Genomic DNA, 144,179 nt, shown 5'->3' with positions numbered 1-144,179 from the left:
CTCGCAGAAATTTGCAGAGTCTCAAACAGCCTTTGGTTCGAGCAGCGCCGTCAATATCCATGGAAACTGTGCGTGCTGCAATAGCTGTAAGGTCTAATCGTTTGAAGACTTTACACAAGCAAATGGTGACCATTTCCAATGAAAGTTTCCATTTTTGTTTTTTAATGTTTAGATGATTAAATAGAGCTATCTTCATTAAAAAATGTATATTATGTATTATAATTTCATATCTATAACTGAGTTAACTTGTAACAGAACTTATGGCAAGACTAAGGAGATACTACAAAAAAGTCTTTACTGAATTTTCGTGTAAAAAAATTTATTTGTGAACCGCGTGTGTCGTATAAAAAAGAGTTCGCTATACTCATAGTACTAAGGCCGATATCCTTTGCTGCTGGTTGTAATTATATTAGAAAAGGAATATGAAGAAAATATGATGATAACAGATTTGCTGCTTGAAATGACTTCGAAATTTTCTCTAAAAACATGCGCTGGGTATATAAAATTTGGCGCCGGCTGATTTTATGCATTCCCCTTTTGACTTCACCGCAACTGACCGGGCATGTCTGGATAAAATTTCCATGCTTTTAAGTGAATTGATGTTACTTGCTAAATTTATGTGCACATATTTGTCATTACACACAAGCGAACTCTAATAAACTAAAGTGCAATAATTAAGGTCTGCCTATAAACAACTTTCGCGTTCGCTTTGCATTGTTGCAGTGCGAGAAACGGGAGTGCATGCCATAAGGGGGCAACGCTAGCGAGCTGAACACATTTTATGTTGGATAGATAATATAAATTAAATTTAGTGAACGTAAAATTTAATTGAAATAATTTAAAAACTAACTGTATTTATTAAGTTTCATAAAAACTCTGCTTATTTACATCTGTTAATCAGCAACGCAGGCGAAAAGTTGACAGTTGTCGAACCTTAGTTGTATTGGCTATGCGAATGCTTTCATGTAAATCTACTTACGCATTCATAGTTATGTGTCGAAGCAATGCTATAACGGCCTTTAGCTTACATAGAAAATCTGAAAGCCGATAAAATTTCTGATTTTCGCGATTGCATTCCACCTCGTGATGCATATCGCGAATAGCTGGGTCGAGGCAAACTGGTAGTGTATGTGTTTTCTTTGTTTGATTTTTTTTTTGAGTTCAATAAACTATCACTCATGACTTACAATGAGATCTGATTGATCAAACTTATTGTAATTGTACAGCAACCATTTAAGAAAAAAAAAATGCCGTTCCAATAATGAAACTTTTGATCTTTTTAATTGCACGCCAATTCCCTATCCAGTCGACTACTGCGAAAGCAGCGGCAGTGTGATTTTATAGGCCCGTCACAATAGATCCGTTGCGCACGTTGTGGCAACGAGTTCGACTGATAGCTAATAGATTATGTGTCTTTGAGTCGAAGGTGCCGGGTAAGTGCCGTGAGCCATGCCGGAATGCAGAAAAATTCGTCAACGTTTACTTTTGCCGTCCGGCAAGTCCAGCGCAAATGACAACGATTTAATGTAGAACAATTTTGTAACGCTGAACTTTTTATCAGTGGTGTTTTTTATTAAATCAAGTTAAATGCAGAAAGTAAATGGAATTAAGAATTAACCCTCCGTTGGGCACACATGTCTGGCCAGACCTTTTTCGACTTTGGACGTGAATTTAAGTTAACAACTTCCCGGTAGCTTCCTAAATTTACTTTTCTATCGATTTATGAAAGTAACATTTTAAAAAGGATGCTCGATTAGGACGAAAAAAGGATATAAAAAGTTATAGCTTCGGTTGGGCATACGGATCTGGCCAAATTTGATGTAGATGGGATATCTTTTTATCTTCTTAAAAACTGCTCTGCAATCGCCAATCCACTTTTATTTGTGTTTAACAAATCCCTTAAACAAGGAGAATTCATAGATGCCTAGAAAGTAACAACCATTAATCCAGTATTCAAAAGTGGAAATAAAAACAATATTGCCAAATTATTCGCGGTTTCAAAATTATTTGAATTAATAGAGAAAGAAAAACTTTATTTTGCAGTTAGTCGTTATATTTCAGCAGACCAACACGGCTTCATGGAAGGTAGATCTACTGTTTCAAATCTTGCAGTGTTCTCTGAATATTGTAATATATATCATCTTAACAAAAAGAAAAAAATACCAGTCTAACGGTTAGACGCGATAGAAGTGAAACCTTCCGTAAAACAAACTGAGAGAGAATGAGATCAAAAACAACAATTGACACGGTATTTCAAAGATATGTTGACAACATCGAAACCAAAGCATTTGTATCATATTTTAGCTATCATAAGCCACTCGTATCATTTGTTGAAATTGAAAACATTGAGGATGAATAATAATAAAATGAAGAAAATAAAATATGAACTTTATAGCAATATTATAATGAACCTATAATTATCCCGCTCCTAATGCTGCTTTCGTCTAACCGTTAGACTGGTATTTTTTTTTCTGTCGAAATTCACGACACTTTTCTGCATTATTTTTCGGCATAATTGCGGTAAATATTTAAAAATGAAAATATTTACGAATATAAAAATACGGACGCAATACAGCACACGCGGTTGCTATTATGAGCGTCGTAACGCGTATAATACACAGACGTACTAACATACTCGCAAACATTCGTAGGACGCTTGGTTTGAATTTTTTATACATATGTATGTATGCTATACTATGGCCTAGCGTATGTACGTACATACATATTTGTGTTCTGAACTTCCAACAAAACAATGCTTAATAATATACACATATGCATCTACATACAACCGCACACACAGGCCACTCACTTTATTCCTGTAAATGCGTATGTCGTCCAAAGCTAAAATTCTATGCCTAGCGACTACAAGAACAAAATGCATTAATAGGCGCAGGCCTAGCGGCCATCATCCTAGTTGCCATAGCGCTGAACAGTCGCGGCGGCGCCGAACAGTTTCAACTATTGTACTGTGCAACAAAAACTCATCATCAAAAAATTGATTTATAAATTCGAGCTCATAGTTCTAAGAGCAAGTACTTTCATTCATAAAACGAGCCGCCCATATGCTAATTTTCTCGACAATTCGAAAATAGTCAATATTGGAATATTTCGCGTAGAATTATTTGCCAATATTCAATTTTTGTCAAGTCGAGTGCCCGCGGCTCCGTAAATATGTTTGCACCCATATATGTATGTAAATATATGTTTATAAATGCTCGACAACCGCAGCTGCCTGTTCAAGGTTACTGTACATTAGGTCGGGTCGATTTGTGGGAAGGCAAAAAAATCGCCCATTGCTCTGTGAAAATCATATTCTAGGGATCAGAATAAGAAATTTTGCCGAAGGAACCATACCCCAATTTCAAAATATCACCATTTTTGGCCTTTACATGAAAAAATCAGCTAAATGGCTATGTTTTTTCTTTATTTTTATTTATTTATAATATTACCTATTTTTTCTCTTAAGAAATTTATTTAGTCAGAACATATGTAAATGAATGAATGTGAGTTATAGAAAAGAAACTAAAAAGTTCGACCCATATTGGGGGACATCAGAAATCGTTTTAGAGGTATGGTTCCTTCGGCAAAGTTTCTTATTTTGATCCCTAGAATATGATTTTCACAGAGCAATGGGCGATTTTTAAATCGACCCGCCCTACTGTACATGCAATGCTGTGCCTATGAATGTGCGCTGTGCCTATGAATGCGCGCTGGATTTCTTGAGAAATTTTACCGTATGTTTTGCTGTGGCGAGGCACATATGTACATACACACAACATATATACATATATCCGCATATATACATACATATATAAATTCACAAATTTAAATTTGCTTATGCCATCCTTCTGTGTGCCTGGTAATGAAGCATTTTCTATACATACATATATATACGTATATCTTTTTTCTTCTTCTTTTTGGTGTCGCTTTTTCGTTTCATCGAGTCTCAAATCACTCCCAACGATTCTAAAGAAGTTTTCACTTCAAAACTTAAGTTGACACTGTTTATACAGAATTTTCAAGGGAATTTGATAAGGTTAATCAGAGGGGTTTAATTTCGAAAGTGAGGGCTATAGGATGCCAGTCAACTTTTTAAAATGGATCAAATCCTCTCAGAAATGTGGCGTTAATGTTTATGGGGCCTCATTTATTTCTTCTAGTGCGTCCTCTGGTGTACCCAAGGGAAGTATACTGAGTCCCCTACTTTTTATAAGTTTTGTTAATGACATTTCTAGTTGTTTTAATAACATGCATTCGAAGTTGGAATACGCCGTTCTCATTTGGATACCATATTATGCTTGTCAAATTAGTAGGCTTGGACGTGTCCAGAAAGTGTTTGTGCATTATGCTTTGCGTTCTTTAAATTTCACTGATCCAACTCCATCCTATAAAAGTCGATGTTTGCTCACTAATCTAAAACCACTAGATATTAGAAGGACTATTCTCTCCATTATTTTCCTTTCTGATTTGATAAATGGGCTCATTGATTCTGCATTGCTGTTCGAGAAAACGAATTTCAATATTTCTCAGTGAAGTCATCAGCGGAATTATGATTTTTTCTGGTTAGGGATGGAAAGAACTAATTGTGCTTCTAATGCTCCGATTTGTAGAACTTTGGGCGACTTTAATTCGCTTTCAAATCATACTCGCTTAGATTTCTCTTTAAAAGAAAAACCACTTCAAATTGGTACTAAAGGAATTGCTGAACTAAATTCTTAGTATTAGTATATAATATTTCTGTGCAAGTTTTAAGAAATGTTATATTTTCCTTTCACTTGTTACAATTGAATCTAGTTGATTATAAGTTTAATTTTACTTTGATTAAATTATTTAGCATTGATCTGTTTAGCATAGTCTGTTGGATATACTGTATTTTATAGACTATTAATTGAATAAAAAAATAAATAAATAAATACTGCTCATTTTACTCGTTACGTCAGTCAAATACGTTGCCGCAACGTATGTAACGGACCCATTGTGGCAGGCCTGTAAGTTGCAATAGAGTTTTATACACACATGCATATGCACATATATGTATAATATAGAGGGTCCTGTGGAATAAGGTCACAACTCAAATAATAACAACTTTCAGTAGAGCCAATTAAAGTTGGCGCGCCTTTTAATTTAGCAATAAAATTTCATGGAAAAATTGCGCCGTCAATATGTCAATATATAATATAAATTGTATGTCGATGAAGCAAAGAAAATCTGAATTCTATATTGGTTCGCGACTATGGAAAAAGGGACAAAGATCATAGGCATTTAAACTATTTGAGGCCTTTCAAAAGTGACGAAGAAGGATGTCAGTAGTGAAAAATATATTTTTATAATAAATAAATATGTAAAATAATTTTTAAAATTATTGAAACTTATTATAAAAATGGTGTTTAAGAACAACGTATCGCAAAAAAATTTCAAGAAACTGGTTCTGTCGAAGACGGAAAAAAGACTGGCAGACCAAGAACCGGATGTTCTGTTGTGAATATTGCTGTTGTAGCGCAAAGTGTTACTGAACAACCCTCAACATCGATATCTCGACGTTCTGGACGTTCATGAAGCATTCATGAATCCATTGTTTTGCGGGTTTTAACTGCAGACGTGCTCGTGATGGGCATTTAAAGTATGTACTTTTTCACTACTGATTGTTTAATAAACAAGAAAAATACAATTTTATGCTTTGAAATACACTTTATTATTCAGTATAGTCTCCGTGAATATCAATACACTTGGCCCAACGAGATTCCAATTTATGAACTCCATTTCTGTGGTGAGAGTCTGGAAGAGCTGCAAAATACGCTTCCACAGCTGTTATGACCTCATCATTTGATGAAAAACGCTTGCGATGAATGCATTTTTTTACTCGTTATGGACTAAATCTAGTCACCGGATTGGTGGGTGGTCCAACAATTCGAACTTTAATTTGTGGATTTTAGCTGGAACAATTTTTTGCTTTTGCAAACTGGGTATTTTTTCATGAATTTCTTTCTTCAGCTGTTACAAAAGCTTACAATAATTTTCAGAATTTATTGTTTTACCAGCGTGCAAGCAATTTACAAACAAAATTGCTTTCGCATCCCAAAAAAACTGATGCTAACACCTTCTAGGCCGATTTCTGCAAACGAACTCGTTTCGGAGCCGAAGAATCAGGTTCACACTTGTCTTTAGCCTCTTGTTCTGCATAAGGATCATGGTGATAGACCCAAGTCTCATTCAAAATCCACTTTATCCTTTCGAAAACGCTCTGGCTGAGAAAGTCGCATCCGAATATGTTTCTGTTCCATTGTTAGCGAATGCGGTACCCATTGCGCACACAGCTTTCTGAAATCCAATACTTCAGTCAAAATACTGCTTACACTGCCCAATCAGATGCCTAGAGCTTCTTCTCTTTCAGTTTCTCTCAACGATTTTCCAATAAGATATCCCGTATTTTTTTCTACGATTTCTGGTGTTGTTGCTGTTTTTAGACCTCCTGAACGTGGATCGTCTTCGAGGCTTTTTGTTGTTGAAGTGGTTGGGTTTTTCTACTGAAATAATCTTAACTAGCGACTAGCACAATTTACTACCACTGTTGCTGTGTGATGTCTTCTTTGTTTTTGTTTGAGTTCGATCCATTTTGTGAGATCCAGATATAACAGTAAATTTCGTATCTCTATGTCTGATATTTAATTAATTTGGTGAAGGAAAGGTTTATCGAAAGAGCGAAGTCTTGTTATGGCTAAGCCTGGACATTCCCATAAATACCTAGTTGAAAATACTTTCTTTCCTTCTCCTCCGACTGATAGATTCTGCAGATGGGATTGAAAGGAAGGTTCAGCCAGGCTGCATGATATGTAAGGGTTGCAGTGACCTGTAGGGGTAATTTGGCCTCAGGATGTTGTACGACGCCAATGTTTTTCTTGTTGAAGTGCATGTAGTTAATTGCGTTCACCTTCTTTCGGCTAAAGCATAGTAGTGTAATGAATGAAAAGCAACTGATTGCTAATAGTTCTGCCTGCAACACGCTGGCGTAATCACGAAGTCGAATAGATTTGTATAAGTTGAGCGGTTCCGAATAGAGGCCAGCTCCCACACTACAGTTCATCTTTGAACTGTCAGTGTAGATTTCGACATCAAATCTACCAATCACTTTTCCTTTCCTCCATTCGGCTCTCGGTGCTAAACGTACCGTAAAGTCTTTCTTAAAATGAGGTCGGAAATTCTGAAGTTTTTGAGCAGATCCTCTCTGTAGGAGGATCTCGCTCTGACCGTACAATCTTGTTGTCCAGCACCCTACCCTATGACCAAAAACTACCGGGAAGGTGATGTTGACTGTTTTCTTCAATCGGACCAGACAGTCAGTAAAGAATATTATTTATCCGTTTTGAAGCGTTTGAGAGATGCTGTACGTCGCAAGCGGACGGAAATGTGGACAAAAAATTCTTGGATTTTGCATGATGATAACGCGCCATCGCACAGAGCCCAAATTGTGGTGGATTATATGACCAAACACCAAGTAAATACCATCGTGAAAGCACCGTATTCACCTGATATGGCCTCGTGCGACTTCTTTTTTATAACCCAAGTTGAAGTTATCACTTCGTGGAAGGAGATTTCAGTGGATAGAGGAGATCAAAGAGAATGCGACGAAGAAACTGAAGGCCATCCCTTTGTCGACCTACCCGGGGTGCATGGAGGACTGGGTAAAACTTTGGCACATGTGTGTTGCTTCAGACGGGCCATATTTTGAAGGGGATAAAATAAATTTGTCTGAAATTTAACTTTGTTTTGTTTTATTTAAACATTCTCGGTACTTTCTGATCATAGGGTATGTATAGACCTGTATGTGTGTTCGTGCACTCATGACAGTGGGTGACGTTTCATGGAGGTCAGCGAGAGTAGTTAGTTACCTGAGTGAGGGGAATATGTTAATATATGTTAATTCCGGTGTATGGTTGTGAGCTCATTGACTGCTAGCATAAAATATTTGTGAACCATTAAACTAATAGTTAAATATATTAGATATTCGTATTTGTGTGGTTCGTTATTGTGTACGTATAATATAACAGGTGAGTTATTACAGGGTATATCTAACTTCTCATATTAAGGCTTCTATATTATGTCCACGTTTAAGTTTAGCAACCCATATTTCTGCTGTACTAATTGATGGCGAAAAGTCCTGATACATTTTCAACATTCCTTTATAAATTTCCTTTGCTTTTAAGCTGTCCAAAAATAAAAATTCAATCACTGATCGCTGATTGATATATTCCATATGTGATTTTTTCAATACTGTGACACGAATAAATTCACAGATGGAAATGAAACTTCACATATGTTTATATGAAGAGCGTACGAACATAATAAACAATTTAACAAATTTAGGTTAGTGGGAACAGCCTATCGTATTGAACCGCAAACTTATTGAACAACCTACAGGGTAGGCCATTTAAAGCGGGCCCATCTGGCAACCCTATAACTTTTGACAGGAACGTCAGATCGACTAATGACATAGCGCGTTGGAAGCGTCAGTCCAAGACAATTTTTACCATGGAGCAGTACACTCCAAAAGAACGCGCTGAAATAATTCAGCTTTACATCCAAAATAACTTCTCAATTGTGAAAACTCAACGTGCGTTTAAAAAAAAAAATAAAGTTAAAAGTACGCTGCCGAAAATCCTCAATTAGTTGAAGAACAGCCTCTCTTCGATCAAAAAGTGACTGTGTGGTGCGGTGTTTGTGCGGGAATGGTCATCGGACCGTTCTTTTTCGAAAATGAAAATGGAGCCTCTGTCACCATCAATGGAGAGCGTTATCGTGCCATGATACGCGATTTTGTTATGCCAATCATCGAAGAAAATGACATGGAAGGCTACTGGTTCCAACAGGACGGGGCTACATGCCACACTTCACGCGCTACAATCGATTTTTTGAAGCCATTGTTCCCTGGAAGGTTGATTTCGAAAAATGGTGATTTTCCGTGGCCACCGAGATCACCAGATTTGACGCCACCGGACTTTTATTTGTGGGGTTATCTGAAATCCAAGGTATACATCAACAAGCCAAGGACTCTAACTCAACTTAAAAACAATATCCGACGCGAAATCGCCGCCATACCGGCCGAAATATTGGCCAAAACGATGGAAAACGCCGAAGAAAGGACACATTTGGCCATCAAGGCCAGAGGCAAACATTTGAAGGATATCATTTTCAAAAACTAGCTGGAACAAATCTCCTTGAATCAAAATAAATGATTTTTCATATCAACACAAAAAAAAATGTTTTTTTCAATGTTTTTTTTCAGAAACAAATGGGCCCGCTTTAAATGGCCTACCCTGTATTATAATTGTTAAGAGCCGTATTTTCAACACTAATAGTGAAACCTAAAAGAATCTAAATTTTTACGTTTTTTATTTGAAAAAAAAAAAAAACATCTAGGCGCGTGTTTTGAAATACTCCTTATTTCCAAGCTATCGGAAAAGGGCACCGCAGACACTTCGTAGGATTTCGTCATTCAAAATTTAGAAGAAAATTTAGTTTGCTGCCAGCGAATTTTCCTGCAAGGCACATACAGCCTTGTATGTAAGTATGTATGTATGTATGCATGTATGTATGTCTGGAACATGTTTGCTTTTGCTACTTCATTGCTGTCGTGTGTGTCTCGATTCGTCACATTAAACGCCAGGTCAGTATTTCATGGCTATTTTAGTCACAGAGCAAAGCATAAAAAACAAACAAACAAACAAACAAAAAATAATATACAAAAAAAATATATACAAGAACGAAAAAAATCAAAAAAATGTTATACACTTTTAGCATCGTCGGAATGATGTAACAGTAGCAAGAACAATGTGCAAACTACACATCAGTTAAATGGTCGGCTGAAAAAGCAACAGGTGCATTCCAATTGTTTAGTGACAATGGATTCATTGGTTTTAAGTAAATATAATTTGCAATTTCATTGAACCTGTTGGCGGCAATTGTCGATTGCACTACTTATTTACAAAATCACGTGATTTTGATAAAGTCGGCTATCTACCATTCGTATTAAATTCAAACGCAATCATACTCGTATACATAAGTGCGTGTGTGTGTTTAATCATAGTTTAATACTTATTGCTATGCTGCTGGTGGGGCATGTCATTACTCGAATTCCTGATTTTGAGTAGTGGTGATAAGCCATAATTTATCGTGCTTCGCTAAATGAGAGTTATCGGCAAAATATTATCTTATTCTCACTATGATAACACATCGCAGATATATTATGCGAAAATATAATAAATAGCATGTTCACACCAACGTTGTGGAATGCGAAATGCCTATTTTCAATGAAACTGCAGATATTTTTTGTAGAAAGTCAGAAATGTGGAGAGTTTCGTAATCTGGCCGAAACTTTAAGCCCGCATCCCGTAGGCGAATGGGTACGTGGTCGTGACTACCATTCGGAAAACGCAGGTTCGAATCTCTGTGAAACACCAAAATGAAGAAAAATGTTTTTTCTAATAGCGGTCGCCCCTCGGTAGGCAATGGCAAACCGTCAAGTGCAATTCTGCCATGAAAAAGCTTTTTATAAATAAAATATTTGCTGTTCAGTGTCGACCTTAAACCCTCCATTTGTGGAACATCATCAAGACGCCCACCACAAATAAGATGATGTGCTCTGCCAAACACCTTACAGAACTGTGCGCGCCAATTATTTATTTATCAATTTATTAATTAAAACTATAAATAAGATACAGTGGCTCAATAAAGAAGTCGGGCATACATAGCTTTCAGCGTCAAATTCATTTTCTAAAAAATGCAAGTTAAATATTTTTATTTTTATATTTTTCTATTGGGTATTCACATAGGATTCTAAAAATTGTAATAACAATTTAATTCCCATTCTCAAAATTGGTGTCAAAAAGAACGTCGAATGCTTTGTTAAGTTTATGTTAGATTTAAATAAACAATAAATTTGTCTATTTTTCTTAGAATAACATTTTTAATTACATTATATTTTTCTCAAGGTACAGCTTATCGAATAAAAAATTAGTGTTTGTGTGAATACTTTGGTCCGTGTGTGTATGTATGCATTTATATTCATATATCCTTTTTGTTTAAAAATGATTTGTAGCTCGCAGCAGATTTTCAATGATTTCACCCGCATTCGAGCGGCGTTCGAAATATTCTTTCGAGTCATTGCACAGGTTTGCATGCATTTACCAATACTTACACAACATTGTACGTGTGTGCCGTTACGGCCTATAAAAAGGGGTTTTAATACAGATATATGTATGAGCCGACATACATATCCTGCAGGGAAAAATACTATGTGTGTACTAGAAAAATACCAGCTCATTTTTCAGCTTAACCAGTTCGTGTTCTATATTTTTCAACATGGCGATGACCTACGAAACATTAATTGTCCGCCCATGCATCAGCAAAATACCAGTTCATACTAGCCAAAAAAACAATTTAGCTTAATATGTTTTCAAAGTAACCAGTTCTGGACTAGTTTAAGTATAAAATAACACCCATTTCAATCCCATTCTAAGCTTTCAAAATATTCTATTTCGTATCAAAAGTCTATATAGAATTGGTTTTTCTTAAAATTAAATGAAATTCCATGCAGGTACTGTAATTGGTTAAAAATGCAAAAATTGGTTCAAACTTACACTATGACAAAATCCTAAAAAATATGTGCCAATTACCGCGGGGTTATCTTCTAAATATCGCCTATAAGGCTCTAGCGAGCGTCGAAATTTAGAGAACTTTTATCAGCCCTTTTTATCTTTCATGAACAAGTTACCATGTGTTCACACGTACCAAAGAAAAACAAAGCCGCGATCCTTCTTAGTACGATGCATTGCGATGCATTTACAACAAAACCAAAGCCGGCGTTGATACTATGGACCAAATGTGCATGAGGTACTCTACGCAACGGCGAACTTGCAGATGGCCCCTAGCTTTCTTCTACAATATGTTGGATATTGCTTGTATTGCTGCTTACGTCATTTATTATGAAAATAATACTCGTAATAGGCTTTCCAATAAAAGCAATCGACGCAGAATCTTTTTGCGCCAGATTTCGGAAGAGTTAGCTATGCCGGTGATTCAAGAGCGAGCTTCCAACCAGCAGGTTATGCGAAACCACGCAACGAGGCTTGCAATAGAAAGTTACTTCGAAAAATCAGTAGCGGTGGTAGCAGCTGCTGACAACTAACGTCGAGACGTCACTGGCAGAAAAGTTCTAGTTGGGTCATGCTAAATTTGCAACGAGCAGCCTATTCGTAAGCGAAGAAAGACAAGGAAGTGTTGTGCCGCGTGCGAGGAGCCCGTTTGTGATGAACACTCAGTAAAGATCAATAAATGTTTACATTGCGATCAGTAATTTTAAATTACGCTTAAAATTAATCATTAAGATTTAATTATTTATATGTATTTCTCTATATGTTACTTTTATTCTTTACTTTTATTAATTTTTCACGTATTACTGACTGTTCAAATAGTGCAATGTCGATGTTTGTTTTTTTCGTAACAATCACATTGCAAAATTGTTATGGTATACAGTATATTTATTCAATAAACAATTTAAAAAGAATGTAATTAATAATTAATTGATAATAATTATTGTATTATATTTACTTTTTATTTGTATAAATAAAGATATTTTCATAATACATGAATCTCGTGTTTTCTGTATAGGGGTACCCGGGTTTTTCAAATTCAAACATTTTTAAGTCACAAAATTTTTCAAAATATTTTTAATGTATATTTCGATACAAAATAAGTCAAATCATGGGGATCCATGAGGAGGCTGGCCTATCTCTCATAGGAAAAAAGCTATTCAACAAAATGTACGCCGATGGGCACCCGGGTGGCAACATAAGGGTTAAATCGCATTTTCTACGACGTTGAGGCAAATTTTAAACACAAGATATTACGTGTCAATAATCTTTCTAATACGAGTAGATATACCATAATCTACTTTTGCTTAATCCTCTAATCGTCGCAATGCATTGGTGTGTCTATAGATGAGTCGACTAAACTTTCTTACAAAAAAATCAACTTGTAAGCAAATAAATTCATCATTTTACTACTGGTATCATTTTGGTCCATGAAGAACTAGTGTGATTTTTTCTATTAAATACCAGTATCTGAAAGTTTACATACTAGTATGGCTTTTTCCTGTAGGGTATACATGTATGTATGTACCTATAGGCATACAAATACGCAGTTGATTTCGATGGTAGAATTTATCCTTGTGGCAGCCGCGTTGATTTCATAATTTCCATGGTGTTAACCGCGAATTTAAGTGCAGTCATCGATAATTATTGCTTTATTAAGTGAGAAATAAATAATTTGTGTCATGATTGAATGTACTGGTAACATGCCTTTTAAAAACGAGTCCTTTTTAAATATTTCATTATTTAAATTATTTATTACTTTAACGCGTATGCCACTTTTCATTCATATTAAATAATTTTAGCTTCAAAGTTACATGGTTTGTTAAATGTACTGAGCGGTTTAAATACAATTAATTTCTTGCCTGGCTAAGCAAATAACATAAGTTAAGTTTGCTCTAGAAATGGTATTTAGTATAATATAAAAAGGGTGATCGATTCATAAACATTGCCACGCCAAAGCACACTCGACTCTAACGGCTGTGAATATTAAGTAATTGAATCGCCGAGTTTGGAAATCGTAAATGTTTAAAATCAGCATTCCGAGCAAATAAATTACTTTCTCTAGTGTTCGTCGGGGTAATGTCTTGGAACCTTTGTTCATTTTGATTTTTATTAATGATGTTTCCTCTTGTTTCTCTATTTGCGCTTTCCTCCTGTTTGCGGATGACCTGAAGATTTATCATGAAATTAAATGCCCGGAAGATACATTTACTCTCCAGGGTGAGCGTGACAACTTATAGAGTTGGTGTATACGTTTTCGTCTATTTATGGACATTGGTAATACTCACTATATGGTAAGCTGTCCTCCCTTTTCAAACCCTCTGACTGTTTCCTCTTCTTCTGTATTAAGACAGCTTCTAGGCAGTGCGGGAGTCCTAACCTTCTAGCGTGGCTGCCTATTAAACAATGACCAGTTAATACCCCTATCATTTTTCTTATAGCTTCTCTCTTAAATCTTAACAAATTTCTATCGACCTCTGTTTCAATTCGGCCATGTCTGTCTGCTTAGTTCGTATGTTGTGAGGTTTTGCCAGCTATGTACCTTTTTGATGGTTTCCCTGTCTATAAGTAATTTACAAGTGGCTATAGGGATGGGTATCAGCGTCTTATCCGGTTGGAGTTTATCCGCCTTGCAGTCCCCTGCTATATTACTGTGGCCTGGCACCCAAATAAGGTGCACTTTGTAGCGGTTAGATACGTCATTTAGAAATTTTAAACATTCTAAGACTGTTTTTGATGAGTGTGTTTTAGATTCAAGCGCTTTTATTACCGCTTGACTGTCCGAGTATATGAAGACTTCATTTGTGGTTAATACTCTCATTTTTATTACCGTAAGTCCCTCTTTTATGACAGTGATTTCCACCTAAAATACACACGTCAATGATCAGGTAGGCGAAATGATTGGCTAACTCCAATTTTATCGGAGTAAACCCCTCCACCTACTTTGTTGTCTAGTTTTGAGCCATCTGTATAGATGTTTATATCATTTTTCTTAAAAATAAACCCATTATCCAATTCCTCTTTGGAAAGAAATACTGTGACGAAGGACTTATTTGAGTTGATACCCTTGGTCTTACAGAAATCCGTTGCGCCAGGAATGCAGGGGAGTTTTTCTAAAATTGAAGAGTGTCCTCTCTGGTTCGTTCTGAGTAGGCCGATTTCTCTTAGTCTGAGAGCTGCTTTGGCAGCTGTTTGCTTGCCGAAATGCTCTATTGGTAAAAGGTTAAGCATAATATTTTGTGCCTCTGTGGGTGTAGTCTTAAGGGCCCCGTAAATGCAAAGACTGGCCATTCTTTGTACATGTATCATGGTGTTTTTAATATATAACTTATCTAAAGGCGGCCACCATACTAGTATACCGTATGTTAAGATTGGTCTGACAATTGCTGTGTAAAGACAATATACGATAGATAGGGAAAGACCCCAACTTAGTCCTATCAGCTGTTTACAAGAGTAGAGTGCTATTGTCGCTCTTTTTACTCTATCTTCGACATTTGCCTTCCAACTTAGTTTTCTTTCTAGTACTAAACCTAAGTAGCGGGTCTCATCACTGAATGATATTGCTGTTCCACCTAGAGTTGAGTTTTACTATTCACATCAATTTTATTATCTCTAAATCGTTCGCGATTAGCCCGATAAGGGATCGCCTATATGCCACAATGTCTGAGTTCGTATTCAACCAAAACTGATACGACTTGGGGGAATGACGTTGCGCAACACGTCCAGCTCTGCTAGGGTGCGAAAATACCTCTCTGAACCGTTCAATACCTTTCAGTCTACGCGATCCATTATCGTGCGACCTCTTCAACTTCGTTATGGAAGGGGTACTGCGGAGAGCCGGTGTTTATCGGAATGACCTTAACTTTACCAAATGTGTCCAACTCCTTGCATATTCTGATGACATTGACACCATAGGGAACTGCAAGCTAGATGTTTCCGTAGCATTTTCCGCTATCGAAAGAACGTCAACTAGAGTGGATCTGGCGGTTAACGAGGGCAAGACGAAATGTATGCTGTCCACTAGAAAAGATACACGGCGTTTTGGATCCAGCATTTTAGCGGACAACTTTACCTTTTGAAATTGTCAAGGAATTTATATATCTTGGCACCGTCGTCACAACCACGCTTGCTTGTATGTGTTACTCAGTAAGCAAATGTGTAGCAGAGGCCTCTCACGCCCGACAAAACTAACACTCTACAAGACGCTCAGCTGGCCCGTTACTCTATGGCGCTGAAGAATGGGTTGTGTCGCAGACTGATGCAGCAGCTCTTGGATGAGAAAGATGCTTCGTAAAATGTTCGATCCTCTTCGAGTCGCCGATAACTACTGCCGCCGAATGAACCTCGAGCTGTATGAGCTCTACGACGATGTGTACATAGTAAAGCGCATCAATATTCAGTCAGAAGGTCCAGCAAAGAAGGTGTACGGATGGCAAGTTAGATAACAGTAACGTAGGAGAAGATCATGCCTCCGATGGAAGGACCAAATCGAGGGAACTCTCTTATTGCTTGATATAACAAATTGGAGAAGGCGCGCGTAAAGCAGATATGCCTGGCGAGACTTGTTATAGTCGGCCTTAATCCGGTAAAGGGTTGTGATTCTTGATCAGGCCATACAAGCAAGTAAGTAAGTTAATCGTTCGTGATATTGGCATTTATTCGTCATTCCTGATCCCTACACTTTCAATCTTTTGTAGTCGTCTCTTGGTGTACTTGCAAATTTATCACCCAAAATCATCAAAGAATAAATATATTTATTTAAGAGATTTTTGTAGATATAAACCTTTTGACATTAGACATTATCAGCAGGGATCGACCTTGTCTGACCGTGGTTTGGTGTTTCGTGTTACCACATTTTGTTTAGTGTTTCAAATCTAATTTCTAAACTCTTCTTTCAGAATATGCTCTCTAATGCCAATAAGGTAGCAGATCCTTTGGTGTTAGTGCCGCAACCTCTTTTCGCTCTACTATTTTTCCTAGTTCTGTAAATGCACTTGATTATGCGCTACTAGGGAATTTTACTTCTCTCTGTACTCTAATTATTTGGTCTCAAATGATAACAACTTATAAATATTTAATACATTTCATCTTCATCAACTTTTGGCACTACAGCTCTTTGTGAGCTTTGGTCTGCTGCAGGTCCCGTACATCTCGATCGCTTGCAACTTTTTTTCCAATTCTTCATCCCAAGTTTATTGCTGTCCTCCGCTAGTTCGTCGGGCCTTCTTGTTCTCGGTCTTCCTCGTGCTCTAGTGTTGAACGTTTTGGCTTCTACAATTTTCTTCTTCACCCTCGTACCGTCCATCTTGCTATATGATCCAGCTATTTTAAACGGTGTGCCATTTACAAGTTGGTCTAGCTCGTAGTTCCACCTTATATGCAACTCTGAGCATTTTTCGCTCGAAGGCTTGCAGTTTTGCGTTATCTGTCTCAATTAGCGTCCGCGATTCAGCTCCATAGGTTCAGCTCCATAAGATGGGTCTAATGAGGGTTTTGTACAGAGCAAATTTGTATTGTCTGTTTAGTAGTCTCGATTAGAAGAGTTTCGTTAGTGACGCTTACGATCTGTTAGCTGCTTAATTTCTCTCATCGATGGTGAGACTTGCTGCATTATCTGTTCTCAGTTTGCAGCCTTAGTAGGATTCCACGATTTCAAAAGAGAAATCGCCAATTTTCAGTTTGGCTGAAGTTTGCTTATTTTGTGTTGGACGTCATCATATATTTTGTCTTATCTTCGTCGATTTTAAGGCCAATTCGATCAGCTGCAATTTCAACATGCGCGAAGGTTTTTGATAGGGCGTGAATCTTTTTACTGAATTGCTAGGTCATCCACGTGTGCGGATGGCTCAGCATAGCATAAGAATGCAATACATTTATTATAAATAGTGTTTTCTCCGTACGTTCAACTCTGTTTTCATACTGATAGAAATGTATATAGGTAAGTTTATGTGAAAAGTGCATACCACAAAATATTACATAGAAAGCATCACCTCGATTGCAGCGGTCGTTAGCGGTTGGTGTGCATCCGCATACCTGCGACTAAATTTCTTTGTTTATTTTCCTGCTTCCCCAATTTTACTGTACGTGCCGTATGCCCAGCGGCCCGGGCAATAATCACAAATCATAACTCCGCTACAATCAACAATAACAAAGCAGAAAAAACGACAGCTTGCACTTATCGAGCAGCCATTGTTGACTCCCGCTGACGCGTTCTGTAATGTTGCATGCTCTCCAGCAGCTTCCTTCCGTCTAACGCCACAGTTATCTCCATCAGCGGTGTGCGCATTCATTCATACACACACCCCTCTCCTAAAAATGAAAACACGCCCCAAACAAAAAAAAGTGTACGAAGAGTAAATAAATCCATTACGTGATGTTTCCTGTTTCCCGTTTGACCGTTGTTGTTATCATCAGCGCTGCTACTGCTGCTGCTGTTGTTGTCGCTCCCACAATGCTGCTGGCAATTTTATTTCGTTATGTATTGCGATAGCTGTTTTTATTGTTATTGCTGCGCAATGATATTTCGTATTATGGTTATTGGGCCAGTCTCATCTGCCCCCGCTTGCTGTGCAAATTTCTTGCTCAATTTGCTATCTCAATTGTTTGTACTTGTATACATACATACATACATATATACCCAGTAGGTGTGTGCGTGGCATTCTTACTAAATATTTTTTGCATAGTAAGGCCAATTTGAGGATACTACTCCAAACCGCAAATATCCTTTGAAGAAAGTGTGTGTTCGATTATGGGGCTTGTTGTTGGTTGTTTGCATCAATCAGCAGCAGATACTCTGATGGCCACGTAATTCGTATGCAGAAATTGACACTGAATCCAAAACAAATAAATATACAGACAACAATATGCACAAAATGGAAAACAAATACATACATGCAATGTTTGTTTGTATATGCAGCTGTGTTCGAAATTCTTGCGATGCGAAGGCGGAAATTGTGGGACGTTCGTATTTGATTGACTTTGCAAATTGCATCCTAATAACATACGCACACACACACATTAGCAAATAAGTAATTACAAATTCTTGTAGGGTGCATTCTGCGTTCTCAATCGAATCTGTAAAATTTCTAAGTGTGCACTGCCTTATAAAATCCCCCGCAAACTGCTCATACCACTTGAACACCACGCACTTCATATCTACATTTTGTATTTATAGTATTCATTTTTATACCCTCGATTATTGCCGATTCATCAATTTTGATCTATTCTTTTTGTAAGACAAATAGGAATAAGTGGCCGTTTTGTTACTTTACAATAAGTAGAGGATTCCCTAAGAGGGGCAGGTCGTTGCTGACAGGCTTTGGCGGTGAAGTTTATTTCTAGTCAGTGTAGTCCAGCCGGTGCAGATGCAATGAAAATCGGTCATCTCGGAACCGGGTTACAACGAATATTAAAATTATGTCGGTGGTCAAACGCAATGGCCTTGTAAATAAAAGTGCAGTTCCTTAACCCTTCAACTGTTTAATTGTGTTTCGAAAAACTTTACGGACTGCTTAATTACAATATTTTCCAGCGAAGACGAGTATGCTCGACATTAGCAGGGTAAGGGATAAAAATCGATTTTTTTTTTGCATGTTATTGTAGTAAAACATTTCAAAAATACCGTGTTAAAATTTTAAGTCAATCCGAGCAAAACTTTTTAAGTTATAGAGCATAAAGCCGAGCCGCAGCAGTTGCGCGCGTAGTCCGTTACAAACTTTAAACGCGGTTTTCTCGAACCTTTTTTTTAAAGTGCGTAGTCATTGGCATTTGAAAACTACTCAACCGATCCTTTTGAAATTTTGCACACATATTTTACATATAAAAACCTCCCCCCAACGTTTTTTTTTCGCCATTTTTTTTTTTATATTAAGGGGGTTTTACACCTACAAAATGGCGGCATTTTTTCGTCAAAAATCACTTTTTACTTCAAACGACTACCAAATGGCTGAAAATGAAAATAAATCGTCAAAATAAACGTTGGGGGGAAGTTTAACTCATACTTTAACTAAATTATTCGATTTTTTTGATTTCAGATGATTCTACGCTGAGATATGCTGACTACTGCAAAATGTATTTTTGAAAAGACGTCTACGTAAATGTGCTCTCATTCGCTCATTTTGCAATATTTTTACATGAAAATTTTATCAAATATTTTTGAAATGTTACTTTATATATTAATATGCAACAACTTTTAATAAACTGACTTGAACCGTTTCGCTACAATAAATTCATGAAAAAAGTGTTTTTTTTAGCGTTTATCCCTTACCCCCCCCTTAAATTTTAATTCTTACATTTATTTTACGTAGTTCATTCTCTTACAAAAACCACATGAATTCAATTTCCGAACTTTGTTACTATTAATTTAACAAATTTTCATCAAAATTTCATACTTTTTAATTAAAACTTTTAGAAAAATTTTGGGTGGACAGTTCGAGTATGTAAAATGAGCTTTATTTAAATAAATGTTTTATTAAAAAAATATTTTAAATTTTTTATCGAACAAAAAATTGTGGAGTATTTTATTGAAATTTTTTTTTCCATTTTTCGAAATTTTTTCAATTCATTTTTAAATAAAAAAAGAATTAATTAAGTTTTAAAATTTTGAAAAAAACCCACATTAAAAATAATTTTTTATTGAAAAAATATTTTGAACTTTTTATTAAAAGAAAATTTTAGCTTTTTATGAAAAAAATTATTCGAATTTCTTATTAAAAATTCTTTTTTGAATTTTTCAAAATTGAATTGAATTTTAAAATTTGAAAAATAAAAAATTAAAAAAAATGTATATAAAATAGAAAAATAATAAATAAAATAAAAAAAAATCAGAATTGATAATTTCAATAAATTTTTATTAAAAAAATATGAATTTTTTATTAAAAAAAACTTTTTGAATTTTTTATAAAATTTTGAATTTTTTACAAGTATTTTTGTTTGTTTAATTTTCCGATTTTTTTCCGGTTCAATTTTTAAATTAAAAAAATTCACAAAATTTTAAAATTGAAAATTTGGAAATTTCAAAAATAAAGGAATAAAAAATTTTAATACATTCTTCTGAAGTTTTTATTAAAATTATTTTTGAGCTTTTTATAGAAAACATTTAAAATTTGGAAATTTCAAAAATAAAAAAAAATGTGGAATAAATTTTTTTGAGCTTTTTATAAAAAAAATTTTGAGGTTTTTAAAGAAAACTTTGTTTAAACTTTTTAGTAAATTTTTTTTTTCAGTTGAGTTTTTAATTTTCCGAAATTTTTTCAGTTCAATTTTAAAATAAAAAAAAAAGTTTGATAAAATTGAAAATTTGGAAATTTCAAAAAAGAAAAAAAAATTGAATACATTTTTTGAACCTTTTATAAAAAAGTTTTTTGAGCTTTTTAAAATATTGTTCGATTTTTTTAATAAAATTTGTTTTTTGAATGTTTCAAATATTTTCAATTCAGTTTTTAATTTTTTTTTAATTTTCCGAAATTTTTTCAATTTTAAAATTAAAGAAAAACAACTTCATAAAATTAAGAATTTGGGCATTCCAAACACAAAAAAAAATTTCTAATAAATTTGTTTTGAACTTTTTATTAAAATTTTTTTGAACTTTTTATAGAAACCATTGTTTGAATTCTTTAGTAAAATTAATTTTTTTAATGTTTTGAAATTTTTCAATTAAATTTTTAACTTTGAAGAAAAAAATGTTTAATAAGGTTCTAAGATTGAGAATGTGGTAGTTTCAAAAATCCAAAAAAAAAATTGTAAATTGTTTATAAAAAAATTGTGAACTTTAAAAAAAAAAATGTGGAGCTTTTTGTCAAAAATTTTTTTTGTTGAATTTGTCGAAATTTTTTCAGTTAAATTTGAAAGAGTTTTTAAATATTTTATTACTTTCTTTTTCGATTTTTTTTCAATTCAATTTTTAAGAGGAAACACTACTGTTATTTTCCAAAAAAATCGATTTTTTTTCCATTTTCTAAATTGTAAGTTTATTTTTTTTTTTTAAATTCGGATTTTTTTAACCAAAAACACGGCGCAAAAATGCTATAGAAAACATTTATTTCGTTTCCTCCTAGGCCGTCAATTCTTTTACAATTCGAAGAAAACAGACCTGCACTAAAAAACTAAATTTCTACTAGTGTAGAGTAGTAGATAATCTTCACCAAATCTCATCACAATCGAAGCGCTCAAGTCTGTAGGCGTGTACATTTGATGTGCTTTGCCCCAGATGCCATTTTCTACTCCAAAGTGTACGTAGGTCTTGGATATGCATTATATAAAAAAAATTTAAATAAAGTTAGGAAACTTTCAGCTTCTTCTTCTTAATTTGCAATTCGTTACCGATCGTAAGCGCATAAAATAAAATGCAAAAATCCAACACATAGAAATAAAATATACTGGTATAAAATAAAATGGTTAAAAAGGAATGAAAATACATTTTTTTACAATATTTGAAGAAGTACCACTGTTTCTGGCTATCTCAACGTTGCCCAGTTTCGAATATAAAAAATCATTAAAATGCGTAATTAAGGAATAGAAAATACAATTTTTTTTTAAATTACTTAAAGAACTTTGCGCGTGTGACAAATTGTCTTTACTAAGTGCGTTTTTTAAATAAATGGGTTGAGAATGTGGTAGTTTCAAAAATCCAAAAAAAAAATTGTAAATTGTTTATAAAAAAATTGTGAACTTTAAAAAAAAAAATGTGGAGCTTTTTGTCAAAAATTTTTTTTGTTGAATTTGTCGAAATTTTTTCAGTTAAATTTGAAAGAGTTTTTAAATATTTTATTACTTTCTTTTTCGATTTTTTTTCAATTCAATTTTTAAGAGGAAACACTACTGTTATTTTCCAAAAAAATCGATTTTTTTTCCATTTTCTAAATTGTAAGTTTATTTTTTTTTTTTAAATTCGGATTTTTTTAACCAAAAATACGGCGCAAAAATGCTATAGAAAACATTTATTTCGTTTCCTCCTAGGCCGTCAATTCTTTTACAATTCGAAGAAAACAGACCTGCACTAAAAAACTAAATTTCTACTAGTGTAGAGTAGTAGATAATCTTCACCAAATCTCATCACAATCGAAGCGCTCAAGTCTGTAGGCGTGTACATTTGATGTGCTTTGCCCCAGATGCCATTTTCTACTCCAAAGTGTACGTAGGTCTTGGATATGCATTATATAAAAAAAATTTAAATAAAGTTAGGAAACTTTCAGCTTCTTCTTCTTAATTTGCAATTCGTTACCGATCGTAAGCGCATAAAATAAAATGCAAAAATCCAACACATAGAAATAAAATATACTGGTATAAAATAAAATGGTTAAAAAGGAATGAAAATACATTTTTTTACAATATTTGAAGAAGTACCACTGTTTCTGGCTATCTCAACGTTGCCCAGTTTCGAATATAAAAAATCATTAAAATGCGTAATTAAGGAATAGAAAATACAATTTTTTTTTAAATTACTTAAAGAACTTTGCGCGTGTGACAAATTGTCTTTACTAAGTGCGTTTTTTAAATAAATGGGTTATGGTCATGCTTAATGGACTGTATTGAAAAAACAAAGATTTAAAATCCATCCTTCCACCTAAAACCAATAGTAAGAGACAACTAGACTATTGTGACGTCACACACTCTCTGATGGACACAACCTTGTTTCTATTATTCTTGGCTACGAACAACATATGGATATTGCTCAATGTAGGTATTCTTTGTGAAAATGAAGCTACATTCCAGACTTTACGCTTTTACTCTTAATTTAGACTTAAATTTTTTACTCATTTCAAACTGCACGTCGTTAAATCTGCGCTGGTCGGTAATGCCATTGAAAATTCATAAGAGTGAAACAAATAAATTGAAACGTAAAACTTAAATTGCTTTATTTTTCATATACAACGTCTCCTACGCAACGAAATTGTGTTTAGAAGAATGTAATATATTTTTTCTCCTTGAAATATCTACATACGCACGCTCATATATTTATACGTTTAGCGTAAATATTCTCCCCCATGAACCACAGTTATGCGTGTGAAGCTGAAATATGCTTTTCAACATGAGCCAGCCTTACCATGTGGGCGTGTACGTGTGTCGCCGTGACCTCCTCGTCTATGCTTGCATGTATGCAGAACAAGCATTTCTGCATAAATGTCAAGTTAGATGACTTATGCGGTTTCCCAATATGACTTACTGTTGTTGTCATAGATTTTTGTTTCGTACTTGTTTTGCTTATTGTTTGCTGTTTTGCTATTATTTTTATACCCGCGTACTTGGGTAGTAAAGGGTGTTGCAATTCTGTTCAAATAATGGGTAAAAAGGAATTGGATTGATCTGGACAACGTTTATTTTCAACAAGACGGCACTACGTGCCACACAAGCTACGAATCCATTGATATTTTACGGGAAAAGTTTCCGGACCGTCTTATCTTTCTAAGAGGTGATCACAATTGGCCACCGAGATCTTGTGATTTGGGGCAACGTGAAAGAGAACGTCTACGCCAACAGTCCAGGGTCGGTTCAAGACCTCAAAAATGGAATTCGTGAAGTTATCGGGGACATAGGGCAGCCACTTTGCAATTCGGCTATGGAAAATTTTATGGAAAGGATATTGTTCTGTAAGCGTGGTCGTGGTGGTCATTTGCCTGATGTTATTTTCCACTATTAACGGCATACCTTCCTCTTTATAATGAAATAAACATCCGATCATTTATATTAAAAAATAGCATTTTTCTTTGAACATCAGAATAACACTTCTTATTAGATAACCCTATATGTACCAAAATGCTCAGAGTGATTGAAGCAGTTGATTTAGCCATTCTTCCGTTCGTACGCACTATAACTCGAGCAAGAAACAATACACCACCTTGATCAAAAAGTTTTCGGAACAACCGCCAGGTGACGGTCTAAGTCAATTAATTTCAGCTCTGTTTTTTTGGTAGTTTGCCACATCTAACATTCCTACCAAAATTGTTTAAATGGTTTGACATTTGTAAAAGCTACACCGTCTTGAGTAAATCTGCTTCTACCTCTGCCACGTTTTCGACTTTTAACAGTTTTAAAAATGTATTTGAACTTGTAACAACGAGTTTATATTAAATTTTGCGTTCAAAATGGATTCAATGTTGCGAAAGTTTAGAAATGTTGGGAAACTGTTTCGGTATGAAACTCTAAAGAAAACACCCGTTTACATGTAGCATGAACGCTTCAGAAAAGTTCCTGAGTCCATCGAAGATGATTAATGTAGTGGCTGGCCATCGACATCGAAAACTGATAAAGTCATCAATAAAGAGAAAGAAAACTTGATCAATTACCGCAAATCAGAGACCTGGCCGAGGACTTAAACATTGCTTATGGATCCGTTTAGAACTTTGCAGTTAATGATTTTCGTATGCGCCATGCTGCTGCAAAGTTGGTCCCAAAATACCTGAATTTCATGCGAAAAAGGCAACGCGTAGATATCACCAAAGAGTTGATTTCCAAGGCTGAGTCCAGTTCAACATTCATCAAACTCATCATTACTGGTGGCGAGGCGTGGATTTACGAGTATGACACGCAGCCCAGACATCAGACGAGTGAGTAGAGAGCTTCGAATGAACCAAAAAAAATCAAGTCGTTTTCAGTAAAAAAAACAAAAGCGATGCTCACGGTTTTTATGGATTACAGCTTTATGGCACATCACGAATTTTTGGCGGAAGGTCAGATAGTTAATAAAAGCAATTATTTGAGCGTTATGAGTCGTTTGCGTGAACCAATCCGCCAAAAAAACCAAAAAGCAATGGTGACCAACAACTCATGGATTTTGCACCATGAGTACGCTCCTTTGCACAGTGCCATCCTTATTTGTGAATTTTTGAACAAGAACGAAACGAATACCAATAACAACTGTTGAATTGATCTGTTATGGATCGCTGCGTTTTTGTTCTGTTTGAACGAGTCTAAAAACCCACTACGCGGAACGCTTTTCAACACTTAAAAGGAAGTAATGGAAAAATCGAAGTCGGCTCTGATTATTGAGTTCTACTTATGCACTCCATCCCTAATAGATTGATTTTGAAAATAGATAGTGCCACGCCTACTTTTGGGTAACTACGCCCAAAACTTGGTACGTGTATTTACGCATTCATTTAGATTTGTCACAAATATTCTTGAGATTTGGTAAAACTACGCCCACTTCTTTGTTAAGACAAAGTTCGGTCGGTGAATTTCGGTGTAAAGTTCGGTCAATCAGTTTGATGCTGGAAGCTATAACTTGAAAAAAGTTGAAATATTTTTACGAAACTCGGCAAGGACACTTTCCTTAAAGCAAGGCACTTAACCAGTTAATTGTGTCGCTTCATTTACAATGTGGCCACAAATTTGTGTCGCGAAAAAGCAACGATGACGGGTATGACCGTCAAGCGCATAATAAGGGTCGCTGTTGAAAGAATTGCATGAAACAGGTTTATTTTATAAAACTGGTTATTTTCGAAGTGGAGAAATGAGCACAACAATAAAATTGATCGCATGGTGTCACTTTAGGATAAAAGGCGTATTAGTGCATTCCCCTTCCTGGAAAGTACATTTGTAATGTTGCCTTCTTTACGACGCCCTGCAATATCAATTCGTTGTTATTCGTTGGATACTATTAGACTAAGAGCTGGCGGCCGCGGAGGTACTACGATAACACCTCCGGCTAGAATTTTGAGAAGTGGTTGGGAGAACCATGAAACAGTGCCATTTGCAAGGATTTTGCTCAAAACCCTTGCAAAAAAGCCGTCAGACGACTTAAAGTTGCAAAAAAAAGTTGCTAAAAAAATTTTCGTACCTCCGGCTGAAAATTTGTAGGCTTACTGTTTGAAGGTCACAAATGCTGTATATAAATCGTCAGACGAGCATGCGCAAATGTGGCTTAGGGCCTATCGCAGAGGTATTTTGCAACGGTATTTTCGTCTGACAATTTAAATGTGTACTTGAAATGCTTTTTGCAATAGTATGTAAAAATGTCAGACGGAGGTAACAAAAATAAATTCCGAAAAAAAAAAAAAATTCAGGCAGACCGGAACTTCACGGATATTGTAGGATGACTTAGCAGCGGTATTTCCGTCTGACGATTTAAATATACACTTAAAATAGTGCCTACTATAATATGTGAGAACGTCAGACGGAGGTAAAAAAAAAATTTTCGAAAAAAATTTACAAATTTGGGGTCGTCTGACACTACTTTTGCAGCGATCTAGACGTCTGACGATTTATATACAGCATTTGTGACCTTCAAACAGTAAGCCTACAAATTTTTAGCCGGAGGTACGAACATTTTTTTAGCAACTTTTTTTTGCAACTTTAAGTCATCTGACGTCTTTTTTGCAGGGGTTTTGAGCAAAATCCTTGCAAATGGCACTGTTTCATGGTTCTCCCAACCACTTCTCAAAATTCTAGCCGGAGGTGTTATCGTAGTACCTCCGCGGCCGCCAGCTCTCCGTCTATATTTATTCAACCCTCAGCGCGGTTTTAGATTCGGATGGCTTTGTAAAAATTAATTAGTATATAAATTCGTTTGCTCTATAATAATACTAATGAGCTCATCATGGAAATATTATTCAATAAAAAACTTGCCTTTATTTATGAAAACTCCTTGCTACGATTTGTTGCACAACCAGGCTTCGCAGAAAATTTAAACGGCTCTCTATTTTCTCCTCTGATATTCCACAGAGCATTTGTCCCGAGAGCTTCCATCTCACTATCGTTGTTGTTCCAGAGTCAGTTATACTGGAATCTGTTAGAATTTCAGGAACGCTCTATTCATCAGTAATGTTTTCAGAGGTCGTTGATGTGCTTGCTTTGAGGAAAAAAATAAAAAATAAAACCAAAATAGAAATAGTCTTATAATTTACAAATAGTTTCTGGAAAACTTTATAATATTTACGTACTAGAAATTCTAACGTTGCACTGCACTCACTTGATAAGAACCACTGACACGTGAGATGCCCACTGATATACACTTTTTTCGTACTCTTTACACACTTAATAATAACTGGTTACTGATTAACAATAAATCGCTTATTCGGTATGCGAACTAATACACTGTTTCTGTCGCTGTATGCGGGGACGCATGTGTTTTTAACAAACTTTTAATATTTTTATCTTTTTTATGTTTCATTTTTACAACAATTACAATTTTAGAGGGTTTTCTGATCTAGCAATTTGAAATAATCGATTTTTTTTTTGCATATTTTCAAAGTTTAGATCTTTAAATATATGCTCTTTAACGGACTTTTCAACATTCGAATTATTTTAGGAGATACAGAGGATTTTGTGACGTGGTGGATGGAGCGAATCGCACAATGAACAGCAGATGTTACCGGACGACTTGAGGACTCGTTCTTTCCAGAATTTGCTTTGTATCCCACACAACCTTTATTTATTCTATACATATATAGATATATACTTCTATAATATATACCTGGAAATATATCACCGATTAATCCAGAGTGAGTAATAAATATTATGATCTAAGTTCTTCTATTGGAATTGTTGCTCAAACTTCAAACGCGATTTTCTCAAAACTACTTTTTTTGAGATGGTTGTAATGATATCTCAAGTTCTACTTGACCGATCGCTTTGAAATTTGATAAGAATTTTTTATTATACATCTTTTGAAAAATTTTAGTTTGAAGTATTTTTAAAAATTTGAAAGAGGAAAAAGAAATTTTTTTTCAAGTTGACGCCATTTTGGGAATTTTTTTTCATTGAAAACCATAAAAGAAATTTGATAGTAAAAGTGTTTTTTATTTTTTTTTATTTTAGTTTTAAAAATACCTAAAATGCCCCCTTAAATACCTACTTTTGTCATGACAAGTACCTATATTCGTCATGACAAAAAATTTTGCCATCTTTCCATGATGAGTATACTCGTCAAACACAGTTAACTGGTTAAGGGGTCCGAAAAAACGATGATTTTTAATTTTTTTTTGCTAGTCAGTTGCTTTATTTTACAAAAATAAAAATATAGCATTAATACATCATCTTTCGACTTGACCTTAGCAAAATTAAAAAAAAAAAATTTATAATTCTAAAAGTTATTACTGTTTGGTCGGAACCCGTTTCTCCAGAAGCCCCTTGCGGTGATCCTCACAAGTCCTTGGATATTCATTTAAAATCAATCGGACAAGAGAAATTAGTTTTTTTTTTTAATAGATAATCTTGTTCCTAATCAAAGCTTTCTGTTTTTCAAAATTAACAATATGGCGGCCTCAGGAAATAGATTTTCCAGATTTTCGACAAAAAAACCGATAATTAATTGTTTGAAAAAAAAACATTCTTTAATTAGGCACGAGTTTTTTATGTTTTTCAAAAGCAGTATAAAATTTATTGAAAAATACCAAGCGGTTTTTAAGATGCAGTGATCACCAGTTCAAAAAACATAGTTTTGAGAAAAACGCATTTCAAGTTTTGCTATCGATTTATGTAGAGTTATACGAATTATTCAATTACTTACACTGTGTCATTTATTCCTGGGCCATATAATAGTTCTTCAACCGTCATATCAGCTTCTATAAATATCAATTTTCTGTTGCCTACGTAGCATTCTACCTTCTCGAGTGTTATCGTTAGCGCGCTTATTTTACACTTTTATACGTCGGTTGCTTGCAGCTGCTGCTAGCTGCTTGGTCTCGATTGTTCCGGAGAGTCCGAGCGCCGTTTTTTAATTGTTGAATAACTCGAAAAGTGTTTGTCGGATTCACTTCAAATTTTCAGAAAGTATTTTTAAGATACTATACTTTAAGAAAATGCAAAAAAAAACAATTTTTTGAAAATTCTGAATACTCCTAACACCTTAAAGTAAGTTTATGGTAAAAATTGTCGGAATCGCTGAAAAACTACGTTCACCTCCCATATAACGTATATTTCAAAGAAAAAAAATTGAGTTTCTGTTATAAAGAAGCAAAATTACTACTAAAGGGTAATTTTCTAAGAGCTATATGAAAGTTTTTCAAAAAAACACATGTAAAATTCAGAAAAATGCATGAAATTTTTATTTAAATCGATAGTACAGCCCATATAATTTAATGTTTGAAGATTATTTCGCGCAAATGTTGACCGCGATTGCGCTTCAAATGGTCCATCCGCTTAGCGTAATTTTGGCAAACTCTTTCCAATGTTTCGGTCAGGCTTGTCTGAATAGACATGAGCTTTAACATAGCCCCACAAAAATAATCTAAGGGCGTTATATCGCACGATCTGGGTGGCCAATTCACTGGTCGCTAGCGTGAAATAAAATGTTCACCGAACTCGCCTCTCAACAAGTCCATTGTTACGCGTGCTGTGTGGCATGTGGCACCGTCTTGCTGAAACCACATGTCATGCAAGTCAAGCTCTTATATTTTGGGCAAAAAAAGGTTGGATATCATTTCACGGTAGCGCTCACCATTCACAGTTACGTTACGATTCGCAGCATCTTTGAAGAAGTACGGTCCAATGATACCTCCAACCCATTAACTGCACGAAACTGTGACCTTTTCTAGATACATTGGTAGATCTTGCAATTCCGCTTATTTACGTACCCATTGATCCAAAAATGAGCATTCACCAAAAATTCTGCTTTGCGGCAGGTCGTTCGGCTTCATTTCTTGCACCAGCTGTATTTTGAAAGGCTTCGCACCTAAATCCTTTCGCAAAATTTTCCACGTTGTTGAGTAACAGAGGCCCAATTGCTGCGAACGGCGACGAATCGATAGTTGGTGGTCATCTTTAACACTGGCCGATACAGCTGCCATATTTTCTTCAGTTCGCACTCTACGTAAGCATGTTGGTGGTTTGATGTCCAATAATGTAAATTTGGTTCTAAATTTAATCACAATAGCTCGAATAGTCGCTTCAGTGGGTCGATTAAACTGACCATAAAATGGAAGAAGCGCGCGATAAACTTTCTTAACAGAACACGCATTTTTATAATGAAATTCAATGATTTGTAAGCGTTGTTCGTTTGTAAGACGATTCATGGTTAAATTATAGATCAAACTGTGGATGTTTGACAGTGAAACAAAACACGAAACGTTCGTCAGCTGTTTAAACCAACTGTTTAAAAAGATAATAGCTAAAAAATCACCCGTTATTTGGTATAATAAATACTATTTGTTCTATTTATTAATGATGTAGGTAGGTGTTTTCTTAGATGATGATTTAAACATTTTTTCTGTAGTATTAAGAACCACCTTACTTGGAATATTAAGTGCTTCAAAATGCCTATTGTAAAAATTCATAATATTTTGTTGATTCGTTGCAGTCTATCTAAAACTTTATTAGAAGCTGTTGATGAAAGCTAAAATCGAATTTCACATTCAATAGTAATATTGACGATATCGTTAGGAAATCTTATTGATCATTAGGCTATGTCATTCACAATGGACCCATTTTGCGGTCTAAGTGGTACCGCTGTTCCTCCCTGTGTGATGCGGCTGCCAAACCTAGGCTTTGTTAGGCGGAACTGTGCACAGATCTCTGATCCATATACACTTAAACAGCTTTACACGCCTTTCGTACGTTCCAATTTGGAAAATGTTCCTTTGGAGGCCATATCACAGTAATCTGTTAATCGCATCGAGCGTTTTCAGAAGAAATTTCTTAAATTTGCTTTGCGATCTTTGAATTTCTCTGAACCTAAGCCCACTTATAGCTCTCACCGGCTTCTAAAAAAACTGCACCCTCACTGTCCTTTATGTTTAATATTGTTAGTGGCTCTTTAGATTGTTCTTCTTATTTATTTGATCGTATCAATTTAAATATTTTCCAAAAAATCTACTTGCATTACTCCCTTTTTATGTGGAAAGCTGAGTATGCACGTAATGCCCTAATTTCGCGTGCACTTCGTGAATTAAATTAGATCCCGAGTTCTATACCAATTGATTTTTCTTTAGAAGGAATATGAATTTGCTAACACTTTAAACTCTTATTTTTCCTCTTACTTTCCCCTAAGATTTTGTAATTACAAGTTTTGTTGAATTTTATGATAATAAATAATATGAAGTGTATTTTTGCGTGCACTTACAACCCTAGCAATAGGAATGAACTCTCTGTGATATTTGATAAATTAGCGGAATTCAACATCTTCTATGAACAAATAATTGTATGTGGTGATTTAAATGTAGACCTTTTGTGTCATGATTTTTCTTTCAGGAAGTTGATAGCTAGTTTTCAATCATTAGGAATTTCAGTAATCAATGCTACACGCTTTGCACCCCACTGCAAACCAAGTCTTTTGGATGTATTTTGCGTCAGTGACAGAGAATACGTCAGTCATATTGATCAGCTTCCTATGGCTGAAGCTTCTGACCACGAGTTGATATTCTTATCCTAAAACATCCAGTTCAACAGACAAATTCAAGTAAAAGAGTTATTTTTTGGGGATTTTAAGCTTATTCAACATGATCTCTTAAATAAGGAAGCTGCTGAGCTTAATTGGAATATGTGTTGGTTAGGCACAACAGTGGATGAAAAACTGCAACATTTCAATGCTTTAGTCAGTCACCTATTTGATAGGTTTGTTCTGTTGCGTAAAGTTAAAGTGTATGGAAACAGGAAACCCGGGTTTACATGTGAGGTATTGTCTTTCATTAGAGAGTAGAGCATATAAGAACTGGAAAGATGATAGAAATACTCACTCGTGGCAAAAATATCGTGTTGCAAGAAATAAAGTAACCACAGGCACCAGAGAGGCTACAATGGAAACTCAATGATAGTTTACCTTCGAAAGTCCTGTGGAAAAACCTTAAAACCTTAGGTGTCTCAGTATAGGATATACCCGTGTGCAGTTTGGATCCAGAAATTTTAAATACCCACTTTCTAGCATCTAAACGGGCTCCACTCAACATACCTATAAAAGTTCCTCTACGAGAGCATGCTGATGACGGTTAGTTTGAATTTTTGTCTGCAACAGAGACGGATTTGATACAGTGTGTACATGCTATCAAATCTAATGCATAGGTACCGACGCCATTTGTCTTAAATTTCTTAAAATTATTCTACCATTTATAACACCATCACTTACACATATAATTAACTTTTCACTCACCTCATCTACATTTCCATATCTCTGGAAGATAGCAAATGTTATACCTGTGCCAAAAATAAAATGCCCTACCGCTCCTCAGCACTTCAGACTAATAAGCATTTTACCTGCCCTATCGAAAGTATTTCAAAAATTTTTGGCGCTACAAATTACCTGCTACTTGGACAAGAATAATCTGCTGAGTAACTTCCAGTCGAGTTTCAGAAGTCTGCATAGTTGCTCCACAACTATGCTTAAAGCATTTTTGAAGATGTTCGCCCTGTTTATGATAAAAACTATCTAACAGTGCTAGTATTACTCGATTTTTCAAAGGCTTTTGATACTATTGATTACAACATTTTGCTGAAAAAATTGTGTTATCACTATATGTTTGGAGCATTTTCTCTGCCACTAACAAAAAGTTACCTTTCGAATCGGCTACAACAAGTTAAGTGTGGTGATAGCTACTCAAGCCTAAAGCCAATTACATCAGGTGTGCCGCAGGGCTCTATTTTAGGTCCAATTTTATTTTGCATTTTTATTAATGATATTGTGGAGTGTTGCCGAAATTCGTCGATTCATCTCTGTGCTGATAACACTCAGATCTACCTGTCAAGGCCAATAGGTCTAATTGAAGATTTAATAGCAAGGCTTAATGAAGACCTTACTCGCATTTCTAACTGGTCCAAATCCAACGACTTGAAATTAAATGAGTCAAAGACGAAGGCGATTGCTATTTCGCATTCAAAATATGACCTTAGCTCTTTGTCGCCAATATTGATCAATGAAGTAAATATTAACTTTAATGACATAGTAAATAACCTGGGTTTCAGAATAAATTCAAGATTATCATGCATTGAAAATGTAAATTTTGTTGTAAACAAGATATATAATATTCTTAGAAGGCTATATTGTACTGCCTACTTACTGCCATGGCAAACTAAATTAAAAATTGTAAAGTCACTCATTGTTCCGCATGTATCAAACGCTGAATTAGTATTTTGCAGGCTTGACAATAATTCGAAACATAAATTGCGAACTTATTATACTAAGTGAGAAAAAGAAAAAGATGGTGGAAATAGTTTTAAATTTTAAGTAGCTTTTTTATGTATACCATCCTCGTGTTCTAGAATCATAAGAAGATGTATGATACTACGACAAGACCTTGTCTTACTATGTACAAAACAAAACAAATAAATTCAATTGAATAAATAGAATAAGCTTTAGTACGTCTAGTAATTTCTTTTTTTCCTATAGTGCGCAGAAATTTGTATTTTCATAGACTAAATTTATATGCATAAACAAATAGGAATAGACAAATAATTCAATATAAAGTTATTCATTAATTAACCTACACAAAACAAAAAAGCCAAAAAAAAGAAGAAAATACGACGTCAAATTGTTGAATGTTGAACACAAGAAAAGAACTGCGACGCTAAAAATAGACATCGAAAAAAACCACTCCCGTTTTTTATTTGTTAAGCTGAAATTTCACTCTTATGTTATGATCTGAAACTCTCATTGTGTGACTTCAACAGCTAGTTTAAATTAAATTTTAGTAAAATCTGCGCTGGTATATAAAGCTCCGTTCAGACCGAACCGAATTTAGCCTTCCTTACTTGTTTCTGATATTTCATTCTGCGTATATTGCACGCGTCACTTATACGCCGTGTTGGTTCTGGGTTATAGATACTAGCAAAATATTTGGTGTCAGTACAGGTGCGTTATTGGCCGTTGTTCGAGTTCAATATGTTATGTTTTATGTTATTTGCTATGCCAGAATATTAAGTGACGTATGTTGAGATTGTGAGGAAAACGAATATAATTATCTGATATTAGCAAGGTAACTATCGTAGTTTATAGCGGCAGGCTAATCACCTACCCTGTCAGAAATTAAGTAGGTTAACAAAACCAACGCAAGACAAGTCTTGTCGAAGCCTTATGCTCCCGAGAGGAGTGAACAGGAAAAAAAAACTATCGTAGTAGAGCATACGTGTGCTTAGTCCGTCTACTTGGGTGTGCAACTAAGTTTTAAAGGTTTTTTTTCGATTTCAAAAATTTATTGTTAAAAATTGGTACAACATATTTTATCCAAAATACTGTCCATCACTAGCTATAATTTTTTCCCACTTCTCTGGTAATGCATGAATTTCGTCCCAATAAAACTGCTCGCTTTTGGAGGCAAAGAACTCATCAAGCCAATTTTGGATACCTTCAACCGAAGTGAAACGCACTCCCGTAAGGGCATTCTGCATCGACCGGAACAAATGGTAATCTGATGGTGCAAGATCTGGGCTATAAGGCGGGTGGGGTAGAACTTCCCATCCGCTACCATCAAGATAGGTTTTGACCACTTGTGTGACATGCGGCCGAGCATTGTCATGATGAAAGATCAATGTCTCATGTCTGGCCACCACTTTTGAATCATCGGAACCAGTACTCGCAGCTTGAAATTGATGGAGCATTCTCACCGTAAGCCTCACACAGCATCCGATAACTTTCCGCTGCACTTTTCTTCAGATGGAAGCAAAATAGCAATGCTTCCCGCGAATGAAGTTTTGTAGGCACAAAGGCTGACATAGTCTTTGCATAAAAAAATTTTTTGTTTACACTTCGACGAAATGACACAAACTAAGAAACGACACTTAATGATGACGCTTTCACATGAAACTCGTTACACAAATACTCAGTACAATTTGACACTAGTATTACTATATGTTTTAAATCCTTTAAAACTTAGTTGCACACCTATTATATATATATATTTGGCGCGTACACCCTTTTTGGGTGTTTGGCCGAGCTCCTCCTCCTATTTGTGTTGTGCGTCTTGATGTTGTTCCACAAATGGAGGAGCCTACAGTTTCAAGCCGACTCCGAACGGCAGATATTTTTATGAGGAGCTTTTCCATGGCAGAAATACGCTCGGAGGTTTGCCATTGCCTGCCGAGGGGCGACCGCTATTAGAAAAATGTTTTTCTTAATTTTGGTATTTCACCGAGATTCGAACCAACGTTCTCTCTGTGAATTCTGAATGGTAGTCACGCACCAACCCAAAAATTATCAATAACATTTGTACCGAGGTTTGAGAGTGAAAAATGGCTGCTTGGTAAATGGTGAATGCTAAAAAATACCAACATTTTCGGTAAAAGTATCGAACTACAGCTCATCGCGCGTAGTGTTGCAAAGTCGGTCCTGTTTAAGGACGACCTTCGTATAAATATCTCGAAATTAGCGCCTCACAAAAATTTCGTCACAATTGAATGAACTGTTTGGGTGTGTAGTCGCATGAAATATAGTATAAATTTTCATATCTGAACAACGAACCTATTTATTTGTTTATTTTCTTATCGTACGCGCCGAATTTGCGTGCATATGTACGTGTGCGCTTAGTTAAATTTGCTAAATTTGGCAATAAAGACCTCGATGATATGTAAATGCGAAGTTTGCATTTTTCCACTTCAAAAGATATCTCATCTACATAGAAAATTTTATAACATTACAACAACAACACTTGTTGCGTGACATTTCCTATTTTATATGGTGTAATAAAAATTACTTTACGTAGTGGCCTCATTTTTCGACTTTTCTCCCTACAACAGAGTTGTTTTCTGCGTTCGGCTGTCTGCGCTGTGTCACGCAAAATTAACGCTTCGGCTGTGAATCCTCGCTGACAGAAAGAAAATTTATTTAAAAAAACACAAGATTTTACAAAGTTTGCATGTAGCCGAGCAGCTGGGCTTACATCGAGTATCTCTGACTATTTCACTGTGTATTTTGGGTGTCTCATTCATTGGGCTTGTGACGTACCCGTCTGTGTATGTATGTATATGTGCAAGTATTTTACCCGAAATGCGTTCTTGCGGTAATCGAAAAATGTGACAATTCGAATTCCCCCTTGACACCAATAAAGCTAAAAACGCATTTCCTTTTGAATTGAAATTGGAGAGTAACATCGGTTGGGATATCGAGGCAAACAAGTAATGTCAGCAAGTCATTCAAATGAAAATTTCATTTTTTCGACCTTAATTTTATATGTTAACTGTTGGGGTTGCCGCAATCAACTCAAAGGGGGAATGAATTCTACGGCAAATAAACCGAAAAAGGGTACCTTTGTGCTTATCGACGTGTGCCATTTTACACATAGACGCATTTATTGGCAAAACAAAAATTATATTATCTATGCGGGTGTATTTTGGGTAATCCTCTGAAGGCAGTACTGGGATTTGCTACTTAACTCCATTTTCTCATCATTCTTGCGTTTATTAAGTGAAACAAATGTTTCCAATATTTACATACATACATAACTAATGTGCCTGTGTGAGATAGCCAAACCCTGACGTGAAGTTCCTTAACACATTAAGTGTCAAACGAGTATTAGTAAAGCGAGCATCTTTAAAGGAGTTTCCCCTCAATAGTCCTACGGGTCGTATACGTGACTATATGCAATGATGGTGAAGCAAGAACTTAGCAACTGTTATTGTAAAAACTTTGGTTCCTCATGATTGAATTTGTTCAGTAGTTGAATATTAAATTGATTGAACACAAACTGTATAAGACTTAGTATACAGGATTCGTTTGGATTGGGGTATCTTGATTGGCAGTCTCAAACGGCGCTGCTAAATTAGGTTAAACGATTGCCTAATTACTTTTAGTCAATCTAAGGATTAAGGAATGACTTCACCGCACAATTCGTTATGCTAGGGCGTAGTCAGTGCCACCGAGGGCGGCGCCAAACTTAGACCAATAGGTTAAAATCATTGTTATTAGAGGATTAGGGCCTCAAATAACAGATGCCACTGGTGCATATTTGCAGGGCTTTAACATTAATGTTCGTCCCCCTCATTAATAGTATCTAAGACACGTATCAAACAGTTCTGAACAATAATAGGGGAACAAGAGAAATCATTTCTTCGCCTTTTTCGTTCTAACAGTTCATCCAACTACAGCATGAACGACAGCATGAACAACAGCGCGAACGTGGATCGGAAACAAGGCCATTCAAAAGATATCTCAGCGCGAACGTGGTTCGTAAACAAGGCCCTTTCGATCACGTTCACAAACACGTTGGTCCGTCGTAACAAGCAAGCATACAACAACCAACTGGCGATTAGGCCTCGCCAGCTACCACGGCCGCTCGCTTTCCAAGCTTTCATGCCCCTGGTATGATGTCTCTTTGTAAGTGATGAGGGTCTATGGTTAATAAGAAAACTTAAATACAAAGTTCGGATTCGTCGAACCATTGATGCTTCCTTATTTGCTTAAATTCGATTTTTTCAAAGCTCAGTGCCAACACTCACCATTCTTTTGCCGATAATCATTTTTTATCCGTTAAACGAATCGCTCTCACGTCAATAAGAATCATCATTGTGTATAAATATTTTATTAGATTCTAACTGAGATTCCTGCTTGTAATAATGCCAGTGTCAGATATTTTTATGTATGGATTAGTGTGTTAGTTTATTGATGCCACTGTACGTGCAGAATATGCATATCCTTGGGTGTTGAACACTAATTTCAGTAAGTTGATTGCTTTTTTATGTTTATGGTGTTATTTTTCGTTAGCTGCTGTGCTCGTTGCAAGCAATTTTATTGTCGTATCTTAATAAAATCATGCTTGTAGGCTTGCTTTTCCTTGAATGATATTTTGTGCTATGAGTGTTAGTGTTATTGTTAAATTCTGTCCACTACTTCTTTCCCGTACTCGCTGAGTGCCATTGTCTATCCAGCGAGGCAAATTGGGTAATGAGCAACACCCCCCCACAGGGCTATCACTTGCCGCTTACCATCATTTGACACTTTCCTTTTCTCAATGCCCTAGCTTTGTTTAGCTCTGCGCATCAGTCAGTTAGCCAAGCAAAAAAATATAAATTACTTTACTGTTAACGCAAAATCTTTTAAGAATACAAAGAGAAAAAATTCACTGATGCGCGCATTGTACAGACGCAAGCCACACCCACACAGCCAAGACAGAGTTGGCTATACTAAAGATTTTCACACCCTCAAATCTCAAGCATTCAAGAGTTCATTGAATCGATTTATACTCATCAACAAAATATTTAAAATGAAAACAAAAAAAAAAAACAACAACAGAAAAAAAGAGAAATGTAGCTCGAAATTACTCATTATTTGCCATTCCTCTTTGAACTTGAAATGAGTTCGGCTAGTTGATGAAAATTATAAAACAAGAACTACAACAAAAGGAAATAATCGTACATTAAGCATAAAAACATTCAAACCGTTAATGTGTGCAGCCATGAGTTTGTAGATGTATGCATTTTTCAGACGTGATGCAATATGAAGCGCGTTCTCCCGAAAGTATGCTTCTTTTTCACATTTTTCATTGTGTACCACTCACTCTTGTGACATCAAAGTTCATTTAAATGCAAATGTGGATTTCGAACTAAAAATCCATTCATAAACGACGGAACTAACCAAAGTTCGGCAAGTCGATGGTATTTTTTATTTTTTATTTTAAAATGCCATGAGCTTTTTTATAGTCTTACGATGTTTCATTTAACATTAAAAAAAAACTGTTTGCATAGAGCCGAGAAAATGTAAAATGAGTGATGCAATGGCAGTAAAATCCCGCCACCAACGCAGCAGGGAATTCGTTGCTCAATACTTTACGGCTTTTGACGTCAACTTAATGTGGAAGTTTTCAATGCGTTTCAAACTGTATATAAAACGGACACTTTATCTCTTAGGACTATTTGTAAGTGGTATCAAAGATTCCACACTGATAATTTTACGAGCCTCGAGAAGCGAAAAATTAGTAAAAGCCCACGAATGACACAGGAAATTATATATAATTGGACTTGAATACTATTGCAGTATTGCGAATATTGCATAATGATTTGCAATACACAGAGAAATCTGCTCGATGGATTACGAATTTTGAATCGGAGCCAAAAGCAAGCTAAAGTAAATTTGGCTCAATATTTTTTAAGAAAATTCGAAAACATGGCCACTTTAGGTTCGAATCTCGTCGAAAGACCAAAATGAAGAAAAAGTTTTTTCTAATAGCGGTCGCCCCTCGGCGGGCTATGGCAAACCTCCGAGTGTATTTCTGCCATGAAAAAGTTCGTCATTAAAAAAAATATCAGCAGCTCGGAGTCGGCTTGAAACTGTATGTCGCTCCATTTGTGGAACAACATTAAGACGCACGACACAAGTGCGACCAAAACAAAGGGTGTACGCGCCAATTATATATATTATATATATTAGGGCGGGTCGATTTAAAAATCGTCATTGCTCTGTGAAAATCGTATTCTAAAGATCAAAATAAGAAACTTTGCCGAAGGAACCATACCTCTAAAACGAATTCTGATGTCCCTCAATTAAAAAAATATCACCATTTTTGGCCTTTACATGAAAAAATCAGCTTAATGGCTATGTTTTTTCTTTATTTTTATTTATTTATAATAATATTTATTATTTATTTATAACAATATCTATTTTTTCTCTTAAGAAATTTATTTAGTCAGAAGATATGTAAATGAAAAAATTAATTTAAGTGAGTTATAGAAAAGAAACTAAAAAGTTCGACCCAAATTGGGGGACATCATAATTCGTTTTAGAGGTATGGTTCCTTCGGCAAAGTTTCTTATTTTGATCCCTAGAATATGATTTTCACAGAGCAATGGGCGATTTTTTTGCCTCCCCACAAATCGACCCGGCCTAATATATATATATATAGCCACTTTAATATGATTGAAATAGGGGCTAAAACTTTGATTTTTTTAAGTATGACCCGGGGTATATCACTGTATAACACCTCAGTGTCTATTCATCAATGAAATCATTTAGACGCGCTTATGAAGCGTAGAATAGGTTTTATCCCAACACCGGATAGTTCCGTAAGAGAGTAAATCGAATATTTTCCTAAAAACCTTGCTAAGGCTGGAAGAGGAAGTGTTCTATTGCGTCTTCCTCTTCCTCATCTTTACAACTTCTACATTATTGATGCGAAAATACTCCTAGCCCAGAAGAGTGCCTACCTAACAGCCAATGACTAGTGACACAAGCCACGACCTTCGTGATGTTCTCTCTTGAGAGACTGAGAAATTCTCCTGATGTTGTTGTTGTTGTTGTTGTAGCAGTAACTTTGCCCGGTCAGTGTAGTGTAAATCACCGGTCGCTCTTCGTTTGCAATGGGCATTCTGGCTAGCTCATCGGCATTGGAATTTCCTCAATATCTCTAAGTCCCGAAACCCATATGCCAGGCCTTTGGTAGTAATGGAGAGATAATAAATGCGGTTAATGCTGAAATTTATTGGAATTATTAGTTTTTATGTAAATAGCATTAAAAATTGTGAATATTATACAAGGTTGTCAAAAAAGTCTTGCGGTATTTTTATTGAATTTTCAATTGTTCATAAAATTGGTTATAATAATGCGATTTAAGTAAGTCAAATATGCGCCGTTTTGTTTGATGACGAGTTCCCAACGAGATACCAACTTCATAATGCCCCTCTTATAGAAGCTCGTTTCCCTATTGTCTAAAAACTCGGAGAGCCAATTTTCACAGGACTCTCTTGAGGACAACTTCCGACTCCCAAGCTCGTTCGCCATGGACAGAAATAGGTGGTAATCACTTGGTGCGAGATCCGGACTATACGGTGAATGCAAAAGAACCTCCCATCCGAGCTTCCGGAGCTTCTGGCGCGTCACCAAAGATGTGTGTGGCCTGGCGTTGTCCTGATGGAAGACAATTCGGCCTCTGTTGAGCAAAGATGGCCTCTTCTGCATGAGTGCTGCATTCAAGCGGTCCAGTTGTTGGCAGTACAGGTCCGAATTGAGCGTTTGGTCATAGGGGAGCAGCTCATAGTGGATGATTCCCTGCCAATCCCACCAAACACACAGAAGAACCTTCCTGACCGTCAATCCAGGCTTGGTCACCGTCTGGGCAGCTTCACCGCTTTTCGACCACGACCGTTTGCGCTTCACGTTGTCGTAAGTGACCCACTTTTCATGGCTAGTCACCATCCGCTTCAAAAACGGGTCGATTTTGTTGCGATTCAGAAGCGATTCGCATGCATCCGAGTTCCGAGTTCCGGGTAAAAATGTTTTTTTGCGTCAAGTCGTGTGGCACCCATACATCGAGCTTCTTTTTGAATCCAAGCTCCTTCAAATGGTGTATAACGGTTTGATGACTCATGCCCAGCTCTTGGCCGATGCTACGGCTGCTACTATGCCGGTCTCTTTCGATCAATTCAGCGATTTTATCGCAATTTTCGACGACAGGCCTTCCGGACCTTGGCGCATCTTCGATCACCTCTGCACCAGAACGAAAACGTTGAAACCATCGTTGTGCGGTGGAAATGGAAACTGTATCGGGTCCATAAACTGCACAAATTTTATTGGCAGCATGAGATGCATTTTTGCCTTTATCGTAGTAGTACTGTAAAATATGCCGTATTTTCTCTTTATTTTGCTCCATGTTTGCGACGCTATAACTCACGAACGACTAAAAGCAAACAACAATTAATCAAACACGTGTTAGCACGCGAAAAGAGCTTTCTAAAAAGCTCTAGCGTGAACCGATGCGACGAATGCAACTAGAACTACGCGCTTGCAAAGACAAGCTTGCGGAAATACCGCAAGACTTTTTTGACAACCTTATATATAAAAAATGAATTTATCCTTTTATTTCAATTAAATTTAGCGAACTTTTGTTAGTCTCCTCGTACTTACACGCACAAATTTACATGTTGGTTTTGCACAGTGGGAACTTTTGAGTAGGAATAGGAGAGTCTCATACTCGTATACTTAGCGTGCAGATAATGATAATGGTAATTAGTTATTATTTTTCTTGATGGAAATATACTCGTACAAGGTGGTTTGCTATCAGTAAAAATAGGCATTCTGCGCACTAAGCTCAGTAACCGCATTATCAAACTTTTTCATTATGTTAAATATCCTCTGTTGAGCAATGACTGGTGTTGTTGGCTGGCGTACGCAGTAGCGTATCCACAAGACAACCACAAATAAACCTATATTTCACATTAAATTAATTCTCTTCGATAAGTTCATGACTCATGCAAACTTATAACTAAAATATTTTAAAAATATATCAAATCTCATTTGCATACAAGTATTGATATGACTGTAGCTTCTATTTATTTATATCCTTGACTGCTCAAATAGCAGGCTAAGTAGAATAATCATCCGCTGGAAAATCTATTATCATAAACAGCATTTGTAATCAATTATTCGATGCAAACACCTAATCTACCCTTATGGAAAGCACAAAAAACGCATTAAATTTTAATGAAAATAAATCGAAAAAGTTAATTAACTACAATTTTTTTTTCAAATTAAATGGCATGATAATCATTTTCAACTTTTGTCGAACCAATTTTGTTATGTAGGGTCTCGCGAAACAAATCTTTTTCGCTGCTTAATGATTAATCGATATTTTGTGTACGAAAGGAGCTCCAATGAAGTAGGACGAATGAAGAGAAGAAAGGAGCACGAATGAAGAGAAAGTGAAATATGAAATTAGTGTGCTCTTTCGAAGTATTTTCCCTTAAGACCAAAGCACTGCTTTCATAAAGTTTATTTATGAAATTAAAAGAAAAAAAATGTATATCTTCGACTACAGCTTGCGAGCTTCCCTCCGACCAATGGATAACCTAGTTTAAATTGGGAACAGGTTACTCAAGATGATTCGGGAAGGAACTCCAGAAATACTGACTTACTTGGATTAGGTAGTCTGCAGTCATGAATCAGTTAACACAGGTCACCATTCAAGAACTCCTGACTATTTGAAAAAGAAATTTGAAAAGGTCGAGTCAAGGAGCACTAGGAGATTTGGTGGCTCCTAAAACCCTCAGGCTAAAAAGCTCATTGTATTTAGAGCTCTGGAAAAGGAGTCAAGGAGGAAAGGAGAAAATTATCAGAGAAAGAGATAGGATAGAATAGAGACAAAGATAAAGATAGTTAGTCCTGTGAGAATTTTCCAGATTCTTTGGCAACTCTGTAAATATCCTCCAGTTTTAGAGAACGAATATTACTCATTCTCACGACATCGGAACCCAAAACCCCGTAGCCGTGCTCTAGCAAAAGCAGGACACTCCCAGAGAAAGTGCTCAGTGCTATCCGTTTCCTCCAAGCACGACAGGCACATTGGGTACCCAATGATTCCAATGGTGGTCATATGCTGACCCCATGGGTTGTGTCCTGTAATAATACTGACCGTCAACCGAACGTCTTTTCTTGCAAGTTTTAGTAGAAAGTTTGTTAGTTTTCTGTTCGGACTTGTCACAAAACACTTTGCAGTTCTGCAGCGTCCTAGACCGAACCATCAATCTTTATGTAGGAAATCACATAACCGCTGATTCAATTCATGATTCCTGCGGAACTGATTCCAATTATTGGCTCGGGCCCTTGTGAGGGAACCGGTGATCCACGGTTTGCCAATTTATCGGCAATTTCGTTTCCGTGACACCGGAGTGTCGTCAAACCCATATAGGTACAAGCTTGTTTTGTCTTGCGACAGAATAAAGCTTCTTCTTGAACACTCTTTAAGGTTTGCTTTACGTTCCCCAGGGCCTTCAGTGCAGCCTGACTGCCACTGAAAGCACTAATCTGTTTTCCGCTCCATCTCTTCTCGATTATTCATTCGGCTACTTTCAGGATGGCAAAAATTTCCATTTGGAAAACAGTTGCCATTTCCCCCATAGGATATATATATACACCCTTTTTTTGGGTGTTTGGCCGAGCTCCTTCTCCTATTTGTGGTGTGCGTCTCTTTCGGAAAGTGCGCCTCACTTCCCCTTCCAACTCCCACTGTGTCCGCTCTACCCCGTTTCGAAAATATGGTCCTGTAGATGACATTTTTTCTTTCCGTCTCTGTGCTGGGTCCGGGTATTGCTTATCAAAATTAATCTGGTGTCCTAATTTGTCACACTTCATCAGAAAACGTGCTGGGTATTTAAAGTTTTGCTCGCCGAACCCCCTAATTGTGTGCCTTACACACGATCACATTTTTCTTGTTTTTTGTTCGGGCAACCAAACTAAGTGCGTTCGCTCACTTTCAATAAAACTTGTTGAAGATAACGTCAGCAGCGAAGTACTACCACAGAGTTGTATATTTTATCAGCAGCAAAAAGAACACTAACGGTATGTAGCATGCAAACAACAAAGTACAACATGCAACATGCCACAAGTTCTTTGAAATGCAATGAACAAAGTGCTAGCGATGTGTGCACTTGTACATGCAAGTAAGTTAATATATATGGATGTGTGTACGTATGTGCATATGTATGAGTGCTTAGTAGTAAGCACCAAGTGGCAAGCAGTAAAGTAGCAAATGTGCGAGAATGTAACAAAATACGAAAAGTAAGTAAAACGCCAACTGCCAAACGAATCAGAAATTCAACCGAGAACTTTGGTGCTGGCGTTACGTGCCCGTTGCAGAAAATACGAAAAACATGTTAGGAAAAATAAAGTGAGTAGTAAATATGTAGGTAATCGCAGAGAGAGAGTATGGCATGCCAAACGGGAGTTTTTGCGAATTTATATGTTTATTCAGCTGGTACAACTAGAGAAAATGCTCGGACAACTTCAAACTTGGTCGTTCATCTTTGGCGAAGAAGTGAATCCATTGTTGGAGTATTTTTCCAAGTGCACCAATATATGCATACATACATACATACGCATGTAAGGGGTGATGAAAAATTTGCGAAAACAGTTACTTAAAGACACTGAAAGTTGATAGAGGAAAGTAGCATATTTTACTGTTTACGCAATGATTTGATACTTTTATTGCTGATTCTCTATTAAACCGAACGCTTTGAGGAAATTGATTCTAGCACATTGAGAAATATGTACATATGTATGTGTGTGTGTGTATACATAAAATTGCGTATATCGTTCTGGATTCTAAAATTTTATTCAATTCCGATTCAGTTGAAGAATGTTTGCAGCACACTGGATCTTCTGACAACCGGGGTACAGAAGTGCTGCTGGGCATGCCGTTGCACCATTTGAGCTGCCGCATTTAACTCGAGCTATTTAACCGATATGCGTCTACACTCAGCAAAGCGTGTGCAATACGCATCAAAAAGGAGTTTGTTTTTGTTAGGTTGCCGCAGCTGTGATCACTTTTCCCACCAAAATTTGATCGCCATTGCTTGACATTTGTAAAAGGTATGCCGCCTTGAGCAAATCTACTGCACGTATTTTCGATTTCTTACAAACTCAAAAATCAACTTCAATTTGCAACAACGATTTGTATTAAATTGTGTGTTCAAAATGGGTTCAATGGTGGAAAAACCTTATGAATGTTAGAAAACTGTTTCAGCAATGACACTCTAAAGAAAACAGCCGTTTATCCGTGGCATGAACGCTGCAGAAGAGATCGTGAGCCCATCGACGATGACGAACAAAGTGGCAGGCCGTCGACATCGAAAACTCCTGAAATCATCAGTAAAGAGAAAGAAAAGTGGATCAATAGTCGCAAAATAACCTTCAGAGAGCTGGCAGAGGACTTAAGCATTGCTTTAGGATCCATTCAGGATATTGTAGTTAATGACCTGAATTTCATGCAAAAACGGGATGACGTTGACACCGCCAAAGACGTGGTTTCCAAGGCGGAATTCGACTTAACATTCTTCAAACGCATCATCACTGATGTCGAGACGTGGATTTTGAGTATGACACGCAATCCAGACATCAGATGAATGAGTGGGGAGATACAAATGAACCATCTGTTTCAATCAAACAAGGACTATTATTTGGATGCTATAGAACGTTTACGTGAAGCAGCACGCCAAAAAAAGAAAGGATTTATGGGAAAACAACTCGTGGATTCTGCACCTTGATAACGCACCGTCGCACAGTGCCATCATTATCCGTGAATTTTTTACCAAGAACGAAACGAATCCCTATGATTTTTTTCTGTTTGATCGAGTAAAAGATCCACTAAAGGGGAATGCGTTTTAACACCCGCCGAAGGGAAGTAATGAACAAACTGAAGACGGCTCTGATGGCTATACCGAAAATAGAGTTCCAGATGTGTTTGGGGAGCTCGATCAAAAGCTAGCCTAAGTGCGTTGTAGTTGATGGGGAGTAAGGCGATACAATCACTTTTGAGAAATAAATTTGTATTTTAAATTTTTTGAATGCACTCCGGGAACTTTTTGATCAAGATGGTATGTATGCAAATATATCTATATGCAGGATGCTATAATCGCTTTAAATGGATATATATAATATACATGTATTGGTATGTAAGAGGCTTTGGTCGAGCTCCTTTTAATATTTATGGTGTGCGTCTCGCTGTTGTTCCATAAAGAGAAGGACCGCCTTCGAATGGCAGATGTTTTATAGAAGAATCCTTTTCGTGGTAAAAGTACACTCACATATTTGCAATTGTCTTCTGAGCGGTGACGGCTAGTAGAACGAACTTTTTATATCATTTAGTATTTTATGCCTGGGGTTTCAAATCTGGATACTATCGAATGGTAGTCACGCACCAACTCTTTCGGCTACGGCGACCGAATTTCAAAGAGACAGAGAAACTTTAAATCCTCTAAATCAGGAAAAACGGATGCCCATACGTGGTATCCCTTGGGCAAATAATCAAATTCGTCCATTGCAATGCCATACACGGCAAAACAGAAGGATGATATCCAAACATTGGTTAATTTCATTTGCGCTAACCACTTCAAGCTGCTGATAAAACTCACCAGGTGTCTGATATTTAAATCTGCTTTATCCACAGGTGTATAAAAAAATGAGAACCGAGATGACTGAATCGGGTTAAGATGAGAGATGAGAGAAGGGCAGCTGGGGAGAAGGTTTTAAGATGATTCCCCCTAGTTCTCCAGGCAACTTCTTCAGAAAACCTTGAAGCGATCTCAAGTCTTCACGCAGGGATACCTAACGGGTATTGCCCGGCAAGGACACCCACCAAATTCCAGAGCTGCGGCCTTAGAAGTTTGTTTATTAGCCTGGAATATTTATCTTCTTTTGTGCTTCTCACCCGAGCTAAGTTTTTCATATCAGAAGGTCCAACCTGGCATATAAAAAGAAAACATATAGTCTTGGCAGTTACGTGGAGCATAGATATATTCAATCTTTTATGAACTATCTTCGAAAATCTTCCAATTTGTCAAAACTGTGGTGTCATTGGCTGCCTAGATAGTGTGATTTTATTGCTTTGGTAGGGCACCACTAGGGGCAATTGTTACGTCACCCTTCTAGAAACGAGCCGATAGTTGAAGCATAAAATGGAAGGTTGCCAGTGGTGACAAAAATGCCGAGACGCTCGAAAATGTACTGCAGAATACAGATATAATTGGCGCTTACATCTTTTGTTGAGTGTTTGGTCGAGCTGCTTCTTCAATTTATGGTCCGCGCCTTGATGTTGTTCCACAAATGGTTTACACTTGTATGTCGCCTCCCAACTGTAGATGACTATTTTTTATGAGATGCTTTTTAATGGCAGATATACCATCGGCAAAATACCTTTTGTTCCATTTGGGGCTTTTTGCTTACAGTTGGTTACGCACAAAATCGTGCGGCTATGATATAATAAAAAAAATGCAATTCTCTCTCAAAATAATTTACGACCCTTTTCAGAAAAACAAAAAAAAAAAAAAAAAATAGAATAATCTCTAGGACTTATGAACCACATTTGTCGAAAAATTCTTATTATGCGGTGGACGCCGGGTTGACAAAATTGGTCACTGTGAAGTTAGCTATGCAAGTTACAATAGTTAAATGGAACTACTTATCATATCTAATGCTCTTTTCAACCCGAATAAATTCCAAATTCGAGATGGATCAGCTTATAGGAGTTGGGAGTTATAGGGCGGTGCTGTTAAGGAAACTACAATACATCTTTTTCGGAGAATTGAGAAACAGGATATCAGTAAGTTTAACGGTTTCATTGTTTGGCTGTAATATGATTATGTTCACGTAACGGTAACAAAATTGTGAAGGGAGTCGGTTTAGCCATCTCAATCCGACCGTCCGTATGCACGGTAACCCGAGTGAAAATTAATGCATTTCAGTGAAACTTGGTGCACATATTAGTTTTTGGGCAGTGTACAGGTAGGTAGATAGCTGAAATGGTTGAAGTCTGGCACTTCCCAAGTAGCACTAAAAGAGACCTCCAACAGGCAGATATCTACAACCAGCCAGAGCTGCTAATGTAAAGAGGGAAAATTGATGGGATTTAGCATGTAGCACCGCCCCAAAGTGTTGAAGAAAGGAGCATCCAGTGAACTTAATCGTATAACTTCCAAAGCTAGACATTTGTAAAGCTTCTGCAATGGGGATTAAATAGAAAACCTCAACTTTCTGCATGTATGTCGTTCGTCCAATGATGGTAAATACAGCTACGATTTTGAAATTGAATGGCGTGGAGTCCCCAGAACTCTCTGCGTCCTGCGACTATTGTACTGTGGCCAAAGGGCTTTCGAAGTAGCAGAAGAAGGAATGAAGCTCCAGCTGTTCTGCGATTTCCTGAGAAATAAATTGTGCAATTTCTCTTTAACAACAGTTAGGGAGATGCTGATTACCGGGTGGGAGACCTCTGAGGTCAATCCAGTCCACCCCCGTTCCCGGCAAAGCTTATCAGCCATTTTATTTCCCTCTATGTTCCTTTGACCTGGAACCCAGATCAGAGAAATGTTACCTGCATACTCAAGAGATTTGATCTCCTCCTTACTGGAGTTGCCTAGTTCGAATCTGCATCATGGCGTCGTCAAAGTCTTGGTCGCGCCTTGACTATCGAAAAAATGATAATATCTCTCTCGCTTCTACGTTCCCTAAGCATTTTGCACACCTACAAATATAGGGTTTTTCAGTAAGAGCGCTTTAATTTTTCAGCTTTTTTGAATAAAACCCAAACGGTTTGACTTTTTTAACTAATTTTTTTTTTATTATCGAGTTTGAACATATACATTTAAGTATGAAATTCGATTTCTTTTGCATGACCACCGCGTGCACGTTTTACGAAGTCCAATTGTTGAACCCAATTTTCGACCACTCTTTTGCATAAATCGGCCGAAATTCCAGCAATTTCGCGTTTAATATTGGCTCTGAGCTCACAAATCGTCGCCGGCTTGTTACTGTAGACCAATGACTTCTCATAACCCCAAAACGGGATGGCTTGTTAAATGGACCGTAAAATGGCCGTAATGCTCTTAAAGTAGCAGCAACAGAACGATTATTTTCATAAAAAATTTGCACTATTTGCAATCGTTGCTCAAGTGTGTAGCGTTCCATGATGAAATGTATACTAATGAAGTTTACAAATGGCAAGCGAAAAATAAAAAATATTGCGTCGTTCGCCCTCCCTATCGGAAAAAAGTTGAAGCGTATCTATTGAATAACCCTATACTTCTGCCTGAAAACTGCTAGTGTCGAAAACTGCTAGTGTTTTCCAGACAGAAGTTCTTGCGATCCTGTAGGTATTCACTAGCAATATTCGGTAGTTTTCTAGAAATATATAAATAGGTAGATTTAGAGAGAACGCACTGTATGCTGGTATAGACAATTTTAATAATTTGATAAATTTTAATAATTTTCAATACTTAAACCCATCTGACTAAAAACGGCAATTTTCATCTATGTTACATTACAAATTATGAAAAATTACTAAAATTTGGTAAATGGGATAAATTCGAATTTAGTTAATTAGATGTGATGCTCATCTACAGACGAAAATGATGAATAACACTGAGAAATACTTGTATTTATAGATCGAGAACTCTATTAAGTTTGCTTACAGATCAGTTCAGATAATGCAAAGATTAATGAGGTATACTTCAACAAGGTCAATTAAAAATTGAGCTATTGAAAACTTACGGCATCGGTCTATAACCAAACCCTTAACAAAAATTGTTTAAATTTTCTTTGCCTACAAATTTGTTTGATTCCAAAAATTAACAGCCAGAACCAAATTGAATTTTACTCCAATGTACGTGGGTATATGAATCTAGTAAGATCCAAACCGTATATTCTAGCGAGATTGATTAGTAGCGAAGCGGAGACGATCGTGAAGTAAGGAGAGCTCAAGGCGAAAATACTTAATTATCAACTAAATAATACGCAAGTTTGGAAGAGAAAGTTTTTTCTCCGAGTGTATTTCTACCATGAAAAAAGTTCCTCGTTTGGAGTCGGCTTAAAACTGTAGGTCCATCCATTTGTGGAACAACATCAAGACGCCCACAAATACGAAAAGGAACTCGGCCAAACACCTAACAGATATTATTTATTTATTTATTTTTAAATTATTTAGGAAGAGAAGACTGTACTTAGAACTTCCTTCCTTGTTTTACCTCGGAATTTTCACGAATGTTATACCACTCGACCATTACAATTTTATAGGATTTCACCGAGCACACAGAAATTGTTGGCATATGCGACCTTGATTTTTTGTTCATTTTTGTTCAATTGAAAGTGAGAATCGCTAAAAATTAATTGAATACTTTTCCGCTTAGTTAAAATGCAATAACTGCATAAAACAAACGGAAATGCATTAACACACATTTCAGTTTAAGTGATGACTTTCTGCAAAATGAATTTCGTTTTAGTGAGAGCCCATTTTAGTGCTAAACCTTGAGTGTTATTGCAATAACTTTAGAGCTGACGAAAAAAAAAAAAACAAAAATCAGCAGAAGCGATGCCATTGTGCTTATTGATTTCCATGTCAATGGCTCAGAGGAAAAATTGAGGCACTTCAAGGTGCTTCAAGCAAGAAATAATAAATGCTTTTTAATTTGTGTATTGGCGTGATGCCAAAGCAAAATTTGTTATACGTTTGCGTGTGTAATACCTATTTACGTGCTATATATATCTAAATATACACATATTTATGTATGTATGTGTGTATGTACACTTACTTGCACATGCCGACGAAAATGGTTGGAGAAATCATATGCCAATTGCTGGGGCTTGCCGCACGCATTAACGCAACAATAAAAGAAAAGTTTTGTTACATATTATATTTTGCGAGTAATGCGTGCAGGTAGTATCCGTGACCTTGGGGCAAGGCGGCAGTGCACAGTGCAAGGTTGGCAGAAGCAATGAAAAGCAACATTTTGGCAAACTGTTAAGTAATGTTGAATGCTTTTAGCTATAAATTATAGAAAATCAGGGATATTGAAAGTAAATAACTCATAAGCTATGTGCTTTTGCAGCAAATAAAGAGTGGTTTTGTTTTTGTTTTTGCTTATCTGAAGGCAGTTTCAATTATGTCAAAATTTATGCGCCAGCAAAGCTAAAAGATCGTTGTCCTATTTTTGGACCATTTGTACATAGTTTAGTCCCTGAACATTTGAATTTTCACGCACCTGCAAACTCAGAATCAGTTGATGCGGAATTTATAAAATATGTTAATAATTATTCTTTACAAATTATTCTTTTTTGGAAATTGAAATTATATTATCTCTTTCTCTATACATTTATATCCTCTTATAAAGTGTCGCCTATTCATCGATGGTTTATTTTTAAACATATTTTTGCTTTGGTAGGAATTATTAGGAATTAGGAATAAATATTTCAATGTAGCTAAACCTAATTCTCCGTTTACACGAATTTGATTTATCACGAGTTAAAAAGAAGAAAAAAAATATCCTTTTACGCGAATTGTTTTGTTTTAACATGATTTTGTATTTTTTCTTGAATCTCATAGAGCAAATAATGTGACATTTTTCGACGTATGTACGAAGCGTTTAAATTAGTCCCAGGAAAAGTCGATTTTGCTTTCGTCGTTAAGAATTTATTTCTTAAAATATATTTAATGACATTAATTTGTAAGCACGAAATAAATTCCTTAGTGAATTCTAAAAAGATTTTTTTAAAAAACGACGAAGGCAGTTTATTTCCTGTTAGGGACTGCGGCCTGTCGGTGAATCCTCTTAAGACGCTGCTCGTCCCATTTACGAGGAAATATAAACTACCCAGACCTCAACTTTCCTCACTAGGGGGCGCTCCTCCGATGCTTTCTGACAAGGTGAGGTACCTAGATATTATCCTTGACAGCAAGCTTACATGGAAGCCCAATATTGAGGAAAGTGTGAGAAAGGCAACAATCGCCCTGTATGGGTGCAAGGGCGCAATTGGCAAAAGATGAGGCCTTTCACCTAGTGTGGTTTTTTTGGCCATATAATACTATTGTGAGGCCTATCTTTTTATATGGAGTCATAGTCTGATGGAACTCACTAGAGAGGACGACATTGATAAAGAAGCTGAAGAGAGTTCAGAGGTCGGCACTCATGAGAATCAGTGGGGTGCTTCGAACGACTCCTACTGTGGCACTCAACGCAATGTTAAATATGGTACCCGTAGACATCGCAGACATCACTTATGGGCACTCAAGGATCCTTAGAAACTTCGAGTTCATCCTCCTGTCAACGGATCAATGTATACAATCGCTTAGTCCAACCGAAACCTTCTCCACTCATATCCCATTAAGGGAAAAGTGGACGGGGGCTACATTTGGGGACAACGCCTGGTGAACTTGTGCACGGATGGATCGAAGTTGGAAGGAAAAGTTGGCGGAGGAGTTTTTTGCGAGGAGCTCCCCATCTAACTCAAATTCAGTTTATCGGACAACTACAGTGTGTTCCAGGCAGAGGTAGCCGAAGTCAAGGAGGCAGTTGACTACCTGCTCATATGCGTACTAACAGTCAAGAAAGTAAAAATTTACTCCGACAGCCAAGCGGGAATAAGGGCTCCCGGGTCAGTGACGGTGCATTCGAAACTAGTCATTTGGATTCCTGGTCACAGCGACATTGCGGGAAACTCTGAGGCGGCTCAGCTGGACAGACAAGGGACATATGAGATGATTTTCCCGCGAAGGGAGAGAATCGGGATCCCCCTTACTACCTGCGGTCTACTACTGGAAAGTTGGGCTTCGCGCCAGCTCAGCGAGCGTTGGGCAAGTACACAAAATTTTAAGGTCGCGAAATCCTTCTGGCCATTTGTGGACCGGGGGCGCTCGGGCGAGCTTTTGAGATTTACAAAATATTAGCTCTTGAATCCCGTGGCTTTTCTCACAGAACACTATGCGCAAGGAATGCATACTGTAAGACTTGGTCTTCGAGTCGTTTTTGCGCTGGATGTATGGAGGATGAGATGGAATCATCTCAGCACCTGTTTTATAAAGATGGTTCCAAGCTAGACGATAAAGTTGGCTCTGGAGTATTTTCGAAGAATTAGGACTGGAAATATCTTTTCGACTACCAAACTCCTGCAGTGTATATCAGGCAGAGGTTCCAGCTATAAAAGAAGTGGCTACATATTTCTCGGATAGCCAGGCGGCCATTAAACCAATGAATGCGGCTATACTAAGATCGAAGGTTACACAGGAATGCCGGGCAGCCCTAAATGATATTAGCATCGTATTCAAGTTCAGCCTTATTTGGGCTCCGGCGCACAGGGGAAACTGTAAAGCCGATCAGCTAGCTAGGAACGGTACTGCTCTCCAACTGCTCAGTGACAAAAGTATCATTGGAATACTTTTGGCCACGAGTAAATTAATAATGAAAAACAAAATTATCCAAGAGGCCAATAGGTCATGGAGAGATGAAGATACATGTGTAACAGCTAGGCTGCTATGGCCGCAAATAAACAAGAAAAGAACAAAGGGCCTTTTAAGAGATGATATCTCGAAGGACGTGGCTTGTGTCACCGGTCGTTGGCTATTTGGCAGGCATTCCTTGAGAAAGGAGTATTCTCCCGCGAATATTGTAGAAATTGTAGAGATGAGGAAAAGGAAGAAACAGTTAAGCACTTTCTTTGCAATTCTCCAGCCTTAGCTAAACCCAGAGCAGGATGTCTAGGTAAACACTTTTTCAGTTCTCTTACAGAACTCTCTGGCGTAGGGATTATACCAATCCTGCGCTTCATAAGAGTCTCAAAATAGTTTCATGAAGATAAGTAAACAACGGACCTATAAGGTCTAAGTGAGTTGGTCATAAGGACCGACTACCACCATAACCTAACCTATCCTAAGCCATCATTGACGCCATATGGCCAGATGTTAGGAAAAAGTGGTCTAAAATTGAACTGATAGAGTAGACTGCATAACTCTTACCGGGGCGGATATACATATGCCGGATGTCATATATATGCAAAAAAAAAAAAAAAAAAAAATACCATGAAATTATAATAAAAATAGTTCTTTGCAACAATATTTTCCTTTTTTATCGTGTAAAGTTCTTAAGCTTTAAAAAAAACACCCACTGAATGTATGTATAAATATAGATACGTATACTTCTATGTGTCCATATTTACGTTACATCACACAAATATTATAATTATTTTTTAGATACAAATAACTACATGCATTCATATCTATAGCCATGTGAATCTATGTATGTACGTGCGTGCAAATCATTTATTTTCCAATCATTCGCCTTCCTTCGATGCATTTGACGCGTCGTACAAATTTAGTGCATGCTAGTCCATGTTTTATTTCTATAGATACAAATCAGCAGGCAATCAACTAAACTCATTACAGTTTGATTTCCTTCTATTTATGGTTGTTACAAGTAGAAAGATGCTGAGTTCCTTAGCTTGTTAAGCTTTTGGGATATAGACCCAGCAGGAAATAGAAGAATATGGAATAGAAGAACTAAACCAATATAAATATATATAAACCAATATAAATATATATAAATATATATATATATATATATATATTTATATATGTAAATACATAGTTGGCGCCTACACCCCTTTTTGTTGGGTGTTTGGCCAAGCTTCATCCCGCCTCCGAACTGCAGATGGTTTTTATGAGGACTTTTTTCATGGTAGATATACACTTGTAGGTTTGCCAATACCAGCCGAAAAAACCTGCTCTATTATTTGATATTTCATGCCCGAGGCTTTGAACTACCGTGTGGTTGTCACAAACCAACACATTCCATTACAGTGGCCGCTCAATACCATTATTTTTTTGCCGGGCTGCGGTGTGGATATACCTTCAAAACAAGTGGATTATGGATTTATTTTACTTAGTGTTAAAAATATCTCATATTTTTCCCGCACTGATTTTCCTCCAACTTTTGTATTATTTAACCCATTACCGATACTTTTGATTTCTTGACCAACACCGCTAAGATTTAGGGGATGTAAACTTGCATACTCTATGATCTGAAAGTACCGGGAATGTTTAATTAAAACAAAACAGTGTTAAATTTCAGGCAAATTTATTTTATCTCCTTCAAAATATGGTCCGTCTGAAGTAACACACATGTGCAACGTTTAACCCAGTTCTCCATGCACCTCTAGTAGTCCGACGAAGGGATGACCATCATCTCCTTCGTCGTATTCTCTTTGATCTCCTCTATCGGCTGAAACCTCCTTCCACGAAGTGGTAACTTCAACTTGGGAAACAAAAAGAAGTCGCACGGGCCATGTCAGGTGAATACGGTGCTTGCGCGATGGTATTTACTTGGTGTTTGGTCAAATAATCCAGCAAAATTTGGCCTCGGTGCGATGGCGCGTTATCATCATGCAAAACCCAAGAATTGTTTGCCCACATTTCCGGCCGGCCAGGCAGACACTAATGATCCGATGGCGCTAAAAAGTGACAGATGCGTGTTTTACAGTCCTACCAACATAAGACAAAATGTGGACCGGTTCCCACGTGCGCGGTTCGTTTAAATTAAACATTCCCAATCTGTCAGTGCTTTGAGCCACTCCTCTACCTTTGCGTTTCAAGTAATTATCACACCTGAATTTGATCCCTCTAACATTTTCATGCTTGTAATTTTGAAACTTCTCTTCCAATCTTCTATCACTGCACCTGTGCCATCAGTAGTAGTAGTTCGGCGGATACCCTCAATCAGATTAAGGTCAGATTTCTCTCTCAATTGCTTTTATGAGAACCTTTTCTATTGAACCTCATATATCTTTTCAAATATGCTCTAGGCAAGCCCAACTGTTGGATGGTTTTCTATACACTTTTAAATTATTCGAATCAGTCCCCAATGGTTGTCATACTCTAACAGCAGCTTTCAATTTAAGAATTTGGTTTCTTCATAGAGAGTTAATACTCGACCCTTCTCCACTAAGTCAATTTAAATTTGTTTAAGGCTGCCGTCACAGAAGGACGAACTTGGCTGTGCAAAGAGTACCAGCTCGTTGATGGTAAGATCGAGAAGAAAAGGAAGGAAAAGTATAAGACAACTGTATAAATTTAGAAGATTAGCATAAATCTATCATACTTGCTGATAAGAGAACTCGGCAGGCTAAGAACTACCACCCTGACGGATCCTTAAGAGCGCTGACAAAGTTGGAAGTAAAATGAGGACATGTTCAGAAGATGATTTCATCTCGTCAATAAAGGACTAGGTAGGTCCATAAAAAAACACCTGTTATTAGTGAAGGTTCCTTAATATGCGGTGATTCTGTGTTTTTCGGTGGTGTATTTTTTTGTTGAAGAAACTTGTTGCAGTTATATTGCTTGACTCACAAGCAAAATAATATTTTTTGACCAGCTGAATAGAAGTTTTATTAATAAAAATATGTTCGTACTTCTTTTCAATTTAATTGAGGCGAACATAACCGAAACGTTTAATTTTTTTCATAGAAGAAGCATATCTAACTGCGGATGGATTGAAAAGGAAATCCCAGGAAGCAACGTATTTAGATTCTCAAAAGTACTTTCCCTTAGCACTAGCAGAGAAAATTGTGGCTATTAACTTATCATCAGCCAATGGGGAAGACCCCTAAAAGTTATCAAGCAGTTAACATGAAGTAAAAAGACAGATTTTTCAATGTCAGTATCATGAAAGCAGGACTGATGATGAGGGAAGGACGTAGCCGCGACAGTTGGTTCTACGTTAACGGAACGACCCCCATTTACTATATATCCGGCCAAGGACTGTCATCCAGCAGCACTCGTTGTGCATGCATGGAGCATTTTTTTGCTGCTAGAACAACAACAGGAAGAAAAAGACGGATATTGAGGTCTCTTGATTTTTCAAACAATTTTCCAAATTAATGTTAGTGATAAAATTCAAAAATGCATTCCCAACTGAAGGAATTAAGGCATCAACAACGATGAGGATTAACTTCGACTCTTGTGCGCGTAAGTATGTAAGCACTAGTATGTATGTAAACACTAAGAGTAGTCTGGGCAAATAAACAAATAGTAAAGCAGCTTCAAACAGTTATTCGAAAAAACATAATACACATCATTTCTTCCACGTTGCTTAGAGCAACAAAATGAGCCATAAACTTTTCATGGTAAAAAAGCTCAACAGCTCGTGTGGCATTATTTGTGTTGCACGAGTAGTTGTTGGTATTAATGTCTGTACTCGTATGTAGCACTTAAAATGGAACTGTGATTGCGTCACATTTGTTAAGTAAACGAGGTTGCCAAGTTTAATATGTTCGCTAAGTGCCGATGATTGAGTCAAGTGAAGTCATTTGGTTTGCTATCTTAATGTCAAGTCGCTGAACTTTACATTTTTTTATACTGCACTAGATGACATACTCACACATGCGCATACACAGCACTCTTTTGAAAAGTAAAAAAAGGGGAAAATAGTTTTTTACGGGAATACCCACTATCGCTTGTCTTTTATGGCCACTTTTATTCACGCGCTGCGAATTGCTGTAGGAAAATGGCAACAACAACAACAACGACTGTAATTTCTGCAACTGCGCCAAAGTAGTTGAAACGACAACAAACTAGCAAAAGCGCTTGAATTACTGCAAAGCTCACAGCGAGAAGAGGATGGCGTCAAACAAGGCAGCTGGCCCTATTATGAAGACAAAAAGAAGTTGCATTTGTCGGTAGTGATGGGTAGTTAAAAATTAATTGCAAATTGTTGCAATAGTCAGAACTGAGTAATGAGAGAATCAGCAACACCAAATAAAAAGATATGCATGTAACAGTACATAAATATTTCCAGGACGCGTCGAAGGCCAGTAGAAAAGTGTTAAGGGAACGCCCACACGCATACAGTTACTACAGCTCCAGCTGGCAGGCTACTCTACAGCTCAGCAACAGACAGCGCGACACTGTGATGCGCTTAACGAACCCGAAATAATGAGAATTTTCGCTTAGTTGCATTTGAGGGTTAGTCGCCCCCGCTCTTGTACGAGTGTTTACTTACATACAAAATTTTAACATTTAAGACTTAAATTTGGAATTCAATTTTTTTAGTTCGAGCTTAGAATTTTATATTTTGAAATCAGAATACGGATTTGGAATTGTGAGTATTGAATTTGAAATAAGAATTTCAAATTATGAGCTTTTAGTTTATTTTTTTTATTTTAAGCTTTGAATGAGGAATATGAATTTTGAATTTTGAATTTGGAATATGGGTTTTGAATTTCGATTCGAATTAAGAGTTTTGAGGTCTGAATTTCGAATTTTATTTTTTATTTTGGGTTTGACTTTTAAATTAAAAAAGTTGAAAAGTAGGTGAAATTATGAAAGTTGAATTATGAATTATGAGTTTTGAGCCTTGAATTTTGAATTTTTTATTTTGAGTATTGAATTTTATGCTGTGAATTTGGAGTTTTTAATTTTTTACTTCGAGTTTATAATTTTATATTTTAAATTTTGAAATCCGAATATGTTGAATGTTGAATTTTGATTTTGGAATAGTTTTGAATTATGAGTTTTCATCTTTGAATTTCGCATTCGAATTTGTTATTTTGGGCTTTGAATTTGGAATATGAATTTTAAATTATGAGTTCTGAGTTCTGAGTTTTGAATTTTGAATTTTGAATTTTGAATTTTTTATTTTGAGTTTTGAATTTGAATTGAATGGATTTTGAATTTTAAAGGTTAAATTTTGAATATGAATTTTGCTTTTCATTCAAATGAGGAATGAATTTGAATTTTGAATTTTCAGTTCTGAATTTAGAATTTTGGTTTCGAATTTTGAGTTTTGAATTTGGAGTGTGGATTTTGAAATTGGAGTTTTGAGTTTAAATTACGAGTTTTCCATTTTCTAGTTTGAGTTTTGAAATTTGTATTTTGAATTTTTTATTTTGATTTTAAATTTTGAATTACGAGTTTTGTGTTTTTAATTTATAATGTTGACTTTTGTATTTTGCGGTTTTACTTTTTAATTTAAAACATGGATTTTGAATTGCGAATTTCAAAATTTAAGTTTACAAATTTTTAATATGGATTTTGAAACATAAATTTTACTTTTGAGTTTCAAATTTTGATTTTGAATTTTAAATTTGAAATATGGCTTTTGAATTACACATTTTTCGTTTTGCAATTTGTATTTTGAACTCTGAGTTTTGAGTTTGGAGTTGGGAATTTTGTATTTGGAATGTGGACTTTGAATTTGAGTATTGAATTTGAGTTTTGAATTTTGTAAATTGAATTTTTCAAATTTGTGTTTCGGAATTTAGATTTTGAATTCTCGATTTCATTCGCATATGGGTTTTCAAATACGGACGACGGCTTTTTAATTATAAATTTGAATTTTGAAATATGAATTTTTAGATTTGTTGTGTAATTTTGAGTTTAGAATCTTTTATTTTGAAATTCTGGATATCGAGTTTTGGTTTTTAAATTCCTATTATGGTGCCCAAAATCAATTTTTAATTTCAAATATGAGTTTTGAAATACGAACAAAGATTTTTGAACCATAAATTTTAATTTTGAAATATGAGGTTTTGTTTTGAATGCTTAATTTTAAGTTTTGAATTTTTAAGTTTTAAATTTTTGAGTTCTACAATTATGGATTTCTAGTTTTGAATTTAAAATTTAAGCTTTGAAGTTTTTGTTATAAATTTTAATTAAAATGCGCAAATTAAAGTTTTTAATTTCGAATATGGATTTTCAAATACAAACTACAATTTTGAAATTTTAAATTTTAATTTTGAATTATAAATTTTTAGTGTTTTGAGTTTTGAATTTCTAATTTTAATATTTTCGAGTTTTGAATTATGAATTTTGGTTTTGAGTTTTGAATTTTGAAATTTGGGTTTATGATGCCCATAATGCAACGGTTGGACCCCAACTACCCAATTTCAGAGAAATTTTGCAAAATATTAAGAAGCCGTAGTCACAGTTAAATAAAACTACTTTTTAGTTTTTTTCTTTAGTTATGCGTATATGACGCCCGCCTTTCATATAATGGTAATTTTTTCAAGTAAATTTAATAGTTTTTTATAGTCTTTTTTATGAACTTAAGAAAGTGAATATGAAATGAGTATGAAGTAAAATTTTGAAAAATGTGCAGTGCCACGACCATTTTCGGACGAAACCACCCCCACGTTTTTATGTGTTAAGTCTAATTTTCCGTCAAACCTTCTCTTTGGCCCTCATTTTCTATGAGTTTATGTGGAAATTAAATTTTAGTAAAATGTGCGCGGGTACATAAAATGCGGCGCTGACCAAATTTAGCCTTTTTTACTTGTTTCTTTTATTATTTTATTTTATATCCCATAATAAAACGCGAATGTGGTATACAGATCTTAGTGGTCTAATAATTTACTGTTGTAGTTAATTTGTTTCGTTGCTTAACTCTGGCGCGCTTTTACGATCTGTCACTTCTGCAACAACACTCCATTAGGATTTAGTAGCTTTCCGTGCCAGTATAAGTAATTGCAAAATACTATTTGACTATAACTTTATCTATGTATGCAGATATGTAAGGAATACACATATTGACGAGAGGATATGTAGAATAATTTGAGTAGTAAATAAAGTTTATGAGTCCTCACCAGTTAGTGGATTTGCAAAGGAGTGGACTCTTGCATAGCAAGTGGAGTGCCTCACAATGGGCCATAGCGGTCTAAGTGAGATCTTTCTACAGATCAGGCAACATTACATAACCTAACCTAATAATGTTAATAGCGCAACTACTTCTCATATGAATGCGAGTCCTGGCATCTCCACAAATAGCGATTTTCTAATACTATTAAGTTGCGGTAGACTTACTTTACCTGGATTTGCTACTTACTTCGACTATAATATGGGTTTTTAGGCGCCAATGTAAGCTGCCTAAAGAGTAGTAGAAAAAAGTTGTCTATCAGTTGGTGCTTTATCCCCATATTGAATTTCGAGCCCGGTCCCAACCGAAAGTTAGCCACGTACAATACTATTTGGCTACAACCTCCGTTAATAATGACAGTTTTAAAACTCAACTTAGAACCTTTTTTGATATCAAAGTCTACTTTGACTAAGTAGGCATATCTCAGCATATCTGTGCTATTGTATAGTGCAGAGGCTTGAATGATCACAGCATCCGATTAGGCGATCCTCGGATTAATCTTGTTGAAAATTTGCATAACTTGGCGCCTTGCCGATGGCGAGCATCTCGGACTATGTAACGTTGAGTTGTAAGAGCCTTACAGCAACAGCAAATAAAGAGGTGATATCGTACGAATAGAGAGAAAACCTTGAAAATATTTAATGCGGTAAATGATGGTGATGGAAGACCATAAAAAGATCTCTTGTACATTAGGAAGACCAAAATCGCTTGGATGGGAGGGCGCTTTAAGGAACACGAAAAAATTAGTGAAGCGGTTACTGCGGACAAGAAGTATACAAATTGGTACAAATGCTTTAGTGTATCGACGTAGCCCTTAAGTCAAGAATGGATCTCTTCGCTGAACCGTTATGTACACCATACGTTGACCTGAGCGCACGATGAACACTTTTCACAGAGCGTCGATTTTGTATTAAAAAGTGTACGATTTGTAAACGTAGTTTCAGCTGAAGTCTTTCCATGATAAAATGTTAGCGAATACTGAAAAATGATGTATTTAGTTTGACAGTAGTCAAGCGTGGCCTGTCAAAAAAAACCTTATTGGAAAAAGTATCTCCAAACTGATCACCCTTTACTAGAACGGGACACTCGAGTTCAACAACTTTTGGAACAAACCAAAAGTGTATTTTCAAGACAAATACATCGATTTATCATACTTTAAGATTCGATGATAAATGTCGGATACAATTCTGTTGAGAGCTTTGAAGCTCTGACCCTTTTTACGGCAATAATAATAAAATTAATTATGCCCGAAACGCGCCAATTGCTTGAGCTCTTAATGAGGATATCAAGGATATCTCATCTCTTATTTAGCTTGATTTTTATTTGTTTAAAGACTGCAGACTCAGGAATGTATAGAACACTTTTTTCCGGTATGAAAATAAATAAAAAGAAGACTTTAATAAAATGAAATTAAAATTAGATACTTGATTTCACCTAGTAAAAAGCAGAGTACCCTAATAGCCAGTACTCTTCCCTTTAAATTATGATAATATATTACGACAATAAATAAATGAAATTAAGCTAATTATGCCATTAGTGCCACAATCTACAATCTTTCCTAAACAAATCTTGCCTCAAAGTGCATATATTAAATTATATAGGCCCGATATGATATCTGATGGCTTTGGCCTTTGCATGACGCTTCCCTTAAATCATGCGCTGTTCCGCCCGAATTAGTACATTAAACATTGCTTCGCTTTTCAACTCAAATTGCTTTTCCTCTGCTTGATTTTATCCATATAATTACCTTAAATGCGTTGTCAAATGTAAAACAAGAAATTACTGCCGCATTTGGTGATGTAATGCACGAGTACATCAGCCTTTTCTTTGTGGAAATAGTCTTTAAATAGAACTCGCGTACATTGCAGTTGTATTAAAAAGAATATACAAAATTGTTGATAAGTGACAGTTGTTCGTTTTGTAATTTAGTGGCTTTGGCACTTCGCTTAGCTCACCATAATTTATTAATTTGGGTTCATTTAAATGGCACTTTTTGTCACGTTCCAGGGCAATTAAATTTCCAATTTCCTCCCTTCAGCAAAAGTGGCAGTAGTACGAAATTTACCTTCGGCTATACACGCACAAATTTCTATACATATAAATAAGTATTTACATACTTACGACTTGGCTTTACTTTTCTTGGCATAGCCCAAATGACCCCAAGTGCCAGCAGCTGAGGCAAAAGCAATTAAGAGTCACTAATTACCATTTGAAGGTAAGTTAGTGCTGCATAAAAAAGCAAATAATTTTCACAATCCTTTCCATAGTTGGCAGCCAACTTTTCTTGCAAGCCTCAAATAATTTCCACTAAAGGTCAGCTCGGATTACTTGCATTAAAATTTTAAGAATCCACAAAACGTTCGCGGTCAAGGTGGGGTGTGTGTAAAAGGTCATGAGGGAATTACATGCATACTTACGCAATGCTTACAACACACTTACTTATATATTTTCTTGATTCATGCCTTCAAAGATAATTAGTAATTTATGTGGTTAAGTCATTGTAGTGGCGTAAAAATGCTTATTTTGGGAATTTCTTTCATCAGTCCAATGAAATAAATAAAAATTCTGCAAAAGGTATTTAATGGCAAATTTCATAAACTGTATAAATTATTATTTTTTGTTTATTGTCTAGTAAAACAAAACGACGGCTGCATATCTTTTACTTTTCCAAGGGCGCTGCTGGGCTAGCCGGATCAGCAGTTTTTAATTTTTATATTATATAATACTAGAACTACCGGCCTGCCAAAATGACCGGTTCTATCAATTTTATCCTCTCTCAATAAATTATTGATGACTTTATTTCTGTAGCTGTTTATTTAGCTGATGCATTTTTTTCTTTAACTGAACAGTTCTAGAGCTCGATGCTTAAAAAACTCCTGTCTTTCTTGGCGCAGCGCCAGGACAAAAACGAACCGAAATGTACACGTTGCTCGTGTTGCTTTATTTGGTTGGAGGGTAATTGTTGGGTTTAATATTGAATATTTAGTTATGAGTGCGACCGACTTGAAAAATGTACTTATCGTTTCGAGATAAAAGTTTTGGAGGCTCCCGGTACGGTGCGCATGTGAATGGGAAGGGCTGCGGCCAAACTCAAAACAGAAAGAAGATACAAATGTCTAATCCCAGCTTTTGAGTATAAGCAATTTTTGGAAACTTATACCATTTTTATATCACCATCATTATTGTTGGCTGGACAACCCTGGTCCGATCTTCGCCTGCTGTATCATATGCCGCCAATTGTTTCGGTTTCGTGTCTGTGTCCTCCATGCCAGAAATCCCAATAAGTCTGCGTCTTTTTCTGCACCGTTAATCCATCTAAGCGGCGGGCGACCCCTTCTTTTCTGTCTGTGGCAATTACCGAAGAGTATTTGCTGAGGTGGCTAATCCGTATTAGCCCGCAATATGTGACCTGCCCATGTCAATCTGTTGATCATGATTGTGGTTATCACAGATGGGGGCGCATATAATATAGTTTTTCTATAGTTTTTCGAGTTCATGATTGTAGCGTTTCCGCCACTCGTCTTTATCACATATCGCGCCAAAAAATTTTCGCAGAACTGTCCTCTCGGAAATAAGCAGCTTCGATTTATCCGCATCTCTGAGTGAGTGAGTGAGTGTCCACGTTTCATTACCGTATAGCAAGATGGAAATAATAATTGAGCGATACAGTGAAAGCTCTGTTTTCTGTGTAGGAGGCGACTCTTTACGTGTTGACACGAAGAAAAATAGCAGCGGTTGGCCATAAGGATTCTGTGGCTGATTTCGGCAGAAATGTTGTTGTCATGATTAATGATTACTCCAAGGTATGTGAATTCCTTCACTATTTCAAAACCATACCCACCGACTTTTAGTACTTGACCTACTTTGTGTCTGACAGATTCCGATGTTGTTGAAACTAGCGCTTTGGTTTTGGTTTCCTTTATTTCTAAACTCATACATTTTGCTGATCTTTCAATACCTACAAAGGCCTCTTTCAAACTCGGTAGCGAGGATGCGTTTATGTCTATGCCATCCGCGTAAGCCATCAATTGAACCGATTGAAACAAAACATTTCCCTTTGCGTTTACGACAGAGTCCTTGATAACCCTTTCAAGGGCAATATTAAAGAGGAGACATTAGAGTCCATCCCCTTGCCGAAGTCTTTTCAGGGTGGCGAACTCTCGCGACGGATTGTTCTGAACTCTTACTTCGTTCCTTACATTATGCATGGTCGAGCGTGTTAAACGTACTAAGTTATCGGGAATACCGAATTCTTCCATCGCTGAGAAGAGCTGGTTCCTTATTTTTGTATGCTTTGCTTTAATATCCTCCGAGGAGCTTATAAGTACAAACACAAGAATTTTCCTATTTGAAAATACCGAAAAGCAAACCACCTTAAAAATTCTATTCTGTGATAGTAACGGGTGAAACGATGGCAATGAAAGTTTTTCCAACGGCGACCGCCGTAGCCGAATGGGTTGGTGCGCGACTACCATTCGGAATTCACAGAGAGAACGTCGGTTCGAATCTCAGTGAAAACACCAAAATTAAGAAAAACATTTTTCCTATAGCGGTCGCCCCTCGGCGGGCAATGGCAAACCTCCGAGTGTATTTGTGCCATGAAAAAGCTCCTCATAAAAATATCTGCCGTTCGGAGTCGGCTTGAAACTGTAGGTCCCGCCATTTGTGGAACAACATCAAGGCGCACACCACAAATAGGAGGAGGAGCTCGGCCAAACACCTAACAGAAGTGTACGCGCCAATTATATATATATATATAAGTTTCAGCAACTTCAAAGTCGCCAATGAGATTCGCTTCATGCATGATTTCGCGCTTGAAGAACGTGTGGAAATTATTGGAAGATATTGTTGAACTCCCATCTCAGATGTAAATACGCGGCGTGAATTTCGTGGTGGGATCAGTTATCTTCAAGGCTTCAGTTTTTAGGCTATCCGTCGCACCATGGACTTAAGCCAGCAACCAGTTAGTGAAAATATACCCAACGTAGCAGCAAGTATCGAGAAAGTCTAGCAATATCGATTAGAACGATGCTGCAAGTTTGAAGTCGAGCTACCACAGATAACGACGTGAGCTCGCTTTGGTGCCCGAAATGTTGGGCGAGTTCCATTTTTGTCTGAACGGCTTTGTCAACGACCAAAGTTGCCGTGAGCCAAATATTCGACAAAGCGGCATCATCGGATCGGATCAATTCTGAAGAAAGAAACATCGTTATTGTCAATGGTCCTCCATATGGAGCTATGTTAACAGACTTTCTTTGACCCGAGTTCAACAACATTGATATAACTAAGCTGGATGTCCAACAAGATGGCGTCAAAAGCAGAAAAATTTAACGACTGGGGCAGAAATATCAACCCGAAAAAACCACTTGCGTCAAGTCTAATAGGGAAATATCATCCCCAATATCGGTGCCAACAGGGATAAGACAAGGTGATAGCTTTAGGTCTTTACTTTTCAATCTGATTGTGGTCAAGATAATATCCGCTGTGCAGATAATATCTTCATGAGCAGGAAGGTGTTTGCTGGGAAATGAAATCAAGATCGTCTGCTACGCCGATGACACAGTTATAATGTCGGACAACCAAGACGACCTTCCCCGGATGTTGCATGCCTTCGATAAATCTTCATCTGCCCTACCAAATACTGGAATGAGTGTTGGAAATTTTTAAAATAAAATTATATTTATTTTTCAACAAAATTTTTAAATAACAGGATTTAATACTAGTAGGGTCGTTTGGAAAGTTAGAGAGATGGCACACAGGCGCGTATCGAGGTTATGATTAGTCAGTAGCATCTCTCTTTCAGCCAGATCGGTCTATTTATTTCTTTTTGGTATTCATTTGAATCGAGTAAGTCGTGTGATTTTCTTTTCCCATCACGCCCCAGTTGTCGTGGCAAGATTAATGAAAATAAGTTTTCACCCCGTTTCAAATCTTGCCTATTCTCCAGACTTGGCTCCTTCGGACTACTATTTTTTTTCCAATATGAAGAAATGGATGGCGGGGAAAGGATTTTATCCAAACGAGAAGATGACAACAAAAACGAATGGCTACATTTCATACTTAAACAAATCCTATTATTCGGAAGGAGTCAACAAACTACAACAGCGTTAAACGAAGTATATAAGCCTGGAAAAATACAATACAAAAGGTTTACATTAAACAATTTTAGTAGTTTCTGTTTTCGCATGGGCTTTTCAAACGACTCTCGTATAATTAAGAAGAAGCAGAATATGATTGTGCGATTTGTTAGCCCTAGATTATTTTCGCTGCGGCCATTTCAAGTGCTTAGCAATGTGCAAAAAAATGTTCTTTATAGCAGCTCTTTATTTGTTCTTAAAAATGTCATGTAAAAGTTTATATTTATTAACAAAGAATATATAAAAAAATTGCATGTATTAGTAATTTAAAGTTTGGTCTATAATAAACAATATAAAAAATAAAAAGCACCTAAGTAAAATGGATTCGGAAGAGTATAGGAAATATTCGATCTTGTAAATTAGTGTCTTTGTGTTCTGTACTCTATACTTTGTCCTCTCTTCTTGCTTCTATTGCTTGTAAATTCGTAACTCAGTGCTCTACGTTTTGTTCTCAAATTAACATGGGATAAATTTGAATGTAGGCGATTTTATTGACATTCAATGTTTACTCGATACGCTTGCTTTATTAGCTGATAAATTTACTCATTCTCATTTTACTTGATTGGTGTTCATTTTTACGTTTGCTTGCTTGTGTCAATACCCCTGCTTTATTTTGTTACGCTACATTTTTTTAATGGCCACTGTTACTCAGTCATTGCTTCGCAATTTCCTAGAAATAATTCCAATCATCTAACACGATTTGTTTTATAAGTCGTTGGTTGTAAGGCTCCTGCAATTTTTCCCTCTTTATATTGATTTGTTGTTTTATATTTTCACTTATACATGTTTGATAGGCGTTTTGGGCGAATATATCAATTACTTTTATTCCTGTTTCCCGGTGCAAGTGTCTGTAGTTTGGCTTTAACGTTTTACTCGTGCAGGTTATCAAATTTTGTGCTTTAGGAGTGGGAGAAAGTTAATTATAGTTGTGTATTGGTAATTATTGACTTGCTTTTTTGACTGCATTGGATTTTCTTTGATTAGAATGGCCATTTGCTTTGCTCATACACCTGCAAATAAATAATTAATTAATGGCCCTTAAAGGTTAATGATATAATTTTTTGTGAACATTAGCAAACAACTCTGATTGTTGGATAGTTGTGCATATATATTTGTAATGGCATAATTATTGGTTTTGGTTTTAATTGGCCAGTGCCTAGCAGGCTGGAAAAGTAGATGTATATGCTGCATTTTTGTTCTATTTGTTATTATTTTATGATTATATTCAGGATATGCGAGTTTGGTAATTCTGAAATCGAATCAATAATGAAAGTATGGATAAAGGCCTTTACTGAACTGGCTTGTTTTCATATATATACACATTAGGCCGGGTCGATTTGTGGGGAGGCAAAAAAATCGCCCATTGCTCTGTGAAAATCATATTCTAGGGATCAAAATAAGAAACTTTGCCGAAGGAACCATACCTCTAAAACGAATTCTGATGCCCCCCAATTTGGGTCTTGCCCTGTATTGGGAAGAAATTATTAATACCTTAAATCTAATGGGCGCACTTGGATGGGACTGTCTGTTTGCCATATCACTAAGGCCTTGATGTAAGAAAGTTTAATTGAAATCGAGTAGGTAGGTAGGTAGGTAGGTAAGATGGCAAGAGTACCCCAGGCACACTTCAAGTAGCACTTACGTGCCGTTTTGATACCATAATGTGGACCATCACCTGTGAAAAGATTAAGAGAAAAAAAACCATCTACAGCCATCCAGTGCTGTTGATGTAGTGGAAGGGATCTAGGCTGGAGAATTTCATCAAGTCATCCCCAAAGGGGACGCTGAGGAATCTCAAGCGCCTACCCGCCAGAGCCGGACATTTGCAGAGAAAGTATTCCTCAGTCTCTTTCTCTGCAGGATCCCCACAGCTTCTGCAATAGGGGTGGGTTCTACGGAATTCCAAGCTTCTCCGCATGAGTTCCGATCACCCAGTAACCAGTGAACACCGCAATGAGTTTGGAAATTGAATGGCGGAGCCATCGTATTAAGGCCATAGTGTTTTTGAAATAGCACACTTTGAGACAGACCTCCGTCTGTCTTGCGCTTTTTCTAGAAAGAAATTGTGTAGTTTCCGGAACTGGTTCTGCTGACCCCTTTCTGCCAAGCTCATCGGCAATTTCATTTCCCTCTATATTCCTGTGCCCAGGAACCCAGATAAGGAAAATGTTTCCTACATGTTCGAGACGTTTGAGTTCCTCCTCACAGGAGTTCACCAGAAGAGAGCTGCAATACGGCGACGACAGGGCCTTGATCGCAGCTTCACTATCGGAAGCATTCTGCATGCCTGCAGGATCGCAAAGACCTCTGCTTGAAAAACGCTGCTAGTTTCCGGTAGTTTAAAGGATACCGAAATGCTGGCTGATTTAGAGTAAACCCCCGCTCCCACTCCAGACTCCATTTTGGATCCGGCAGTGAAAACTATTTAAGATAAAAACAAAAAATATTTATGTATATATGAATATCTCAATTTGTGGTATACACATTTTTCCGATAAATGACCACATAGTTATTGTTGTAAATTTTTTATTATTATGATTTTATTATAACCGTTGTTTGTGATAAGCCAAAAGAAAAAAAAGCGTCAATTTATCTCTACTGTTGCTTTTCCTCCAACTTACGTATTACAAAATTCTGCCGCTATCCCCGGCGACATCTATTCCGAACGTACACATCGCAAACCTCTTTAAATCCACTAAAATGAAACACAAATGCTTACAAATATAAATTCAGTTTATTTGCACTGGAGAGAGTATTTTTCAGTAACTCAGTTAGTTAGTGAGTCTATTAAATTACAGTGTTTGTTTTTGTTTCTTGTTTCTGAAATTTACTAGTTAATTCACATTTCACTTCATTTTCACTTAAGTAGTAGTGCAATTATAAGTTATTTTTACATTAATACATACATATTATTTTTACTATGAAGATGTTTGTTAAGTTCATAAGAGCATTTATGCTTAGACACTTAACTGCTTACGAGTAGTTGTATTGTTAAAGGGCTTATATATATGTGTGTGTACATGATTTCATATACATTTATAAGGTAACTCTACATATATCATTGACTAATTATCGCATTTGAAACAGCAGCAGAAAAATTAAGACGCATAGTGCAACATATCTTAAAGTATGCCAAAGTAAATGAAAATAAGTACTTGCATATATGCGGGCATATGGCAACGATAGGCTTGAATTGAGTCTGTGAAAGAGTGTAAGTGTGTGTGTGATGAAGCCACTTGATTGAATTTACACAAATGTATATGCTGTGTTATGTGTACATGCAGCGCGCTGATTATGTTTCACTGTGTGTCAGTGTTTTAGTTGAGTTGCCATTCGCAGTGAGCGCCTGCAGATATGCTACACTAAGCGCTTTTCCTGCTGTGACGATGGTTTAAAATAAATTTATTAGACTTTACACGCTCAGAGTTGCTAAGCGACAATGCCAACAACACGCACACGCACTGCTGCACTTTGTAACTCTCAAAGAATGAGAGGCACATACATCCGTACACATACTGCGCGTCGTCAAAAGAACTAACATGTGCGTGTGGCAGGCGGTTTTGGACATGTGGTTTATATACTCGCAAATTTTAACAGTTTCATTTGTAAGACGTTACACTTGTTTGCACTCTTAGATATTTACTTACTTAGCCGCACTTAAATTTAGGCATTTTAACTGTGCTTATATGTAACAATTTTGGGCGTGTCAGTGTGTGCTTGAAATCTCCTACGCACTGCCGTCTGCTTAGTGTCTGCATTTGTGTACTTACTTACTAATACTTATGTATGTATGTATGTGTGTTGCTATGAATTGTTTTTTGTGTTGCTTTTCTTTTCTTATATACATGGGCTATCAGTGTTGTGTCTTACAGCTACTGAGATAATAGTAAATAAGGGTATCTTTTCTCCCCTTTTTTGTTACTTATTTGCTAGAATTATTTATTTATTTATATAGTACACTCCTTTGAAGTGCTTAGAAAGTTGCTATATCATTATAATACTTATTATCTTCACAGTTAGAAGTATGTACTTACAAGAATTGCTTAGAGTTGGTTCACTTGAGCTTATTATTTTATGTGAAAATGTATAATAAAAAAAAATAAAAAATTGTATTGTATAAAAATTTCATCATGCAATTGGAGTGATTCCGGTAAAGCTAAGTTTTTCTATACGTTTCGCTGGAATCAAGCTGTGCATAAACTATTTTTAATAAAATTTTTCCAAAGCGAAATTCCAATGAGCCGCTGGAAAGTCGCTTTAGTTGTAAGTAGTTTGATCCTAAATTGAAAAAGTATAACACAAAAATAAATGTAAACGCATTTTAAGCTTTATATATCAATTTTAACTATTATTTTTTACCCTTTACTTATTTATTAAATTTCAAATTGACAGCAAAAATATTATTATTTTTTTCATTTTCCTCAGCGCTCTTCTTTCCAAGAACTTCTCGCACATTGCTCCTAAATTAATCACGAACGAGCGTAATTAATTCAGCGCATTAACGTCAATCTCATTATTGTGACCTAAATTTAATTAGTTGCTTACAAATACATACAAATGTAAGACTGCAGCTATTTAATTTATTACATACACGCACATACAAAAACAATTCTATGGTAATAAACAATTATATACCTAAATAATTATATATCTATAAACATATATTATATGTACGCATGCATGTACTGCGATTTAAATTATTCTATTTATTTTATACGCCATTTTAACAGTTAAATTATTTGAAATCCTAACATTAATGTTTGTTTTGCAATGCCATATAAATGGGTTTTGCTTGAAAACGAATTGTACGCGTATGTATGTATGCATGTATCTACATATGTGTGTGTAAGTGCCCATAGACACTGTAGCTGGTGTTGGGTTAGTAAATATTTAAATACAATGCAAAAGTTGAGTCACATAGTTGAGTTTGTACGACCCACATAATTGAAACTAATTGCCCACAAATGTTACGTATACGCCATGGACTACATATAAACCTATGATCACTCGGTAAATAAGCATTGGTAGGGTGCATTGTGTGTGTGTGTTAATTAAAATTGAACTTGTTATGATTTTTGAGTATGTGTGTGCTTATGCACATATATCGTTGGTAAATAAATATGTATATGCGTATGTGTGCATTTTCTACCAGTGTGAAATCAATGAGGCTGCTTAAATGTGTGAAAAGTCGTTATTCACCCAAATTGCTTGAAAATAAATTAAAGAGCGATTCTTTCTTCACTGGGTTGTAGTATTTTGCATTTTAAATTTTTCTTTAAAAATGAAGTGCTTTCGAATTGTATGCCGCCAATGAAGTGTTTGTGGCGATCTTGGCCGAGCTTGTTTCCCAAAAATTATCTGAGTTGCTTTGCTAGCAAATATCTGCTATTGTAAGTAGCAGCTGATACATTGCTTAGAGTAAGGCAGACAGGCTTCGAAAGGCTGACTGACGTAGTTTGGTAATCTCACAATCGACCAGCTTTTTATACTATCCTGATCAAATAGAAAGGTCTATTATTTCTAAATTTTACAATATTTACTTATTCTACTACACTTATATCTTTTCTTCCAAAGTAATTCCCTTGCAAAAGCTAGTCCACAAAAAATGAATGATTTATTTTATCCAAGAAATACACCATACAACTTCTATGTTAAATAAGTCGATAAGTTTTAAAATCTACATTTTGCTGCATTCTTGCAGTCTCCAAAAAAATATTGTGAAATTATTACTACAATAATAGTTTTATAACACATATTTATTTCCCTAAGCAATTTTCTTCTGAGACAACCAACTAATGATGTTTCTAATAAACATCAATTCGGTGTTGATAGTTTGTTAAACTTTACTTAGGTATGGTCAAGCTCGGCTGGATGTGGCTGGAAGCCCAACTCAGCTCGATTTTAAGTTTATTAAGTGCAAACCTCATTTCCATTTATTCTTTCATTAGCTTGATCAATGTATAAATGAGTATTTCTATTCTCATGCGAATAGATTTTATATTTATTCGAGGCTTTTTTTCGCTTTTACTTAAATTTTTTTAGATATGGGTTTGAAAACGCATAATAATAACGCATTGTTTACTAAAAAATCGTTTTCCTATATTTTTCTTACAATACAAATCGAAAATTTTTAAAATTTTTCAAAAAAGCAGTCTACATATTTTGTGGCTATCTTGAAAAAGCTAAACTTTGATATAAATTTAAGCAACAACGAAAGATATTAAAATTCATTACCTTTAATTAGATTATTGTGTTATTTATTTATTAAAAAGTAGTTATAAATAAAATTTACAAAAAACATACGAGGTGTGTTCAAAGAGTATCGCGAATTTTGTGTTTTTTTTTTGGAAAATTTTTTATTTATAATATTTATTAATATCTGTTTTGTTCCCGTCACAGTAGTCCCCATGAGATATTATGAAGATAGTATGGCACGCTTTTCGTCGTTCATATCTTCTCGGCCTTCTGAGAACATTTTGTACCACCGATAAACGTTGCTATGAAACAGTCAACATTCGGAATGCATCAACGCACCTGATTTCGTTTTGAACACAAAATTTGATACAGGTCCTTTGATCCATCTATTTGAATAGGTAAAAATCGAAGACGAGCCGAAACACGTGCAAGCAAAGCAGCTGTCAGCAATTAACTGAACATTGAAAATGGCCGAACTCGTCGGGATGAGTTAGAGACATGAGTACCAACATATCGCCCACAAAAAAATCGAAATTCGAATATACGTAACCTGCGAAAATTCAAAATTTGCAATACTTTTTGAATACACCTCGTATTTATTAGGGAAACTAACGATCTCAACGTCATTGATTTTTTGATTTGGCTGCAAAAGAGCGATTTTGAAACGAAAATGCTAATATGACTTTGATTTTTCGAAGATTGTGGCGCAACACGCGCCGGACGTGTTTCGGTGTCGCAAGCATATGTACGCAATGGCGCAAAATTAATCAGCTTATCATAAGAGTTATACTTAATGACTTTGTAAATGAGAATGCACGAAATATTCTTCAGCGAAATATAAGACAACATCACGAGTAACTGACAATACTTAAAAAGGGCGTTTCAAGAGGAGAAGGAGAAAATAGCACTCTAATATACGAAAAAACTTTTAGGCTCTATGCACTCTAGGTTAAAGCCAATTTTCAAACAAAATATTATATAGAAAAATCATCATAAAATTTGTATACATTTTCAAGTTTATTTAAACACACGAAATAAAGTGTGAGATCGGTTTACGCTGTATTTTTTTTTTGCTGTAAATATTATTCTTAAATTAAAGTTAGTTTAAATTTTTTTCCTGGTGTTCATAACTCAGAATTTGCATTTAAGCTTTTTTGGAAAGTTATGTAATATCATTTCCTTTTGAATGACGGATGACAGGAAATAAGCTGTGAGCCACAGTAGCTGCTCAGGGTTTCGCTAATTTTATATATTACTTGGCTTGGTTGGCGAACAGATTCGGCTAGGATAGAAATTGTACCTTTTTCTGTAAATCAAACCCATTATTTGGCAAAAACCATACAACAGAAATAAATTATAGGAATTTGCGAACTCATCGACTTATTTTACATAGAAATTGTACTTTTTTGTTCTAGCTATAATTTTGATAAAAATTGCTAATATGATTAAGATTTTTGGAAGATATTGACTCGAAGTCGCAAGCGTAATATAGGGCGCAAAATTAATCACCCTATTGTAGATGACGCCATTGGTCAATTATTATATCTCTGACACTTGTGAAGTAGCGCACGTAAAGGTCAAAATAAAGATTTCCATCACTTGAATTTTTTGTTTATTTATTTAGGAAAAAAGTTATTCAAAACCAAGTTTGGATGATTATTTCGGTGTATATAATCTCATATGATAAAAGATAAGTTTCATCTTCAACATCAACAACTTTAGCTTCGTACACAAGGTTAACCTTGTAAGTCCGCGGGTCGTTGGAGAGTTTGCCGTTAAAAAGGTTTTTTGAGGGCGGATGTCTTCCATGCCAACAATGTTTCCTAACCATCCAAGCCTTTGGGATTTAATGTGTTTAACGAAATCTTCTCCCTACAACTTATCGTTGTAGCGTCAAATGCGTCTCAAGTCGTAAATTGTTAAATTCACTTTTAGTTACTCCTTCGACATCGGAAAGTAATAATGAAATCAATAGAGATGCGCTAAGCTCCGTCAGAATCGGAAAGAACTTCTACGAACCGTTCGATGCCGAGCGAGGGTTCTCACAAAGCGACCCTGTTTCGTGTAATTTCTTTAATCTCTCACCGGAAAAAAATTGCCGTATGCCCCTGGAACAGCGAGCTGGATGAGCTTAACCGTGATATGGACATAGTGAAGCATATTAAAATACAGTCGCTGCGCTGGCTGGGCCATATCTCGTGGATGAACGAAAGTGCTCCGGCACGGCAGTCTTTCGGAGGGATCCCACTAGTGGACGACGAGGGGGAGGAAGACCTAATTCATGTTGGGTGGATGAATAAGTGAGGCATATCCTGGCATAACCTACTTAGTGTCACCAACTGGCATCAGCAAGCAGCGAACTGAGCTAGATGGCGCAACGCTTTAGCCATCTAAGTAAGTAAGTAATTCATGATTGTCTATTAAAATATGTATGTAGGTCTCAAATAACTTCGTTCTCTTTGAAGGCAGTTGAAGAGTCCATTGAACTAAATCTAGTAAACTCGGCCAAAAGTAGCGAGGCGGATCTAGATGAAAGGGAAGTAGAAGAAAGAAGGAAACAATTCGGCAAATTTTTATCGAGATTTTTTTTTTCCTCAGAATCTTTAGAAACATTTGGGGTATGCAGTTTTATAGATGATCGAATTTTGGAATAACAAAGTTTAAGTTTCAAGTAGATCAAAAAATCACACTGGTTTTTGATAGTTTCTTCTTGGTGGCGGTCTTGTGAATTTTCTCTATTAAATTCTTATTACATTTTTTTTAAATGGAACTCTTTTTAGATGGACTTTTTAGAAAAATTTCGTGTATACCACTTTATAAGTCATTGAATTTTCGTACAATAAATTGCAAGTTTAAGGTAGATCAAAAACCACACTGATTTTTGAAATTTTTTTTTTGCCCCAGTCTTGGGCATTTTCTTCATTTATCGTCTATTTCGCCTATTTTACGCAATTCTTGAATCACTTGAAAATTGCACTCTATTGCACCAACATTCTATGATCTATAAAACTGCGTATACTAAAGCCTTGTAGAAATTCTAGTAAATTTTGAATTTTGAAAAATTGAAAGTTTGAAATTTTGACGAAAATTTGCCGAATTTTCATAAATTTTCCAAAATGGTGGAAACTTCGATTTATATGATTTTTGTTGAGGTACGCCCTAAATTTTTATAAAAAAATAATTGAAAGTACAAAATGAATAAATAAATAGTCAAAAGTAAATAAATAGTCAGTAAGTGATGTACATTTACTTTTGATCTTCAGAGTATGTAAAAACTGTGGAGCTGAAATTTGAAGGAGGTCAGTATCTAATTAAATGAATGTTTGACCTGATGTACGAGTATGCAATAAGTCTGTGAGAGATTTTTTGTAGTCTGCGCTGTGTGTGTTTGTGTTTATTTATGGGGTGACAGGTACCTGTGCGAAAAGATTGCACTAAAATGAGTAGACGCATCAGTTGCTGCATCACAAATTTACTATGATTATCTTATTTTCCATTATCGCTATTTACATTTAATATCTCATTTTATTTACTAACTACTTAAATAACTTTACTTAAATCGAGACAAAATAAAACTTACGCTTAGTAAGAAAAAATGTTTTTTTTTTTTTGGTTTTGATTTTACAAACGAAACGAACATTAATTGCTCTAATTTTGTAGTTAATTTGTAAAAGAGAGATTTTTTACGATTACCTTTAAGTGAGTGTAATGGCTGCTTGGAAGTACTTTAGTCGGAAGCATTGCAGCAGTAGCTGTAGCTTTAGAAAAGTAGTAATTTTTGGTATGAAATTGGGAAGCCTTGTTTCTCTCTCTTGTTTTCTCAAACATCTCTCCACTATTTGCTACACTCAACCTCAACTCGCACCACCTACCACCGCTCATGATAATTTGCTCAGCATATCACTATGCCTTTGGTCCGTTGCACTCTCCTCCATATCCTCCAAGGTGGTTAATTGACTAAGCGCACTTTGTTGTGCTTCTAGCGGCGCATGTTTGTTGTGCGCATGCGCCGCGGTTGCGTTTGAACTTGGCGTGAGTGGCGTGAGCGGTGTTAGTGGCGTCGGTGCTGCATTGCCTGCCGTTTCGATGAGTGATGGCGCCGATGCTGTTGTTGGTGGCACTGGTATTAAACTGGATGATGCCGTATGCGCCGTCGCTGCCACAGCTGTGGTATCACTGCGGGAATTCGTACGAAAACGCGCCGTTGTTAGATATAATAATTGCCTAGGCGGTGGTGGCGGCGGTATAAGAGGTGTGAGCGCAAAACTGCAATGCTTTGTGTTGCCCGAGCTGTTACTTGCATTAGCCAGTGGTGTTGTGGCTGCGCTTAACGAGTGTCTGGTGGCAGACGAGGTTGAGGTTGCGCCCAACATAAGCGACGTCGGCACTGAGGATACGGTCAGCATCGAGCCCGATACCGAGGGCGGCAAATTCATGGTGGCTGCCCCGCCAACGGACGGTGAAAACGTGACAATCGCTTTAGTGGTATTACTGCTTCTACCATTGCCATGCCCATTACTATTAGCCGTGCCACTGACATTGATGGCCACATTGCTGGTGCCGCAATCATTGCTCGTCACTGGCACACTACTAAAATCCTCACGCAACATAGAGCTGCGTCGACGCTGCCGATGATGGTGACGATGGAAGCTCTGACAGCGCGTGCAATTGCGCTGTAGCTGTTGCAGTTGTTGTTGCTGGTGCATTTGATGATGCGGATGCGTGTGCGGATGTGGGTGGTGGTGATGATGCTGATGCATGGCGTTTCGTCCGCAGCTGCTGCTACCACTACAGGAGCTGCAGCTGCTCAGCTGTCGTCACATGATCGAGCGATTGCCGTCGAACTGTTGCACCGAGGAGTAGTTGAAGGGTGTGGAGGCGGCCACCATGGCGGCGGCTACGTGGCACTGCAGCGTCCAGTTGGGAAGGGTAAGAAAATGAGAAGAATAGTGAAGTGTATAATTAGTTTAAAAAATCTTATATTTTCTTATTTTAGGGTTGGGGATGTGGAAGAACACAAAAAATGTGGAAATGCAAATGCATTAGTGTGGAGACGTACGAGTTGGCTGTGTGGTTATTGTTGTAGTTGTGGGCAAGCGCATTTGTGGTTGTGAGTTTATGTGCAAACAGCTCTATGATTACATCGGCAAATGCGTGTGTGTGTATATACATATGTACAGATGTGAGAATGTATTTACATAACTTTTCATTTACTTGAGTGCAGGCACATAGATTTCCACGTACGTTTATTAAAACACTTAGAGTTTCTTTGGTGTTTGTGTAATGTGGTGTTGTGTAGATTTGTGGAGATATGTCCATCGGGTGGTAAACTAAATCAAATTTGTTGCTCAAAAAAGGTCCCAGGGGAAAAAGATCATTCGAGATGCAATTACTTTTACAGCAAACCTACAATGGGGATCCGGCAATTATGTGCGAATGAAGTGAGACATTTACTTATAACTTCGGAACTGAGAATAACTTTAAAAATAATCTTTTTCCTGTATTTTCTTTTAGTTGTAGTCGAGATTTGATTGAAAGTCGATAGCTCTTTTGGCTTATGTTCCATGCATGTTTTTGTTTTAAATAACTTTTTAATTTCATTATAAAAATAAGTGGCTCACATTTCAAGCAAAGTAAAATCAGACGAAAGATTTTCGAAAATACTCCGAAAATTACAGAGAAGAGGACATATCGAATACTTGTGTGTTTAAATAGACGTGAATAGTTTTTTTTGTTTTCTTTTTTTTTGATATATAAATATAAATACAATATAAAAAACATAACAGTGTTTATTGACACTGCAACTAATTACAGATAAACTAACGAGGAGAACAATTTTGGTGGCATAAAGAAAATTTTGTGAAGATATTTTCATAGTCCCTTCCTTAAGTTAACAGCCATCATGTCAGATCATGTTGTTTGATTCCAGGGAGTCAGAGGTGTTGAGGAGTTTGTTAGCTTCCTCATTCACGTGCCTTTGAAGCCTGAGGGAGTGGGCTTCTGCTTGTTTTTTAATTTCGTCAGCGACTGTAGAGATCTTGCTGTCACGATTTTAGTCGTTCCCAGGGATATATTAATTCATTTCGTAGTTTTTGTTTCTTGCAGTTTTCATAAAGGCAACATACCATCCCCCCAAGTTTACTTCGAAATTTGTCTTATTTAGAATTTTTTGGTTGAGTATGATTCTGTGGCATTTCAAAATCAAAATCGGCGAACCGAAAGTTGGTGTTAGTATCGGTGACTTATTTTATGCCCTTAATCATTTTAAAATCGAGGGAGCTCTAAGATCTGGTTTACTTAGAATATTTACGGCTATGAGCGTGAAAAGAAAAAAAAGAGTGGCCAAAAAGCCATTGATCATGACTAAATGAACAGTTGTTGGTTATTTATGTATTTTTAAGGCAACCTAGTAAGTACTTTCGCAACCTCGATTTCAAAGGCAAAATGTCAAATTTTTCGCGCCCATTGCCACAAAAAATGTTCTACGCTATCCTGGTTCAAGCGGTATGTCGGATATACTCCATACCGTACTGTTGTTGAACATACCGAGTAAGTTCTAGCTCATACCCACTCATGTTTGACAACAAATTTTACTTTTCCTCCACTTTTATTTACAAAATTTCTAGAGTTAGCAACCCAGCGGCTTGTTAAGGTAGCTGATTTGTCAAGATGGACTGAGAAAGCTGCTTACTGCGCAAACTTTTTCTTATAGAATCATTATAAAATTCTGTATTTGAATTAAAATGCCATATATGCCACACATTCAAGGTACCTCGAATAAATGGAACCTTTAAAGAAACAATTTTTTTTTTGAAGTCAGTACATTTTTATGGGTGCTATAAGCTTTAAGCTTGCTCCTGCTCTATCCAAACGTAGACTCGCCATTTTGGGCGGACATTTCTTTAATGAACGAGAAGATCTCGGCTCTGTCGAAATTAAGGCTCTCACATTGGTTTCAAGAGGGATAAGGGCTAGTTCCCCAGGCGGCATCACAATGGGCCTTGAGTCTGAGTATGTCCTACAGTGGACAACAGCTTCAACTTAACTTAACCTAAGCTTTAAAGCTATATCAAAATTCTGCTACCTAACACCAAATGATTTTCTTGTAGTAATAAAGTTTTTTATACCACATTTGATTGATTGCCAAAAATATGAATTAATACATTTTTTTCACGTTTGTAAGTTGCGTTGAAAATTACATTATTTGTCAAATAAATTTGCATGGCTTTAGTTATTTTAAGATAATTTAAAAAAATGCCTTCTTATTAGCATGATTCGGCATTTCAATCTCTTAAGTTATTTCGGTTTATTGCTTACACCACATTCACAATCAGCCAATGCGTAAATAGCCCAATTAGTTGTGGTTTTGTTTTGCGGTTTATTCTGGCTCCTCTCCTCAATGACCACTGCTGTAGCTTACAACACATATTTGACTACGATTTGTGGTGTTATTGCGCTGCAGTTTAATTAAAATATCATAGGCAGATAATATTCACACATGCTTGAGCACACACAAGAATTAAGGCTCGGAATTAGTTCTGAATGCTTTGACTTTAGTCGTATGAAAAACCGTAATTAGTAGGATAATGGGTTGAAGATTTATTTTTATTATTTTGCTTTAATAAGAGTATAAATGCAAATATGTAAAATGTAGTGCGTGATATAAATTCTGCTGGCGTAGAGAGATCTTATCGTAATCTTGTTCTTTTAAGCGATTAACGAGTATATTAATGTGTTATTGTTCAAGTAAAACTTCGGAAACATATTTACATTTTTTAGAGTAGCCTGTAAAATTGTCATTGATATCTGTACCAATTTTCTAGTCATTATCAACATGGGCTTCATGGTTACTCTTATGTCGACCTAAATGTGAACTGAGCGATTTTTAGAGTGCTTAAATCTATGGTGGCCATCGTAGTCGAATGTGTTGATCAGTGACTAACATTTGGCAATGTCAAAGTTTAAAGCCTTGGTCATGAAACACTGCGTGATAAACAAATTTTTTTCTAATAGCAGTCATCCTCAACAGGCGATTGCAAACGTCCGAGTGTATTTCTGCCATGGAAAAGATTCTCACAAAAACCAACTGCCGTTCGGAGGAGATATAGAACTGTAGGTCTCTTCGTTTGTGGAATCAAGACACACACCATAACCAAGGCTGTAAGCGCCAATCACATATACATATATAAATATATAAATAATTGTAATGAGCAAAATTATTTCTATTATATTTGGTTTGTGCGAGGAAAATTCTACAAAAAATGTGTTTTAGTACTAAAGGGTTTTCCAATAAGAGATGTTATTTTGACATTCAAAGAAAAATGCTATTTTTTACTATAAATGATCTGATGTTTATTTCATTATAAAGAGGAAGGTATGCCGTTAATAGTGGAGAACAACATCAGGTAAAGGATTATGGTTTCGTTGCTTGTGCGGCACGTAGCGCCATCTTGTTGAAAATAAACGTTGTCCAGATCAATACTATCCAATTTCGGCCATAAAAAGTCGTTAGTCATCTCTAATCTAATCTAAGTAACACCTGTTATTGGAAAACCCTTTACAAAAGGTCTTTTCAAGCTTTGTCGAAAACACTGACACCTGCAAGTGTACAAAAAATTCTAAGAAGTCATAATAAGTTTTGAAGAAAAGGTTGTTCACATTTTGCCAAAAAGAACAAAAAATATTTCAATAGGGCATTCGAGTTTTTGTTTGAATTGTTGGCATATTTCATGAACCAATGCAAGTAATGTGAAAATATTATTTTAATCTTAGGCGCGTCGCATTCATACTTAATTTCTGTAGAAACGAGCTTCACATTAACAACCATAAATAAATTATTTTCAACCTTAGGGTGGCTATTCCATGCAATGTGTAGAAAAAGATGTTGGTGGTCACATTCAATAAATGCGGGAAATACATTCGGAAAATTCATCTACCGTCCATAGAAGGTGTGGGATTAAAAAGGTGCTTGAACTGAATGCCATTACGGAAGTTGAGTTTTCGGAAATTTGAAAAGAAAGACGGCATGAGAGGGTTTACTTCGAGGGAAACGCGATAGAGAGACGAAAAAATTATAGGACCAACTAGATTTCTTATATTTTTTTATTATCAATTTAGGCATAACAATTTATGTTATTTATTATTTCAACTTTAATAAATGTTTTAAAAATATGCAGAGATAAACACTTGAATTAATTAATAAGAAAAAGAAATTGCCGATGAATTGGCCAACTGTGGGTAAGTAGTTACCCCATAGAGACCAGAGCCAATAATCGAAATCAGTTCTGCAGGAATCATGAAGTGGATCAGCGAGTATGTATGCAATTTAAATACAAAAAGAGCGATGGTGCAGTCTAGAATGCTGCAGAACTGCGAAGTGCCTTATGACAAGCCCGAACAGAAAACTGTCGAGCTTTCTTCTAAATCTTGGTTGTGGGTCGGTATTATTACAGGGCACAGCCCATGGGCTCAGCATATGACCATCATTGGAAACGCTGAGACCCGATTTGTCTTCTTGCTTCGAGGAGGTGGATAGCACTAAGCATTTTCTCTGGGAGTGCCTTATCCTTGCTATAGCAATACTACAAATTTGGGGTTCTGAAGTCAAGAGAACGAGTAAAATTCGTACTGTCAAACTGGATGATATTTTCAGATTTGCTAAAGACTCTGAAAATTCTCACAGGTCCAGCTGCCTCTATGTCTCTATTTTTGCCTCTATTTTGTCTTCTGTTACTAATCTCCTTTCCTTTTTGACTATCTACCCTTTCACTTTTCAGAGCTTTCAATAAAATGGGCTTTTTAGCTTGAGTGTTTTAGGAATTACCAAATCTCTCCGTGCTTCTTCGTTCGACTTCTGAAATTTCAAATTTTCAATTTCACGGAAAGTAAAATCTATAAAATGAAAAAAGGATAAAAGCAATGTTATTATTTATTATATTTAAAATAAAACAAATAGAATTTTTGGGGTTAGCTTTTAATATGTATAGGATCTTCCTTTGACTAGAACTTGTTGAAGTCGTCGAGGTATCGATTTGATTAAGTTGCTTATAATATTTTGATAAATTTCTAATCACCCGAAAATAATCGCAATTCTAAAGGTTTTAGCGCAATCAAGCTGTCTACCATTTTTGAGAACCATGAAACATATAGGCGTTTTGCCTTTACCATTAATGGCTGCCCAAACAATGATATAACTTCCTCTGAAAATTTTTGCTTATTTTCCTTCCGTTCGTCATGCCAATACATTTGGAAATTCTCAGTGTTTTTGATCCATGCCTTAGAAAATAACAAAAGTAGCGTCACTCTTAGATCAATAACTCACGAAATTTGAACAGCTGTCTTTTTAAGGTTCGCACTAACTGAAAAAAAAATGAATGCAATAAAACTAGTGGCATATATTATATGTGTTAAACCCGGGACTTTTTAGCCTATGTGTTATATAACAGAAACATAACTTTTTCCTATAAATCTGAATCTATATCTCGTTCCATTAGTATTAAAATAGCCTATAAATTTTTTGATGTTTTGAGAAAATGAATTTCAAACTTTTTGTCGAAAGTAGATCTCACTCAAATCTCGTTATGTCTGTAAGTATTTATTATTTTTTGACTGACGTTTTGACCCACTTTGTGGAAGTAGAATTTGACAAAATTTTGACCACATATAAAATCGACGATGGAGAATCCAAAAATTCAATAAAAAAATAATAGCCTATGAGCACATAGGCTATTGTTATACTAAGGGGACGATCTATAAAATTCAAATTATGTATGTATCTATAGATCGACTTGCGTCCTAAACGCATAAACCGATCGTAACCAAATTTGAAACACGAACTGGATACCTTACCGGGATGGTCATGGGCTAAAAAATATTTTCATATATATAGGGGGCGTGGCACCTCCCATACAAATGGAATTTTTAACAGTCCGTATTTCTGGAAGTATTTAGCCTAGACCAATGGCAATGAAATTTGGGAAGGGGTTATATGAGGTTAATCCCTAACACCTCCAAGAAAACTGAGAAAAACGAAAAAGGGGGCTTGGCACCTCCCATATAAAAGCAATTTTTCATTGTCCATATCTCCGGAAGTATTTGGGCTAGACAACTGAAATTTGGTAAGAGATTATATAAGGTTAATACCTAACACCTGCATGAAAACTGGTGATAGCTAGAAATGGGGCGTGACACCTCCTATATAAATGGGATTTTTGATACTGCATATCACTGGACGCATTTATGGCAGAATACCAAAAATTGGTAAAAAGTTTAATGAAGTTAGTATTTAGTACTCCTAGAAAGAATATGAGCTTAGAGAAAAATGGGGGTTAGACCTTTTGATATAGAAACGAATTTATATTATCAAAAGAAGTTCACTTTCAAAAGTTTAAAAAGGTGGTAAGAGTGATTTTTTATGTGAAGAAATTATGGTTCTAAAAATATTTTAAGTGTGATTTATATATTTGGTGATACAAATAATCTATCGAATGAAAAAAGTGTGTTTTCGCGTGTTTTACGTGCGTTTTTCTAAAAGTTGGACTCTTATTGGTTATTTTCAGCAGTTTTTCAATTCGGCTCAGGGACAATCATTAGCTGTAGCAGGAGTCAATCTAACCAACTCATGTTTTACCCATGGCCAATTATATGTAGCCTGCTCCAGAGTTGGCGCACCGAAAAACCTTTTTATTTATACTCAAAATAATATAACAAAAAATGTCGTATATCCGAGCGTTTTAAATAATACCTAAACTGGCTTAAAAAAGTTAAAGTTGTTTTATTTACATTGCATACTTTTTGATAGAAATGTGGGGTGAAACCCACGGGTATAAGCTAGTAATAAATATAAATGAGTCCAATCAGCAAGAATGCAACGCAAGCGATTGTTGTTTGGCTTTAATTTTTGCACGAGCTGTATTTCATAGGCACATAAGCCAGTATCCTTATGTACAATGTTCCACTTTGTCGAAAGGCAAAGGCCAACAAGTTGGGAACGACAACGAATCGACTTTACGCCGTCTTCTTCGTTACTTCGCTCTATGAACTTCGTGCGCGGATTTATTTACTATGGTTATCGATATCGATAGTTCTCATGTAGCTAAAAAACACCCTATATATGGACTTCATATTTTTACTCACAAAAAAAATCGTCCATTCGTTACAGGAGAAAATGTGTCAGGAGAAAAAATCAATGTGAGTTTTGTGCCTTCAAACTTGCACTTAAAAATTAATAAATAATTAGCACTTACACTTTTCTTTGTGCTGTGCGTCTTGATGTCATTCCACAAATGGAAGGGCCTAAAGTTTTAAACCGACTTCGAAGGGCAATGGTTTTTTATGAAGAGCTTTTTATGGCAGAAATACACTCGCGGGTTTTTCATTGCCTGCCTTAGAAAAAAAATGTCTTCATTTTGCTGTTTCATGCGCGGATAGTCGAGTCTACGCATTCCCGAATAGTAGTAACGCACCAAACTATACGGCTACGGCGGCTGCCAGGGCAATACCGCCAGGAAAAGAATGATGACAAGTCAACGTGAATTTTTAGCCACTTCAAACTTACAATTTATTAGACAAAAATTGAATGTGCTATGCATCTGGCTGCGCAGGTGTGTTTTTTTTTCGCCGTGAGATCCTGATAAAAAAATCTTAAATTCCGATGAAAATTTGTCGAATTTCTATATACTTTGTACAGAGTTTCTTCCTTTTATATGATATTCGCTGTAAAATGAACTACATTTTTATAAAAAATTATTATGAATATTCATTAAAAGGTTAAAGTGAAGGAAATTTAGTGAAAACTGGCCAGAATTTCATACTTTTAATTAGCTTTCTAACGGACGTCAGTATATCAAGTTGATAACGCATTTTTCAAATACACTTTGAGGAAATTTGATGAAATTTATTATTTAAAAAAAAAAATATTAAACAAAATAATGAATTTAAATATTTATAATTTAGAAAAATATTTAACAAATAATAAATTTAAATATTTATAATTTTAAAAAATTTCTAAAAAATAATAAATTTAAATTTTAATTACTTAAGAAAATATTTAAAAAATTATAAATTTAGGAAAGAGATATAAGATTCCATCTAGATGATTCCACATCCCAACGCCAACGTCGAAATACGCTGAGCAAAGTTCGGTCGCCTCCTACAATTATGTCAGTGACGAAGCATCTGCTCAACGTATGGAAATAAGTATGTACATATGATTTTAATTTACGGTTTATGATGTTTATTATCTATGTATGAATGTTTAGAAAAAGGGATGGAATCAATAGAATTCTTGTAGAAAATTTCAGAACTCTTTCAAACACTTTACCACACTTTTTCACACGCACAGATATACATACACTTGTATTTTTATATACATACTCATATATTATCATTAATTGTACATATTTACTTGTGGACAAAAAATCACATACAATTGTCCGTTTTAAAACTTGCCTTATATGACGATAGTCAGTGTATCGTTTGAAGATCCGTGTCGCCAAAGGACAAGAGTTCTGTTGTGGTACAGACACGTGGCTGTAATATGCGCTGAAATCATTTCGGCTCAGTTAAATAATTTTTTTTACATTTCTCTTTAAAATAAAATTTAAGTATATAATCAAAGGCACAGCACTCAAACACATGCGAGCTGAGCAATCAAACCAAAAATATATACAACAAACCCAATTTACGATTCTAATTGAAGTCGATTACATCTTAAATGAGATTACATTTTCCTACAACAAACGTATGAATGGTGCAGCGTAATAGGTACGAATTAAATTGACTACTAAGCACAAAATAGAACAAGAAAAAATAGGCATTTTTCTATTCATTGTTATCCATTTGAAATTTTTCGTAAACAATAAATCATTCATTTCATTCAGAAGATAAAATAAAAAGGGAAAAATAGGGAATAGAAAATAAAGGATAATGCGCCCTGCTTTGACTTATGGATACATTTGATTGGAAAGAAACCGCCGCTACAAGCATCGACGCGTGCCATTTTGGGTGAATTACTTTTCGATAAATCCATGTTAGGATTCTTGAATTGTTGTATACTCGTATGTATATTGGTCAATGTGTATGCGGTTTTGTGAAGTTCATAGATAATAAAAGGGCATTTTATATAATACATAAGCGCACGCATACATTTGCACCTGAAACTAACTTGAATGGTCAGCTATATGATTTGCAGTGTTTGGTTGCCACAAATGAAATTTTATACATCCCGTATTGAAGCACATTCTTCTGCAACATATTTATGGCAGTGGTCAAACACATTTAAGGTCATGTCGTTCGAATGGATACAAACGCTCCGGCTTTGAAAGTATTCGATGTGGTACCAGCTGGTGGTAATAAAGGAAGAGCAGGCCTCCTCTGCGTCGGAAAGATCAGGTGGAGAAGCACTTGGCTTCACTTGGTGCTTCCAGCTGGTACCAGAATCTCTTAAGCGGATATCGCGCCAATCAAGAAGAAGAGAAGTATGCTGAAAAATGTAGACAGAGGTAGAGAAGAGCTTCGGTGCAGATTTTTCCCTCATTCCAATCTTGCCTAGTCGGAAAGGACAATCTTGCACGACCATCGAACTCCAGTTTACGAAGATAGAGAGATCAGTACGAAGTTCAGAAACAGAAACATGGTATTAATTGCCTGAAAATGTTACTATGGTCCTTGAGCGATCGCCTTCTTTAATATGATTGCAGTTTGAGTAGCGCTAGAAATAACATAAAAATCGATAGGAAGTAAGTGGAGTATGATATCAAGGGCAGCACTGGGACAAGCTCTACATGTTGCGTACATATTTTATACATCTCGTATTGAAGTACATCCTTCTGCAACATATTTATGGTAGTGGCTCATACACAAAGGGATATAAGGTGTAGTAAAAAAATGTAATATCTTTAAATGAAATTTAAGTCATTATTTAGCATAGTTAGAAGGATGTGACCTACAGTATTATGCCGACTACGAACGGCAGATATTTTTTGTGGGGAGCTTTTCCATGGCAGAAATACACTCGGAGGTGCCATTGCCTGCCGAGCGGCGAGCGGTAATAGAAAACAACTTTTTCTTCATTTTAGTATTCCAAGCCATTCGGCTACGGCGGTCGCTTATTTGAGTCTATTTGAGCCTAATATACGTCGACTTATTTTGGAACTTATTGTCATTTTGAGTGTACTTTTATTACTCCTTTTTCATAGAAATCCTCGTGCCTATTTGAGAATCTTTGAAAAGTTTTTCTTGAGGTAAATTTCTCGCTAGCAAAATCATTCGTCATAGATGGGAAATAGTGGTATTCCTTTAATGCTAGGCCCGAACTGTAAGATAGATACATAAAGGTGTATTTACACCAAGTGTCCTCAGCCCTTGAACTCGCGAGCGAGAACAGCTTTTGTGCTTTCAAATGTATACACAAAAATGACCTAGATATCAAAATATGTATATCAATTAATACTTTGCTCTTGAAATGTATAAAATTACTTCTGCAACGGCAAACAGCGAAGTATCAAAATACACTAAACTCGCTTTTTACACCGTCTTCTTTGAAATAACACCGTTCACCAATATATTTTTTATTCGAAATTCTCGTTCTTGCACGAATCCCAAAACAAAAAATGATTCGCTAAACAAATAATGATCCCCAAAACGAATGCTTTATTAAGTAAAAAATGTTCGTGTTAGATCAACAAAAAAAAAAAAAAAATAAAACAATCGATGAAAAAATTACATTTGTGTACTAACCAAATTCGAATGAGTATTACAATTTCAACGGAATTTTTAGGTCGCGTGTTGCTGGGTAACAAGTATTGTACAAGGTGGCGCAAAAATAATCATTATAGGGCTGGGGATATCTGACATACCTACTGATGTTAGCATTTTTGGTCCATTCCGTAATAAATGTGTCCCATCGGGCGCGTTCCAGGTGGTGGATAGGGAAGCCCTGGCATCACACAACTGGCCTTCCCAGTTGGGTTAGGTTCCAACACTCGTGTGATGACTTAAAGTTGGCATCAAATCAGGGTGCAATTCGTGAACCAAATTGACTAAGGAGAAGTCACGAATTAAAACCTTTTGAAGGTAATGGACAAAAAAAGTATTATTACTCCAGATAGAACCCACACAAGTGGCAATCAACACTCTTCGGCGGCAAGCGCAGGAAGTTTGGAGGCCCCAACCATTCTCAAAGTTTCTCACTTAAATGAGCGAGAGCGCATACTGGAGGAAACGGGGTTTGCTATCGCAATATCGTCTTCTGCAGAGACAGAGAGAGTCGTTCCCCAGTTTCGGAGGGCTAACGAGGCTTTTCGATGCTATCGCAAGTAATGAGATCTCTGGCTCGTTAGCCAGGATGCGTTGTAGGCAGCTTGTTGGACTGATGATGGGCCACTTTCTATGGAAAAGTACATGGAAAAGGTAGGCATTTCAGACAGTGCACTCTGTCCAGCAAGTGGAGAGGAGGATTAGACGGAGGATTACTTTTTGAGCGTCTACCCGGTCTTGGCTCCTTGGCACCATAAGAACTGATTTCTTCGAAGATCGGGTAGATTTGAAGGAAATTAAAAAGGGAGCCCGAGTGCAGTGCAATGTATCTAATGTTGGCTGAGTGCTGTACTTGCTAATTGTCCCGCCAAAAAAATATATATAATATATGTATATATGTAGTGCACGATTGTGTTCACGTCGCGATGAATGGTTGCAAAATTGATTATTTTTCCTAATTTCATTTCATAATTTGATTTTTTTCATGTTTTGTACTTATGGATTGAATTTTCACTAAATACTAATTTAATTTTTTTTTGTTTGAAACAAAAATTGTTTTGGTTTTATGAATACTTTTGTAATATGGATTTCATTATTACTTCTTTTGCATGGTGTTTTTTGAAAATATTATATTTAGAGTTTTTTCATCTTAGTCGATTTTTTTAAAGATATGGAGCATATCCTCAAATTTACCATATGTCGCTTGTATTTTTTTACACAATTGTTTTTTTTTGCACGCTTTTATAAGGAACCTGTCTACCTTATAAAAAGGTAACACCCAGGGTGTTTTGTTACCGAGTAAAAAGATTTAAGATTTCATGATGAAAGATACCTTAAAGTTTTGATCCAGCTTGAGCGCTCTAGAAATGGCAGCCACTTGATTTGTTTTTTATAAATTTATATAAATAAAAAATATTTACAAGTCATACGGCTACGAAAACAGACTCATTCGGAAACCAATAAAATTGTTTACTAGCTAACGTGGCACATTTTTTCTGCTTGGTTTTTATCAGACACTTAAAGCTGGCAAATTAACAAAAATTCAAAAAATAAAAAAAAATGTTATGCCCTCTAACACGTTAGCCATATTTAAGAATATTTACAAATCGAAAATTGACCAAATGAGTTGTATTAATTTTAGTTCTTTAATTGAACTTTTAGTTACCTAATCGTAAAAATTCAAGGATATTCATTTTATTATAAAAAAAAAACTGACAGTCATTTGAATATTTTAATTGCATTCAATTGCAATTCCACTTTTTAGCTTTTGCGCAGTTCCAAGGCAAGTTAAATTATACTAAATCATTCGTTGCCAAGGTTTGCAAATTTTAAATGCTTTTTAATTTGTTTAACGCGCGAGGATTGCAGTCCATTTTACGTTTTTTACTAAAGCAACTATGCCAATATATTTCCATATAAATGGAGAAACTTTTTCACGTTCATTACAATTTGCTTTTGTTTTTTCGTTTTGAGTTTACACCCTTGATTGTGCCTCAGCTGGAGCAGCTTTGTATGATTTCAATATCTTCTGGCAAATAGTGTAGCTGATCATTTACAATTTGTGTTGAAAAGCAGGCTGTTTACAAACTCAAGCCAATTTTAATTGAGTTTTCTTCTTTGTTTTCTTTTCCAGCCATTTGATGACTTGCGCGTGTCTAAATGCCTGTTTTTTGCATTGCTATTTTCTTCAGGATGTTACCACTTGTCATATCGCGAATTTAGAGTAGATAGGTAAAGCATACAGAGAAACAGCTTTAGGGTTATAAACTCGTAATGTACCTCGATTTTTATCTGCAGCTCTTTAATTGTTTGTTATTTAAAGGATATAAGGAGCACCAGAACTTGTGGGCTGGAGCCGGTGCACTATGTGTACCCGAAACATCAATCATTGAATATTTGGGTGCTTAGTAAAAAAAATAGGTGGCCGATTCAAACTGTTTCAATACCACATTTTCTTTCAGGCTTAAACTTTGAATTGTAACGTAAGCTTCTTAAATTATACTTCATGTATCACAAAGACTTTTGTCTACAAAAGATTACATGTTTTAGAAGCTTGGACGCGGACAACATCCGATGAGGCGTCCATTGAAGTGTTTGAGAAAAGATTGTATGAAAGATTTTTGGACCTTTGCACGTGGGTGACTGCGAGTATCGTAGGCGATGTAACGATGAGCTGTATGAGTTTTACGACGGCATAGATATTGCGCAGTGAATAAAACTCCAGCGGCTGCATTGGCTCAGTCACGTCATACGAATGGATACAAACGCTCCGGCTTTGAAAATATTCGATGTGATACCAGCCTGTGTCGGAAAGATCAGGTGGAGAAGGACTTAGCATCACGTGGTGCTTCCAACTGGTACCAAAATCTCTTAAGCCGATATCGCGCCAATCAAGAAGAATATAAGTATGATAAAAAATGAAGACAGAGGTACCAGCTTCGGTGCAGATTTTTCCCTCATTCCAATCTTGCCAATTTGGGAAGATTGTCTTTGCACGACTATCAAACTCTAGTTTGCGACAATAGAGAGAATACGGTGTTATCTGCCTGAAAATGTTACTATGCCCCTTGAGAGATCGCCTCCAGTGGCCAACCTCCTTCACCATGATTGAGTTTTGAGTTTGGGCAGCGCTGGAAATAACGTAAAAATTCATTGGAAGTAAGTGTAAAACGACATTAAGGGCAGTAATGGGGCAAGTTCTACATGTTCCGATAATGCAAATACATGCAGTCCTTTGCACCCTCCCAAGTTTAGTGATATTATAGCCTTTTCGAAGAACTTTCCATCAAACCAGGCTTCCACACGTTAAAATCGGTAGAACTAGTAGGTTGTGCATCCAAAGCACGTGCTGTGGCTTGTGTCCCCAGTTTTTGCTGAATATAGATTTGCAGGAGTAGAAATCCATGCTGCCCTTCTTTATCCGATTTTCAAGGTGTTGGTTAGATTGGAGCTTGGAGTCAAGTATCACTCCTAGATACCTAACTTCCGATAAGAGCGGGAGAACGTGCTTGTTTAATTTGAGAAGTCGAAAAGGTGAAGGTTTATATTTTCTGGTAAATAGCACCAGCTCCGTTTTGTCAGAGTTGATTCGGAGGCCGCAAGTGGCAGCCCAGCGACCGAGCATAACCAGTGACCAGTGACCTTTTAAAATTTTAGCAATGACTGAGGGAAACGATTCCGATACCATCAGTTGTGCTATTTCTATTTTCGTTAGAAACAGTGCAAGCTTTGAATACCACAAGGAATTCCAACCATATCAATTCACCTAATTCATTATTATCCATTCGGACGACATGACTCAGCCAACGTAGCCGCTGGATATTTATTCGCTGCACAATGTCTATGCCGTCGTAAAACTCATACAGCTCATTGTACTCACTTTCACCAACGTCCAAAGGTCCAAAAATCTCCCGCAGAATCTTTCTTTCAAACACTCCAAGAGACGCTTCATCGGATGTTCTCATCGTCCAAGCTTCTGTGCCATACGTTAGGACGGGCATGAGCCTTGTAGAGTGTTAGTTTTGTTCGTCGAAAGGGCAAACACTATTAGAAAAAAATAACACATTTTTATCATTTGGTGTATTATGCCCCCAGTGGGTTTCGCAACCGAACTCTACCTAATGGTAGTCATGCACATACTCGTTTGATTAAGGCGGATGCCTACTACTGCTGCTTGATAAAGTTATTTAATGCTGCTTACATGGGAGGTGGGAAGAATGTAGTATAGGAACTTAATTTGAAGAAAAGTGCGGAAAATGGTAAGCATTTAAATACTTTCCTATTCATCATTGACAGACTTCTTATAAAAATCTTTTTGCTCGAGTTTTGCTTACCTCCATCCCGCGTTACGTGGTAATGACAGCACCGATGGTATAAAGATCTTTCTTAGCAATTTAAAAATTAAATTTGCTTAAAATGCATTTCTTGCATATGAAAGCTGTTAGAAATTTGTGAATCAGACCAACTTCAATACTTAAAAAAGTGCGATTCCAAAACTGCTGTTGCATGGTGCAATATAAAATACTTTTTACGGTTACTAAAAGTGCTTGAGTTCGTATTAAAATCACAAAACTATTCAATAACAACTTTTACAGTTATCCATAAAAGTACTTGCATACCTACTCCGAGTATTGGAGGGGTGGAGGGCCAAGCAATTGTGGCAGTAGCGCAAATGCAAAGCTAAACTTTTGCATAGCTCTCTAAAAGTTTTATGTAGACAAGCAGCGTCAAATAATTGTAGTGCAGCACTTTCAGCTGGTGCCGACGAGGAGCAGCAGCAAGCGAGAGCACTGCAATGCTAGTGGACAAAGCACTCTGCCGTAATTGTAATACGGGCGCCATTAGACTTCGTTCAGCCGTGGTAATCCTACAGAGGCAAGCATTGATGCGCTTTGTATTCGTTAATGCAATACATAATCAACTTGTAGTCCATTTAGAAAGTACCGCAACAACAATGATAACAATACAAAGTGGGAGTAAGTTTGGTAGAATCAGGTAGCCCAGAGAAATTTATTGTGTCAAAGTTGGATGAAAAACTTTAACTTGCTTCGAATAAGGTTCTAATGATCTGCTGAGTTTTACGAGGTTACAAATAACAGAAGGATATCACACTCGTATTGTTACGAGGGGGTGCCTTCCACATGTTCACAGTCTATTTACACCATCAGTTAGGGAAGATATACTGTTTTTGGAGTTAACTCTTAACAACTTCAGAATCAGCTCTGTATTTGGAATGACATAAATGTTTATAAACGAAATGTGTTAAAAACTGCAGTAAAGATTAAAATACAAGGTGCCTCGATTTACAGTTTATGTCTGAATTTTTAGGGCAGTTAAAGTTTATCGTTTATTAGAATAAAACGGCAAAGTCAGAATATTCTTACATGTGAGGCATGAAATTTCCTCAGCAATTCAATTCAATTCCTCCAATTCAATTTTGAATGGCTCAGGTGCCTCGATTAAGTTGAATTTTTGTCGTTATTGCAACGCATTGGCATAGAATTGTAACTTTAGAAAATTGTACAGGCAAAAGTGTAGAGTGAACATATCTGCCAAGGTTAGCCGCACTTCCACACCATTTTGTTGCCCCAGCCTCGCTACCAACTTGTTTAATAGTTATTTTCAGCATGACTATATTCAGTCTGTATGGCTTAAGAACCGTATTAGGTTGATGACGTCTAAGCTAGGCAGTTGTTCGAAACTCTCGAGCAGTTGTTTGTCCAGCGTTGACATTCGCTTCTCCCATAAGGCAGTGTGAGGCTGTCGTGAGTCTTCAGGCGTCCCGTCAATGTTGACGTTTGTTTGATGTTGTAGGTGGGCCAGGTCTGGTCTCTCCATCTACAATCCGCCATTCGAAGGTATTTTCAGGAGATTGAAACCTTGATTGCACCCAGTGGTGTGAATACCGATTCCACAAGAGCGTTATCCCCCTCTTCAGCTATTTCGTAACATTCAATGTTCCGATGTTCCGAGACCCAGATTAAGGTAACGTGGTGGCTTACACTCAGGGCAGTAGGGCTATTTATGCTTTTTTCCAGTGCCTGGATTACAGCTTGGCTATCCAAAAGAATAGCGATATTGCCCTTAATAGAGAAGTGCGCCTGGAAAACACTGCAAGTATTGGAAAGACACACATACTTTTCAATTCTAAGTTCGGATTCCGGCGATCCCGAAAAAACAGTTGGTAGGACGAGGAATGTCATGCTGCCACCGAAAGAAAAGATGCTGCCTATAGAGCCATGCTGCGATCGGGTGCAACGCGATCCATGTGGGATCGCTACAGAGAGCTAAGAAAGGAAGAGAGATGTATTATATGACAGAAGAAACGAGAGCCCGAAATACGTGAGTGCGAGGAGCTTAAGATGCTGGCCAATAGGAACAACGCACGAAAATTCTACCAGAAAGTTCGGCGGCTTACAGAAGGTTTCAAGACCGGGGCGTTTTCCTGTAAGAACAAAGACGGCGATCTGGTGACTGACATCCAGGGCATTTTTAGATTATGGAGGGAACACTTCTCGAACCTATTAAATAGTGACAGCTGTGCATGTCACAGAGAATGTGAAGATCCCGATACCCCAATCGTTGACGGCGGAATTGTCGTTCCGCTACCCGACCATGACGAGGTGAGAATAGCGATAGCGCATCTAAAGAACAACAAAGCCGCGGGCGCCAACGGACTGCCGGCTGAGCTATTCAAACATGGGAACCAGCATTACAACAAAACTAAAACTCTACAAGACTCTCATCATGCCCGTCCTAACGTATGGCACAGAAGCGTGGACGATGACAACATCAGTTGAAACGACGCTTGGAGTGTTTAAGAAAAAGATTTTGCGGAAGAGTTTTGGACCTTTGCACATTGGCAACGGCGAATATCACAGGCGATGGAACAATGAGCGTTGGCTAGGTCATGTCGTCCGAATGGATACAAACGCTCCGGTTCTGAAAGTATTCGATGCGGTACCAGCTGGTGGTGGTAGAGGAAAAGGAAGGCCTCCTCTGCGTTGGAAAGATCAGGTGGAGAAGGGCTTGGCTTCACTGGCGCGTTTTGTTAACTCGACTAGCGCGATTTGTTAAACTCGGCCAAAATCGCGTAAGCGGTTATCGCTTCAATTAAGAGGAAGGAGTCCCCAGATTTTCGGGACTTGAGTATTTGTGTAGCTAATATTTCGGTATTCCGAGATTGACATCCGTAAAAACCGCTGTACAAAATAACCACCGACAAACTGGAAGGATTAAGAAATAAGGAAATTTTACTAGTGATTTCAGTAAGGACGAACTCTAGAACATTGATGTACTCCCACCTAGACATTTACTCGTATGTATGTGCAAATAGGAGCACAATATGCAGATTAATGGGCTGTGTGGCCAAGTTTGCTGCGGTCGAATAAATTAGAAATATGAGCACAAGCGATTACTCGCACGTATACATGGGTATTAGGGCGGGTCGATTTAAAAATCGCTCATTGCTCTGTGAAAATCATATTCTAGGGACCAAAATAAGAAACTTACCTCTAAAAAGAATTTTGATGTCCCCCAATTTGGGTCGAATGAAAAATCCCACTTTGACCCATTTAGAGAGCTCCAATCGAGTTCAAATGTATGACCGACCCCCACTAACTTTGGACGGCCGATCCACCCATGCTAGTGGCACACCCCCTGGATTTCCCCTGGGGGGTTCCCCATACAATCATTTCATTTTGGCCTTTACATGAGAAAAGAAACTAAAAAGTTCGACCCAAATTGGGGGACATCAGAATTCGTTTTAGAGGTAAGTTTCTTATTTTGATCCCTAGAATATGATTTTCACAGAGCAATGGGCGACTTTTTTGCCTTCCCACAAATCGACCCGGCCTAATGTGCATATGTATGTCCTTGTGTGTAGATATGTATGTATGTATGTGGCTGAAGTGCCAGTTACCAGTCACAATGTGGATGGCAATTTTTGTCTCGAATTTGTCTTGTGGTGCATAAAAGTTTTATATCAAATTAATTAAACTTTGCACACGAAAAATAGCAAACTTACTCGTACCTACAACATACATACATACATACATTTATTATATGTGTGAATGCAAATATTACCCTTATTTGTATGTTTATAAATGACTGAGTGATATAGGACATGAAATTCTAAAGTTTTTCTACACAACCTTACAGCACAGCACGAATGATAGACAAACAAATGTGCAAATGAGTCAACAAACAACAACAACAATGTATATATGTAGGTAGTTAGAATGATTGTGAAGCGCGATAATAAGAGACTATTTCACAATTTACTTTACGAGTATTTTAGTTGGTAAACAAGCTACGTTATGCAAATTTTCAGAATATCAGATTTACACCCTTCAAGTGTTATTTCATGTAGTAACCTCGGCCACGCTTTGCTGCGGCTCAGCCAATTTTGGCATAAAATATTTTGCAGAATATTTTAAAATAAATTTGTTTCTTTAACGATTTAAAGTAGGAAGCACTTCCTAAACTCAAAAATTTGTCAAGCAGCCATTTTTAACTATCAGCGCTTATTTGTGTTTTATCGATAGTTTTTATGAATTAGCTAAAAACAGCAACAAAATTAGACAATTGAATTAATATCGAAAAAGCAAAATGGACGTACATACGAAAAAAATATTCTTTCAAATCAATTTTGAAAATCGAATATCTCGAAAGCTCCTAAGTTTTGGACATCATGTCATATAAAGAAGTTAATCAGAAATGTAGGAACAAAGTAAGCGATCTGGTGACTGACATCTAGAGCGTCCTTAAATTATGGAGGGAACACTTCACGACAGGACAGTCGTTCCCCTACCCGACCATAACCAGGTGAGAATGGAGATAACGGGGCTAATAACAAAAACAAAGCTGCGGGAGCTGACAGTCTGCCGACTGATTTATCCAGCATGGCGGCGAGAAGCTGGTAAGCTGCATGCACCAGCCTCTGTGCAAAATATGGTCGAATGAAAGCATGATTGCAATTGGAATTTAAGTGTGCTCTGCCCAATCCATAAGAAGGGCGATCCTGCAATCTGTGCCAATTACCGCGGGATTAGTCTTCTAAATATCGCCTATAAGGTTCTAGCGAGCGTATTGTGTGAAAGGCTGAAGCCCACCGTAAACCAACTTATTAGACCTTATCAGTGTGGCTTTAGACCTGGAAAATCCACGATTAATATCGATCACAGTACGCCAAGTCTTGGAAAACCCCATGGAAGGGGAATCTACACACACCATTTTTTTGTCGAATTTAAAATTGCATTCAACAGCACGAAAAGGAGTTGCCTATGTTTCATGATGTCTGAATTTGGTATGCCCACAAAACTGATACGGCTATGTAAGATGACGTTGCTCAATATCAGCAGCACCATCAGAAGTGGGAAGGACCTCTCCGAGCCGCTTGATACCGAACGAGGTTTCAAAAAGAGTGGCTCGCTGTTACATCACATGTTTGACATCATCGGACTTAACAAACGCGCTGTTTGTTCTGCCTTTTCCAAACTGGATAAAGAAGCAAAGCGAATGGGTCTGGTGATGAACGAGGACAAGTCGAAGTACCTCTTGTTAATAAACAAACAGTCGGCGCACGTATCGGTACCCACGCCACTGTTGCCAGTTATGATTTCGATGTTGTAAGAGACTTCGTTTATTTAGGAACCAACATTAAAACCGATAAAATGTCAGCCTTGAAATCCAACGTAGAACCTCTCTTACCAACAAATGCTACTTTGGACTAAGTAGGTAATTTAGTAGTAAAGTTTGCTCGCGACAAACAAAACTAACACTCTCCAAGGCTCTCATCATACCCGTCCTAATGTATGGGGCCTAAAAACCCTTGTAGTGTTTGAGAGAAAGATTCTGCGGAATTTCTTTGGGCTTTTGCATGTCGGCGACAGCAAGTATCCTAGGTGATGGAACGATGAGTTGTATGAGCTAAACGACGTCATAAATGTGGCACAGTGAATAAAGATCTAGCGGCTTCGGATAGAAATGGATACAAGCGCTCCGGCTCTGAAATTATTCGATGCGGTACCAGATGGTGGTGGCCGAGAAAGAGGAAGGCCTCCTCTGCGTTGAAAAAATCAGGTGGAGAAGAGCTTGCTTTCACTCGTTCACATATGCAGTGATTGGCAATAAATCCAGAAAAATTAATCTACCCGTCCATATTTGACAAACAGCTGGTAAGACTGTTTTGAAAGATTTATTTTCATAGAAATTTGTTTAGTGGAATATTTTATTGTTTCTGGTATGATTAGTTATTATTAACATTATGAGAAGAAGGCAAGTGTAAGCAATTTTGCAATATCCTGCTAGTAATGGACAATTGGAGAAAATTCCTGAACGATGTCAACTGAGCTTGCAAAAAATTACGGCAACAATACGCAAGTCAAATTCGATATTGCATTTTATAATAAGCAATAACAGGCCAAAGCGTCTATAGATACACGTGTTTTTCTGAAATATGAATGCATAGTTAATAATATTTGACACAATTTTTATTAGAATTAGGTCTAGAAACTTTTTTTTTTTGCAAATCCTCAGCGGACATGGTGGCTTTCTTGCGTACCTCCATCGTTTTAAACTAGCAGATAATTCGACCTGCCCAGAGTGCCGTAGCGAAGATGAGAGGGCAGAACACGTGACTTTTCACAGCGCCAGATTTTATGAAGAGTGTTTCGAGCTCGCAAAAGTCCTCGGCGTCGTCCCCACACCAGAAAACCTTGTAACGCAAATGCTGAACTCGAAAGAGAAATGGGAAGCTGTAAAACAGTTTGCAGCCAGGATATTAATAAAACTGCGAAACTTAGAATGGGAGCGCAAAGTGGAAGCAAAGCGAATGCGACCGATATAGAACACCCAAAAGATGCCTAGATGCGTCACCCAAAGAAGCCATTTGAAACAGATCTCCTGTGGGGATGACTATATTCACGAACAGATGACAAGCACGAACCCGTGAGGTAAAGCTTCAAGACGAACCCAAACAGACGACAAGTTGATATCGAGTAACGATATTGCAATTTTCCGATGCCCCATTGCTTGTTTTAGTATTATATACTTTTGGTTTTGTGAAAATGTCTGATTTTGTGCCGAAGAATCGTCATTTGCGGGAAGTGTTGATTTTCCTCTTTCATTCGAAAAAAACGGCGGCTGAAGCGCATCGAGAGCTACAAAAAGTTTATGGAGATGCTGTTTTAAGTGAAACAATGTGCCGAGATTGGTTCCGTCGCTTCAAAGATGGTGATTTTAGTGCTGACGACCGTACGCGTGAAGGAAGGCCAAAAACCTCCGAAGACGAATTGGAGGCATTGCTCAATGAGGATCCATGTCAATCGCAAGAAGAGCTTGCTTCAGTATTAGGAGTTACCCGCCAATCCATTTCAAAGCGATTGCATGCTTTGGAAATGATTCAGAAACAGGGGACTTGGGTTCCTTATGAGTTAAAACCAAGGGATGTTGAACGTCGTTTTTTCTTTTTCTCCTGTGAACAACTGCTCCAGCGGCAAAAAAGGAAGGGTATTCTTCATCGCATCGTGATGGGTGATGGAAAATGGATTCATTACAGCAATCCAAAGAAAAGAAACTCATGGGGACTGCCTGGTCATGCTTCTACGTCGTCGCCTCGGATAGCCTCAAAGGATGAACAGTTTTACCGCGACGGTATACAAGATCTATCAAAAAGATGGGAAAAAATAGTAGCCAGCGATGAGCAATACTTTCAGTGATTTACTTGTAACCATTTTTTCAGAATAAAGTTGTATTTTCATCAAAATAGAGTTGCGTACCTAATAATAAAATAATTAGTTACTAATTAATAAAAATAACTATAATTATAAAATAATATCGGATTTCGGGAGAGAAATTTCGTCAGTAACCCGCTATTTAATTAAGTTGTATGTGAACCTATTATAAGGCAAACTGAGAGTATTGAGGAACTGCCTACTCTTGAATAATAATGACCATCTAAAAACTACAGTGAGTAACATAAAACAAAGTGACGCAAATTTAATCATATAAATTACTAAGTAAGAAAAAATCTATTTTGAAGGCTGAAAATCTTTATTTTGACATTTTCGTTTTCGTTTTCTTGTATTCAAGTTTGAAAATAATTATAGCTTTCACAGATCACTTAGAGCTAATATGAGCTTAAATTACTACAGGTAGTCAAATAAATAATACGCTGGACCATTGCTTGTCTGTTTGTATAGAGCAGCTCTCTAATTCGCAAGTGACAAATATGATTGACGTACGACGCCATTTGCACAAATTATAGATATTCCGATAATCTTTGATTAATTTTACGCCACCCTGTATATAAAAACAGCAACAGGTAAATATTTACGTATATCAGTATAAGTTGCATGAACCGCAAGTTAGTACTTAGGAACTACAATATGTATCGCGAGTTCCATGTGAACCCAGCAAACACTTTTGTTAATTATAAAACGGTAAAACAGCTCACTAGAATAAATGCGTGCATACATTTGCATTTAACAACAACAAAAAAACTTTATTTACAACAAATAGCCGCGCTTTGTATGCGGTTCGTTTGACATTAGAATAATTGTGGAGTAGTGGAATTCTAGACGATTACAGATGGCAAGGTGAAACAGATGTCGAGGTGAGACACGAACACACACATGTACAATTTTTCTTGTTTTGACTTGAGGGCAAGCGTACGTACCTGTTGTAAATTTTGATTGAAGAAATTGTTTAATGACAGTTAAGAGTTTCAACAAATTTATTGATTTTAATATCTGTTGCTATGTCCTTGTCAACACACACAGGCATGAAATGTTTATGTATGTGTAATATAAGGAGCCCTACAAATTAAAGATATTTTTGTTTCTCACGGCTTCTTCGCTAATTCAATTGTTATCTCTTGTTTACATTTTTGCGTATGTGTGAATGCCTGTAATGACGGCCCCTTGGCGTTTGTCGCACCAGAAGCAGTTCAACTAACACTAGATATATGTCTGTTCACAGGAGTTGTGCCGTACATGTTGAATGCCATGCAAGGAGCATGTCGAATAGCAACGTCGTGTCGCAAATCTCTGCAAAAACAATAAATAATTTTCGAATTTTCGTATTTTACTGTATGATTTGGTTGCACTTTTGTTATGGCGATGTGATGTGTTGGAGGTGGGATATATAATATATTTGTGGGGGTGTGTTGTTGCTGGGCTAAAAATTTTGCATTTCGCATTGTTAGATGAGGGTGGTAAAGTGTTGGTTAGTCGGCACTCCAGTAGTTGTGCTTGTAGGTATGTGTGTGCTTATGCGCTTATCAGGGGTTAAGTGTTTAAAGTTGGAAGTGGATATTCTGTATTATACTCATACATACATAAGTGGTGGTAAATGTTTTTAGGAATTATCGTTGTTTGCATGTTTTCAGTTGATCTTTTAGTTTCTGAGCTTGGAAGTGGTCTCAACACTTTCACTTTTTTTTTTTGTTTTTGTATAAAAGTTTTATATAGTTTTTGTTATTGGAGTTTGCTTAGCTGGTTTAGGTGTTGGTAGAGTTGTTTAAATGGTTTGCATTAATATTTATATCATCCTCTTTAAACTATGTAAATCAGTACTTAAGCTAGCAAGTATGCTTGGATTTGGTGAATTGTTTTGAGAAGGATAAGCGGCATTGGTTTCTGGCTTCAAGGAGCGGTTGGAATTAGTTAAGTTCAGTTAACAAGCCAGCTTTAACGTGTCTGACTCGTGATGAAAATTACGAATATGAGGAGTAGGCTCGTGAATAGATCGTAATGTAATGAATCGGTTTCAAATAAATAATAAATACAAAAGGTACTAGAGTTTATTTCCACAATGGCAGTATTGTAGAAAGTGTCTATATCAGAGAAATTTACATTTCGGCTCGAATTGTGACCTTTCTCGCGCATCAGTCTGATATGTTTACCACGCGTTGACGCGTAATACTTGGGCCCGAGTTTCGTCGAGCCGAATGGCACGACAAGGAGTTAAATATGCTCCTAGATACTTCGCCCCAACTTAGGCTTGATAAGGCAGATCCAAACTGAGGGAACAACTGGGCAAAAGCTAAATGCAGGGTAAATAGTTGGGAGAATAATCAAAAGTTTATCCATTGAGGAGTCACACAAGAACTCCCTCAAGCCAAAAAGCTTATTAGATCTGTTGCCTACTATAGGGACTTGCACAACATTCGTAAAGTAGAGATATAGAAAATATTAGGTTTTGTGACAAGTCGCTGGTACTTAAATTAAGATCTCTCAAAAATTCACATTGAGAAAGAGAGAGAGTGTGAAACCATAATCTTTTGCTTTGACAAAGACCAGGTTGCACATCTTTCGCCGAGATCAAATGGATCCGAATGAAAATAAGTATGTTCCTGTTGAAGATATTCTGGAATTTGTCCGCAAGGCGGAAAATTTACGGAAAGAATTTGGCTTTCAACCAATCCCAGCTTGACAAAGATGAATCGCGAGTGTACTCAGAACAGTTATCCTTAAATTGCTTCTTTAGACTTCCATATTGGTGTAGCTTCTTTCAAGCTGAGATCTACGCTATAGACCAACCAGCAAAAACGATAAAGCTGATGGACTTACCTCCAGCAAATCTTACCATTTTTGTTGATATTCAACAGCGATCAAGGCACTAGTCTCAACGTGCATCAATTTAGGATGTGTTAAAGAATGCAGGAGGTCGCTCCCGCTCATGCAGCAACACAACACCACAACACCACACTTTGTTGGGCTCCCGTCCCCTCTAGAGTGGAGGGGAATGAAATAGCGGAAGAGGAAAAGCGCTGAGCTTGACCTTCAGCTAGTGGTACAGGTCATAAGAATTCGTCTAAAAGAACTATACATTGCGATTGAGTTGAGCGTAATCGTGGTCTCTGATTACTAACTGCCGGACCTCCAAAACGCTTTTGCCAAAACGGAATCTTAAAGGACAAAATGTCTGCTTGGTTTCAACAGATCAACTTGCGCTTTTGGAACCCTAGCCAGTAGAATGGGTGTACCTCACAATGAACTTCTGCAGGAGTTGTGGAGATGATGAAGATCTTCAGTCAGTACAACATCTCCTACACCTCAGCGAAGCCGTGCCAAATATCGTGGCGATTATTTCTTTGAAAACCTGGGAAATTTAAAAAATATCTCATTGGAAGGACTACTTACCTTCTTAAAAAGTTCTAAGTGGTTTAAGCAAACTTAGTTAGGGGATGGAAATCAAATGCAGATATCACAATGGGCCTTAGGACCACCAAGTGCCTTGTCTTAGACAAGCATCCTGGCTAACCTAACCTAGCCTAATTCCCAGCCCTAGATAAGGAACGTCTAGGTTAAATATATTAGAACCTGTTGTAATACATTTAACGGCTGTAGTGCCAGCCAATTCTACTAGTAATTAACTATGTCTAAAACATGCGCACAAAAGATATTTTATGCCGAAGTGTCGGTCATTGGGCGCACTACAGATACTAAAATTATTGTTATTAAAGGGCTTGATAAGTCATCTGAACCTACTAGCTGAAATGTACAGCTTTTTAAATTCACTGTGCCAGATACTCTTTCCGTTCGTCAGACTTTGAGTGCAGAGGTGGTCACTATACTTTGTGTACTAATTGATAATATTAAACCAAAAAATTTGAGTTGTACAATACTTCATACTATCCCTGTTAAGCTGTTGGTAAGACCCTAAAAGAAATTTTTAAATATACCATTAAGAAGAGTGCAACCAAGACGAGCTCAACAGCAACCTTGAGCATCACAGGATCTAGAAGAGGGCGTAGAAATCTAGCCCAATGATACAGAAGCTTTCCACTTATTGTTACAAAGACACTTGAAGCTTTTAACTGGGTATGACTGACCTGGTATTCTGTATATGTAAAATTACAAAACTTTTTTTACATAAATAATATCTCAGTTAGTCGCTGGCCTTATTGCGTGGAATAACGGGCTCTATCTCGGCCACACGTCCATGAATGCTGGATTTCTGCAAGGAAATAAACTCAGCATTATGTTGTGTCTTGCACTTAAATTAGCAGCAGCTGAGATATTGAACTGATATGAGATCTGAACTTTATAAAAGAATGGCTATCGAGCTAAACGATCAACAAAGAGAAAGGCAGTCTGAGCACAAGAAAGGTTTGTTGTTGTTTTTGGTGTTGTTGTTGTTGTTGAAGTGGTTGAATATTTCCACTGAAATAATCCTGCACTGTTTTACTGTCCTCATGTCGTTTTTTCCCCCTTCCAAGTCAGATCCATTTAGGGAGGTCCAAGTATAACAGCAAATCCTTTATCTCGATGTCTAAAATTTGACTTATTTGTTTCAAGAAAGGCTTACCGAAGGAGCGGAGTCGTACCCTAGCTACCCTGGACATTCACATAAGTAGTGGAAACGATTTTCCTTCACCCCTTCCGCTTGACAGCTTCTCCAGATGGGATTGAAAGGGCTCAACCTCCCTGGCTGCATGATCCCCTACTTTCCTGTAAGTTTGTGTGACCTATATGTTTGGTCGAAGATTGTGATTCGTCCTTTGGATTTTGTACGATGGCCATGTATTTTTTGTTATAGTACATGTAGTTAATTGCTTCCATCTTCTTTCGGCTAAAGCATGATAGTGTGAAGCAATGTACGCTTTTATTGCGTTCAGTGGGATGGAGACTGTCACCGCCTCTCCTAAGTTTAGTGTCGAACCTTTTCTTGCTAGCTCATCCGCTATCTCTTTATCCCGTATGTTCCTATGACCGGGAACCCATATCAGAGTAAGTTCAAGCCAATGACTAAGTAATTCCAGTTCCTCTCTACACTGTAAGACTAGTTTGGATGAAATGGAGTTGGAGTTTAGGGCCTTGATAGCTGCTTGACTGTCTGAAAAGATAGCTCCTCTTGCACCAATTTCTCTGTAGTATTTTAGTGAATTGCATGCTTCTTTGATTGCTTGCAGTTCTGCCTGGAACACCCTGGCATAGCCAGGAAGTCGAGTTGACTGAGATAGGTTGAGTGGCTCCGAATGGAAGCCAGTTCCCACACCACAGTTCATCTTAGAACAGTCAGAGTATATTTCAATGTCATATCTTCGAAACACCTTCCCTTTGTTATATTCGGCTCTCAGTGGAAAACGTACCGTACAGTCTTTCTTGAAGTTAGGGTTGGGGACTGTGTAGTCTAATCTGCTTTTGAGCAGCGAGGCTCGCTCTAGGAGGATCTTACTGTGACCGTACGACCTTGTTGTCCAGGTTCCTATGTCTTTGAATCTCACCGCGCCGCAAGTAGCGAATGTTTTTATCTATACTAATATTATAAAGAGGAAAACTTTGTTTGTTTGTTTGTTTGTTTGTATATAATAATTGTAGCAGATGAGTTAGTACCTTGAGCGCTTCAGTAGGACTGGTGCTAAGCGCTCCTGTAGTTAAGATACTCGCTGTTCTTTGTATCTTGTTCAGCTAAGCTTGATTCTATTTCTTTTCTGTTGCGGGCCACCAAACTAGTGCTGCATATGCTAGTTTTGGTTGGAAACCCCATTTTTTACCCCACATTCTCTTAAACTTGTAAAGTGCTGCAGTAAAGCACTTAGATTATATCCAGATTGCAGGCTAACTTTTGAATCGCATGAATATACGCGATTAATCATATATATACATTCTGTCAAAAAAATATTGAGAATTGTTCATTTAAAAAGCGCCATATATGTCTAAATTTTTTTTGCTGGAATGTTGGTACAACTGTCCGTTATAGTGTTGCAGTGTTTGAGTGTGATCTGTGAATTAGCTTATTTTTGGCATTTAATTATATCACTCAACCGCAGGTGTGCTCTGCGATTTTCACTATGGATAAAAATATCGAACAAAGAATTTGACTTAAATTTTGTGTTTTGAACGGGATTTCGTGTGCCGAATAATTGAAAATGTTGTAGAAAGCCTATGGCGGGTGTGCTTTATTAAAAACACGGGTCTACCAGTGGCTTAAGGCTTCTGCAGAGGGCCGAGAACTCATGAAGATTTGCCCCGATCGCCCATCAACCTCTTAAACGGATGAGAACTTCGAAAAAGTCTGGGAAATGGTCGTCGAAAACCATCAAATCCTCATTTAAGTTGGAGGGAGGTAGCTCGTGACCTTAGCGTGTCTCACGAATAAATTCGCTACATTTTACACAATCAAGAGGGCATGAGACGCAAAGACGCGTGGCTGCTCGACTCGTTCCAAGAGAGTTGAACTTCTTTCAAAAAATTCATCGAAAGAAGGTGGCTGAAGACATGCTTGAGCAAGTTAATTCGCACGCAACGTTTATCCCGCGCGTCATAACAGGTGGTCAGATATGGGTATATGAGTTTGACATGCAAACAAGTCCACAGGCGGTTGAATGTCACTATCTACATGAGCCGAAACCCAAAAAACCACGTCAAAGTCGGTCAAAAGTGAAAGTCATGCTACTCGTTTTCTTTGATTATTCTGGTGTTGTGCACTCGGAATCTCAGAATTCATTCCAAATAGTTCTACGGTAAATAACGAATATTATTTGGAAGTTATTGGACGTTTGAGAGAGAATGAGCGTAAGAAACAGCCCATTTTGTGGAAAGAAAACTCATGGATCTTGCACCACGATGGCGCACCGTCTCTCTACAAATCGACAAATTTCATCGAACAACTTTCGTTTTTACCGGATTTAGCCCCCTGTGACTTTTTGCTTTTCCCAAAACTTAAATTTCCACTTCGCGGATACCGCTTTGAGTCGATAGAGGTCATTAGGAAGAATTCGCTAAATGAGCTGAAGAAGATCTCTTCAAACGCGTTTAAAAGGTGAATCCTTTTTTGAAGGCGACAAAATAAATTTTGATGATTAAACAATAATTTTGCATTTTATTGAACAGTTCCCGGTATTTTTTTGACAGAATGCACTTACATACAATTGAGGATTACTGTCTTTTTTGTGTGTTGGGCTGAGCTCCTCCTTTTATTTGTGGTGCGTGTTTTGATAATTCTTCTACAGCTCTATGGCAGTTGTAGCTTGAAAAATGTAAAACTACATGGAGTTAAGACATATCTGGGCATAGAAGGCAATGTAACCTGTACGATCCTGTGAAAGTATATACGAATATTATGAAAGTACACGCTATTATGGCGTGGAGAAAAACTACGTGCTTATCAAGAAATTCCACTGGTAGCAAATAATCAAGCCTCTAAGTTCTTCAAGCGTACTTAAAAAGTGCGAACAAAGTTGTCTGAACGTTGGCTACGCAAGATCAAGACAGCTGGGAGGTAAATGTAAAGATTATCGCCTCCTCGTTTGACTATCCTTCAGGCAATTACTACAGAAGAAACTTGAAATTTGGGGCTCACACCAAAAATAAAATTTACAGCAATGATTTACCTAGTCCTAAGTCCGTACGTTCCGCTCCGTTTCTCATTAAAGCAGATTTCCTGGCAATTCTATTGTGTCTCACTTTATATACGGGATGGTACAGATAGAGGTTAGAATTTGAAATATCAATTTTTTTTTACTTTTACAGCTAAAATGACAGGGATTTGTAAACCAATTTGCTTGTGCTTATAAAGGGTGATGAAATTGAAGGAACTTTTTCCAATAAAGTTTTTTTAGTCAGATCACGCGTGACTACTGTCAAACTAAATATATAATTTTTTGAGTATTCAATAGCCCAATCAATATGTATATTCGCTGTTGCATCTAAATTTTAAATCCGATCTGATCACCCTTTGAATTTACAAAATGGGTAGGTCTTGTTCATCTGCACGAAATACAAATATAATACAAAGTTCTAAAATCGAATATCGAATATTGTACAATCAATCCAAGTCGTTATGCTAGTTGGCCAGTAGGAAGGTGCGGCCTCACTCCTTGCGACATTTTTTGTGGATGCTGTTAAGGATGTATATCCCATATGTTACGGCCGCCATCCAAAGACGATTCATGAGTTGAAAGTTGCTCTCGGTGACATACGTTGCACGAAATTCACGAAAATGTATTAAAAATTGCGCTCCTAGGCTTTGGTATTACAAAGTCAACTGCGAAAGTCGTTTCAATAAAATTCTGCTTTATGTTTAATAACACTTTCTCTTTAAATAAAAAGAATCCTTAAAAAATAATTGTGCGTCTTTTATTTATAGTCAAAATAAATTGAATTCCAAACGCTGAATGCACCATCCTATATTTGAAGCTAACCCTACTCGGGGGATGTATTTACACAAAATATAAATAAGTGCATCCGCCTTGTCAGCTGCAAGGCAAAGATGTCTAAAATATATATAAATAATTATGTATTGTAGCGCAGATGTTTCATTACATAACCAGGAAAGTTTTGGTTTCAAAAATGAAGATATTTTTTGATTACTCAAGTTACAAAAATAATTATCGCAAGAACTGAATGCGTACAGGGTGTCCCAAGGCAGAATTAGGTTTTAAATTTAAAACCCTAAGTTAGGATAAATGGCTACCCGGCAAGAGGGCTCCTTAGACAAATAATCAAAATTCATGCACGGTGGTTGGTTGGTTGGTTTAAGTGGTGATTCATCCAAAATCCAACAAGCGCTTCTGCTCGATTTTGTCGACACATCCTCGTTACCAACTTGTTTACTATTTAATTACAGCTTGACTATATCCAGTCTATGCGGTTCGGGAACCTCATCAAGCTGTTGACTTCTAAGCCAGACAGTTTTTCGAGACTATCTTGTCCTCGGTACTTACGCCTGAAAAACACTGCAGGCTTTAGGGAGACACACAGATTTTTCAATTTTAAGTCTATGAGAATATATGCCAGCTCCAATACCACAATCCGTTTTGTTGCCATCTGTATAGACTGTAGTGTCAAAGTTGTTCAGTGAGAATCCCTTATTCCTTTCCTCCCTAGATGTAAAGAGTGTGGCAAAACTCCTATTGAAAGTTACCATCGGGACGATGTAGTTAAACATCAGAGAGACTCCTGAGCTTGTCGCAATAATAGACTAGCGTGACCATACGTTTTTTCTTTACAGTGACCCGCTTCATTTAACCTAAATGCACTCATAGTTGCCGTCTTCTTTATATGTAGGTCTATTGGAATAACGTGAGAACCTCTCTAGGACATGGTCTGATTTAACCGACTGTTATTGCACAGGCTGATCTATGTATTCTGCCAAGAAATTTGATCTAATATTCTCTCCTAGAGCTTTCCACCAAACCACCGAGCCATACGTTAAAATTGGTCGTGTAACCGCCTTGTACAACCATAATCTATGCTTAGGTTGAAAACCTCATCTTCTTCCAATCATACGTCTACAGGTAAATAAAGCGATTTCTGCTTTCTTTACACGATCTTCAATGCTTAATTTCCAGCTAAGTTTGGAGTCCAAAATTTCCCCTAAGTACTTTGCACTCATTGAAAGTGAGACGGTTTGTGCTTTAATATTTGGTAGGGTAAAAATTGGAACCTTATATCTGGTCGTAAATAGCATAAGTTCTATTTTACGTGCGCTTAAATTTAGGTCACTGCCTGTAGCCCAAGTGTTAAGCTCGCCTAGTGCCCTTTGAATGATCCCACTGATCGTATTAGGACACAGTCCTGATGCCATTAACACCACATCATCAGAGTACGCAACCAGTTTTACCCCACCTCCATTAAGTTTTATTAAGATTTTGCTAATCACACATAACCAAAGAAGTGGAGATAATACTCCCCCCTGTGGAGTAAAACTATGAACCCTCTTATTTGTGTTGATATTACCCATATTAGCTCTAATGATCCTGGTTTCTAGCATAGAAATGATCCAATTGCTGATACAATTTTTCACCCCTAAGTCTATTAATTCCCGTTGGATAGCATCAGTGCTAGTGTTATTAAATGCGCCTTCCATGTCAAGAAAAGCTGCTGCTTGCTTGCTAAATACCCCTCTATTTTTCGGATTACGGATTGAGGCAAGCGTGTTGTGCAATTGTAAACTACAGCTCTCCAGCGAGCTTCTAATGTGTATGTCTAAAACTCCTAAAGTCCTTCGCTGATTAAAGTCCCCATGCATGGTCATGCAGAGAAAAAAAAAATAGATTGGATGGCAACGAACGGTGGCTAATTAAGTTTGTATTAACCGCTTCAAGCTACTGATGAAATGTATGATATTTAACCCTGCTATGGCCGCAAGTTTGCCTGACGAGAGCAAGGATATGATTTCACCTCATTCTCCAGATAGCTTCTATAGAAAGGACTTGAAGTAATCCCAAGTCTCACCGCAGGGATATCTAACGAACAATGATATCTACCAAAATTCGAGGGCTGCTACTTTCTTAGCCTTTGAAGTTCCCTCGTGCACACACGATCTACCCGTGGTCAGAATGATCTCGCGATTTTGCACGTTTGTGCACTATCCTAGTGTACGCTGAGCTGACACAAGACCTATCTTTCCACAGATTCTTAAGCGAACTCCAGTCCTCTTATTTCGCGGTGAAATTGTCTCCAGGTTACCTTGCCTAGCCAACTCATATGCCCTGCAGTTTCGCTCTATTCCTGTGACCTGGAACCCAAGTGAGCCTAATATCGAAGTATTCGACTGAAGTCGAGAGAGAAGTCAGTCACACAAACAGCGAGCCCAATGCCCAAATTGCCCCTGGCTGTCGGAGTAGATATTTACGTTCTTTACAGCAATCAATTCACTGCTTCCTTAATTCAGTCTATCTCCGCTTGAAAAACTTTTCAGTGGTCCGGAAGCCTAAATTTGAGTTTGATCGGGAGCTTCTCGGAGAATACTCCTCCATCAATATTTCCGACCAGCTACGAGCCATCCGTAAACATGAAATATGAATGGAAATATGGATGGAAAAAGTACAGGTTGGTACCAGTGAGGGTGTACATTGATAAAACACTATGGGCATGAATTCTAAGTTCCTTACGAATACTAGAGTTTCCGTAGCTTACGTCACGCTTGTGGCGCGAGCACCTTTATCTGACTGCGGCGCGTGCAGCGGCAGATTTTCCTGCGATGTCCACAGATACCACATTCAGCATAGCGTTAGGTGCTACAGTCGGAAAATATTAAAAAACTTGTTATCTTGTAATAGTTATTGAAATATACCTTTATCATTAGTAATGGTTTTTTGTTTTTAATTTAGCTTTTAGTTACTAATTCTGCCACCGGACACCCTGTAGATTGCTAAATAAAATGAAATAAATAGAAGAATGCTAAAATCTTACAAAAAAATGTGCGGTTAAAAACTTGAGCTTTTATTCATTCTCGGAGTTCGGTTACCTTTTGTTGCAAATTCAACACAACAAATTTTGTAATTGACTCAGTACGAAAAGTATTCAAGTATTCAGTCATGTATTGATGCAACTTTTTGGCAAGTTTTGTTGGAATTTATTTTTACTATAGCTTACTTCATTATGCGCTGAAAACCTGCAGCTGAGGGTTGTGGCAGTTTTTATTTTAACTTTTTTTGAGTTACGAATAACTTGGTAATGAATTATAAACTCTTCGTCAGTTCGAGCAATTAAAAAGTTTCAATTTACTCTTATATTCGAACTGTTACCCGAAATGCCGCGGTGAACAGCAATTTGCAGGGAAAGTAAAAAAAAAACAAAAATAAGTAAAAACTTTGAATCCATACAATAAAGGTAAGGTCGATGAGTGAAGTGGAGCGATGGGTAGGTTGCAGTAAGGGTTGAGCCGAGCTAAGCTGTTATTTATTTTTATTCAAGTGGTATTTATTGTTATTGTTACTGTGCTTCTTTCCTTTCGTGTTCTATTATATTTCATTATGCGAGTATACTCGCCGGTGGTGCGGAAGTGATTGAACACCAAGCCACCAATGGCTATGTTGATATTTTGCTGATTGCTTTTTTTGTAGTGTAGAACAATCGGATTCGGATTGTGGTGTACTTTGTGGGTTCTATAGATATTTTGGTTGTATTGTAAATCATTTGTGATCTGCAGGTGGGTGGATGTTTTGTTAAATAATATTATTTTGTATATCTTTCTTGGTGAGTGTTGTGATTTAATTATTTTGACTTTTTTTGTTTTGTAGTTGCTTCCAATTTATTTCCCTTGTTTGTATTTATATGTTTATCTTTATTTGGCAAAAAAAAAACTTAAATATTTAGTTAACAAATATAATTTCGAAATCAAAGAATTTCATAAGCTATAAAAGCCAAAAACTGCTAAGGCCAAAAATCAACCAAATCGCATTAAATGGAAAGCACAAAAGATTAAAAACATAATCTTGTACATAAAAATAAATGAAAATAAATCCAAAGTACTTGAAGGCGTCGTAGCTGCCGCATTGGCGTCTTTATGCTGGCGCACCACAAACTTACCTGTGATTTGGAACGCATAGTGGGTTGGTATTTGCGTCGAATTTTGCGTGGACAGCAAACACACAACAGACGTACGAACGCTCTGAAAGAGAAGAGCAAGCAGATACAAAAATTTAATAAAGTCAATGAATTTAAGAATCTTAAATCTGCTACTAGGCATTTCTTTTATTTCTATATTTAGTATTAGTCTGATACAAAGACGGACCAGTGCATAGGTAGGTAGGTAGGTAGGATGACTGTCGCAATGACACACTTAGACCTGTCCTATGAGACCTATGTAAATAGATCCATTGTGATACCACCGGAACCTATCTTTACCCCATGGGCTCCTTTTCAAACCATTCGGTAACTTTAATAAAAGAGCAAAGCTTCGTTAGTTTTAGATGTGCTATGTCCGCTGCATCAGTTAAAAATGCCATATCAAGCGTGCGGAGTCTCCTTGTGGCTAAGCTTTCACACTCATATAAAAGGTGTCTGACTCTTTCCTCTTCTCTATATTAAGACAGCTTCTACAGAAATCGAGGTACGCGAGTCTTAATCTTCTAGCGAGGCTGCTTATTAGACAATGACCAATAATTTTTTCATAGCTTCTCTGTTAAATCGTAACAAGAATTTTGATCGACCGCTGAATTTTGATCGACATTTCGCTTAGTTCGCATGTCGAGAGGTTTTGCCAACTTTTATTTACCTTATTGATGGTTTCCCTATCTATAGGTAGTTTACAAGTGGCTAAAGAAGGTCAAGCGTTGTACCGGTTCGAGCAGATTTATCTGCCTTGCTGACCAGTGCAAAATAGAAAAAAATATTTATGTTAAGGGCCTTTCAAAAAACGTGTCTAGATGTTGTTGTAAAATAAAACTAGTACCCTTTAGATTCTTTCCGGTTTCACTTTGTTCATCCAAAACAAGGCTCTTGACAATTATATATGAAAAATGGCATCAATTAAATGTCCACCATGAGGATAAGTCATCTACAGGCAAAATCCGCCAAACAGTCGATTCATGAATGCCTAATTGTTGAGAACGTCAAAATATCGTTGTTCAACAGCAACCCTTTGCGCTAAATAAAGATTCCCATTACTTAAAAATATTGAATGTTCGAAATTTTTCAGCTTTTGAACTATTTGGGCAGCTAAACCAAAATTGTCAGTTTTATTTGTTAGGATTTCTTTAGTTTTCCAGTGACACGTCGCGACTTTAGCAGTAAGTATGAATTTTGTACGAAATTTGTAAAACCTAAAAAAAAGTACTGACAAAAAAATTAAAATAATCAAAAGTTTCGCTCGAATTACTGAAGGAATTTCGTTATACACGCTCGAAAACTTTCGAATAATGAGCATCGAACGGGTGTACGGGAACTCGTTGCTCATACGCCCGGGCTGTTCCAAAATGTGTTAACGAAATCGGGGGCTTTAGTAAATACTACGCACGCTGAGAAAAGAAAAAAAAAATACTTTTTACTAGACTTTATGACAAACTTTATTGAAATAAAAAATATGTACTTTAAAGCGCATTCAATTTTGGTTCTTTCTCTACCCTGCTGCGTGGTTGCTGCGTAGAGTTAAATTACGCTGACTTATACTTTAATGCATGGTTGTATTTAACTTGCAGACAACTTGCTTTAAGCCAACAGACTTCCAAAATATTTTATGAAGCTTAGCCGTTTCAGAGCATGAATATCTGCATAACCATTTAAATAAATATTTCTCATATTTCTATAGATATTTGTGCCGAAATTTTATGAGTTCCATATTTGCCCTCGTAGTTTATTTTTAACTTCTGTTGTATCCTTTTTTTCTGCCTACACTGGAAATTATGGAAGATATTAGTTTGAGGAAAAACAAATCCACTATTTTTGTGTAAAATTGTTTGCTTAAGGCTGCTTTCTGATCGATCTTTGGCTCCTGCGCTATCATCACAATTTCAGTGGCCTGTCTCGCATTTTCGCTTTTATCAAAGAAATGTACCGAATTTACTCTTTGTTAGTTTCCAGTGTTAACACCCCGTAACTTACAACTGAAGAGAACAAACAAAAAACAGCAAAATAATTTCCTAGCGTGAGATGTCACCTTGCCAACGAGCATAAGCTTTATATTGTTTCATAGATATTTTACGAGATATCGATCACTGCAGCCATCTGCCACGTAAATAATGAATTTCTTTTTCCCCAAACTAATATTTCCAGCCTCCGGCAAAAAGATCTTTCGATTTCGCATACGATTTTATCGTAATAAACGAAAATTTGTCATTTCGAAAAGAAATGTTGAATAATGTCATTAAGGGTTAGATCAGCTTCAGCGAAAAGTTCCTGTAATTTGTTCAGAGAATTCAAAATATAAGTATATTCCTCGAAAGGGCCTTCAAAGTACTCCCCATGAGCTGTAGGTCACTTATGTCTCAGCCTGATGCGGCTCTCGAAACAATTCTGGAAACTATTTCCGGTATAGGCATCCGAGCCGTATTCGCTTTTTCCAATACTTCCTTTCGGCTTTTAAAACGCATTCTTTCTTAGTGGCTTTTTCACTCGATCAACCACCGATCCATTCCAGGTGAATTCGATGGCTCTTGGATGATATTTGTTTCGTTCTTGGTCAAAAATCACAAATCCGTTTTTTGGCGCTTTGTGAATCACTTCATGTACTCTTAACGTCCTTATTAACTGGGGTTTCTGGAAAGAATTCCTGGTTAACAACACCGTTGAAATCCCTAAAACCGTGAGCAATGCTTATTTTTTTGACTGAAAACGACGTGGTTTTTTTGGTCTTAGTTTACTCGAAGCTCTCTACTCATTCGCCTGATATCTAGGCTACGTATCGAATTCATAAAAAAACGTTTTCAGTAATGATAAGTTTAACGAGAGTTGAGTTTGGTCAGATTCAGCTTTGGAAATCATATCTTTGGCGGTATCAACGTCTTCCCGTTTTTGCATGAAATTCAGGTTCTTTGGAACAAACATTGTAGCAATTCTAATTAAATCATTAACTACAATATCCTGAATGGATCCCAAAGCAATGCTCAAGTCCTCGGCCAGTTCTCTGAAGGTTAATTTGCGATTATTGATCAGCTTTTCTTTCTCTTTACTGATGATTTCAGCAGTTTGCGATGTCGACGGCCACCCACTGCGTTCGTCATCTTCGATGGACTCACGATCTCTTCTGAAGCGCTCACAACCCTCGTAAACTGCTGTTTTGTTTATAGTATCATTACCGCAACAGTTTCCCAACATTTCTAAGGTTCTTGCATCATTGAATTCATTTTGAACGCAAAATTTAATACAAACTCGTTGTTGCAAAATCAGATCTATTTTAAGAACTGCAAAAATCGAAAACACGTGCAGGTCTACAAATCAGTTGACTTAGAATGGCACCTGGCATTTGTTGCTTGAACTTTTTCATGAAGGTTGTTGTAGTTAAGTGTTTTACAATTTCATGTGACATTTAATTCGGATAAAGGGAATGCGTCCGCATAAGATGAAGGTTTTAACCGCATGATTGAGGGTAATTTCGGTTTAACTAAAATTAACAGAAGGTTTAACTACAGGAATCACATATGAAAGGATTGTAGGTGTATATGTAAGGGGTCCAAATTTAAAATCTGCCCCAAATATTATGCCATTCTTTTGGGCATCTCAATCAACGTCGCTTGTCTTGCAGCTGCCTATCAAGCAGAACATTACCGAATATTGCTCTTCAATATAAAGAAGAAACAGATCTACACTCACTAGAAACTCACATGTGTGTGTGTAGATGTGCATATATCTATAACTGTATATATTTATGTCTGTAAAATCAAACAAAACTTTCGGTTAACAGGTTTTGGCTTTCAAGCATTAACACACGGAATTTTGACTTTGAGTTTTTTTCTTTGGCATTTAGGGGCAGAATGCCGCTTAAACGGTTTATAGGTTTAGGTGTCTCCTTCCTTTCTAATTTTTCGTAAGTAATATAAGTACGTATTTACGCACATTACCTACAACATGAATTATTAAACGTTTGGCTTATTTTCCATTAACAAACAAATCTGACGGCTAGCTAGAAAAAGGGAAACCGAAAAGAGAGAGCTGCCAGATTTGTAGCCAGGCTGGCAGGGGAGTTTTCGTATTTTCCCAAAGGGATACTAAAGCTTTTGCTTTAATAAATTGCATTGTAAGTGTTCGATAATTTGGTTGGCTTACCCTCCAGACAACCTTGCTTACGTGATTTAACGCCATTCTATTTCTTATTTTTAGGCCACGTTAAGGTGTTGGCGTATGTCAGCAAGTCATCAACGTTGGAGGAGCTCGGGACTAATATTGAACACAAAACCACAAACTTTCTAGTCGATTAGTGTGGAAGAGTGGTGGACATTTAGCACAAGCAATCGATTGCTAGACATATAAACGCGGTGGTGATATGTGTGATTACGATTTTTTTAAATTTCAGGTTCATACACAACGCGAATTGAATTTTAGTGGGATAACACAATTCTTGAGTGTTTTGTTTGAATAAAACATTTATATGACTCTACAAAAAAATCGTTTAATTTAATACATATATAAGTTACTTTTGGCTATCAGAGCAGATCAAACAAACACTAGAAACAGAACTAGGAGTTCAAATTGTGCTTCTTTCAATGTTTTTTTTTCGTTGTCGTGTTTGTGTTTTTGAAGCATGCATCGGTAACAATAATTGAAGTTCATACTTATTTAACTGAAGAAAAAAGTTTTATTCACAACATCATATTGGCATTACTGACCATGGTGGACTATTGCCTCCTCTACAATACGCCTCCATTCTTCTCGACAGCCTGCTTTTGTTCTATGTTGTGAGATTCTCATCTTACGTATGTCGCCTTGCATGTCTTACTACCATTGTCGCCTTGGCCGGCCTCTGGTTCTTACTCCTTCAGGATTTGCTCCAAAAACTATTTGGTCCCTCTTTCGCTGCTCATTCATAAGACGTGTCCATACCACCGTAATCTTTGCAACTTCATTCACCGCGTTACATTTCGTCCCGCGATTAGAAGACTGATTTCGTGGTTATGCGGCATGCACCGACTTCTAATCGTATTGGGCCGAATATTTTGCTTCGAATTTTTCTTTAAAATCGCACAGTAAATTCACGTCACTAACTGTTTTCAGCCATAAGTGAGAATGGTCTTAGTATAGTTTTGTACATCTTTTGTTCCTTCGATATCAATGAAGAATTCATAAGTTTGGTTTGACCAAAGTATAATCTGTAAGTATACTCCTATTTTATGCGTATTACTCCAAAGTATTTAAACTCTTGCATGAGTTCAAAAATATAACTTCCGATTCTGACTATTATGTCATTGTGTCATGTACATTCTGTCAAAAAACCTTTGACATGTTTGCGTCTTGAACGAGATTTCGTGCCGAATCATTGAAATTGTTGAAGAAAGCCTATGGCAAGTGTGCTTTATCAAAAACACGGGTCTACGAATGGTATAAAGCTTTTGCAGAGGGCCGAAAAGTCGTGGAAGATCTGGTAGCCAATCAACGTTTTCAATGGATGAAAACGTGGATAAAGTCAAGGAAATGGTGCTGGAAAACCATCATTTCAATTTGAGGGAGGTAGCTCGTGCCCTTAGTGTGTCTCACGAGTCAATTCGCAACATTTTACACCATCAATGGGGCATGGACGCGTGGCTGCTCGTTTCGTACCAAGATTGTTGAATTTTTTTCAAAAAACACATCGGAAGAAGGTGGCAGAAAACATGTTTGACCAAGTGAAATCGGACCCAACGTTTATCCAGCGCATCCTCGCATTATAACAGGTGATGGGACGTAGGTATATGAGTTTGACATGCAAACAAGTCATCAGACGGCTGAATGGCTCTATCCACATGAGCCGAAACCCAAAAAACCACATCAAAGTCAGTCAAAAGTGAACATCATCCTACTCGTTTTCTTTGATTATCGTGGTGTTGTGCACTCGGGATTCTTTCGAAATGGTTCTACGGTAAATAAAGAATATTATTTGGAAGTTATGCGACGTTTAATAGAGAATGTGCGCAGGAAACGGCCCACTTTGTGGAAAGAAAACTCATGGATCTTGCACCATCATAGCGCACCATCTCACAAGGTTCATATTGTGAACCATTCTTCGGGCTTATTTTGTGCTCTCCAAATTTGAGGTTTGAGCTTATGTATTGTTCAACTGTTCAACTCTTCTCCGCCATCATTTATGAGCTCTGCCACCTGTCTTGTACTTTTTCAGCTTCTCTATTACTCTTTTGGTCACATTAAGATCGGGGTCTTCTAGTATATTATCTACTGTTCATACTGTACCATTAGGCGTTTCATCTTCATTATTCCTTAAGAGCTCATTCCTTCCAGATATTTAACACTTCATTTGAATCTCTCACTAAATCACCATTTTGGTTCTTTCAAGCCATCAATCTCGGCTGGAATTGGCCCGTGTGTTTCCTTATCCTGCGGTACATACAATAGATATTGTTTGTTTGCTGTGGAAGACTTCCTCTATGATTTCTAGTTCCCTCTTCATATAATCTTTTTTCTTTTTTTTTATAATTGGCTTCTTTTCTTCTGTCTTTATATTTTTGCGGATTTCTTCAAGTAATGTTTTCGAGGTAGGCCTTTCTTGCTTTGTTCTTTGCTTTGTATTAACTTCTTACATTCTGCGTCATACCATTCGTGGGTAATAACAGTTTCAGTTAGCTTTTATTCACAACAGCAATTGACAATCATGCAGCGAAGCAATGGATAGCAGCGAACCGGAGTGGTTATGATTTTGAAGCATTGGGATTTTTTCTCTTCTTACAAAATAGAAAAATCCTCCCATAAATTTGAAAGGCAATTGATGCCCAATTACATTCAATGGACGATTGTTCGGTGTCTAGCAAAAACTTTCGTCCCAGCTAACTCGTTTTTCGCTAGACCTTTTCTTCACTTTGTATTGGAACCGTCCGTGAAGATGGACGCTTCGAACTTTATTGCCCTCCACTTATTTCTAGCGATAGACAAATCCTTAAAGTAGTTTACCAAAGACGGTTATTGGCAGATACAGTCCATTTTACTGGAATTTTTTGCGTCGTTGGATGAGCAATTTCGCAGTTTCGTTATGTTTGACTGCCTGCTGAGTCTATTAAATTACATTATTCTTAGATTATTATACCTTTTTGCATACGTTAAAAAAAAATCAGATTATTTTACATACATAATTTTGTTTTAAGGATGTGAAGTAGAAAAGACTTAGGAAATACCCTTAATTCAAAACAATATCAGGCAGCCATTTTTAATTGTCAAAGCTTTTTTCAAATTTGATTGATAATTATTATTACAAAATAAATGGATGTGTAAACAAGGGGGAAAAAAAATTTGTTAATAAACTTTAAAATCGAATATATCTAAATCAGTTCGGATATCTTTTGTTTTTGTTTTTCTTTGTTCACTCCTCTCGGGAGCATAGGGCCTCGACAAGACTTGACTTGCGTTGGTTTCTTTAATCTATTTGATTTCTGACAGGGTAGGTGATTAGCTTGCCGCTATCAGTCCTAAATAACTACATATAATTAAACTAATCAGAAATGACCTAGAAATAGTATTCTGAAACAATATTGACACTCTCGGTAACCTTGACTATGCCCCATTGTCGTTAAAAACCTCATTTCTACACGTTAACATGGGTTCGTCGCCAATCGCTATTCAGCGATTTCTACTTCTCTGCTTTTGAAAATAAGTCTCAGGTGGATCTATCAACATTGACTTCCCGAAAGCTTCGGACAAAGTATTACATCGTTTGCTCCTGCTTCCTTGCATCTTCATTCAACATACTTATCCTGGATTAAATCCTACTTAAGTGATAGGCGATCCCTTTTTTTGTTTCATTTCATCAATGATATTAGCTCATGCTTCAAATTTGCCAATTTCTTGCTTTGCGCTGATGCCATAAAATATTTGCAACCATCACAGAATTCTTCATCGTTTGGAATTCTTTAAAATAGTTTTTTTCCAGAAATAGTTATGATGTACACGCACCCATATCTAGAGCTTGCGCTAAACTAAACTTAGACCTTTTGCTTTAGATTTTGAATTCATGACATCAATACCTTCTTTAGTTAAATATTTGCCTTAGCTGATGTACCTATTTAATATTTGTCCTAATTTAAAGAGGTATCTAAATTTAGATTAATATTAGCTGTGTAGTATGAAATAATTACTACACCTTATTTCTTTCTTGTTATTTTTACAAAACTACGTAAATATTATAAGCCAAACCTAATTTGATTGAGGCGTGTGCATCCTTTTTACTATTTTATTAATAAAAGTACTTGATTTTAAAAAAGTCGTTGCTTGTTTACTACTTGGAGCCTTTAAAATGTTCGGCTCGGTTTCGGTTCGGCTTCGGCTGAAATTGGGCGAAGCTCGATATCGCTTCAAAAATAATTGCTTGACCATTCTCTAATCATAATTATAGTACAAATCTTTACTCACCTTCTAAAATCCCTGCTCCAACAGGCATAGATTACGGGATTCATGCAGGAATTTATCCAGCCCAGCCACGTCACAATCGCCGATACAATTTCCTCGTGCTCGATGCATTCTACACAGAAACCCGAAAGTAGATTCACAACAAAGAACGGCAGCCAGCACACGATGAATACACCCATCACTATACCCAGTGTCTTGGCTGCCTTCTTCTCCTTGGCGAATTTCGCCAATTTGCGCGACAATGAGAAATTCTTTCCCATATGTCTATGTCGCGCAAGACCATTATTATGTAGCGCCGATAGTGGCTCGTCGTCAGGTTCTTCTGGCGTTGATGACGTCGTACCCGACGCGCTGTGATTGTGATGCGCCGAATGTAGATGCGAATGATGGCGATGGTGTTGCGAACCATCGCTACCGCCACTAGGAGCGCCACCCAGCGAGCCGTGAATTGTCGGATGATGTGAAGCGCTCGTCGAAGGTTCACGTGTCGTTCCACCACGATGGATGCGTAACGTTAATTGCAATTCACCAGACGCCATTAGCACTTGCTTGGTTCCGATTTTCAGTGAACGCGTTTGAATCACCGCAGCACGATAAATACGGCAATAGGTGAATACCATGACTAGCAGTGGCAGGTAAAATGAGATCGTCGATGAGAAGACTAAATAACCGAGGTGTTCTGTAAAGGTGCACTTGTAAGCGGGCATCTCACCGTCGCGCGCCGCACGCCACCACACTATCGCCGGAAAGCTGATGGCACTCGAACACACCCACACTGCACAGATGAGAGCTGCGGAGCGTTTCACCGTCATGCGCATTGGATAGGTGAAAGGGTCGGTGATGGCCCAGTAACGATCCAATGATATCACACATAAATTCAATATGGAGGCGGTGCTGAAGAGTACGTCCAGCGAGCGCCAGATGTCACACCAATCGGTACCGAAGAACCACGTATTCTCGAGCACTTCGTATAGTGCCGAAAAAGGCATCACAACCAAACCCACCAGACAATCAGCTACCGCCAGACTCGTGATGAAGTAATTTGTGGCCGTGTGCAGATAACGTTCACGTATAACGGCCAATATCACCAGCGCATTGCCAAATACGGTGGCGAAGGAAAAGAGAAAGAGAAATGATAAGAGCGAAATGCGATCATTGGGAAGTAGGCCGAGAAACTCGCCAAGACGCGGATCGCGTGTGCCATTACTCACATCGTGTATGTACGACGTTAGCGAGGCATTCGCAGCGACGACGGTGGATGTGGATGTGGTCAAGATCTCGGTACTGGTGGTGGTCAACAACTGCTGTTGTTGTTGCTCGGCGCTTTCCAGAAATCCATTGAAATAATCGAAGATATCGTCAGAGATGTTGAAGCTCGTATAGAAAGCAGGTGGTGGTTCCGCTTGAGCCTCCGTTGTGTGATTGTCAGTGCGGGTATTCGATTGGTGATATGCAAATCCTGACGCGGTTTGCTGTTGAGCGGAGAGTTGTTGCATGGAAGGCTCCAACTCCGGCGCGACCAGTGAAAACTCGGATAACTCTTCGGCTGTATATTTCCAGTAGTAAAGTGTGTCGTTAACTCTGGCGGCGGTATCAGTTGAGGCACCATCTCGACTGCTCGTCGCATTGGCGTTGCTGTTATTGTTGTTGTTGTTGTTTGTAGCGGCGATGATGCTATTCGTGCTAGTGAAATTGCTTGCGACACCTTGACTATTCGCATTATTCATTATCGTCATTGGCGCATGCGTACGATGCTCGAGCAACGCCAAAGCCTATTGTTTACGGTAATATCTGATAATTTGCTGTACTATTTGCCAGTCGTTTATACTATTAAACATATTACAGGTGCGCGTGAATAGCTGCGTAACTCAAAGGCCTCCCTTCCACAGTAAGCCACTTCGAAATGTTTGCATCTTTAGCGGAGCATTGGCGCGTATTTACGTTTGTCATTGCTGCTGTGCGAATTTTCATTTATTAGCCTTCAAAGAGCGAGAGGAAGAAAAGAGAAAGAAAAATGAAAGATAAAACAGGTGAGCAGCGTTGACAAATTGACATTTAATTCAATCATGATTTGTTTAATTGCTTAATTTAATTTAATTGTGTGAAATCTCAAACGTATCCTGCTTTGTCACTTCCTGCAGCTAACATTTTATGCAACCTTTATTCTGACTCTCAGGCGGTATAAGCGAGCAGGCTATTAATTAGATTGGTGAAGAGAAAGCACCCGGCAAACAACGGGTGGCACACTTCCTGCTCTTCTTCAATTTACAAAGGCATCCTTTGAATACACAAACAAATTATTTAAATTACGTCAAACAGGAAATTTTGTACCTTCTGGCTATGTTGGCACATTGGCTAGTCAGAAATGGCAAAAATAACCTTTCCACCTTTTCACCTTACCACCCCTCATCTAGCCTTAATCTGCTTACTAATCCTCAACATGAACGCACTTGATAAATTCTACTGAAGCCTCTGGCATATCCTTTCATCACCTTTGACTCGATGACAGACAACTTTTTCACTGTGAATTTTACGTTTGCTTTGCCGTTCAGGGGATTGGAAATGGTAGATGGCAGGTGGCAGGTGGCAGTTGAGTAGGAAGCGCGTCAAGTAATTAAGGAATGCACATATTTTATGAAAGCAGCACCAACAATTCAAATAAATGTCAGCGTTGACAAATGCGCTAATTAATAAAGAAATAAAAGCGCGGCGGGAAAGGAAAATAGTATTTTATGAATGTAGAGTAACTCAAAATTCTGCTATAAACAAGAAGTTATGCAAGTAAATTAAGCAACTCATAAATTGAAAATAGACAATTTTTTTCAATTTTAAATCATGCGAGTGAAAGGTGTTGACGCACACAAAATTTGTTGACTTGAAAAAATTAGATAATTATCAGCAGAGTGAAAGTAAAAGGAGGACAAGAAAGAAAGAAGGGAAAGAAGTTTTTGCTTCTTAAAATACGCGGTAGAAATGGCAAATTCAAATAAGTTCAGTGACCTATGTATTGAAATGTGAGTGTATGGTAGATACATAGGACCGTTCGATATTGCGTCTGCAAATGCCCTATTTGATGAAATATTTTTCTTAGGGATGATTAGAGAGTAAATATCCGTGGTACTTCCTAGTTTGGAGGATACCAAATCGGATCAATAGGATTTCTTTCTTAAGAATAGTAAGTCCATCCTGACAATATCCGACGAGGCGTCCCTTGCAGAGAGAAAATTTCTGCGGAAGATTTTTGTACTTTTGCACGTTGGCGACTGTGAGTAGAGATTCAGCGGCTACATTGGCTGGGCCATGACACCTGCGCTTCGGCTCTGAAAGTATTCGATGCGGTACCAGCTGGTGGTAGCAGAGGAAGAGGAGGACCTCCTTTGCATTGGAAAGATTAGGTTGAGAAGGTGTTGGATTCACTTGGTGTGCCCAACTGGCGCCAGTTAACATGAGAAAGAAATGGCTGGCGCGCTTTGTTAAACTTTTCCAAAATCGTTTAAGCGGTTATCGCGCTAATCAAGGAGGAGAGAGTCTGCACGGACATACCTCTTCTTTTACCGACGGATCCAAGATGGAACCTGGGGTTGGAGCGGGGTTTTCTCTAAGCCTCCTTCAAACTGCCGAAAACTAGTAGTGTAGAGATCCCAGCCATATGGCAGGCTTGCAAATAGATAGTCAAGCTCTGTCGTCGCAACTTTTTTATGGCTAACTCCTGGTCAAATGCCTCCAATGTGCAGGACACACTTATCTGGGTTCCAGGGCATAGGAACATAGAGTGAATTGAAATTGCCGATCAGCTTGCCAGGAAGAGGTGGACAAAACCGGTTTTAGTTGTCCCCATCTCATACATGACTGTCCCTATGGCTGTTCTTGAAGAGTAACTGCACAGTTTTTTAAGTATGGGATTCTATCTTATCGTGTGCTATCTCAAAAACATTTTGGCCTCAGTACGAAAGAAGCAGGGCGCTTTAAGTGCTAGGGATTCCCCGTCATTCAATTTCCAAATTGATCGGAACTCATGCAAAGAAGCTTTTACTTCCGTGCAGCCCTCATTGCAAAATCTGTGGGGATCCGGCAGAGAAAGAGACTATTGAACTCTTTTTTTTGCAAATGTACGGGTATGGCGCTGTGCGCTTGAGGTTACTTAGTGTGCCTTTCGTGGATAGCTGGAGGCAGTTCTCCAGCTTAGATCCCGTTATCAACAGAACGAGATGGCACACTTCCTAATGAGAGTACAGAAAATGATATTGGTATAGGCAACAAGCATCTAAGTCACTCATTTTTGGAAAATTTTTAAACATAGCGAAGGAAAGATGACCCATGAATCCCATCTATAGAATCATAAGAGTACAATATATTTTTATATTGGCTGAAAGTTTTGGTACTTTTTACAACATTTTTTTCATTGGCACTGCATTCGTTATATGGTGTTCCGACTGAATACAAAGCTGGTCAATAAAATGCTAATATGGCAACTCCGTTACTTTGACATTTTGCTTCTTACCATATTTTGCGCACCCTCATTTTCCCTCTCTTTTTCTTTTGACTTTTTCGTGAACGGACGTGCCGCTGCAGCGATTTTGACAACGTTCGTATAATTTGGTTTTAATTTAAATTCTCTGAACATATGGAGAAATTGCGTAACACCGTTAAGAAAAAAATTAACAAAAATCAACAAAAACTTGAACCATTTAAAATCTAGTATCTTGTAATATTAAAATTTAATAGACTAGAAACTCGCTACATCTTTAGTGAAATTCTGTTAAAAAACTTTAAAATTTGTTAAACTTTTTTTTCAATTTGCAGAAAGTCCAATATTTGTAATGTATATGGTAATGTATATGGCCTTTATAATGAACTAAAAAAATAAATAAATTGAAATTAAAAATAAAATTAGTAAATAGCCAAAGTTTGCCAATATTTGATGCTTTTGAAATTTTGCCTTTATCTTTATGTGGCGACTATAAAAAAGGCTGTCTGAGGTTTGAACTTAATTTTTTATCCTTCTTGTGTGCTCAAAGTTCGTCACTTCCTGAGTAATAAATAACAAAAAATTCCACGGTTGGCCATACTTTGCTGACGGCAGTAATATTTTAGATAGTTAGCTGGCTGACTGATAGTGGCAAGATTACATTGCTGTATGGAGTGCTACTGGCAAAGCTTATAATAAATATTAATGAGCAAAACAGAAAAAAAGAAAAGAAATACCAATCAAAATAAAAACTTGCAAAATAATTTTATTTTACGGCTTGTAAAGTTTTCTTTCATTTTAATAGCATTTATCACATAATTCTAACGAAAGTGAAATGTCAGTTTTATTTATTTTTTATGAGTATTTTGCAATTGGAGCCAGTGAAAATGAAGTATTAAAACCAGTCTCACGAAAAATTTAATTTATAGTAAGACTAAGAAATTAACAAAATTGAGGTTCGAGTGAGAAGTTTTATTAAATAAGTTCTCGCATTCGCTTCAAAAATGGATAAGGCAACAGAAGGAGGTATACACATACAATTATATGGAACTATGACTAATAAACCATTTTAAAATGGATATATTCCATGCTCTCTGAGAGACTGTTAACCGCTGGTGTGAACAGTGGCGAACTAATCACCGTCAGGGCCAAGCAAGGATGTCCCCAATGGGGTGTTCTTTCTCCGCTGCTGTGGTGCTTGGTCGTAGACTCTCTACTAGCGGAGATGCAGGAACTCGGTTTTCATGTCCAAGCATATGCGGACGATGTCTGTGCGCTAACATCGAATAAATCTTTAAGGAGGCTTTGCACGAAAGATTGATGCATGGTGCATGAGACAAGGTCTTTCCGTTAATCCGAACAAAACAACCATAGTCTTGTTTACGAGAAAACGGAAATTGGATGGACTCAGTCTTCCAACACTGAAAGGTGTAACACTTGGTCTTTCCTATGCAGTTAAATATCTAGGAGTAATTTTGAGTAAGAAGCTGACTTGGGAGACACATGTTTCACTGAAGGTGAATCGCGCATTAAGGATTCTTCAACAATGCCGCAGAACCTTTGGTAAAACCTGGGGTCTGAAACCTGATGTGGTCCTATGGATATACACAGCTCTTATCAGACCAATCATCACTTACGCTTCTGTGGTCTGGTGGCGACGGAGCATGGTTAAGTCCACAATCCGGGAACTACACAGGCTGCAAAGAAGTGTATGTTTATGCATCACGGGTGCCATGAGTACAACCTCTGGTGATGCCCTAAATGTTATGCTTGATTTGCTCCCCCTGGATCTTAAGATACAACAGGAAGCAATAAAAGCAATGTGTAGACTCCATAAATATGGTTTCTGGCACGGAGGCGGAACTTCAAGATACAAAGAAATCTTTAAGTTGCTATCTGAGCAGCATCCACTGTTTTTGACACCTAAAGACGACCTGATACCCACAGTTTCAATTGGAAGGAAATTCTATGTCAGATTTCTATGGTGTGAGCAATGGAGCAATCTAGAATGCATGCAGGAAGGTTTGACGGATATTTTCTTTACCGATGGCTCCAAGAATGAAATACGGTCTAGAATCGGATGGTACTTAATCGATAGTAATAAGTATCACTATGCTATGGGGGAAATGGCAACTGTTTTCCAAACAGAAGTTTTTGTCATCCTGAAAGTAGCCAAATGGATAATCGCGAGAAAAAGGAGCGGGAAACAGATTGGAGTTTTCAGTGACAGTCAGGCTGTACTGAAGGCTCTGGAGAATGCGAAGCAAGCCTTAAAGATTGTTCAAGAATGTAAGAAGAGGCGTAATTCTGTCGCAAGACAAAACAGGCTTGTACTTATATGGGTTCCAGGACACTCCGGTGATCAAGGAAACGAAATTGCCGACGAATTGGCCAACCGTGGATCAGCGGTGCCCCCACAGTGGCCAGAACCAATAATCGCAGGAATCATGAATAGGATCAGCGATTATGTAGGCGATCTATATAAAGAGCGATGGTCCGGTCTAGAACGCTGCAGAATTGCAAAGTTTTTTGAGACAAGTCCGAACAGAAAACTAACAAACTTTCTACTAAAACTTGGAAGGGAAGACGTTCCGTTGATGGTCGGTATCATTACAGGACACAACCCATGAGGTCAGCATATGACCACCATTGGAATCATTGAGGACCCAATGTGGCTGTCGTGCTTGGGGGAAACGGATAGCACTGAGCACTTTCTCTGTGAGTGTCCTGCTTTTGCTAGAGCACGGCTACGAGTTTTTGGGTTCCGATGTCGTGAGAATGAGTAATATTCATTCTCTAAAACTGGAGAATATTTACAGATTTGCCAAAGAATCTGGAAAACTCTCACAGAACTAAATATCTCTATCTCTGTCTTTATTCTTTCCTATCGCTTTCTCTGATACTATTCTCCTTCTTTGTCAAGCCCTCTTTCGAGAGCTCTAAATACAATAGGCTTTTTAGCCTGAGTGTTTTAGGAGCCACCAAATTCCCTGGAGCTCCTTGGCTCGACCTTTTGAAATTTGAATTTCAATTTCAATACGACTGTAATTCAGGTTGCGATGCTAGCATCCCAGTATGTGGAATAACAAAACTCGATATAGGGAGGATTTAAAATAGTTACCCAAGCGATGGCCAAGGCCAATTTAAATCTGTTGTACTTGATATTACCATAAATTCTGTAAAAAAAATGTTCCAATGCATACGGCGAGACCGAATTTGCAGAAAAAATTTTTATTATTTTGGGTTCTGTTCATATCTATAATGGACTTAAATTGTAGCAGAACTTATGGCACGACAAAATATTTATATATTTCAATGAATTACTGTATAAGTTATTGAAATGTAAGACGTCATATTTATAAATAAATAAAGAAATTACTACTTCTCACTACTATTTCTAGTAGTCTTAAATATTTGTTTCCTTTTGGATATCTTGAAATCTTCAATGCCATCACACACATAATTTTCCCAGTTTCGTTTAAATTTGCACCTGTGCCGCTCTATTTACTTTTTTTAAAGGCATAGGTAATTAAATCAACTTTTATTACACGGTTTGTATTGCCTTTAAATTGTTATCTACTCCAGTCAACGTGTTTCTCATATCAATTCATATATCTTTTTCCCACCAGCTTTGCTTTCACTATTTGTCCCATGGAACATTTTTCTCGATTTATTTTCCACCCACAATTTCTATGCCTTAATCTGGCTTTTATACGTTTTCTATTCGTCGACAATCTCGTTCAACATCTACTGCTATTCTCCTCTGTTTTCATATCATGTCGCTATTTTACTTTTTACACAACTATTATGTGTTTCTGGGTATTGGTGTTGGTTGCTGTCGGCTGCAGCCGTAAAATAAATTAATTTCGTGTTGCAACTTCTTGTTCGCTTTATTTGCTTCTGGGGCATATGGGCAAGCCAACCGAAGATTGTATGTGTATTTGAGGGCAGTAACGATGGATTGTTGCAAAAAAATCTGAGCAGGTCTATAAAAACAAATGTATTAGTGGGTCTGAAAGTGGTCCATGTCAACCAACTGAGGTAAATTTTTATAAGCTAAATGAAAATCAAACTTATTTTTGAATTAACTGAAACCAGTTGTAAACCAGAAGTTTTCGAATCACTGGGTTTTATAAATGCATGGAAAATAGAGATCTATTGGGCCCCGTAGCGGAATGCGTTGGTGCGTGGCTACCATTGTAGAGGCTCGAATCTCTGTGCAGCAAAATGATATACTAGTAAAAGTTTTTTCTAATAGCTGTCGCACGTCGAACAACATCAACACGCTTGCCACAAATAGAAGGAGGAGCTCGGACAAACACCTAACAGAAGTGTACGCGCCAATTATTATTATTTTTTATTGGGCTCTGCAACCAAAGTGATAGAACCTCTGCTCCAAAATCATAAGACTTCGGGCTCATCATTGATGGTACTTGTAGTCTGGTTTTCCCTTGATGGAATACAACTCACTCGGCATTTACGAATTCTAACCGCTTTTGGTCGATTGAACGCTTCAATCGGATCCGTTGTTGACAGTGGAGATCCGAGTTGAGTGTTCAGAGTGTTCATTCCATACTTTCATCGAGCATGCACAGAAAAAACCATAGCATCTTCCAGGCAGAGACCATGTCTATGTGCAGAGGTTAAGTCCCGCAGAGTAGTAGTAACCAACCTATCAGAGATCTGAATGGTGCTTTACTGACCTGCACTGATGACCAGATTCGTAGATGGGAATTTTGCTTTGAAGCAATTAGTAGTATCACTCTTAGCAGATAATCGTGCTTCGAAGTGGGCAGCACAACAACGAGCAGCAAAATAACAACATCCTGTCCTAGTCTAGCGGATATTAGGATGCAGTCGCGAAGCTGAAGCTTAACAAAGCGACGGGCAAAGATGGCATACAGCCAGAACTACTGATCGCCGACCAGCAAATTTCAGCGAAAATTATGCATCCCCACATCTTCACAATGAAAAGCTGCCTTCGTCGTGGGAAGGCATTATCGTGAAGCTGCCCAAGAAAGGCGATTTGCGTGACTGCGATAACTGGCGGGTAAAAACTCTGCTCAACGCCACCTACAAAATCCTTGCCACGATCATTCAAGGCAGACTCCATTGCATCGAACGCTCCTTAAGGGATGTACGTGATGGATTTCTCTGACGAACCCAAAACTCTTCGCATCATAGTAGAACAATCAGTTGAGTGCATGCTTTTCGTCGCTTCAAGAAGGCATTCAACACACTCAAACGAGACTCAATATGGCTGGCGTTGAGTAGAAATGCAGTTCCTGCTCGTTTCCCTCCTCATCAGAGCCCTTTGCGAGAACTTTGAGCTAGCAGTGCTCCGGCGGCAACATCAGCGACCTTTTCTCTCCACCATCGTCCTGGACGACGTTATAAAGCCAATTGACCCTGCACAAAAGAGGCATCGAATGGAGTTTCATCATACATCTTGAGGTCCTGGGCTTTGCCGATGTCAGATGTCTCCTTTCTCACAAACTTACTGCAAGCGAAGGCGAACAGACTAGTCACGCTGGCACGCACTCTCGGGGTTGGTTGGAGGTTAATATCGGCAAAACGAAGGCTATGAGAGTCAACCGCAACAAAGCAACACCCATAATAGTTGATGGGTGTCCAGTAGAATTTCTTTGCACTATCACGATAGACGACGGAGCAGATAAAGCTGTCAACTGCCGGCTAAACAAAGCAAGGGCGACGTTCGGGCGAATTCATAGAGTACGGGCGAGTTCGCAAATCTCCAGGCTCAAACGAATATTCAGCTCAGGTGTGAAGTCTGTACGCTTGTACGCAAGTAAAACATGGCTGGCCTCTAACACCATCACACAGAGGCTACAAACTTTCGTCAACAAATGCCTCCGCATTATCTGTAAAATATTGTGGGCGAACACCGCACTGTGAATATCAACGAATGAGGAGCCCATCCTATGGCAAAAGAAACGCAGAAAGTGGCGATGGATAGGGCATACGCTTAGAAAACTACCAGAGAGCATCACGAGAATGGCAGTGGATTGGAATTCTCAAGAGAGCAGAGGTCGCGGTCGGCCAAAGATCACTTCAGGAAGGTCGATGCTGCGCAAACTGGCAGATGCCGACATCACTTGGGACGGCGCAAAAACAACAGCCCAGAACCGTGTATGGTAAAAGAGTCTTGTCAAGGCCTTATGCCCTCGAGCAGAGTGAACAAGGATATAAAAAAGTTCTCACTGATCCTTGGGTTTATCGAGAAACCGAATCTATTAGGAACACACAATCGCATCGGGCCAATTTGGACAAAGGGCTGTAACTGGGAACGAGGAAGCGGGCGCATTGCCAAGAGAGGCTGCTAAAAGGACTCGAGCTCTTCTTTGATATGGGACAACAATGTATAAATGCGTATGAATAAGAAGTGTAGTAAAATCGCTAAATATTATTCAAGTTTGGGCATCCCTGGCATGTGCTTTGACCAGCCTAGCGAATTTATTTATCTACCATTTTATATGCACAAATGTTGTACGCAATCAAAAAACAAGGCAATATAAATACACAAAGCTACTCTGTAAACGCGTCAAGCGGCATAATCCTCATTGTGGTTGATTTTTTAAGCCTTTGTGTCTAACCGAAAGCTTTGCTGGCACATCGAAAAGCGCAACGCTGTGCGCCATTGCACCATTTTTTTCCGCCACTATTCACTATTCTTTAGTATAACACAAACATGCATTGATATGAGTCCGTACAAACGTACAAATGTATTTCTTTAGAAGCAACGTAGTTTTCATTTGAGTATTTTTGCGTTACTGTGTGATTTTATTTTGGATAATAAAATTCAGCAAGAAAACTTTTAGCTGTTCGACAGCAAACACGACCATAATAACTATTTGAAAGCAAGCAAGTCAGCAAGCGGTCAGCCTGGAGCATTTGCCATAAATCACAAACTTACCACTGCATTATGTGAAGCTGCCTATAATTGAATTTGGTTGCTAAAATCTTTAATATATAATTTTTGGCAGATTTCATAGCAACAAAAAAAAAAAAAAACTAAACGCAAACATGTACTAGTTTCTACCAATACAAGCACACTTTCAGAAGGCTTAACTGATAGCCAGTGAAAACGCCGCTTGGGGCCTGCCAGTAGCTGGGCACCTTACACTGAAAGCCGCACTGAACACTTGCCGAGCTATTTATTTAACTTGGTTTTATAAGGTGTAAATTTTGTTTATATTTTGAGAGTAAGCTTATTAAAGTATTATCTTAATAGATACCCATTTTGCCTTCGGCGCTGCGACTCTTCCCTCTCACTTCGCATTAGCTGTTAAGCGCGTCACTCATACGCCCTGCCGTGTCCACCTACTGAGTGTATACAAGAATGTTGTACGAGACAGTACACGGCATGCAGCAGGCAAGGCATGCAGAGACTAAAATACGTTGTGCTGTATATTTGTATTATTGCTGTACTTTTCTTGGCATCACTATTTTGGTTTTGTTTTTGCTAGCGCCTGCTGTTATTGCAAGCTGCCATCTGCAAATGAACGCCATTTGCTTGCCTTGCTGCTTGCTTTTCCTATACATTCTTACTTGTTTTGTTTTATTTTCTTTACACAGCTCCATGCAGTCTCATGGCTTTCTATAGGCATGTAAGTGCACTCCTTCAGTTATATATACATATGCACATATGTAAGTACTATTTACTTGCTTGCCACATCTTCGTTCACTTCTAACTGGCACACCAGTACCCGCTCAATGCTCCTTTAATATGTGAATGTGAACACTCACTGACCCATTAATAATAATCTAGGCACACGTCCTCGCAGTCTGGCCAGAGACAGAATATATGCACATATACATACATACGCCTATGCACCATAGTGGTGCACAACGAAAGCTGAGTGAACCAAAGATTTGAAAGTATAGGGACTAGATAACTTAAACAGGCTTTTTCAAACATACACTATTTTATATCTTTAGGGATTTGAATTAGCGGGGGGCGTAAAAGCACTGCAGACTTAACACGTATCACATATTTATACCATGAAAAGACATAAATGGATGTATATATGGATGCGTATAATATTTTGCTGTTTAAATTAATTACCTCAGGCAAAATATAATGGAAAAGTGCTCAAATTTTTAATTTGAATTCCATGTGAAAACCACTCTCCAGCTTCAAGTTACGTATTTTTAATTCAAAAGCAGATAAACTGGATAAATAAAGGAATAACACCCATTCAGCTTATTTTATTGCACAAAACCGAATTGCTTTTTTACAACCTAATCCTAGTATTACTTGTGCAATAAAATAATTTTGGTTCATCAAAATGTCAGCATTGGACTTACTTTTAATAATTTTTTTAAATTTTATGATTCTTTTATTTTGATATTTGAAATATTTTCCACCATTAAGCACAAAAAATTAATATTTCCGAAAAGGTTTGTAATTAGGCTTGCCTTTGATTTTTGGCATGAGAACCAATGAGGTTGATCTTATTTAAAACGATTCTTAACTGGTGTGAAAATCGGTAATCTACAAAATAGTACTTGGAAATAGCCAACGTTTGGAAAATATTTCTTACGCAGGACTTACGTCCTGCTATAATTCTGTCCCATGCTATAATTCTTGAATAAGCCTAATTAATTAAGAATTTCTAGAAAAAAGAAGGACAGTTCTTTCACTCTTGTTTATTTTCACTGTTTTTAAGGGGTAAAACCACTGTACACGCGTAAAATAAACACGATTTTTAAAGAATTTTTTTGTATAGAAGGAAAGGGGAAACAATCACTCTGATTTGGGAAGTTATTACTTATATACTAAAATACAAAACTACAAAGTTTGATCGAAAAATTTTACAAAATGGCGGCATTGGAGACATTTTTGTAATGTGGTTTCTCTTGAAGGAGCTCGGCGGCACGCAGTACAGAGGGTGCAAATTTTAATCTGAAACAAAGAAACATTTTTTTTCTTAATCTAGATAAGAATAGCTAGAGAAACACGTAGGGGATTTAAAAAATATTTATTTTTGTGGAATTAGCAAGCATTTGAAGGAAAAAACTCTATTTTGGACTAAAAAAACGGCACTTAAATAATTATAACAATCGTTTAAATTAATCTATCGAAAATCCCCTACGCTCTTCTCTTAAGAAGGTTATTATACAGACGTAGTGAAAAACCTGATTAAAATATTTAAAATTGTTTGAGTTATGCTGCGTGCCAATTTCAGAAAACGTGTTTTGAGAAAAACGCGTTTAAAGTTTGGAAATTTGGAGAAGTCGTTAGGTAGCAGTCACTAACGCTTGGTTAAAAGCTTAAAATATTTATGAAATAGACTTCGGTAACGTATAAAACTTTTTGTTCTGTATTTTAAAAGGTTCAAAGAATTTTTTAAGCTTATAAAAAAAAATCAATTTTTTGAAATTTCTACAGTGGTGTTACCCCTTAATGGCATCGTCGACTGCCCAGCTCTACTTGAGCGTATAAAATTTAATTTTCCGCAAATAAGTCTTCTCAATTTTTACCATTTTTATGGGGAAAATTTTAAGACTAAATTTGCTAGTTATCCACCTATTGCTCGCGCACTCAGATACTTTAATTCATTTTGCAACCCCAGCCTTTTTTATTTCACTTTATTTAAAATTAGCACATGGAGGGATAAGTCGCGAGCGCCGAACACATAGATGACAGAAGTTTTATTGCATTCACCACTTTTTCAGTTAGTACTGACCTTAAAAACACAGCTGACAGCAGTCAAAATATCATGATATTCTATTCATTAATTTGTGAGTTATTGACGCCACTTTTGTTATTTTCAAAACAATGGACCAAAAATAATTTCATGTTTTAATTTTGAACTGCTACTTGATAGAAAAAATACCGTTCAAGCGAAGCAATGGCTTGAAAGGTGTTATGGGAACTCAGCTCCATCAGAAACAACAATAAAACAATGGTGGACTTCAAATGTGGTTGTAGAAACATTTAAGGTACACAAGGCAGTGGTCGTCCAAACGTGTCTGTAATACAAGAAAACATCAAAAACAAAAATCCTCGGAATCGTTTTGAATGATCAAAAAGTGAAGTTGTGTGAGTTAGCTGACATTGTAGAGATATCAAAAGAACGAGTTGGCTTCATATTTCCTGAGAATTAGACTATGGGGAAAGCTCTGTTCAAAGTGAGTGCGGCGTTTTCTTGCTGTTGACAAAAAACAAGTGTGTCACAAGTCAATCAAAACAATGGCAAAACTACATGAACCGAACTTCGTATTGCTCCCACGTTGATGAGTAAAACTAATTTTCAACAAACAGAAAAACGTGTTGTCTTTGTTAGGCCCGGGTCTTTTCAGTTTATGTGTTACGCCCAGAGATACTATGCAAGATATATCGAGCCCAGCGGCCGGGTGTTATTGAGATTATGTAGTAATGGCTTCTATTGGGGTTTTCATTTTAATATCCTCTGTTATCAGTGACTGTTTTTTGCTTTCTTAAGTTGTTTACACACAGTTGGCTCACATTTGGCCAATTGCAAAACTTGTAATTTTTCGCAAATGGCGTCATATTTTGCACTTTTAAATTTGATAGCTGCAGTATACAAACAGACAGGCAGTGGAGCGTGTAAAGGTCCAATAAATATTTCCAGTTCCATTAAAAACAAAATTGGATGATCAATTTTACGCAACCTTGTACCATACTTTTACCCTAAGGATTACTTTGAAATTTTAATGCACAGTCCGACTTGGTTAGTACTAAAATGTGCTTTTGACATCGTTTTTGAAGCAACATGTGAATATCTCTTTACTTACTCTTGCACACAAATGTTTTACTTAATCAGGCATTTTTTTAGGAATAAAAATTTCGGAACGAAAATTTCGTGAACAAGTGAAGGGTATTATTTCAAAATCATGTTAAAAAGACAGCGTAAAAAGGGAGTTGGGTGTACGAGATATTATTATAAATAATTGCGGCAACTAGCAGCTGGTGCATTCAGCCTGAGTTACTTGGAAAGAATCATGCCAAAAATATGATAGGCCGCCAAAAATACAATCTACAATGCAGCCACACAATTTGTTGCTGAGAACTTGATGAGATGACAAAGATGTTCTGATAGTTTGCGATGTATTCAAGAAGCCAGATGCTAAATTCAGATGTTCGCTATCAGTAATTAATAAAAAGTAAAAACGAAAACATATACAAAAAAAAAATATATATCAGATTTTACAAGTTATCAGGAAATAGTGTTCATCATAGGTAATGGGCAGCCTTACATAGTTTGGCTAACTCGTAGGTTACTTATTACAGCAAAATTGCAAAATTAATCACCCTAACAGAAGATTTGTGATCTTTGCAAATGGTGCCATACGTCGATCATATATGACACTTCGGACTCAGATAGCTGTAGTATACAAACAGAGAAGCGCGAGGAGATCAAAATAAAGGCTTCGATCATGTAAAATAGTTTTTTCTATTTAATTAAAAGTTGCTGAAAAAACAAAATAGGCCATTAATTTTGCGCCACCATATGCATAAATCTACCTTTTTCTACTCACACTACGATTTTTCTAACTTTGATGAAGGACTACCATAACAACCGAGACTGTTTTTTGCTGATAAATAATAAAGTTTTACAATTGTGGAATCATGAAGTTTCTAGAAAAATAGTGAATGTTCATCGCCAAAAATGCTTAATTAATTAAGCCCATTCCTTGCATGAATTCATTTGTATTATTGGTGTTTCATAATTGTGTCGTCCTGTCAATCTTGTCCTTAGCACACACTCGTGAATGGATATTTCATCATAGGGCAGAAGTTTTGTTTTGCGCAGCGATAAAATAAAGGTTTGAAATATCCAAAATATTGGCTTATGCGGCTTGATGTGGTTCATATTTCCTAACTTTCACAGCACAGGAAAAATAAAAGTGAACAAAGGTTAGTCCTCTATTAGTTATCGGTAGAGTCCAATTTAAATACCGAAATACAAGTAAACCTTGAATTACAGTATCTAGCAGATTTTTTATTTATTTTTGCTCACAAAAATATTTTATTTTAATGTACTTTAAATGAAATTCCTTAATTTAGATATTCAAAACCTTTACTTGCATTTATTGCGCTCCACACGAATACAAAGGAATGCCCAATTCGGTTTCCTCTACTTCCTACTGACATGGAATTGAGTAATCAGCCACCACCAAAGTCATTTTAACATTCATTTTATTTCTACTAAATGCCACATAAAGGTTTCTAAACAATTTGCAATTTCATCATGATAAGTGAACATTGTGTGGCAAAATTTTTTTGGGGTATATTTGCATGAATCGCAAGTTTATAGGCACGTATACGTATGTACACCGTTGCGTATGAGTGATGCCTGCGCATGCTGATAAGAATGTTATTTGGAGGGAAACCAAGCAGATATAATGAAATTGCTTACATTTTTTTTGCATTTAGATTGCTTACATTCTTTGTTCCGGTTTTTGTTTTTATTTTACTCTTAATAATACTATTGCTTTATTTGCTTTTATAAGTTTTTACTCTATGTTCTCATACTTTTTTTTTCTATTCTATTCTATATTTTTATTTGTTTTATATTTTTACTTACTTTTGCACTAAATTATTGACAGCGCATTGATTTTTGAAAACGCAAGGGAAATTTGGTGTAGGCTGGTGGTTCAACTTTTATAATTTTTGTTTTACATCGCTGTGATATTTGCGCACATAAAAACTGATACCATTGTGCCGCTTTTTATGACATTTATAATAAGAATTAGTTATACATATTAATTGTTTTTATTTGATTAACAACAAACTTTAATATATAAGGTAAAGTAAGAAGTTTCCATTCCCCCTTAGTGAGTTACATCACACGATGCTTATTTTGGAACACAACGCTTCAGAAAAAATTTATCGGCAGTTTTGTATTACAAAAAGCCAGTTCTCCCGCCGTAATATTAGCTTGGGGAAAAACAAATCCATTATTTTCTCGTAAAGTGCCGATCAAATAATTTAAAATTTAGGCTCGTTATCTAAGAGATATTTCATACTAAGAAAAAATGACGGATTAGTTTGAGACGAAGACGTCGGCAAAGACTTTGTATAATTATTTTAAAGACTTTATCAGAACTTGCGTAATAATCTTGAATGTAAATTTGATTTAATTTAATGCAAAAAAAAATACTACAGTTTTCTTTTATTTGAATGTAATATAGATAAACGCATAAGCAAATACCAAAAATATGTATTATAGTATATGATATCCTCAAGCTCCTACGCTTCACAGGTTGCAAATTTGTTACGTCCTTTTTGAACCAAAAGTCTTCCAGAACATGCTTATACAATTTTGACAAAACAAAAAGCATTAAGCGCCAAAATCTACTGCATCTCTTTAACTATCTTTTGAGAGCACTATTTTGCAAGTGGACTGCAAAAGGTTTATGTCCTGTAAGCCTATAATTTAATCCTTTACTTAGTAAAGTATTTCAAAATTTAAATAAGAAGGTGAGCCAATATAAAATAAAAATAAAAAAAAAACTTACTTTTCCTGACTGACCTATCAACCAACTTTGATGTTACAACTCTTTGAAACGGAAGAATACGGAGATTTTCGTGGAAATATACAATAAGAAAAGTGAGACTCGTTTGCTCGTTACTCAATATAGTTTGTGTGAACAAATAATATCACTTAAATCAAACAAAAAAGCCTGAAAATTATGCTTGTCAACATCTACCTCGAGTTCAATTAAATTCGAAGGTATCAGACATACACAACTGGTATCGAACGTTCTGGTTATCCAATAGAATTTATAGTCAACTCACTACAATTTACGATGTGATATATGAGACAGTACACTCCTCGCCTTGAATTGAAGCCAAAGAACACATATTTTCTGGTCGGCATGGCCTCATAAATATATGATTTATTTTAAAAAGGGTCAGTGATGTAGGGTTTTTTGATATATTTGACAGTTATTTTACGAAATTTATACAAAATTTACATCATTTTTCAAGAAAAAAATATCTCTTTTACTAGTGGAAGGCTGATTGCTGTGCCTACATGAATCAGGTTATGAATTACTATCTTCTCCGGCATAATAATCAGATTTAGTTTCCTGCAACTATTTTCGTTTCCAGATAAGAAAAAAATTATTCGGTGCTAAAAGGCTTGCTTCGCGACCACCATAGCCAAATGAGTTGGTGCGTGACTACCATTCGGTGACGCATAGATTCGAAGCACCGAACATGAGACATGAAATGATAGAAAATTATTTTTCTAATAGCGATCGCCATTTGGTTGGCAATGACAAAAGTCCTCAGAAAAAACGTCTGCCGTTTGGAGTCGTCTGAAAACTGAAGATCCCTCCATTTGTAAAAAATTATATAGTATATACACCTACACAATAAGAGGCTTGTGTGGAGAAATCATAGACGAAACAAACGTTTCTTTTGAGAACATTGAAAAGTCGACTTAATGGCATAGCATCAAAGATTGGAATAGTCTCAAACGTCGTATGAAGTGCATCGAGTTGAAGAAAAAAAATTAGGTATTCTTCTTTCCTATTTCAAGGTCTCATTCACCTATATTTTTAATTTCTTGATCAGGTTTTTCAACTACATATCAAATATCACATATCGAGGAAAGGCAAAATATTTCAGCAAATTTTTATCTCAGTAGACTGACAGTTGTTGTAAAATTCAAAGGAAAATCATTAATTTTGCAGCGAAGTAAAATAAGAGTTTATCTGATTGCAAAATTCATTCATGCAGACGGCGAAGGCAAATAGCAGTGGGTGCACCTAATCGATAGCGTCACAACCTGCAGCTGGTAGGGTTACGTGTGCTAATACTATTACAAAAACCAGAGAATGCTCATATATACAAACATGTGTGTGTATATTTGATGCTTAGTTGTATAACAACTTGACACATCCAACGAAGTGGCGGCAAATCACTTACAAATAAAACTCGCAGCTTACACGACAATTGCGCTGACGAGTAACAGCTCAACATGAAGCAGATATCCTTGTCGCTTCCGTTGAAAAAATATGCAAATAAGCTATCGTTCGCAGGCGTCGTGAAATCGTGCAGTAACGGAAAATCGCATCAGAAATGTACAAATTTAAATCAATTACACTATAAATAACACAGGTCAGCAAAATTCTTTCTTTTTTTGTTTGAATGAGACTAGTTTCTGATGTAATTTCAAAAGTGCTACGAAGTGGTAGTTTTTAGAAAAATGGCTAATAAGATTCCATAAAATAGTTTTAGGTACTTTATACCTGTTTTTCTCAAAACTTTGACATACAAGAGATTTTAACCTGCACTCAAAATAAAGCTTGAACCTTACACTACAACAGCTACATTTGCAACTTCCAAACAAATTTACTGCTTGGAATAAAGTGGAGTAACTCCTTTACGATCGAATTGCAAATTATTAAATTACGTTAAGCTTAGCTTCTTCCTCTGGATTGGAGCGATAACCGCTTAAGAAAATTTGATCGATTTCTGCAAAGCGCGCCAGTCGATTCTTTGTTGTGCTAGCCGGTGCCAGTTGCACACACCAAGTGAAGCCAAGAATTTCTCCTCTTTCCAACGCAAAGGAGACCTTCCTTTTCTTCTTCTTCTTCCTCTTCCTCATTCTCTTCCTCTCAGTCGTCCTCTTCCAGGGAAAGAAACTTGTACTCTTCCTCTTCTCCTTCCTCTTACTCTTCTTCTTCTGTTTCCTTTCCTTCTTCTTCTTCTTCAACCTCTTCTTCTTCCTCTTTCTTTTCCTCTGCTTTTTCATCTTCATCTTCCTCTTTCTTTTCCTCTGCTTCTTCATCTTCTTCTTCCTCTTCTTCTTCTTCTTAATCTTTCTCTTCCCCTTACTCCTATTCCTATTTTTCCTTCCCCCTTTCTCTTTGTCTTGCTCTTCCTCTTTTTCTTCCTCTTTTTTTGTTTTTTCTTTTTCCTATTTCTCTTCCTCCTACTCCCACTCTCGCCCTTTCTTTTCCTCTTTCTCCTTCTCTTCCTTTTAGTCTTCGTCTTCCCCTTACACCTACTCTTCCTATTCCCTCTCTGGATGCGCTGGATCATTTTTCTCTGCACAATATTTATGTTAGCCGCTGTAGCCGAATGGGTTGGTGCGTGATTGGTATTCAGAATTTGGAGAGCGTAGGTTCGAATATCCATGAAACTCCAAAATGAAGAAAACGTTTTTTCTAATAGCTATCGTCCCTAGGCAGGCAATGGTAAACCATCGAGTGCATTTCTGCGTTAGAGAAAAATTACAGTTAAAAACTAATTTTATCACAATTCATTTCCTTAAAAAGTTGACGTACCGAACACTTTAGCTTCGGTTAATCCCATTTCATTTGAATTTATTTTATTTAGGTATCGTCACCGTAGTATGAGATTCAGGCTTTAATTTGAACGTCATGATTTTGAGAAAAGTGGTCGTAAACCCAATTCACTCAAAACCTTCGTGTTAAGCACTTTGGACGAAAAGTCTTATTTAGTGCACAAAAATACATCGGAAACCAATTTCACAGCAAAACGAGAAAAAAACCATGTAGACCTGTGTGATCAACAAGCGAATGTGGAAACTATCATTGATTCTACCATCGAAATGAAGTCTAGTATAAGCAGACAGACAAACTGATAGACAGGCAGGATGAAAATCGCAGAAAATCAATTATTTCTCAAGCACACACACACACATACCCACACATATATACATATACATGCATAAAACTGCATATTCAAATTAAATATTACCGCCGTACATAAATGCTGGGTGATTGTGTGAGTGCAACAAAAATAAATGAACGAACGAGAGTGTACGTATAATCACGGAATATAAAACCGCTTCAACTGGCATCGAAGTGTACATTTAGGTGGCATAATCCCATTGACCCAGTTGAAGGCAATCTTCGTTGTATGAAATACAAGGACTGCCGCGGTTCAGACCAAAAGGTAGAAAAGGACACAAATATGTATGGCTGTATTTAAGTGAGAAAGTGTTTATGTGTGTGTATTTATTTGTATGTATGAATATTAGGGTGCGGTAATTTTCTTATTTATTCTGAAGTCAATAAACAAATTTCTTACTGCTACTTATATTTAATATACAATATTTAATAAAAAACTATTTAATAAAAACTTAAACTAAAAATTTACTTAAATAACTTACAATTTTTTTACTAACTAAATACTACAGAAAGGTAAATTAAAATGTACAGTTTAATTGAGTAGAAAAACATAGTTTAGATAAAAAAAGTCAAATTCCATAGAACTCGAGATCGCATAGAGTTCATGAAGAGTGCGAGTAATAGGAACATTGCAGGCATAATTTGTTCTGAACATATCCAAATAGAACGGATAAGTGGTAGGACCCGAAAAGTTAATCAGTTCTATAAGTAGAAGAGCGGAAAAGTCAATTTTCCCACTGATAATATTAAGCAAAAAAGACAGCAACAAAATCGATCTTCTAGTTTCTAGCTGTTTGAGATTAATTAGAAGTAAGCGGGATTTATATGATGGGACAGAGTTAGAGAATATCTGCGAAGGCAGAGCACAATTAAGAAAATATTT

At 37.0% G+C, this 144,179-nt stretch overlaps 1 protein-coding gene across 1 annotated transcript; it reads right to left on the bottom strand.

Moving 5' to 3' along the window:
- Window positions 1-77,574: 77,574 nt before the first annotated feature.
- Window positions 77,575-123,896, bottom strand: LOC129237230 (dopamine receptor 2). The gene is given in 3 exon segments (XM_054871812.1): window positions 77,575-78,603; window positions 113,719-113,800; window positions 122,173-123,896. Coding segments are annotated over 3 exon segments (2,835 nt in total).
- Between the last annotated feature and the right edge of the window lie 20,283 nt (window positions 123,897-144,179).

The sequence above is a fragment of the Anastrepha obliqua genome, chromosome 1 (genome assembly GCF_027943255.1).
Source record: "Anastrepha obliqua isolate idAnaObli1 chromosome 1, idAnaObli1_1.0, whole genome shotgun sequence".
Classification (NCBI taxonomy): domain Eukaryota; kingdom Metazoa; phylum Arthropoda; class Insecta; order Diptera; family Tephritidae; genus Anastrepha; species Anastrepha obliqua.
This window is presented reverse-complemented; position numbering and strand designations above follow the sequence as displayed.